The sequence below is a fragment of the Acinonyx jubatus genome, chromosome E2 (assembly GCF_027475565.1).
Source record: "Acinonyx jubatus isolate Ajub_Pintada_27869175 chromosome E2, VMU_Ajub_asm_v1.0, whole genome shotgun sequence".
Classification (NCBI taxonomy): domain Eukaryota; kingdom Metazoa; phylum Chordata; class Mammalia; order Carnivora; family Felidae; genus Acinonyx; species Acinonyx jubatus.
This window is the reverse complement of record NC_069396.1, coordinates 32,806,933-32,948,677: the sequence shown is the minus strand read 5'-3', so window position 1 is coordinate 32,948,677 and position 141,745 is coordinate 32,806,933. Positions and strand designations below refer to the sequence as shown.

The 141,745-nt window shown below is 45.6% G+C and overlaps 3 protein-coding genes across 11 annotated transcripts; 2 read left to right on the top strand and 1 right to left on the bottom strand.

Moving 5' to 3' along the window:
- Positions 1-8,443: 8,443 nt before the first annotated feature.
- Positions 8,444-18,027, bottom strand: SNX20 (sorting nexin 20). 3 transcript variants are annotated; one of them, XM_053210402.1, is made up of 5 exons: positions 17,902-18,027; positions 14,172-14,310; positions 13,299-13,380; positions 12,589-12,740; positions 8,444-10,510 (listed from the first exon to the last, which is right to left on the bottom strand). In XM_053210402.1, exons 2-5 carry the CDS (start codon positions 14,298-14,300, stop codon positions 9,842-9,844), a joined length of 1,032 nt encoding a protein of 343 aa, XP_053066377.1. In that variant the 5' UTR covers positions 14,301-14,310; positions 17,902-18,027; the 3' UTR covers positions 8,444-9,841. The 3 variants fall into 3 exon arrangements, with proteins under 3 accessions (XP_053066377.1, XP_053066378.1, XP_026900251.1); XM_053210403.1 differs by having other exon boundaries at positions 14,172-14,313; positions 17,902-18,015; XM_027044450.2 differs by lacking the exon at positions 13,299-13,380 and having other exon boundaries at positions 14,171-14,310.
- Positions 18,028-25,134: 7,107 nt separating this feature from the next.
- Positions 25,135-62,589, top strand: NOD2 (nucleotide binding oligomerization domain containing 2). 3 transcript variants are annotated; one of them, XM_053210138.1, is made up of 12 exons: positions 25,135-25,193; positions 33,132-33,598; positions 39,397-39,502; positions 42,488-44,306; positions 48,431-48,514; positions 48,725-48,808; positions 51,300-51,383; positions 53,247-53,330; positions 54,073-54,156; positions 56,106-56,189; positions 59,525-59,608; positions 61,262-62,589. In XM_053210138.1, the coding sequence occupies exons 2-12, from the start codon at positions 33,140-33,142 to the stop codon at positions 61,332-61,334; spliced, it is 3,045 nt and encodes a 1,014-aa protein (XP_053066113.1). In that variant the 5' UTR covers positions 25,135-25,193; positions 33,132-33,139; the 3' UTR covers positions 61,335-62,589. The 3 variants fall into 3 exon arrangements, with proteins under 3 accessions (XP_053066113.1, XP_026900226.1, XP_026900227.1); XM_027044425.2 differs by lacking the exon at positions 25,135-25,193 and adding an exon at positions 26,657-26,751; XM_027044426.2 differs by lacking the exon at positions 25,135-25,193 and adding an exon at positions 26,762-31,807.
- Positions 62,590-70,262: 7,673 nt separating this feature from the next.
- On the top strand, positions 70,263-139,263 carry CYLD (CYLD lysine 63 deubiquitinase). Of its 5 annotated transcripts, none has more exons than XM_053211211.1 (18): positions 70,263-70,324; positions 70,975-71,055; positions 76,596-77,247; positions 78,473-78,775; positions 79,968-80,073; positions 107,154-107,252; positions 108,832-108,948; positions 116,066-116,445; positions 117,334-117,499; positions 118,875-119,016; positions 120,280-120,402; positions 123,181-123,272; positions 124,156-124,222; positions 129,004-129,136; positions 130,532-130,640; positions 132,117-132,235; positions 132,512-132,728; positions 133,997-139,263. In XM_053211211.1, the coding sequence occupies exons 3-18, from the start codon at positions 76,744-76,746 to the stop codon at positions 134,179-134,181; spliced, it is 2,862 nt and encodes a 953-aa protein (XP_053067186.1). In that variant the 5' UTR covers positions 70,263-70,324; positions 70,975-71,055; positions 76,596-76,743; the 3' UTR covers positions 134,182-139,263. The 5 variants fall into 5 exon arrangements, with proteins under 5 accessions (XP_053067186.1, XP_026900310.1, XP_053067188.1 ...); XM_053211213.1 differs by having other exon boundaries at positions 70,273-70,416; positions 70,975-71,035; XM_027044508.2 differs by having other exon boundaries at positions 70,273-70,416.
- Positions 139,264-141,745: the final 2,482 nt, after the last annotated feature.

The window sequence follows — 141,745 nt, the reverse complement described above, 5'->3', positions numbered from 1 at the left end:
GGGGGCATTGGGACACAGACACACACGGAAGGGACAGGGCCATGGAAGGATGGAGACACAGATTGGAGTGGTGTATCTATAAACCAAGGAACCCCAAAGATTGCCACGGGAAGCCAGGAGACAGGCATTGTGCGGGTCCCTCCCTACAGCCTCAGAGGGAGTGTGGCCCCGCTGACGCGTCGATTTCAGACTTCTGGCCTCCAGAACTACAAGAGAATCAATTTCTGTTGTTTTTACCCTCTAGTTTGTGGTGATTTGTTATAGCATCCTTAGGAAGTGAATACAACTTACAAGCGGAGAAACTGAACCCCAATAAATGGAGGAGGGGGCTCAGGGCAGCCGGTGCTCCAGCCCGTCCCAACGACATGGGCTGGAATCCGGGAGGGGCCGCTCCCCAGAGGAGAAGAACCAGCTGCTGTTTCCAGAAGGAGCCAGGAGGCGAAACCCAGAAACACCCAATGCCTGACTCCCACGCCTGGACCTCTCTGGCTCCCTCTGGAGCATCGTGTCACATCTGCAGACCCCTGCATCCCATCTGTCACCCTAGGAGGTAGAGGAGGCTGTGAAGACGCCAGGGAAAACTTCCGGGGGGGAGGGGAGGAGGGGGTAGCAGCTCTGCAGGAAGCTAGCTACACGAGGACTGTGCAGTGAGGTGAGAGGGCAAGAGTCAAGGGAGATGATCCCAGGGAAAAGAGTCCAGGGTCCCAGTGGACCCCCAGCTAAACACAGCAAATTGATAAACACGGTCTGGAAATCTAATGACTGAACAATCCTATCCTAGTGGCTAGGTGAGAAGCCAAGAGCACCATTTTGAAAAATGGATGTTAAAAAACATCAGGTTTCTGCCTTCTTTTTGGAATGAGTGTTTTTTTACTCATCTGAGTTTTTTACTCATTTTTTTCACTCCCTGAGCAAGCCCAGGGATGGGAGGCAGGAGATCTGGGTTCAAGGCTTGGCTCTTCTACGTGACGGCTCTGTGACCTGGAGATTATATCCCATCAGCAAAATGACCTGACCGGCTCAGCAAAGCAGTTCTCAAATAGTGCTCCTTGGAGCCCCAGGGGTACCTTAGCGGAAGAGGTAGCTGAGGCAGAGCCCCCTGGCCTCCCGGCCTGAAAACTTGGCTCTGGTCTTTCCTGTGCATTGGGTTTCTGTATCAAATTTCATCTGAAAAAGACTCAGCGGCTTTAAAAGACTCTGAAACCTGAACTGGATTCGCTCTGGAGTCCCTTCCACCCCAAATATTCCAAGAGTCTCTGTCAAAATGACAAACTCTATTCCAATGCACTTCGTTCTGTTTAGGAGTTATTGCAAAGCATCCCTTCTGCTGACTGCTTCCTGTCGTCTGGCATCTCGTTCGTCCATAGGAACCATGTGCTTCTGGGACATGCTTGCTACTGAGCGTGGTCTTCAGGCTGGGGAACTGGGTGGCCCTGAGGGAGAGGAGGAGGGAAGCAGAGGGCTAAAGCGAGGGTGATAATAGCACCTACCTCATAAGGCTGTTGTAAGGGGTAGGTGTGTAAGGGGATAGGTGTGTAAGGTGCTACACCGAGGGCCTGGCATGAGCGCTGTCTGCATACTATGCATCAGTAGCCTCAGCAGCAATGGTGACATGGAGACTGCTTGGAACCTGAAAAGGAATCCAGCAAAGGCCAGGGTGTGGGGCAGACTGGCGTTGCTCACTTCCCAGCCCGGGGCCTCTCCTTTCAGGAAATTCTTCCAGCAAGTCCCCAGAACCCCCCACCCCCCTGCCCCCTGCCAGCTATCTACAGGCAGTGTATCAGCTAGCTACTTCTACGTAACAAACGGCACCCAAATTCAGTGGTTTAAAACAACGATTTGTTATTCAAGTCCACAAATCACATGTCTGAGGGTTGGCTGATCTCGACTGAGTTTGCCCACCTGTCTGGGAGCAGCTGGCTGCCATTTGGTCTCGGCTGCCCTTGGCTCTGCATCTTGAATCTCGCAGCCTCCAGTAAGATACCCTAAGCATATTCTTCTAATGACAATGGCAGAAGCTCAAAAGCACAAGTGAAACACCCAAGGTCTCTTGAGGCCAAGGCTTGGAACTGGCACACTGTCCCTTGTGCCACATCATATTGGCCAGAGCAAGTGTCTGAGACAGCCCAGGCTTGAGGGCTGGGGAAATAGACCCTGCATCTGCAGTGAGGACAGCTGCAATGTCACATGGTAATGGCATGGAGACAGGGAGAGGGGAAGAACTGGCACCATCTCAATGTATCAAGCACGGTTATTTTAACGAGGCACCCGTAGGGACCTCTCTGCCCCCCTGGCTGATTGTTATTCCTGAGTATCCACCTTTCACGACTCCTTCCTGTGGTTTCGGGCAAGTGTGGACCTAAGGTCAGAGTGCCACGCTAGCTGGGTGGGTGTAAAGTGTCTTAGTCTGCACTGTTCACTAGTCGGAGCCCTGAAGTTCAAGGAATCACCCCACCCCCTACTCCGTGCCCAGTGGTTTAGCACAGGCTGGGGGCCGGAGCCTTGCGTTCAAATTCCAGCCCTGAGTGCCACCACACGTGGTGCATAATAAACCCTGAATTCCTATTTGCTGCATCTAACCATTCTTTTATTGAAATCCTTTTATTGTGAAATATAACGCAAAGCCCAGAGATATAAGTGCACAGCGTAACCAATTATCACAAAGCAAATACCCTTGTAACCATTGCACGAGACTAAGAACTGAGCACTACCCACAGACTGAGATCCTCACCACCACCCCCTCCCAAGTAATAGCCAGTATCTCGACTTGCGTATTAACCCCTTCTGCTTTTTATTTTCTTTCCTTTTAGGGTTTTTGCCATGTAAGTAAGCATCCTTAACCACTATCGTTCAGTTTTCTCCTCTTCTTGAGCTTCCTTCACTGGAGTCACACAGGCTGTGTTCTTTTGTGTCTGACTGCTCACACTCGGCCCTGCTTGTGAGATTCAGCCGCTTTATTGTGTGTCAGTGTAGTCTTTTTCATGGCCGTATAGTATTCTAATTTACAAATATATATATATATATATATATAATATACACATATATATGAATATATATGTTTTATAGATATAACTATTATAGATACAAATATTATATGTATATAATATATAATGTATAAATATTATATGTATATAATATATAATATATATAATATATTACATATATATGTTTTAATATATACCTATATGTTTTCCTTAGTGGTTGTACCAACTGACACTCTAACAAGCCAGGTCGAGTTCTCTTTTCTTTTTCTTGCCACTCTGTCTCCCTCTTCCTTCCTTCCATTGTCCTTATTCATCTGACCTATGCTTTATCAACAGCCCCCCCACCAGGCCCTGGGTGGGCAGTTAATGGCGAAAAGAAGTCAAAGTGCGTGGCGCATCCCCTCCCCCAATTCTGTAGGCAGATGGATGAGAAGCCCACAGCACCACCTGGGGCCTCAGAAGGTTAGGGTTAGACTCTCGCTCCTGGAAAGTCATGTGGCTCGGCCCCTGGGGGTACCTGCGCCCCCTCCCTCGATACTTGTGAAAGGGCCCTGCCCCCGTACCGAGGGAGACTGACTCCAGCCCCCTCCCTCAGAAGCCAGCAGGTTAAAGGTCTGACCACAGGAGGCGGGACCCTGGGCCCGCCAGTTCCTGGAGCTTCTTCATGCCCGCCCTTTATTTTGTGCGCCTTATTTTGTTTGCAATTATTGTGTTTGCCTGCTTCCTTCTGATAGCCCCTGGAGGTGGGGGGTGGCGGGATGCGGCTACAAGTAGACCTCCTTCCTCCCCTATGCGTCTCGGTGCTGCGGGGAGAGGATGCGGGAACAGAAACGAAAAGTGAAGTCCTGAACTCCAAGTGGGAGCCCCCCGGGGACCCCCCCCCAACAAACATCCGCGGAGCGGGGCGGGGGGGGGGGGGGCAGTAAAGGAGGCAGCGAAACGTCGGCGCCTTCCCAGCACACCACTTGCTTAGCATTATTTCAAGCCCTTTTGAACAGTTTTTCAAAGTTGTTTTTTTTTTCTTTTTGGAGAAATGCTCAATTTCTCTTTGGTTTCATTCCTCTTCTCCAGCACCGCGCGGAAGCTCTCGGAGCCGTCAGGGTGGCAGCGCCATCTGCCGGCCGCTTTGTAAATTGCGGGATTCGGTCCCGCCTCCCTCCGGAAGGGTGTGATGCAAAGCGGGGGGGGGGGGGGAAAGAACATTTCAATAACTTCCAGTACAATACGGGTGACCAATAAGCCCATGAAAAGTGTTCATACTTACTAAGAACAATTAAGCCACGGATACCACTTCTCATCTTTCACACCGGAAATAGTTTAAAACTGCTAACGTCCCGATGCTGTGCGGAGTGCGTTAGCACAGACTCTCTGGAGGGAATGTAATATTATCAAAACCATTAAAAGTGCTTATGATTCAGAAACGCCACAGTCAGAAATTGCCTTAGGAGCGTACAAATACGAAAAGACATTGGACCCGGGCACATGCTGCAGTATTGCCTTTAGTGAGGAAAATTTGGAACATTACAAGATGGTTAAAATAAGTTAAAAATAACATGGAAGAATATGATATATTCCAGGAAAATGCTCATGATAGATCGACAAAATTTAATCATACTGCAACCATGCTTTAATTTTAAGATACATGTCCATGGTGGTTACATTTGTCTCACCCCCTGGAAAGCGCAACACCAAGAGTGAGCCCTGATGAAAACTGTGGGCTCTGGGTGATCATGATGTGTTCATGCAGGTTCATCAGTTGTCACACATGTACCACTCTGGTGAAGGATGTGACCACGGGGGAGGCTCTGCGTGTGTGGGGACAGGGGCTCTATGGAAAATCTCTGTATCTGCCACTCAGTTTTGCCGTGAAAAGAAAACTGATCTAAAAAAAAAACAAAGTCTATTTTAAAATTTGGAAAACAGATTACAAAACAATATGTTAAGACTTATTTCTGTTGAAGGCTGGGCAAGCTAATTGTGGTCGCAGCACTTGGGGACAGGATCTGCCCTGCCGGGCTCCTCAGGAAAGGACATGTGGGTGTTTCGTCCATATCCTACCGGCCAGGGACTTCACAAGGCCCTGGAGGGGGATCCACCGGGATTGCCCAGAGGGAAGCATATGAGCCTGGTGTCGCTCCAGCCATCCTGTCACCAGGAGGAGAGCCCGAGGGAGAGGCAAAGCAGGGGAAGCAGAAGGAAGAGAGACAGAAAGTGAAAGTTAGAGAGAGACCAGATGACGAGGTTTGATTGTTGGGATCCAACTTGGCTTGAAGCTAGTCTATTCCTGGATTTTTTGGATAATAAATTCCTCCCCTGCTAAATTACCCAGGGTTTCTGTTGCTTGTAACCAAAAGGGTCTGTGCGTCCTAAACACAAGCTCCCAGCTTGTCCACTTTGCAATGAGCCAGTAACTGGAGGTGGATAATGGCACAGATGTGGCTTGCCAGGCATATTTGTCAGCACTTGGAGCCCTTCCTCGAAGTGGGTACCACCAGGGTGGTGCATCGGGGAAAGGGCATCTCGATCCCCTTCTGGGCCCAGGCCTCAACCAAGGGTCCCCAGGGATGGAGTTTCCTGCCTCGAGGGTGCTTCTGCTTTTCTTCTGCCTAAAATTCTCCCCTCCCCACCCTGTAGTGCCTCCTCAGCTTCTCCTGTGGCTCCCTTAAATACCTCTTCCTCTGAGAAGCCTTCCCTGACTATCTGGCTGAGGGAGACTATTTGGTCTCAGGCTCCATTTGCTCTGTGAGTGACTCCCTTCTAACCTCAGTGTGGTTAGAGACTGGGGCTGTGCCCTTCACTGCTGTGTCCCCAGGTCTTGGCAGGGTCTGGCAAATAGTGGGAGCATTGTCAATCGCTGTTTACTGAGAAAATGAGAATGTGCACAGATAGATGGATAAGGCTGGTGGGAACCTATTCTGGGAGCAGACTATGAGGCCAGGGCTCTGTGCAGGGCCTCTTTGGGAGAGCAGCATTTTCTTGCTCATACTGGGGGGCAGGGCACAGCGACACGAACCAGAGGATGTGTTGCAGATCTGAATTTTGACTGAGCTAGAATTTTCCTTCCAATTGAGGGTCTTACCTGAAATCAGGTATGAAGCCAGGACCTGGAGCCTAGGTACCACCTCCCAAGTGGGGTGTTGAAAGCCAAGGATGTCAACCAAAGTCAAAACCAGGCCCACGACTGAGTTGCTGGGGAGCCAGCAGGGCTGAATACAGGGCTGAGGGTGGGGGACCAAGGCCATGGACCAGGCAGCGGGGAGTAGGACCCCAGATGGTAGGGGACCATGCACAGACAACATCGAACGATCCAGCCTACGTGGTCGGAAACTTATTTCCGTTGGCAGGATTTTTCAGTCCTTCTGAGTAAATCGAAGAGAAGTCTCAACTTGGTGTCTCTGTCTCTTTTCACAAAGAGCCTCTGGCGGCCTCACATTCAAGGCCTGTCTCAGACAAAGGCCTGTGAAGTGTATTCACAGCAATAGGTTTCACTGTGTTTATTTTTACGCTACCTTTCTAATTATAGCAAGCGATTCTGATTTTCCATTTATAACAGTAATAAGAAGTTTCTTTTTCAGGCAAATTTACATAAGTAAAAGGGGACTGCTAAAAGAAAAATGGTAAGTGAATGTTAGAACAGGTGGTGGCATTGTGGGGCCCCAAAAAGGGGGGTGTGTGGGGCCGAGCAGGAGGATTCTGGGAAGGCAGCTCTTTGCAGTTGCTGCAGGAGGGACAGGAAGCATCTGGAGAGCCCCTGAGCAGGTGCCCCTCCCCCACCAGCAGGTGGCATGGGAACTGGCCTTGCAGCTCCAGGACAGAGTTGCAGCCAAGGGGACATCCAGAGCCAAGGCCACGTGGACCAGAGCCTACTGTGACCTGAGCCTCCCGGCCGGCCGGCCCCCGGCCCAAGCCTCAAGACTGGCCCTGCGCCCCCAGGTTCAGCTGGGTGACCCCCAAGGGCCTCTTTGAAGGGATCGTTCTCTCTGTCCTGCCTGCCAGACTGTATGACTTTGATGTGGACACCCCAGGTCTGGTCCCGGAGCTATCCCTGTCTCACTGTGTGACCTTGAGTGAGTTTCTTCTCCAGGTTGTGTCCCACCTAGAAACAGAGGTGAGTGAAATGACCTTTAAGGGTCCTTAAGGATAAGAGGACCAGGGACATATCCCTACTGTCTCTTCTCACCGCTCCCCTCTGAAGTAGGGCTCAGTGGGGAAGGCACAGGCCTGGGGTCACACAGGCCTGAGTTTAATTTCCTGCTGTACCTGTCATTAGTGGTGGGACCTTGGGCAAGTCACTTAAGCTATGTGTCTGTGTGCTCATGTGTGAAATGGGATAAGAATATCTCCTGGGCAGAGCTGGACCGGCAGTGCTGAGGAAAGCCCCAGACACACAGTTGGGCTCCAAAAATGCTCTGGTTTTTAGCCCATGGGCAGCCATTAGAGATGCCATCTTCCCAGCCTGCCTTGGGGCAGGGTAAGACACCTGCTGCCTTCCCAAGCAGCCTGACCCCTGCGGATGGGAGGGAGGGGCTGCTGGAGCAGGCTTCTGTAGGAATGAGCCCCCAGCCCACTCAGGCTTAGGGGCCGAGTGCCCAGAATGGGTTCCTGGGTGTGGGTGAGACTGGCATGATGCTCCCACTGGGAGCTCCCTGAGTCCTGGGACTGTGTCCAGGGGGAAGACAGGTGGGGTTCATGGTCTTGTAAGTTCCTTCCACCCCATATAGGCTTTAGAAAAATTTGCAGGGCACCTGGGTGGCTCAGTCAGTGAAGGGTCCGACTTCAGCTCCGGTCACACGGTTCGTGGGTTCAAGCCCCACGTCAGGCTCTGTGCTGACAGCTCAGAGCCTGGAGCCTGCTTCGGATTCTGCATCTCCCTCTCTCTCTGCCCCTCCCCCATTGCGCGCACTCTCTCTCTCTGTCTCTCAAATATAAATAAAACGTTAAAAAAATTTTTTTTAAAATTTCTCCATCTACACTACACACATATATATGTGATTTTGAGACACATTCTGCCCCCCATCCCACATTTCAGCACCTCTGGTCAATGGCACCTTACACTCTCTGTTGGCCTGAGTTGATGTTGACTTCCCTCAGAGAGAACCTGCTTTCTGGGGTGTCAGGGACCTAGAGCACCTGCCTCTGAGGCCACTTTACGGTGACCTCTCTGCATGAAGTATTTTGGACCACACTGTATGTGTTCAGACCCTAACACTCACAGTTCAAGTTCTAGGAGGAAGACTGCCACCCCCCACCTGGTGCCAAATTTGATTCTCGCATTTCCTGATCGTCCTTTCTCCCAAGCAGGTTTCTTACATTGGGAGCTAAGTCTTTGCTCTCCCAGCTTCTTGCTGGAAACTCCTATCACACTCCCCGTGTTGGCCATATTTTCCTTCTGAGTGAATATCTGGTGGACCTTATAGTTGATGGCATTTCCCATTGGACGAAATGACTCACGACATCAGTACGGTCTTCTTCACCATGACAAGTAGAGTCACGGCCCTTTGTATTTCCACTTAACACTGTAATTTCCCACATGTCCAGATTTTCAAGAAGCCCATCATCTCCCATTCAAAGTGTCCTCCCCGCATAAATTGGGGGACTTGAAGCTTTCTCTGTCCCAAGGTATCATCAGATGTTTCTAGCCTCGAGGCCAGAGCCTGATCGGGCTGCTACAGCTGCCGCCACACGGTGTCGCGGTTGAACACATCCCGGTGCAGCTTGGCGGATGCCCGTCCACACCCACTGTGATCCCCGTGCTGAGCCAGATCCTCGCACAGGCCAGGCTGGTGCCCCACATTATGGGTCCAAGTTACAGCCTCTTTATTTTGCTCTGATAAGTTCAAGCAGATGGTTTAGGTCTCCAGGGACTTCTAGCCTCAAACACACATTGGCCCAAACCAGCCTGTACCATCAGCTTCAGGACCAGTGTCGAGCCTGGGTTATGGGTCCAGACTCCCCTCCACTCTGGGCTCTCGGTGTCCTTTCCTGAAAGCAGACTTCGGCCAAGGGCATCCCCATCCGGCACAGAGGTTCCAAGAACATTGTTCCTCAATGGGGAGGTGTTAAGCATTCAATCAGTGTCCTACCCAGAGGTCCCACTGTGTATCACCCCACCTCCCTTCAGGGCTGTGTCTCCATAACTCAAGGAGCCTATTTGGGGGCCAGTTGCCCATAAATGAAAACCCAACCCGGCAATGAGTTGCATAATCCTAACCAGAGAATCGTGGGCAACTTCCCTTCCTAAAAATGCCTCGTTTCACAGAATCTTATGACATGATTATGTTCCAGCCCAGTGTCCCTCCGCCCTTCAAAGGGTCCCATGCACCCCATCTTAGGGACAAAGTTGGCCTTGAGGAGCAGTGGATGAGCTTTTGTTTTGCCGAGTCAGGTTTACATGCTAAGAGGGAAGAGCTGGAATATTTAGGATAACGGTGGGGATATCTGCAGGAAAGGTCAGGGAGAAGGAGCAGAGAGGAAAGAGAGGACAGCTGGAGAGAGCGGTCTGTACGAGATGGGTTAAGCTTCGTCCGTGGTGTGCAATGTCAACCTCCCCTCCAGCTACCTGCAAAAGCACCAGAAAGATGGATCTCACTCTCTGGCATTTGGGCAGCTGGGTTCGTGGTTTTGAGATGAGGTGAACCTGGCATCGAAGGGACACAGGACTCGAGCGGAGGCTTCCAAGGATGCCCCGAGGGACCTCTGTTCAACAGAGATGGGGAAACGGAGGGCCAGAGGAAGGACTTGTCCAAGGTCGCCCAGCAACCTAGGGTCCAACGTGGCTCTGCCCACTAAAACGTGAACCCCAAACCGCCCACTGAGCAGCGGTGACCCCAAGTCTCCAGCCCGCCTGCCAGAGGGGCTCAGTACAGATATTCCCGCACGGTGAGTTCCTTCAGGGTGAGGCCCCAGGGGGTGGGCTTCCGGAGCTGGCTGTCCTGCAGCCTTTTCTGCAGCGAAATGAAGTCTCTGCCCAGCGTGTAGGCCAGGCGGATCATGGCGTCCAGCAGGGGGGCGTAGTAGCGATGGCCCTCCCGGGCTTGCAGGCACTGGAGGGCCCTCTCACCCACCGCAAAGGCTTCAGCAGGGTGTTCAAGGTCACGGTGGCACACCAGCATGGCACAGAGGGCGGGGACCACCATTACGGGGCAGTGGGCCGTCAGCTTCTCCTGCAGGGGCACCACGCGCACCAGGATGTCCAGGGCCCTGGTGTACTGGCCGCCTCGCAGGCAGCCAAAGGCCTCCCTGAGCTCCGGCCGGGTTAGGAAATCGATGAACTCGCGGGACCGCCGCACACAGCGGATGGCGTAGAGCAGGCTCAGGTACTCCTTGAAGGCCAACTTGCGCTCGGAGATCATCTCCTCCGTGAAGTTGCCCATCAGGTGCTTCTTGGGGAAGACGACATCCTCGATCTCTTCCCTGAACGTCTTGAGGAGGTTTTTCTGGAGCGTCTCAAAGTCTGAATAGCGCCGCTCCAGCACGGCTTTGTTGCTGTCAAAACTCCCTGTCTGGATGACGACGATTTGGTACATCTACGGCGCAAAGAGAGAGAGCGTTTGACTACCTCCGACAGGAGGTTTTAACTGACAGAGTGAGCCCCGGCAAATAAAAAACAATGATGATCACAGTTTCAAGCATACCCTGAAAATGGGTTATCGTTATACGCAATTCTGTTTTGAATTGCCATCAGCATCTGCTGAGCTATAAAAGCGAATCATGACAAGAGTCAACCCGAGAATACCAAACACGGCAGCATGGAGGCGTCTCGCGGGACAAAGAGCACAGGAAACGGGGGGGGGGGGGGGAGGGGAGGGGACAGGGAGCCTGGGGGTGCTCCCCACCCATATCGTCAAAACCCGGCCCCAGGTTCCTAAACTGGGGAGCCTGGATTAGATCCACTTGAGAGGTGGTTTTAGGCGGTATGCTGGCGGTGATGTTATACGGTAAGAAAATTACTGCCTCTCGATTCTCGTTCAGCTAGACCATACTGATTAAGGGCACAGGCTGCCTGGGCTGCAAATCCAGCTCCACCGCGCTCTAGCTGTGTGGTCTTAGGTGGGTACTTGACCCTCTCTCTCCAAGCCTCAGTTTTCCCATGCATGAAACGAGGATAGTGGTAGCGCCTCCCTCACTGGGTGAGGACGAAATGAGTTAATGCACTGCAGGGACGGGGGACTGTGCTCAACACGCGGCCAGTGCTCAGTGTCCCCGTTGTTATTATCCCAGTCCCAATTAAGGGGGCAAGGCAGGGAGAAGGGTTGAATATGGCTCCTACTTGGACACTAACGTAGCCCCCAACACGGGCAAAAACTCCATTTTATTTATTTATTTATCTATTAAAATTTGTTTTTTCTTAATGTTTATTCATTTTTTGACAGACAGAGAGAGACAGAGCAAGAGTGGGGGAGGGGCAGAGAGAGAGAGAGGGAGACACAGAAGCTGAAGCAGGCTCCAGGCTCTGAGCCATCAGCACAGAGCCTGATGCGGATCTCAAACTCGTGAACCGTGAGATCATGACCTGAGCCAAAGTCGGACGCTTAACCAACTGAGCCACCCAGGCGCCCCTTATTCATCTAGTTTCATGTTTTATTTTATTTTTGAGAGAGACAGAGAGTGTGTGTGTGTGTGTGTGTGTAGGTGCAAGTGGGGGAGGGGCAGAAAGAGGGGGGCAGAGGATCCCAAGCAGGCTCTGTACTGACAGCAGTGAGCCTGATGTGGGAGTCGAACTCACCAACCTCGAGATCGTGACCCGAGCTAAAGTCGGACCCTTAACCAGCTGAGCCACCCGGGCACCCCTAAAATTCCATTTTAACAAAACGAGCAACAACCCCTAACCCCAGAGCCTCCCGCCAGCCATGGCATGACCAGCTAGAATCTAATAATAGCACTTAGCTCTCCTTGTAGTTACTTTTATAATTATCTTTTCTTTATGCTATGTGATATTGGTTCCCCTTTGAAAGCTATTTAGTGGTTTAAAAAAAATTAAATTTATTTTAGAGAGAGAGAGAGAGCAAGCGCAAGCAGAGAACGGCAGAGAGAGACGGAGGGAGAGAATCCCAAGCAGGTTCCACACTCAGTGCAGAGCCCTATGGGGGGGCTTGATCCCAGAACTCTGGATCATGATCTGAGCTGAAATCAAGAGCTGGGCCACCCAGGCGCCCCTTGTTTAGTGTTTTTAAAAAGTAATCTAATTTAAAGAAAATAGAGTAATTATGATGATGATATATCATTATTTTATAGGATATATAATTATTAATAATATTCTTAGTTATTAATAATAACATAAATGACGGGGGTGGGGAACAAAGACTGGCGAAGAGACGCAGGTGGTTAGTTGTGGGCGGCACGGCCTTAATGTGGGCCAGTTCCTCCTCAGGATCAGGAACCGTGACTCACACATCTACAGTTCTCACAGTTCTGAGCACAATGCGGAGCTCAAGATCTGGCTTTTGGCCCCCCCCCCGCCTTAGAACCCTGTGAGTCAAAGTGCGAGGGCCCATTTCATCCATTTCATCCTCGGGAGAGTGGAGGCCCCACCGACTTGCGCGGGGGCCAGGAAGGAGGTGGTGAAAGGCGGGCCGTCGCTGCCGGATCTCGGAGGTCCACTTACCACGAACTTGGAGACCTTTCTCTCCTCGATGCGGGCCGACGCGACCTCAAAGAGCAGCTTGACGCGCCTCCAGCCGCGCTTCTCCTTCCGCCAGTACTCCTGCAGCTCCCCGGTGGTCATGCTGGAGTTGGGGCTGGGGCCGCCGGGGGTGTCTGGAGGGACGGCACCCTTAAGCACTTGCACCGGCTCGGTGCACTGTGGGGAGATGGCTGGGTCTGTCTGGGGTGGGATGTCCGAATCCGGAAGAGCCCTGCGCATCCCCCTCCCCGGCCCCCCCCTGCCCAGACGCCGGGCCCACCCCGGCTGCGTCCAGCCCGCCCCCCGCCCCTGACAGCCTGACGCGGCACCCCTCCTCCTCCCCCCACCCGCACCGCCAGCTGGTGTCTCCGTTGTGAAACGCGGCACGTTCCCGTTGCACCATCCACTTCCGGCCTGCAGGTTGGCCACGGGCGCCCGAGGCCCATGCTCCTGACAAGCAGGGACGGTGGCTTGTTGGCTTCTGCACTCCCTCCAGCGCTGACGCCCGTGCGGTTGCCCCGGCCCCTGAGCTCACACTGGGCGACCAGCGGAGGGAGCGATTGAGGATGCCGGGCTCCAGGCTCAGCACGGTGGGCCCCTCCAGACTCTTCCCTCTCTGGCTTCCCACATTCCCCGCCTTTGCTTGCACCTGCCACTCCTTCCGCCTGACAAGAACCCTCCTGTTTGCCTACCTGCAAACCGAACAGTGTGTCTTCGACCTCCCTGGGGCGATGAGCCCTTCTGAGGATCTCGGGAACGATGAGAATCCTTCCCCGCCGAGATGCACAGATCGCTGTGCATTTTATTTCAAGGGATATGGGGCTCCGGTGCCCTTCAAGACCCAGCCCAGATGTCACTTCAACTGTCCCCTTGCATCAGAGTAAGAGCCTCCCACCTCGTCCCTACAGCCTATTTTGGTGACATCTCAAATTATTTTTCACAGATCTGTTTCCCTACCACACTGGAGGGCCTGCGGTGCTTGATTCGCTCTTGTTTTCCCCAGGGCCCCGCACAGGGCCAAGGACAGAGCAGACGGTCCATAGGCGCATACTGAAGGAATGCACGAATGAGTAAATAAATTTGCTCCAGGACATGACACTATAGCGGTGCTGGGCACTCACTGGTCCAGAATGTCCCACTGGCTTCTACTGGAAGCACCTAGGACTCTCACACTGAGGGCTTCCTTCAGCTAAAGCGGTATGTTCTGGAACTTTCCTTGGCTGATGAAGGATGGGACTGGTCCCCTCACCTCTTGGATGGGATGACTCTGAGATGTGTTCCATATGTCTTGCAGAGGACCCCCTCTGGGACTGAGCCCAGTTGCCTCCAGCAGTAATCTCTCCATCAACATCCTGTCCTGGCTTCCTGCCCTTCCTTTCCTCAATTTACCGCTCCCCTGCTATGACTCCTGGAACCATCTCCCAGAAAGATGACTGGCACCAAATTCTTGTGTCAACTTAGGAAAGCTGCCCCCTCTCCCGCGGCATCTGTTGAAGGGCCCACATTTGTATTTCAGATGTCTTTAGACCTCTATCTCTGATCAAGCCCCAAGCCTCAAGCTCACCTAAGTGTTCATCGGGTCCTGGACATGGGAGGTCTGGGCCAGTGGCTGCTGCTTCCTGCTCGGTCCCTGTCGCGCACTGGGCAATGGGTCCCATCCATCCAGGGCTTCCAGGGTGCTCAGGACTGGCCATGACTCCAAGGCTGCTAGGGGGACAAAGAGGGCAGTGAGTTCCCACTCGTGTTGGGGTTCCTAGTGGGCCCTGGGGTGCTACGATCTGTGGCACAGTCCCCACTGCCCACACAGCTATCTACCCAGCTGCCACATGAGAGGCCTGGGTCTGCCCCTTTGCTGAACTGATCCGTCCAAGCCCTCTCTTGTTGTCACGATGCTTCCATTATCGAGTTGCTCTGAATCTGATTTCAAGCAAAGTCAGGATTACTTGGGAGCAAGATGCTGTCTTGTCCGGAAGCACATCCCCATACTCCATTTTCTGTTCATTTGTAAATAGAATTGCAGCGTCCAAAGCAGGGATACTGGTATGTATCCCTCCCATCTCTCTCTCCCTCCGTCTCTAGACAGACACTTAGGACTTACGGAACACTCTTCGTATGCTCCTAACTTCTTCACATCCACTTATTTAACGCCCACAAAAATCTGTCGTGACTCCCAGTAACAGAAGAGGAAACTGAGGTTTAGCCCAAGGTTCTGCGGCTGGTGAGCGTACCCAACGAGCAAAGCTGAATGTTTTGTGACGTGCCAGGTCGAGTGCTCTGTGCTCAACACCCACTCTCTCACTTAACTGATTCTGTGTGTGCAGAAGGAGTTTAAGCTGCATTTTCTGATAAAGGAACTGAGAGAGTTGCCTACGATCAAGGCTAGTATGTGGTGGGCAGGACCCAGATGCCTCTCCACCTTCTTCAGGGCGTGGGGGCGGGCAGACAGTGGGAGTGCTGGGGGCTAGTTTATGCAGTAAGATCTGTGACTCAGATCAGTGAACAAGATGACCTCGTGCCTGGACTTCTCTGTGCCTCAGTTTCCTATAAATCAGGTATAAGAACGGAGCTTGGCTTCACGATGCTGGTGTGAGGGTTAAGTCAACAGCTCAGGGCTCCCCACATACCTGGCCCTGTATAATAGTCCCTGTTATTTATTATTATCATCATTTTAGAGTTGATTTATTTGAGAGAGAGAGATGAGAGAGAGCACACATGTGAGCAGGGGAGGGGCAGAGAGAGGGAGAGAGGGAATCCTAAGCAGGCTCCCCACGGTCCGTGCAGATGTGGGGCTCCAGCTCACAAACTGTGAGATCGTGACCTGAGCCAAAACCAAAAGTCAGACGCTCAACCACCTGAGCCATCCAGGTGCCCCTATTTTTTTAAAGATTTAAAAAAAATTTTTTTTAACATTTATTTATTTTTGAGAGACAGAGACAGAGCATGAGTGGAGGAGGGGCAGAGAGAGAGGGAACCACAATCTGAAGCAGGCTCCAGGCTCTGAGCTGTCAGCACAGACAGGGGGCCTGAACTCACGAACTGTGAGCCGAAGTCAGATGCTTAACTGAGCCACCCAGGTGCCCCTAAAGATTTTATTTTTAAGTAATCTCTACATCCAACATGGGGCTCGAACTCATGACCCTGAGATCAAGAGACGCACGCTCTACCGACAGAGCCAGCCAGGCACCCAAGTCCCTGTTATGAATATCTGACACATGATAATACTTTGAAAAATATTTGGAAAGTCAATGACTCTAAATTGAAATGTAAGTTGGAATAGAATTTAACATGTCTGAGACAAATTAGAAAAAAGATGACTAAAACATTAGCTCAGATGGGGCGAGGAGCTGGGCCACCACTTTGGCATAGAGATCCAAAATCAGAAGGGTGCGAGTAACCTTACCTCCTTCTTCCCAAGATCTGAGGGAGCTGTAAGGGGCACATGGGGACGAGACTCTGGTCTGCGTTCTGGGCCCCGTGTCTGAATCCTCACGCCGATTATGGCCTAGAGAGGGGTGGGGTTACAGCTTTTTCCCCGCAAGTGGCCAGAGCCCATCCTGACTCCAGGGCTGAAGGCCTTCTGGAAAGGCCTGGCCTGGGAAGACCTGAGGTCATCTGGGGCCAGGGTGGGAGGCCCTCCTTGGGGGGGCAGCTCTTTTCCAGTTAGATGGAAGGAATTCTGGTCCATTCTCCAGGTGGCTCTGTGCAGTTGCCCAGTGAATGTCTCTCCAGGACCCTCTGTCCAACCTTACCTTATATGGTGGGAAACTGAGGCACAGAGCAAGGGCATGGCTTGAGCCTGCCAGAGCCTGCACACCTCATTTGCCTCTTCTCCCCTTCAGGAGACAGGCCTTCTATCATGACCAATTGTGGGTCTGAATGCAAATTGTTTACTATCTCTGGGCCTCAGTTTCCCCACCTCAAAAGTGTGGCCACAAGCCCTGTCCTGCTGACAAGAACACCGATGGTGAAGGACAGACTCTCTATATTCTGGCAGGTGCCGGGGCAAGGTGGTGAGTGGTCTCCATGTTTTCTTAGTGGACTCTGGGTCCACCCTGGGAAGCCCAGTGTTTCCTGTGGGCGCTCCTATGTACCTGCCTCAGTTAGCTCCTCTGTAAAGCGGGTGATGGCGAGCCTCAATGGCTCCAGCCCTTCCAGCCCTGCTGTCCTGATCAGGCAGCTGGCACCAGGTCAAAAGCAGGACACGATTTGCCCAGAGACCCTGTGAGAGCCCAGAAATAATGGCCTTGGCCGAACACGTCAATGAAGACCCGGGAAAGCTGAGCATGAACCCAGGGCTTTGAATAAAAATCAAATTCAGCAGGCAAAGCCAGTTCCCTTATGTTTTCTCTTATAGGGTTGGCTGGGAGTCACTATGAGAGGAGTGAGAAGGAGAAGGTCAGGCATTGGTGCATGTGCAAGGAGTCTTGGACAGCTTCCCGGTCCTCTCCAGGCCTCAGTTTCCTCATCTGTGAAATGGGGAAAGCAGCCTGTCGCTCCCAAAGCTCTGTGGGGACAACCATGCATGGGGTTCTCTGGGGGCTTCTCTCCCGTCCCCATCCCCTGTCTAGCAAAGATTTGTCGATTTTATAAGACCCCGGTGGCTTGGGGTCTTGTGCTTGGCTGACGGGGTACAGGACAGCTTCCAAGCCCCCGCCCCGTCCAGCTGTGTGTGCAGGCATTCTCCTGCATCCCTCCCAGGCCCTGAGCACCACTCCTGCCTCCAAGGGCCGCCCCGTCCTATCCAGGCCTTCTTCTGCTGGCTACAGTGAGCCACCTTCGGAGCCCGTGCTGCCTCCCTGAGGAGCTGCAGAGGACTTTCCATCGGACTGAGGCTCCAATACAGCAGGGTAAAGCCCGACCCAGGGGACAGAGGGTCCTGGACGTTGGGTGGGCACACTCACATTTGGCAATCTCCCAGGGGGACGGGTGGGGGTCCGGGGAGCCTGTAACAGCAGGTTTCCTGGTTCTTCCCATCAGAGAGTCCCTTCCGGCAGGCTCGGGGGTGGGCCCTGGCTTCTGCATTTTGCCCCAGTGCCCAAGGTTGCCTGGCACCACTTTCTGTGTGGTGACTTATTCTCCAGGCTCAAGACGGGCTGTAGAGGTACCTCAAAAGAATGGGGGTGGTGGAGGGTTGGGGATCTGCTTCCTGTTCTACCCCAATGAGCTAAGGGGAGCCCCACACGTAGAGGCTCTGCCCCACACTGCCCCCAGCAGGTACTGGGGGAGGCCCGTAGGAGGAGGGGGCTCAGGCCACAGGAGGGCAGAGCCCCACCGAGGTGGGGATCAAGCACTGACCTGAGGCCTCTGGTTCCTGTGTGGGTCCAGGGGAGGCCAGGAGGAGTGTCACATGGTCCCCTTCAGCTCTCCTCTGTTCTAGGCTCTAGCAAGGCCGCCGCATCTGAGTTCCCCCTTAGAAAACAGGAAATAGGCTGTGTGACCTACTCCTGGTTGCCCCAGCCCATTGGCTGATGACAGATAGTATATGGAACCCTGCTGACAGGCAGCCCCGCAGGGAAGGGGCGAGCAGGACAGGGCGAGGCAGGGCCAGCCCTGAGGGATCTACTTCTGAGGGATCTAGCTGGGCCTCACGCAGCCTTGCAGTGGGCTGGGCTGTCCCTCAGAGCCCCAGCTAATCTCTGGCATTCAGGCAGCACTTCCCAATTAACATTCCTTATTCTAGCCTATGAGCCAGGCCTGGTGGGGGCCACTGTGCCCCATTAACAGATGGGGAAAGTGAGGCTTGGAGCACAGAGCTGGTGGGATGCAGGGCCAATGCCTGACATGGAAGGGAAATGGGGTAAACTCACAGTTCCGACTGGGGCCTTCCTCTGGGCAAAGCTGCATCCGACACTCCCGACAGAAAGTACGGGGGAAGGCAGACCTGTGGCTGTGATGTGATTCACGGCCACTAGCACTTGTGGCCTCAAGGGCAAGAGACGGGGACAAAACCAAGAGAATAGAGCCTCACCAGTCCCCAAGGAGGCCACCACGTGTCTCTTCCCAGCTATGATCCCCTCCTTCCCCATTAGAAATCGTCACACTCCTAATTCTGAGGAGGGTCACTTCTTTGCTTTTCTTTGCAAATTTAGCACCTATGAACAGGCCCCAAAACAATAGAGCTTCATTTTACCTACTTTGGAATTTTATGTAAATCGAGCCATGCGCGCGCGGTTTGTCTGCTTTGGTGTTTTGCTTCCTTTATTCAACATTTCTGTGTATCGCAGTCATCAATTTGTGTGTGTGTGGCTGCAGCCTTTTCATTTTTTGTTGTTGTGTCGCTACATTATTTGAATACCTCATTGTGTGTCTCTCTCTCTCTCTCTCTCTCTTTTTTTATCTGTCAACACACATTGAGGTTGTTTCTAGTTTGGGCCACCGTGGCCCGTGCGGCTGGGCATATTCTTGCACATTCATCCAAGTGCACACGCGCACGTGAGATGAAATCCCCAGGTTTTAGAGAACGAACAGCCGAAGAGCTTCATCTGGGCTGGATTATAGCAAACATGCCCCCAAGTGGCTGTGTCTCTTTGTGCCCCCACCCGCCACCCGCAGGGCGCGTGAGTCCTAGGTGCTCCACATTGATGCGGTTGGTATATTTTTATTGCCATCATTCCAGCTGGTGGGGAGCGGGCTCTCATGGTTTTACATTGCATTTCCTAAGGAGAAATGATGTGGAGCATCTTTTCACGGGATGACTTTTCTACCCGTATAGCCTCCGTTCAAGTCCATCGCTTGTTTTTTTGTTTGTTTGTTTTTTTGTTTATTTTTTTGATTGGCTTATTTTCTGAGTGGTTTGTAGGGGTTCTTCATGAGTTCGTTTGGGTCTTTGTGCTTTCCAATATTCTTTCCCACCCTGTGGTTTGCATTGTACTCTCTAAAAATAGGGTGTTCGGGGGGCGCTGGGGTCGCTCAGTCGGTTAAGAGCCCGACTTCAGCTTAGGACATGATCTTGCAGTCCGTGAGTTCAAGCCCCGCATCGGGCTCTGTGCTGATGGCTGAGAACCTGGAGCCTGCTTGAGATTCTATGTCTCCCTCTGTCTCTCTGCCCCTCCTCTGCTCATGCTCTGTCTCTCTGAAAAGTAAATAAACTTTAAAAAAATTAAAATAAAAAATAGGGTGTTTGGATGAATAGAAGTTGCCAAGCTTAAAGTAGTCAACCCTATCAATCTTGGCTTTCACAGCCCATGTCGTACCTTAAGACCACAGAGATTTCTCTGTTATTGTTCTTTCTCGCTGCTTCTGCAACAACTTTGCCGGCCGCTGTGAGGCTGAAACTGAGTTAACATGTGCAAAACACGTAGAACAGCGCTGGTCCCTCATAAGCACTGCACAAGTGCTGGCAGTCCCCGCTGTTCTCAACATCTTTCCAGTTTGCCATTCTTCTCTGGGATTCTCTAATGCCCTTACAGTCGATTTTCACGTATGGTGTGAGGTAGGGGACCCAGTGTTTTCTCCCTAAGTGTCTGCCTACTGGCCTTATTTATTGAAGTGGTCATCCAATGCCACGACACAGTCATGCTGTCATTGTTAGAAGAGAATGTCAGGGTCTTGGGACCTTGAGGGGAACACCCCAAACAGTGTGCTTCTGGCCTGCCGGCCGGTGAGAACCCATAACCCATTCACCTCCACCCACACTGCCCTGCAGAGGGCCTGGCATGGCTGGAGATGCTGGCTCTATGTTGAGCGAGGCTGGAAGTCCCCCTCCCATCCTTTCCCTAGGTCCCTTCTGCAGCTTTCCAGTTTTCTCCCTGTCTCTATCTAGGCCTGGAGTCTTTGAGACACCGGTGTAGACTCTATGCCTCTCACCCAGCAGCCAGCGCATGGGGGGATGGGTACGTGGAAGCTACTGCTTCCTCTTCTGGGGGTAGGAGGTGATCTTTGGAAACCCCCGAACATGCAGGGGTGTCTAGCTGGTGCGGGAAGGACCTAGATGGACAGAGTGGCTATGGATGGCCACCTGCCAGGACTTGGCTCTTCTTTGCAGCACAGAGCTGTGTATGGTAGGAGAGAACAGGCAAGGACAGGCAAGGCCCCACTGACATGGGAGGCACAGGCTGGGTGTCCCTACGCTGCCGGGCTGAAACCACAGGGTGAGCGGCGGGCACCAAGAGGCCTCGGAGAGTCAGAAAGGGAAATGTTGGCATCTTTGAGTCTGGGTGTCTGTTCTAGAATTCAAATGGCTTGGACCTTTCAGTGACTTCCTCCTTCTCCTCCTGCCCCCAGCACAGTCAGAGTAAGTCCAGACTCCCTCGGAAGGCCTCCTGTCCAGCCGCCAGCTGCCTCCCTCACCTCACTCTTGGACTCGCCCACCAGCCTGGGCTGCTTTCTATGCCTCCGCCTGCCTCATGGCCTGTGCTCATAGTCTCTTCAACCGGCAACGCTTTTACCTTGGTTCTTTCCACAACTGGCTCTCTCTCATCCTGCAGCTTGGCTGTCTGTCCTCTGTGTGGCCCTCCCTGGCCCCTCTGTTGACACCTATCATGGTTTTGCTTACTTGTTTACTTGTTCGCTGCCAGTCTCAAATGCCGCCACGACAGGGACCTTGCCTGGGTCAGCATTCTGTCCCCGTTGCCTACCACCGTACCTGCCCCAGAGCGGGTGCTCGGCAATCGTGTGGTGCGCTAGTGAGGGGGTGAACGCAGAAGTGCCGATTGGGCCCACGACTCACTGTGTGACCTGGGCAGGCCGCCGCCCCTCTCTGAATCTTGGGTTCCCCAATTGCAACATAAGTCAAAGATCCTCTGAGCACCCCCAGGCAAATAGCTGAACGCTGCAAACGACCGCTCACCGCCACTCTGGGTGTCTTTCAAGCCTGAGACTCCAACGCTGACACACTTCCTGTGATACATTCAAGAACTGATCACTCACAGGTATGTCCCCACAAGGGTGGCAAAGAAAACCCAAACTGGCGAGGTGTGTTTGTTCATAGGTGATGCAAAACGTGGTCGTTGTCGATCTTGTTTTTCCACAGCTGGGTGTATACACGTAAACCTTTTAAAACTCTCAAAGGTCCTGCTACGGTATGATCCAGAAAGCCCACTCCTGGGTATTTATCTGAAGACAGTGCAAACACGGGCTTGAAAAAATATTTGAACGCCCATGTTCACCGCAGCATTAACTACAACGCCCGAGACATGGAAACAGCCTAGGTACCCACGATGGATGAATGTAAAGGAAATGTGATGTCTAGGTAGGATGGACTACTACTCAGCCACAAAAAAAGAATGACATCTTGCCATTTGCGACAATACGGGTGGACCTTTCACATGCCGCGTGAAATAAGCCAGACAGACACTGCGCGAGCTCGCTTATATGTGGAATTAACAAGGGAAAAAAAAAAAAAAAGCTCCTGGATACAGACAATGGATTGGTGGTTACCAGAGCCGGGGGTTGGGAGGGTGGGTGAAATGAGTGAAGGGGGTCGGAAGGTACAAACTTCCGGTTATAACACAAATAAATCATGAGGTTGTAACGTACAGCGTGGCGACTGCAGGTAATAATACTGTAGTGTATATTTGAAAGTTGCTAAGAGAGTGGATCTTAAAAGTTTCTCATCACAAGAAAAACAAGTCTTTGTGTTCTGTGATAAATATTATATTATTTCATAATATATACAAGCATTGAATCATTATGTTGCACACCTGAAACTAATCTTGATATAAAAAATTAAAAAAAAATTCTCGAAGTTTCTTAATGGGATTTTAAACTTTATTTATTTTTTTAGTAATCTCTACACCCACTGTGGGGCTCGAACTCATGACTAGGAGATCAGAAGTCACATGCTCCTCTGACTGAGCCCGCCAGGCACCCCAATACTGTGGGATTTAAAAAAAAATTTTTTTTTAATGTTTATTTATTTATTTTTTGAGACAGAGAGAGACAGAGCATGAACGGGGGAGGAGCAGAGAGCGAGAGAGACACAGAATCGGAAGCAGGCTCCAGGCTCTGAGCCATCAGCCCAGAGCCCGACGTGGGGCTCAAACTCACGGGCCACGAGATCGTGACCTGAGCTGAAGTCGGACGCTTAACCGACTAAGCCACCCAGGCGCCACTGTGGGATTTTAAAACTGGGGCCACAGACAGAATGTGCTGAGGGCACTGCTGTGGTTGTACAGACATATAACAGATCATGAAGATTCACGCCTATGCTTCCAAGAGATTTATATTTTAGGTCTTATTTTTAGGTCTTTGATCCATTTTGAATTAATTTTTGTATATATGAAGGAGGGTACCAAATTTATTCTTTTGCACGTGGCTATCCAATTTTCCCAGTGCCATTTGGTGAAAAGACATTTCCCCCTTAACTTGTCTTGGCATTCTTGTTGAAAGGCAACCTACTTTTGAAATTTAGCCATATATTACGGGGTCTTACCAGGCTAAAAAGCATACCTCTGGAGCATCTTTTAAAAATAAATTTCTAGGGACGCCTGGGTGGCTCGGTGGGTTAAGCGTCCGACTTCGGCTCAGGTCATGATCTCACGGTCCGTGAGTTCGAGCCCCGCGTCGGGCTCTGTGCCAACAGCTCAGAGCCTGGAACCCATTTCAGATTCTGTATCTCCCTCTCTCTCTGCCCCTCCCCTGTTCATGCTCTGTCTCTCTCTGTCTCAAAAATAAATAAACGTTAAAAAAAAAATAAATTTCTATTGATAATATAACAAGCGTAAAGGAAAATGCAAATATCATAGGTGTTTAGCTTGATCAGTTTTCACAAAGTATTCACACCCATGTAACCACCACTCAGATAAAAAAATAGAACATTACTAGCACCCTAGAAATCCCCTTTGTCCCCTGTCCTGGTCACAACCTCCAACCTCTTTCCCAGTTGTAACCTCTATCCTGGCTCCTATCACTGGCACTTAGTTTTTCCTGCTTTTGAACTTTATACAAATGACATCAGACAATATTAAGCTTTTGTATCCGGATTCTTTCACCCAACACGATGTTTATGAGACTGTGATTCTTGTGGACTATGGTAGTTCATTCATTTTCCTTGCTTATAAGAATTATGGTGTCATTTTTGGTACACTCACTTGACAAATATTTATTGCATTTCGGGTCCCGTTCTAGACCCTGGGATAAGACAGGAGCCAAGACAGACAGGTTTCTGCTGCCTTGGAGCTTGAGTTCTTTGCGGTGAGAGACTGACATCAAAGACAATAAATAAGGAAATATATACAGTACGTGGTATACAGATAAGTGCACTCTAGAAAAACACAAAATAAAACAGGGAAAAGGATGCCGGGGGAGGGGCACAGTTGTACATAGGATGGTCAGGGAAGGCCTCACTGAGAAAGTCCCATTTAAATTAAAAAATTTTTCTTTAAATGTTTTATTTATTTCTGAGAGACAGAGACTGAACGTGGGCGAGGGAGGGGCAGAGAGAGAGGGATACCCAGAATCCGAAGCAGGCTCCAGGCTCTGAGCTGTCAGCACAGAGCCTGACAAGGGGCTCGAACTCACAAGCAGTTGAGATCATGACCCGTGTCGAAGTCAGTCGCTTAACTGACTGAACCACCCAGGCGCCCCCTCTGAACATTCTTTTTAACGTTTATTTACTGTTCAGAGAGACAGAGTGCGAATGGGGGAGGGGAAGACAGAGACAGAGACGTAGAATCTGAAGCAGGCCCCACGCTCTGAGCTGTCAGCATAGAGCCCGACCCAGGGCCCCAATTCACTGACCGTGAGATCATGACCTGAGCCGAAGTCGGACGCTCAACTGACTGAACCACCCAGGTGCCCCAGGAAGTTTCATTTAAGCAAAGGCCAATGGATAAAGAACTTGTGGTTTATATACACTATGGAATACTACATGGCAATGAGAAAGAATGAAATATGGCCTTTTGTAGCAACGTGGATGGAACTGGAGAGGGTTATGCTAAGTGAAATAAGTCATACAGAGAAAGACAGATACCATATGTTTTCACTCTTATGTGGATCCTGAGAAACTTAACAGAAGACCATGGGGGAGGGGAAGGGGAAAAAAAAAAGAGGTTGGAGAGGGAGGGAGCCAAAACATAAGAGACTCCTAAAAACTGCGAACAAACTGAGGGTTGATGGGGGGTGGGAGGGAGAGGAGGGTGGTTGATGGGTATTGAGGAGGGCACCTGTTGGGATGAGCACTGGGTGTGGTATGGAAACCAATTTGACAATAAATTTCATATTAAAAAAAAATTAAAAATAGAAATAAAAATAAAAAAATAAGCAAAGGCCTGAAAGAGGTGAAGGAGGGAGCCATGTAGATTTCTAGAGGAAAAGCATTCCAGGTGGAAGGAATAGCAAATGCAAAGGCCGCAGGCCTTGCATATTCCAGGAACAGCCAGGAGACCAGTGTGGTCAGTGCAGCATGAATGAGGGGATAGCTCGGAGAGGGCACTGGGTGCAAACAGCATTTGTAAGGGCCTCCTGGCTCTTACTCTGAAATGGGCCTCATTGCGGGGGTTTTAGCAGAGAAGTGATATAATTGGATTCTTTAAAAAAAATTTTATTTAATTTATTTATTTATTTTAACAGACTCGCTGCTGTTGCCGTGTTGAAGACCGTAGCTGGAAAATCATGGAGAAAGGCTGGGAGCTGTTGCCATAACCCAGGTGAGACACGATGGTGATTTGGACCTGGGTGGTCATGGTGGATATGGTAAGAAGTGGCTGCATTCTGAATATATTTTGAAGGTCAAGCTGGAAAGTTTGCTCCCAGGTTGGATATGGGGTATGAGAGAAGATGAGTCCGTTCAGTTTTTCAAGTTCAGTTGCTCTGTCAGTTTTCTTAAGTAATCTGCTATTACGGGGCATTAGGAAGCTTCCAGCTTTTCACTCTTACAGAGAAAATGGTGGCGAACCTTCCTCTAGATAGATCTGTGCCCCATCTGGAATGATTTCCAGTCATTCTGGGGTAGAGGCAGTCTGTCTAATAACTCAGCATCGCAGGTATTTACCTGGAGGCAGTGTGGTCCAGTGGGTAGAGCCACAACTTTGGTGCCAGACGCCTGGGGGGCAAATCTTGGTTCTTCTTGTTAGTTAACTTTTCTGTGCCTCAGTTTCTCCCCCTATAAATTGGAAATCATAACCAATACCCAATAGCTGGGATGACTTGGGTTAATGTGTGTAAGCCTGGCACACAGTAAGCACCATGTGAATGTCCGTTATTTTCTTTTACGTTAAAAAAATGTCCAAATACCAGTGTTTTAAAAGGAACGTTTATATTAATACCTTCAATGGAAAACCCGTGTCACCTGCTCAGACGAATAGGAAACCATACAATAAAATAAATTTACTACATTGGAAACAACAACAGTACCGTTAAATTCTGGTTAGGTATGGTGGCAGAACCAAGTAGAAGGGGCAGTGTTCGAGAGGCTCAAGCCCCATTAGTACCAAACAGAGCCGGCTTGCCTCAACTGAAACGGAAGGCTGGCAAGACAAAGGAAAAAAGAGGAATTTAAATGCCCTGTCCACGCTCACCTGACAGGTAACCCATCACACTCTGGAAAACTCTTCTGGGACTTCACAATATTAAGGCCTTAGATGACTGTGGACACAAAGGGCGCATACCGGCTGGGACAGCTTTCTTAGCTTTTCCTGCCACAGGATATCTGGGGGCGTGTGTGTCTGGAGGGGGCCTTGTCCTGAGAGACTCTCTGGTTCCCTGTTGTAAAAAACTGGGCACTTGCGGGGATGAGCACTGGGTGTGACACATAAGTGATGAATCACTAAATTCTACTCCTGAAACCATTATTACACTGTATGTTAACTAACTTGGATTTAAATTAAAAAATTTTAAAAAAGGAAAAAAAAGAAAGACGGCTCACTCAGTAGGAGACACTTGGCGGGGGTCCCGTTCCTGCCCGCCCACCTGCCCAGTCCCGGTAGAGCTCTGAGCGCTCAGAGGTGGGAGCCAGCGGGAGGGGGGTGGGGAGGCGAGAGCCTGGACCGGAGGGGCGGAGCCCACCAGGCAGGGTGGGTGGGCAGGGCGCAGGGGCGGGGCGTCCGGACTGGAGGGGCGGGGCCCGCCGGGTAGGGTGGCTAGGGAGAGTGCGGGGGGTGGGGCACCCGGACCGGAGGGGCGGGGCCAGCGGAACGGGTGTTAGAGTCAGAGCTTGGAGTTTTGGGCCAGACCGCGGGGAGGACTTGGGGCGCAGGTGACTGCGCGGTGAGTGTTCCCCGATCCGGCACCTGAGCGCGGGGAGGGGCTGGGCGCCCAGAGTCCGGTCCCTCGGACTCGGACATCTGGCTTCCCAGCCGGGCTTGGGGAGGCCTTGCCCTGGTTTTCCGTTCTGGTGTCCCGGCCTCTAAATAGCAGGTAGAAGGAAAGGGGGCTTCTGGAGGTAGGGGAGCCCCCTGGCGGGCAGTGTCTACAGAGGATAGGGAGGTTTGGGGGGCGTGAGCAGAACTTCCGGCCCCGGGCCCAGGAGCTTTTGCTGTCTGGAGAGAAGTTGTGTCTGGCCTTCCTGGTGGGTGTGGAGGGAGAACTTGCAGGATGAGAAGTCCTGAGGCGCAGGGCTGGCCTGGGAATTAGGAGGCCAGATTTCGGGTCTTAAAGGAGGCTACCCTCTCTCCGGGCCTCAGTTTCCCCCTCTTCAGCATGCCTGTGAGGGGGTGGGTGTAGGTGAGAGAGGGCCGGGGTGATCTCTAACCCTGCTTGGGGACTTGAAACTCTTAGGGAAGCCTTCTGCCTCCTCCCCTCCCTTGGTGGGTGTGGAGACCCCTGCTCATCCCCAGCCCTTCCCACCCAGGCCCACACCAGGGCCTGCCCAGCCTTGCATCCTGTGTGCCTCCGCCTTCTCCTTTAGTCCTCATGTTGGGGAGCAGCCATCTGGTCCTACTTGCTTTTGAGCAAACTAAAAAGCCTCCCCAAATCTTCTCTGGGAGGGCCTCCCCCATCTGGACCCCAGGCTGTGTGTCTGCGCTTGGCTTCTTCCCCTCTTTCTGAGCCCTTAGGCTTGTCCCTCTTGTGGCCTCCATCTCCCCATGGGCTGGTCTTGTCTGCCTGGTCCTGTCCCCTTGCTAAACACCAGAGTGACATTTCCATTGCCTCTGCTCTCAGATTCTCTTTGCCAATTTGGGATCTGAGGCTGGGAGGGACCCCTATCTGGCCCAGCCACCTCCCACCGAGTGCAAGATCCCTCTGCTGGGTATGCCCAGTGATAGTGACTTACGAGGTGCCCGTTCAGTGTCCTACAGCTCTTGTTACAATTAGCTAAAATCTATGACTTGCAGATTTCCCCCGCTTGGTTCCACTTCTGCCTCCTGGAACCATGCAGAGTAGATGCATTCTTTTTTATTTTGAAAGAGAGAGAGAGAGAGAGAGAGAGAGAGACAGCGTGAGTTGGGGAGGGGCAGAGAGCGAGGGAAAGAGAGAATCCCAAGCAGACTCTGCCCTGTCAGCACAGAGCCCTGTGCGGGGCTTGAACCCATGAACCACGAGATCATGACCTGAGCCGAAATCAAGAGTTGGAGGCTTAACCAACTAAGCCACCCAGGCGCCCCAGAGTAAATTCATTCTTTTATTCATTCAAATGATCTTTATTGATACACTGGGTAAGACAGTGGGGCTACAGTGGTAAAAAAAAAAAAAAAAATCAGACAAAACTCCCTGCCCTCATGGAGTTGGTATTCTAGAAAGGAGGAGGACAGCAATCAAATAAGAACATACGTGATATATCAGGCTGTGAGCGGTGCTGTGGAGAAAAACAAAGCAGGCATGGGGGATGAGGGCTGGGGTTGGGTATTGCAATTTTATATAGCATAATCAGGGAGGGCCTCCCTGAGGTGGTGACAATTGAGCAAAGCCTTGAAGGAGGTGAAGGGTGAGCTATGTGAATATCTGACGGGAAGGACAGTTCACCTGTAGAGGGAAGAGCACAGAGCCCTCAGGTAGAGGCATGCCTGGTGGGAGCAGGTCCAGCTTGTTCTGGAAACAAGGAAGAAGTCTGTGTGGCTGGAGCAGGGTGGGTGAGGTGCCCGTGGGGGATTAGTAGGACATGAGTACAGAGAGGTAAGGGGTGAGGAGGTGGGTGTCTGTTGCATGGCGCCTTGAAGGCCACTGTGAGGACTTTGGTTTTTACTCTGAGTGCATTGGGATCCACTGGAGGACTTTGAAGGCAGGAGTCACCTACTCTGACTCAGGAGTTAGCAGACTAAGTCAGACTGTAGAGAGGTGAGGGCAGAAAGCATGGAGTGGGGGGACAGCGAGGGGACCACTGTTGTCATTCTGGGAAGAGGCCCTGGGGGCTTGTACCCATGATATAGAGGCCGTGGGAAAATACCAGATTTTCCAATTTGAGGTATAGTTTGAAGGTAGAGTCAGGGAGATCGGGATGGGAGAGAAAGGTAGAGTCCAGGATGTGTCGGAGGTTTTTGCTGGTGAGTCTGGAAATTTGGCCCTGCGGTCACCCGAGATGGGGGCTGTCTAGGGGATCTGGAGTGTTACGCTTTTTAAGTGTGAGATGCCCATTAGGCAGTCAGATAAGTTTAGTGGGGAGGTTGGAGCCAGAAGGAAAGTTGGGGGCTGGCATTTCAAGCCAGAAGAGCAGGTGAGCTCATTTAGGGAGGGAGACACAACTCTGGGGCTCCCAGCATCAGGAACTAGCCAAGGAGACAGAAGGAGCAGCGCATAGGATGGGAGGAGAAGTCAGCGTTGGGGGAGTGTTTCAAGGAGAGAGAGAGAGAGAGAGAGAGAGTATTCTGATAGATGCCTTTGCAGAGCTAGCCAGTCCAGAGCTGAGAGCCCAACAATGTGCACGACACTGGTGGCCATCTGGGGGGCCCAGGAGGACGTGCCTGGAGGGCATGGGAAGGGAGGACTGGAGGAGAGCAGTATGGGCAAGAGACAAGGGCTCCTGCTTTGCAGGGAGTCACAGAATTGGGGTGGGAGCCGGCAGAGGAAGAAAGGGCTCTTATTCTCCTGATGGAGAGACTGCAGTCTGTGTGCAGGAGGGAAATGGTCTCCCAGAGAGAAGCTCGGGGAAGGGGGTGGAATACAAGAGGGTTGCAGGAGGGGCAGGGCTGGGTCCAAGGCCGCAGGGAAGGCCTGGGCCCCGCTGAGATAGAGGAGCCAAGGTTCCCTGGGCCTCCCTCCTCTGGCCTGCACGGGCCCAGGGGGCCGAAATTTCAACTCTTAAGCAAATCAGCGGGCTCAGAGCTCTGGAGAAAGTCGGCTGGCTGCGGTCTCAGGAAGGAAGGAGGTGTCAGGTCCTGGGCCTGGGCCCCGGGCCGGAGGGTCAGGGGAGGCCCACGTGGGTTGCCCCTTTTACTTGACTCTGTTTCATGCCTCTTTCTTTTCATGGGCCTCACCTTCCTCAAGGGAAGACTGTGAAGGACTCCAAACTTGCAGTAACTGGAGTAGAGAAGAAAAGACAGTAGAGATAGATTTAGTTCGTCTGAAGGGGAAGTCTGAACAGGTGATAAGGAGGCAAGAAGCGGGATTTTCGGGACGGTTTTTATGAAATAAGGGTTGACTGGCCATCTGTTTTCTCTTGCTCCCAATTTAAGCTAAAGCAAGAGAAACTTAAGTTGGACATGATGAAGAAATTCCTGAGCTGGCAGCAAGGCCAGGTTTTCCCCCCAGATGTTTACAAGGATGTTAGGAGAACAATGCCTGCTCAGAGGCAGGGGTCTGACCAAATTGGTCCTTGGGGATTCCACCTGCTCTGAGGTTTCTGGAAGGAGGCCAGGGAAGAGTTGGGACTTTCCAGCTGCTGGTGGGGGACCAGAGCCCTAACCCTTAGGGCTGGGGCCTGTCTCTCCCTGCAGGTGTCCACAAATCCTTGATATCACCAGTTGGGTGTGTGTGGCTCAAGCATTCTTGGTATGTTTGGGAAGGGCCCCTGCTTGTCCCCTTCTGGGTGAGCACAGTTGTGGGTGTGTCTCCGGTCTGGGGGGGGGGGTCTGTCAGTGCAGGTCATGGTGGACGCACAGGGCTTTCCACCAGAGCGGATGAAAATTACCTACTTCTGCACAGTGGCTTGGCCAGCTCTGGCCTCCAGACCATCCTTTCAGGATTTCCCCGGGAGCTGGGGTCTGTGGGGAAATCTAGACCCACCGGTCCTGTGTCACTCAGCCTTTGCCTTCGTGCCCAAGGCCTGCCCCCAGGGGACTTGGCCATGCCCACCAAGCCTAATGATGTCTGCAGGGGGAGAGGGTGGCCTAGGCTCTCCCGATGCAGAAGAGTGGGCTGCTGTTCATTCCCACGCATCCTCTGGGTAAGAGGATGTCAGCAAGGAATGTCAGGTCTCCTGTTTTTGATTCCTGGCCTCACACGTACCCGCCAGGCATTGGGTCAGAGGGAGAGCGCCCACCCCATTTCTGGGCTGTTCCCAGAGGGAGGTGGTTCTTTGCCCCAGGTCCTGGACAGGTGTGGCGGCGGGCCTGGCGTTTCCACAGCCGAGAGCCATGCCAGGGCCAAGCCCAGACCTCTTCCTACCTGTCCTGTTCTCTCCTTTCCCCAAGTCCCCTCTCTACCCTCCTGACTCCTCTGCTTGGCAGTGGACACAGGGCGGAGGCCTGCTTGTCCAGAGAGATCTATTTCAGTTCCTGACTTACAGCAGCCGCTGCACTGGGGATGCCCTCGCAAGCTGCCAGACCTGCAGGTAACCTTGCTGCCTCAGTTTCCTCATGTGGCCAGCCCAAGGATTTCCATCCTAAGTGTTGGCAGCAGTCTGGGTTGGAGACGTCTCCTGTCCCTTCCTTTGGCTGGCATATGTGGACCGGCGTAGAATGTTCCAGCCCCTCCCCTTCCTCGGGGGAGTTTTGATTCATAAGCATTCCCCCCACCGTCCCCCACGCCTCCCCGGGGCTCAGCCCTGTGCCAAGCTTATGGATGCCAGAATGAGTAAGACCCAGGCTTCTGCTTGGGCCAAGAAGGACGGGAGACACATAAACAGTAACGAGGAAAGTTGCAAAGTCTCTAGGCACCTTGGCATCTGCTCCCTTGAGTATCTCAGAATGTCTCTGTTTTGTAAAAACAAGGAGGTGTTGCCCTTCCTTTTCCCTTTCCCTTTCCCTTTCCCTTTCTCTGGGCACTGTACCAGTCCGCGTCCCTGGTCCCTGTGGCAGTCGCACAATGGAGCCCGCTGAGAGATTTTCTCTGCTGCTTGGGGACCCTCCCAGGGCTTGGCGCTCAGAGAAATCTCTTCCCCTCAGATTCCCAGAACCCAGAGTCTGAAGGCGGAGCCCAGAGCAAGCCACTGACAGAGGCAGGACAGCATGTAATGTGTGGTGCGGTGGCGGCAGTGAAAGGGAAGGGAGGGCCTGGGGGCAGCTGGGAAGGAGGCGGTGGGAAGTGGGGTCCGTGCTCTCCTAGGCTTTGAAACGACTTAGTTTGCGCTATGATTTTTGCTTCACCTGGGGCTAAGATTTTTTTTTTTAATGTTTATTTATTTTTTAGAGAGAAAGAGAGACAGAGTGCTAGTGGGGGAGGGGCAGAGAGAGAGGGGGACACAGAATCTGAAGCAGGCTCCAGGCTCCGAGCTGTCGGCACAGAGCCCGACGCGGGGCTCGAACTTACCATAAATGGTGTGAGATAATGACCTGAGCTGAAGTTGGACACTTAAGCAACTGAGCCACCCAGGTGCCCCTGAGATTTTTTTTTAAGCTTATTTATTTTGAAAGAGACAGACAGACAGACAGAGCAGGCATGCATGTGTGAGCAGGGGAGGGGCAGAGAGAGAGGGAGTCCCGAGCAGGCTCCACTCTGTCAGCACAGAGCTCGATGCCAGGCTTGAACTCAAGAACCCATGAGATCATGACCTGAGCCAAAATCGAGTAGGACATTTAACCGACTGAGCCACCCAGGTGTCCCTGGGTTGGGATCTTGATAGCAGTATTCTGTTCTGTCCCTTGGAATCGCAGTGGGTTACCTACCAGGCATGGGCTCGGGCCCCTGTGTGGAACCCAAATATGGAGGGGATTGAGGGCATGCTTTCTGGAATTGCACTGCTTACGTTCAAACCCCAGCCCCACCTCATCTGTCTGTGAATTCTTGTCTAAGTCACTTGGCCTTCCCGTGCCTCAATTTCTTCGTCTGTAAAATGGGGCCGACATAGCATCTACTTCAGAGTGCTGACGAATTCACATGTGAAAGCATTTAGTATGGTGCCAGCATTTTGCCTGTGCTTAGTAGCTATTAGCTGTCATTGGAGAGAGTGCTGCTGTCCGCCTGAATCCAGCCAGCAGGGCATAGCCCCCTCCTAAGATCTCAAAGAGTGTTCATTTCCAGGTCCCTTGAGAACATTGCTCATAATATCAGCACAAGCCTTACTAAACTTCTTAAGGCAGGGAGGAAGTGCAGATGTGGAAACCAGGGGTCTTGATTTAACTCCTGGCTGCTTCGAACTCTCTGTGGGACCTTGGACCAATTTCTTGCCTTCTCTGGGCCCCAGTCTGTACATCTGTATAATGGAGAGTGTGGACTGGGTGATATCCGAGTAGATCTGTGGCCTCTCCGGACTTGGGGTGGGACCGACTTGCCCCCTCCACTGCCCCCTGCCTGCCTCCAGAGGAGTCCTGTGCTGATCTCACTCTCCTTCCCAGGTTATGAGATGTGCACACAGGAGGCTCTCCAGGCGCAGAGAAGCCAGCTGGTGGGGCTGCTGGTCTCGGGGTCCCTGGAGGGCTTCGAGAGCATCCTGGACTGGCTGCTTTCCTGGGAAGTCCTCTCCTGGGAAGACTACGAGGGCCTCAGCCTCCTGGGCCAGCCCCTCTCCCAGTTGGCCAGGCGCCTCCTGGACACTGTCTGGAAGAAGGGTGCTTGGGGCTGTGAACAGCTCATTGCAGCTGTCCGGGAGGCCCAGACCGGCTGTCAGGCTCCGGAGCTTTCCTGCCGCTGGGATCCCCACTCACCCCACCCAGCGCATGACCTGCAGAGTCACCGGCCCGCCATTGTCAGGAGACTCTACAGCCACGTGGAGGGCGTGCTGGACCTGGCACAGGAGCGGGGTTTCATCAGCCGGTATGAATGTGATGAAATCAGGCTGCCTGTTTTCACGTCATCCCAGCGGGTAAGGCACTTCCGTTTTGGGCGATCAGAATTCATAGGAAAAGGGTGTTTAGTCACCGAGACTAAGTTGCCTTTGTGGAGTCAGCCCTCTGGGGAGAAAGGTGATGGGATGCTCCCTAACAAGGCAGCCAGGCAGGTAAAAGTTGTTCAGGGCCTGCTTTGTGTGACTGTGGGCTTCTCTCTGGGGACTCTCCATCCTTAATCTCCCCTGTCTCCTTTCCTCATCTGTAAAGCATCAGTAAAGCTCTCGGGAGAAGTCACTGAGTTCATCTGCATGATGCTTAGAATGGTTTCTAGAGGATTCACTGCTCGTTTCCATTGGCTACTCTCAGCTCTGTTCTCAATGCTATTCTGTACTTGTATGCTTTTTGGCTCTCTTGAGTTAACAGCTCAACAGATCATGAAAATTCGTTGGATTGTATCTGTATTTAATAATTTTTACGTTGCACTTAGTACACCATTTAACTTCATAGTTAATTGTTAATTATTAGTAAGAGCCTGCTATGGACTAATGTAGCCTAAATGTCCACGTTGGATTTCTGATACGGACTTGCATTGGCTCGTGGACCTTCAGAGCTGGGGTGCAACTCCCTCCGAGGATGCCATTCCACGAGACCAGAAAAGTGTCTTGGAAACTCTTTAACACTTTTCCCCAGATAGTGACCCTCAGGGCTCTTGTGGTACAGATGGAACAGTAGCTGACATCCCATTTTATATATTGGAAAATTGATGCCCAGAAAAGGGGTTTGGTGGCATGCGAGTGCCATGTTGGACCGAGTACCTTGACTCGTTTGTTCATTGTTAATTTATTCATTCATTTATTTGGCCAGAATATAGGTAGATGCCTACTATGTGCCAGATTCTTGAATCTTATTGGGCTCGATAAGCAGGCACTCAATAAATACTTGTTGACGAAGCACATGGGTTATTGAATGAATTACAGCTAAATTGCAGCATTAGGATGGGCTGAATTAGGGGACTTTCTAGTTTTTATTTGACTATTAAAAAAAGTGTATTTGGCATTTAGGTAAGTGGTTGAGACTGACAGGATAAGCCAGTCTGTCCTCAAGACTGTTTTAAAGCTAGCTCAAGGTGGCTGAGTATTTACAGAGCAGATGTGATGTGGTCCCCTCTCGTTACTCTTTAGTTCACATGAAACCTACAATTGTCCCCTGAGTACTAGCTCCTTGATCCTGGCCCTGTGGGGATTACAGAAGACATGTTAGTTGTTGCACCTACCTTGGTGTCTTTTGTGATCTATTGAGGGGATCAAATCAGCCCACACGGGAAGTTAAAGAATTGTGTCTTGTCATTTTTGATGGCGTGTTCAACAATGTGGTCTGGTCTGGATGCTCTGAGGGGTTTAGAGAAGGTAGCCTCAGGTCTAGAGAAAACAGGGCACTAAGAGAGGAGGTAATTGGATTGATGAAAAAAGAAAATAGGAGAACTCATGGGCCAAAGAAGAAATCATAATGGAAATCAGAAAATATTTGGAACTAAACAATAATGAGAACCTGGTTTATAAAAATGTATGGGGGACAGTGAAAGCAGAACATAGAAGGAAATTTGTAACCTTAAATACTGATATTAGGAAAGAAGAAAGCTGCATTTTAACAAGCCAAGAATCCATCTGAAGAAAGGGCTCTGTGGGCAGCAGAAGCAGGGAGGGCTGGGACGGAGCTGAGTAGCTGACAAGAGATCTGCAGGTGGTAGGAGTTTACAAAGGGACTGGGCTGCCTGAGGTTGAAGTTTTTAGAATCCAGTTCTCTCTGAGCCTGTTTTGAGCTCTGGAATGCTATTGTTCTCGAACTTGGTGGCTTTCCTTCAGTGGCTGCATTTCTGACAAGTGTGGGTGGCTCTTGTGGTGTGTCCCACTAACCTTATCTCCCCAATCCAGGACTGCCTTGTATACTCTCATATACTGACCTTATAATTTCCTGTAAAGAGGTGGTTGTCATAGATTGCAGGTTGGGGGCTGAAAAATGCTATGGAACAAATCAAAATGTAAGGTAAAGAACCATATCCTTAAATACCCAATGCTACTATTCACTGAGTGCCTACCATGTGCCGGGCACTGTCCTTAGCCTCTATATTTATTGTCTCTAAGCCACACTGCTACCTTCCAAGGGTGTAGTGTTGGCTATACTGTTTCTTAACAGTGAACACTACTACCCAAACTACCCATTTGAGAAGTGGCCCAGCTAGAGTTCAAATCCAGGCCTGACTGTCTCCAGAGCTTATGATCTTTACTCTCTGACATGAAATATGGGGCTTCGTGGGGTGAACTCGCACAGGTGAGCATAACAGTTGTTAGCAAACCTGAGGCTGTAATACCAGCTGTCCATCTGACTCGTGCACCTGCTAAGGTGGCTAGGGCCAGGGTGTCAGACTGAATCACTTGACTCTTTTACAATATTAATTCCAACACCTTTAACTTGGGAAATGTAGCATGCCAGCAGAGAAACGTATAATGCCCTATATGGTGGTATAAACATGTTCCCATTCACCCATGCGAAGGCATAGAATGTTACTAGTACTTTCCTCAATCGCAACTGCCAGCCTGACTTCTGTGTTAAATCAATTCTTTGCTTTTCTTTATAGTTTTAACACCTTATGCAATGATTCTCCAACCAATGTGTTTCGTTTTGAAAAACATGTAGCAAGCACAAGCATAGTGGTGTCTGGAAAGGGTAGTGCTGCCTCGCTTTCTTGGATGCAGGCTCCCAGGAGCAGGGATGCCGAACAGGGTCTCAGGGACATGGTCTGGCTTCACCTTCTCAAGTTTGTATGGGCTCCTGCTGAGAAGTCAGTGGGCAAGGTCATGGGTGAGTCCTGAGAAATACAGATTCACTACAGCTGGAGGATCTGGTAGGGCGGATATGAGCCAGGGGCCGGATGTCCAGCTGGAATATGGTCAGAGGAAGTGGGCTCTCTGTGTGTTCAGTTGTAAGCTTGTCAAAGGCTCTTCCAGCTCCCAGGAATAGGGCCAGGCCAAACACTTCTGTGGGGTGATATGGGTGTCCTCAGCTGACCCAGGCAACAGGGGGCGAGAGAAAGAATGATATTAGCCTGTGACGCAGACACGCCAAATATAGATAAGGATTAGAGCCAGGCCTGCCTGGACATTTAGGATATAATTACCCTCAACACGTCTGAGTTTTAAGTCACACTGCTCCAATCTTCCTCGACTAGTGGTCTTCTGCTTACGGTGCAGAGCTGTCATCCCAAGATCTCCCTTTATGGTCCTCTTGTGTGGGTTTTCCTAAATCCTGATTACTATGTCTTCCTTTTCATGGTTTGTTCTATTCTGGGAGATCAGGTCTCACCTCTGCTTTAAAATGAGTATATAGGAGTTAAATTTTAAGCTCTTCTATATCGCTGACTTTCCTCATATTTGGTCAGTAATTTGGCTGGGTATAGAATTCTGGGTTGGTCATCATTTTTCTTCAGAATTTGGAGATGATTACTCCCTTATCTGCTGTCTTCCAGAGAAGAATTGCTAGAATTCCAAAACTATTTTATAACTCGTTCTGGAAGCACGTAAAATTTTCTTTTGGCCCTTAACATTCTGAAATTTCACAATGATGGGCCTTAGTGTTTTTCCATTGTGCTGGACACTCAAGGGGCACTTTGAACCGAAAACTCATATCTTTATTGTCTGGAAAATTTTCTTGGTTACTTCATTGGTGATTTCTTTCTGTTTTCTCTCTTCTCTCTTTATGGAACTACTATTTGAATTTTAGGACTCCTGGACTGATCCCCTAATTTTCTTCTCCTTCTTTTCTGTTTTCCATCTCTGTGTCCTTTTGTACTACTTCCCCTATGATATCTTCAACTTATCTTTAAAACCTTGCATTTTTCATTTTTGCTATCACTTTTAATTTCCAAGAGCTATTTAAAAATGTTTCTTATTATAGCATCCTGTTTTTGTTTTATGGATGCAATTTCTTGTCTTACTTAAGGATCATAATGATACGGTGTGGTTTTTTTGGTGTTGTTGTTATTGTCATTGTTTGTTTGTTTTGGGGGGGGCAGATTTTATTTTTTCACCCTGCATAACCTTTTTATCCTACAAGTTGCTTTTCCCTTCTCCACTTATTTGGGCTCAGTCTCCCATATTAGATGCTTTCTTTGGGCATATGATGATCCTTAGTTGTCTTCTCATGACTGGAATAGACTCTCTAAAACTTACTGGAAACTCAGAGCCTGCAGGTGATACTTGTCTACCTTGAGTTTCACTGTAGACATTTTGGGAAGTGGTTCTATTTGTATCTTGAGACCTTTCCCCCTAGGTTGGTCAAGTTACCAGTGTAGACGTCACAGACCTCCTGCCTGGAAGTTAAGGTCTGACCACCAGAGTTGTGGGAACCCAGTGAGTAAGAGGGCTGAGGGCTGGGTGGTTATAGTGTTGGGGAGAGGTATCAACATTCAATACTCATTTTGCACGTGGTCATTTAAACCTTCATTTAGGGTATGACACCCACTTCCATTATTGTACCTGGTGCCTCCCAGTCCAAGGACCCTGTTTGAGCCTTTCCAGAATGTAAATCTCCGCACTTTGCCATGGCAGGGCAGGGACGGTTGCTGTTGACTTGGAGTGGGTAAAGGAAATTGGAGATCTGTTTTATAAACCACTTTGACTTAGCCCTCCTTAATTTGACCATTTCCTTTGGTTCTCAAGGTAACTGATGCTTTTTTTTTTTTACATGAAAAGATTTTTTAAAGTTCGTCATTTATTTCTTTTTATTTTTTATTTTTTGACAGAGAGATAGCAAGCAGGGAAGGGGCAGAAAGAGAGGGAGAAAAAATCCCAAGCAAGCTCCACCCTGCCAGTGCAGAGCCTTACGCGGGGCTGGAACTCGCAAACTGCGAGATCACGACCTGATCCAAAATCAAAAGTCAGATGCTTAACCGACTGAGCCACCCAGGTGTCCCCTGTACCTGATGCTTTTAATTCCAGAGACCTTTATAGATTCTGAGATGTACATTGTGTGCTTTTCAACCTGTCCGTTGTTGGATGAGGATTTGGCCTTCCAGGCTCTTCTAAGTCTATTACTATTTATTCATTTGGCAAGTCCTTAAGTGCGTGCTCTGTGCCAGCACTGTTCTAGGTGTTGAGGATACATCGGTGAACAAAACAGACAAAAACCCTTGTCCTGGAAATACTCACATTCCAGTGCAGGGAGACGGGCAATAAGCAAAAGGAGGAAATGGCAGAACATCCTGGGAGGTGATATGGGCTGTGGAAGAGAAGTAGAATGTGTCCGAGGGTTCAGAGTTACAGAGTTGCACCTGTAGGTGTGGGGGTGGGTGTAGATTAGGGGTTTTGTTTTGGGTATGTTAAGCCGGAGGTGTTTATGGAACATGTAAGTGGAGACAGCAGGTAGGTAGTTTGAGATGTGCCCAGCGAAGGTTCAGGGGAGCAGTTCAGGTTGGCGATGAAAATGTGGGAGGTCGTACTCAGAGATGGGATTTCAAGCCTCAGGGCTCCATGAAATCGCCTCTCTTCCAAATGATTTGCAGCTTCCAGAACTGTTTTTCCTATCCTTGCAGGTTTATAGATTTATGTCTTTTTTTTTTTTCCTTTCCTTTTTTTATGTTATTCACTCTTATTCGGGGCCAGATTGGCTGTGTGTTCACTCTGCCACGTAATACCGTGTCTCACTGTTGTGGCTGTTTTACTGGCCTTTTATTGTGGTGGGGGGAGAGACATCTATGAAATTGGAGTAATCTGCGGAAACCTTCACACACCCGTCCGTAGGCTTTCTGGAAAGACACCGACTTTTGCTTTCCCCACAGGCAAGAAGGCTGCTGGATCTTGCGACCGTGAAGGCGAATGGGTTGGCCGCCTTCCTTCTACGACATGTTCAGGAATTGCCAGTCCCGGTGGCCCTGCCTTTCGGTGGTATGTATATGTTCTTCTCAGTTCATCAGAAAGGGAAAGAAAGGCTGTACAGATTGAAGGTTAAGAGCAAAACTCCAGAGCGAGACATCCGTTAGATTTCTACTCACTGGCTGTGCAGGCCTCCCTCAGGCTCAGTTTCCTGATTTCAAGGATAACACCACCACCGACTCACCGGGCTAGTGGGAAGATCGAAAGGGTTCCCATGTGTAATACTAGGGTTAGCTTTTATTCATGAGCTGCACCGTGAAAACTGGAGCTACCACGCGTTGAAGCTAAAAACAGGTGTCCCATACTGGCCAAACTTATTATCTGCACTGAAAAGGAGACACTTTTGAGATAGGGCTGTTATCTCTTGATTTCTGCAGTCACTATCAGAAACCCCAGGACCGAGTGGATTTAGATAATGTGGTATCTCTCATTGCACACGGTTCACCGACCCATCTCTGGAACGGGAGGGGCTCAGATAACTCAGCTGCAACAGCTCAGGCGTCCTCCCGGGCGAGTGACGGGCTGGGGAGCACAGTGCCCCGACTGGCCCTTGGTTAATGAGTGCCATTGACATCATCAAGCACAGCTGGCTTTCATGCGTTTTACCACTATGACATGGTGCAAGATCCCCCAGGGTGACAATTCCGAAGTTGATGATGGACATGTATTTGGGTTTCAAATGAGAGATACCTTTTTTTTTTTTTTTCCTTTCTCCCCCTGGAGAATTTTATATTGTTGGTGGCTGGAAAACCTGCCTTAGAAATCAGGGTATTAGAGGGTGGCTCAGTCAGTTGAGCATCCGACTTCGGCTCAGGTCACGATCTCACAGTTCTTGGGTTCGAGCCCCGTGTTGGGCTCTGTGCTGACAGCTCAGAGCCTGGAGCCTGCTTTAGGTTCTGGATCTCCCTCTTCCTCTGACCCTCCCCTGTTTGCGCTCTGTCTCTCTCTCTTCCAAAAATAAACATTAAAAAAAAAAAAAAAAGAAATCAGGATATTAGAGAAAAAGGTGTATATCTTCTGGTATCCGTTCGGGGCTCCTGGTATATCCAGAGGACATTAAGAGCGGTGATAATCATCAGCTCTGGGAGCAGAAGAGGAGACACAAACACAGGGCATCTCCTTCGGATGCATAAATACAGCTTTGGTATTCCAAGGGTGCTCTGTGAGAATTTCTTGTTCCCTTCTGAGTTGAGAACAAATGGGCCAGTATTTGGTTGGGAGCAGTGAGGCCATGATGCTCTAAGGTCCCCCCACCCTGGGGCCTCTGGACCAGCACTTCCTCATTCCCTGAAAGGGAACTACCCCCTGACACAGGAAGTGGTTTGTTCGCATTGGCTACTGGGATAATAAAGCAGCAGTCCTGTGGGCACACCCTGTGTTGTAGAGGGCCCGCGAAGAAGATGGGGAAGTGAGTCTTGATTAAAGAATCTCGTCCACATGCTTGACCCGGGCACCCTAGTGACGCCGAGACCATTCAGTGTCAGGTCCACTTGGATCATCCAGGATAATCTCCCCATCTCGGTGTCTTTGGTTCAGTCACATTTATCGAGTCCTTCTTAAATTTAATTTGATTTGTTTTAATTTATGTTTTTATTTGAGAGAGAGAGAGAGAGTGGGGGAGAGAGAGAATATCTCAGGCAGGCTCCATGCTTAGCAGGGCCCCATCCCATGACTCTGGGATCATGAGCCGAGCTGAAATCAAGAGTTGGACGCTCAACCAACTGAGCTACCCAGGCGCCCCCGGCTAGTCCCTTTTTTTTATTATTAAAAAAAAAATTAGGGGCACCTGGGTGGCTCAGTCGGTTAAGCGTCTGACTTCAGCTCAGGTCATGATCTCGCGGTCCGTGGGTTCGAGCCCCGCGTCGGGCTCTGTGCTGACAGCTCAGAGCCTGGAGCCTATTTCAGATTCTGTGTCTCCCTCTTTCTCTGACCCTCCCCTGTTCATACTCTCTCTCTCTGTCTCAACAACAAATAAATGTTAAAAAAAAAATTAAAAAAATTAATGTTTATTTATTTTTGAGAGAGAGAGAGAGATACAGAGCATGATGGGGGGGGGGGGTGAGCAGAGAAAGAGGGAGACCCAGAATCTGAAGAAAGCTCCAGGCTCTGAGCTGTCAGCACAGAGCCCGATGTGGGGCTCAAACCCACGAACCGTGAGACCGTGACCCAAGCTGAAGTCGGACGCCCAACAGACTGAGCCACCCAGGTGCCTCTCTGGCTAGTCCCTTTTTAGCAAGTCCAGTAACGTGCTCATAGATCATACGGATTAGGACATGGGTGCTGCTGGTGTGCCTACCAAATCCTTTAGTAATAATGATAATAAGTACCATCTATTGAGAATTTGTCATACGTCAGACATTCTTCCAAACTATTTTATCTCATTTCCTCCTGTAACAATCCTTCAAGGTGTGGATTGTCCCTAATTCGGGGGATAAGTATACTGAGGCCAGAAAGGTTGAGTGGCTTGTGCAAGCTAATGGTGGACCCAGCTTTCAAAGTCAGGTGTATCTGACTTTAGAAACTGTGCTCCTAGGCTCTTACACCGTTTGTCTTTAGAAAGACACAACCGAGGTTGAGTGGTGAAGGCTATCTGACCAGTATGGCGGGATAGGCATTGGAATGCCTGTCTTCTGATCCCAGCCCAATGCTCCTTCTAATCTACAGATCTTCCCGATGTCAGTAATAATAATACCACTTGCTAATATCCTTTGAGCATTTTGTGTTGGACACTGAATGGAAGCACTTGGCTTGAATTATCTTAATTGGTCCATGTAAACCCTATAAGGTAGGGACCACCATTTTCCTCCTTCACAGGGGGGGAGACCCAGGTTAAGGAAGGTTATGTGACTATTATCAAAGCCCGTAGCTTGCAAGGGGACAGCCAGGACTGGCCCGCGCCGGCTAGTGTCTCCACGCAGAACATCACATTCCCCCATGCACCTGCTCTGTCAGATGGCGTCTTCCCCACCAGCCTGCCTCATTTGCCTCTTCTTCCAGATGCCGCGTGTGAGAAGTACATGGCCAAGCTGAGGACCACGCTATCTGCTCAGTCTCGTTTCCTGAGCACCTATGATGGGGCAGACAATCTTTGCCTGGAGGAAGTATACACAGAGAATGTTCTGGAAATCCGGACAGAGCTGGGCGTGGCCGGCCCCCCACCGAAAAGCGCCGCCACCCTGGGCCTGGAGGAACTCTTCAGCACCTGTGGCCACCTCAACGAGGACGCTGACACCGTGCTGGTGGTGGGCGAGGCGGGCAGTGGCAAGAGCACTTTGCTGCAGCGGGTGCACTTGCTGTGGGCCACGGGGCGCCACTTCCGGGAATTCCTCTTCGTCTTCCCATTCAGCTGCCGGCAGCTGCAGCGCGTGGCAAAGCCGCTGTCCGTGCAGACGCTGCTCTTTGAACACTGCTGTTGGCCAGACGTCGGCCGCCAGGACGTCTTCCAGTTCCTCCTTGACCACCCCAACCACGTCCTCTTAACCTTCGACGGCTTCGACGAGTTCAGGTTCAGGTTCACAGATCGCGGCGAGCGCCACTGCTCTCCGACCGACCCCACGTCGGTCCAGAATCTGCTGTTCAACCTACTGCAGGGCAACCTGCTGAAGAACGCCCGCAAGGTGTTGACCAGCCGTCCGGACGCGGTGTCGGCTCTCCTCAGGAAGTACCTGCGCGTGGAACTCAACCTGAAGGGCTTCTCGGAAGAGGGCATCGAACTGTACCTGAGGAAGCGCCACCGCGAGCCTGGGGTGGCCGACCGCCTCATCCGCATGCTCAGAGCGACCTCAGCCCTGCACGGCTTGTGCCACCTTCCCGTCATCACGTGGATGGTGTCCAAATGCCACCAGGAACTGTTGCTGCCGGGCGGGGGGTCCCCAAGGACCACCACGGGTATGTACCTGCTGATCGTGCAGCATTTTCTGCTGCGCGCCTCCCCGCCCGACGCGGCGCCCCGCAGCCCGGGGCCCGGGCTGCTTCGAGGCAGGCTCCCCGCCCTTCTGCACCTCGGCTGGCTGGCCCTCTGGGGCCTGGGCACGTGCTGCTACGTGTTCTCCTCCAGGCAGCTCCAGGCGGCACACGTCGACGGCGACGACGTCTCTCTCGGCTTCCTGGTGCGTGCCAAGAGCGTCGCGCCCGGGAGCGTCGCCCCCCTGGAATTCCTGCACATCACCTTCCAGTGCTTCTTCGCCGCCTTCTACCTCGTGCTCAGCGCCGACGTGCCACCGTCCTCGCTCAGACGCCTCTTCCGCTGTCACACGCCGGGCGGCTCGCTCCTGGCCAGGCTGCTGCCCGTGGCGTGCGTGCGGCGCCCGGGGCGCGAGGAGGGCGGCATGGCGGCGTTGCTCCAGGAGGCCGAGCCGCACAACCTCCAGATCACGGCGGCCTTCCTGGCGGGGCTGCTGTCCCGGGAGCACAGGGGCCTGCTGGCCGAGGGCCAGGCGTCTGAGAAGGCCCTGCTCCGGCGCCGGGTCTGCGCCCGGTGGTGTCTGTCGCGCAGCCTCCACAAGCACTTTCATGCCATCCCCCCGGCCGTGCCCGGGGAGGCCAAGAGCATGCACGCCATGCCCGGGTTCGTCTGGCTCAGCCGCAGCCTGTACGAGATGCAGGAGGAGCGACTGGCGCGGGAGGCCGTGCGAGGCCTGAAGGTCGGGCACCTCAAGCTGACTTTTTGCGGCGTGGGCCCCGCGGAATGTGCCGCCCTGGCGTTTGTGCTGCGACACCTGCGGCGGCCCGTGGCCCTGCAGCTGGACCACAACTCTGTAGGTGACGTTGGTGTGGAGCAGCTGCTGCCTTGTCTCCACGTGTGCAAGGCTCTTTAGTGAGTGTTGCTGGGCGCTGCCCGCTGTGCACGGGTTGGCGGGGGGAGGGGGGGGGAAGGGATGCCACCCTGGAGATGCCGGTGTGGGAGCACCGGGCTGGGACCCAGGAGTCGGGGCCCAGCGCCAGTCTCGCCACCCCTTCTGTGCAACCCCCAGCCCAGCCCCTTCCCCGGTCCGAGCCTTCCTTACAACGTAGGAGAACGACAGCCGTGCTTATTGAATGTCCTGGGTGTCAGGCACTGTGTTACACGCTTCCTGGAATTAATTCCTTTAATCTCCGTGACCACCCTGGGCTGTAGGCAGGGACGTTATTATCCCCCTTATCCTCAAAATTTTTTAATGTTTACTAATTTTTGAGAGAGAGAGAGAGAGCGTGAGCGGGGGACGGATAGAGGGTCTGAAGCAGGCTGTGTGATCCAAGACGCAAGCTCACGAACTGTGAGATCGTGACCTAACCTGAAGTTGGATGCTCAACCCCCTGAGCCACCCAGACGCTCCCCATTATCCTCAAATCGAGGCTCAGAGAAGCAAAGTGACTGGTCTCGAGTGACCCAGGAAATGGTAGAGCTGGGGTTCACAGATCACACCTTTCCGGGGACAGGTCTGTGCTCCCCACAAGCAGCCTATCTATGGACAGCGTTCAGGGGCTCCATGAGAACCTTGAAGTGATGTGCAAAGTTTTGTGTGCTAAGTGTCTGTACTAGGAACGAGCCGAAATTTAGAGGTGACTTGTGCCCCACGAGAGATTTTAAAATCCCAATGAGATGAGGATTTCAGGATCCGAGAGCTGGAAAGTGGCCACGGACTGCCACCTGCCCTCGTAGCCCGCATGCTGTGCAGGGCCCAGATGAGATTTTCGCCACCACCCATACTGCTCCCAGCACCCTCCCCCTGCCCCCTCTGAGGGCGTGAGCTTTCCCCCTTGGGAATGTCTGTTCCAGCACCCGTGGGCCAGGTGAGAGCAGAGGGCATGCCCGGGTCTCGTGGCCAGCGTTCTGCAGACTCCCCCACTTCCCTTCCGTCCTTGAAAGGGGATGTCCTGCGCCCTGTTTAAACCCGCTGAAAAAGCAGAAGGTAGCTTCAAGTTAAAATCGACTCACAGCCTTCCAGGGCTTTTGGTCTATCCCAGGTGACTTTATTTGCCCCGAAGCAAGGGACAAGCCTCTCCTTGAATATATTACGATGGCCTACTTTCTCTGGGCTACGGCATTAAGACTTTTTTTTTTCTCTTTGGAGCAAACATATGGATATCTCTTAGAAATTGTAGGGTGGCCTGTGTTATCCTTTCCATAGGGACCACGGTCATAAGTTTGTTCGCATAATGTAATAATAATATAATGTTAGCATATTTTATGCAGCTCACGTGTGCATTATAGGTAATGTATGTTGTGAATATATCAGGAGGAAACAGATGACACATTGAAATTGGGTGGTTTGCGGACTGTTTAGAAGGGACTGGGCAGCAGTTAGGAAGGGAAAGTGCAGGGTCCTGGGGCCAGTGACTGTGGCGGTGGGGGTGGGGACTGGGGGAGAGGTGTGGAGAAGGCTGCCTGATAGAAACTGAGGCTACAGAAAGCTGGAAGGGTGGGGTCTGGGGGAATAAACCCTGGCTCTTCCTCCCCTTCTTGTTCTTGCCTTGACCCCCAGACGGGAGGCCAACACAGGGTGCCTGCTGCTGTAGTCCATGGGCATCAGCCCCTCAGGACCGAGAGCCAGATAGAAAGAGGAAAGCGGATCTGGCTAGGGAAATGGAAAGATGGCCAGCACAATACTCGATCTCCCCAGGAAGGAGGAACCGCCATATTTTCACTCAAGAAGTCCGAGACCCATCTGTGGGAGTCATTTACCTGATAGAATTACGAGTCCATTCTTGTGGATAATGAGCCCATAGTTCTCAAAGGGGTCCTCGAGCCCCGGGAGGTCAGGAACCGCTGGCTGGGATGATCCTTCTAGACCAGTCCATTCCTAGAATGAATGGATCCTCTCTCCTCAGGAAAGCCATGCCACTCCCAGGATGTGTCCAAGGGCTGAGGGGGCGCTAGAGGTCTCTCTCCATTTTCGGAGGAAAATGAGGATGGTCTGGTAACCATGCTCAGCCTAGAGGTGCAGAGAAGCATGTAGAAATGCAGATTCGGAAGCCTACCCCCAGCGATTCTCGCTCCCTTGGTCGGGGGGGGGGGGGGGTTGCGGCCAGGGATCTATGTTTTCTAACTGACATCCCTGGTGATACTGCTCCAAGGAGTCCAGAGCCACCCTGTGAAAACAGCTGGTCTGTGGGAACCAGCTTGATTTTCCATGAGCAATAAAAGACCTTGACTAAGTTCTACTGCTCTTTACTCTCCACACAGAAATTGCCAGCATTATGTGGGAGGGGAAATGATCTGGAGGCCAGGTATTTCCTATGTGTGTGTGTGTGTGTGTGTGTGAGAGAGAGAGAGAGACAGAGAGACAGAGAGACAGAGAGACAGAGAGACAGAGAGACAGACAGAGACAGAGACAGAGGCTGGCGAGGAGGTGCTCCTCTCCCCCAGAGCCATACTGTATCTCTCCCACTTGAAATGTTTCCATGCCAACAGAAACAAACCCTCAGCCTCCAGGAAGCCTGTCTACAAAGTGCCCCCATATAGCTTTCTTTAGGCCCTGGATCTGACTCTAGGGTTCTGGCTTTCAAAATGTTTTGGCTGTGACCTACAGTGAGAGAGAAGGTGCGAATGCACCTTTAGATGCACAGGCGTCCAAACCTGAAACAAAAACTTCACAGAATGACTTTCCCGTGTGAACTCTGATGCACGCTGCAGTCTTTCATTCTTTTCCTCTTTTCAAAACGCCGCTCAGGACCTTTGAAGTTGGTTTCGTGCCCACCAACGGGTCACAAACTGCAGCCTGGAAATCACGGCTCTAGGAGCCCACAGGGGGCCTTGGGACAGAGGCGTACAAGGTCCTGCTTAACGGTGGGCTTTAGAGCCAGACCGCCTGGGGCCCAGATCCTTTAGGTGCTGTGCAACCTTGGCAAAGTCACTTCACGTGTCTGTGCCTCAACTGCCTTCCCTCTAACGGACATCATAATGGTACCTACGTCGTGGGCTTTTGTGAGGATTAAACACCTTTACTATTGGGAAGCGCTTGGGTCGGTGCTGGCACATCAGATGCCCCATGCGTGCGAGCAGCCATGATTACAGCTACCTTCTGCCTGTGCCAGGCACTCACAGGGCTTTGTGTGTGCTGTCTCTTTAAATCCTCTCTCAGCCAGGTGAGGCTGGGAATACCATCTCCCCCCGCCCCCCTTTTTTTTTTTACAGCAAATAGCTAGTAAGTGGCTGCTGAGGATGAGAGTTTCCACGGAGGGAAGATTCCAGATCCCCAAGCTGTTAGCCTTTAAGTCAGGGTCTCCCAGATCTGCCCGAGGATGAAGAATCCTAGGCACGGTTGTTAATATACACAGATCCCTGGGCCCCAACCCCCCACCCCACCTCCACTCCCAGAATTGCCAGCTCCAGGGGAGGGGCCCCAGAGTCTGTATTTTAGGGATGCTTTCTGAAGATCTTGTGATCAGGTGAGTTTGGGGGTGCCACCCCGAGAGGAGTGTCAGAGGGGGCTTTCTGGGCAGGGTCTGACGACAGGAGTGATGTCACTGGGGTGAAGTGCTGGACGGCAGGGCCTCCCTAACCACGGCTCACTTGCTGGTTTTCCAGAGTCTTGGCCACTCTTGTCTGACTGGTCTGCCGTCTGGTACCCACCGTCACCCCCAGGGTGGCCTGGCTAGTTCCCAACACACCCTCCCACCTAGGAACCTTCTGTGAGGCTGCTATGGTGATCATTTCTGTTTTACAAGCATAGAAACAGTGCCTCAGCCTAGGACTCCAGTGACCCGCTGGGACTCCAGCGTTCTTTAGCAGGAGCTCTGGGGCCCCACCTCCTGAGCAGTCCCCCACATGGTGCATGACGTCAGCACCCTGACCAGGGACGGGGGCGTCTCCTCTTTCTTGGGGTGCTCAGCCCTTGCGGTGTTTCCCAGAAACACAGATGCTGGCACTTTGGGCATGAGCAGAAGTCTCTTTTGGGGTCTTGTTTATTTCTCTTTTATCAGCTCCATTTTCCAAATCTATTTGTCTTTTTTTCTTAGCTTGCGAGATAACAATATCTCAGACCGAGGCATCTGCAAGCTCGTCGAACATGCTCTTCACTGTGAGCAGCTGCAGAAGTTAGCGTAAGTCGGGCTCGAGTGGTGGACATCGTGTCCCTGGCCACGCTCCGGGTCGTGCCGTTTGGGCAGCAGCCGTGAGCTGCGGTGAGGGTGTTGGCATATTTGGAGGGTGCAGGTGACTCCTGGGTCACGGGAACGGGCTACCCTGGGCTTGGGGTGGTCCCTGACTGCTGTGCTAGGTCTCCATGTCTCCTCTCCTTTGGAACGTTCCAGTCTCTTCAACAACAAACTGACCGATGGCTGTGCACACTCCGTGGCAAGGCTCCTTGCGTGCAGGCAGAACTTCTTGGCTTTGAGGTGAGCCCAGGGCTTTCCTATTCTGTGGAAATTGCTTTTCTTCTTCAGAGCTGAGTCAGTTCGGTCTGGTCCTGGCCCTGGTTCGGCCCCTACTGGGCTCGTGATCTGCTGACTGAATCAGGGGCAGTGTCTCCTTTGAACAGGGTTTCGCTAATGCTGTGACCTCCCCAGCAAACCCAGGATTGGCTCTGCTGAGGGCTGCCTGCCCTTTGACCTTTGGCCCCCCAGGGCTGAAGACGGTTTCTGGGACCCTTTCCTTCCCTGTGTCTAAGAGTGTCACAAACTGTCTGGGGTTACCGGGTTCCCTGGTGTTCATTGAGCACGTGTTGCGGGGGGAGGCACGTGGAGTCACCTGCCACCACAGCTGTGACAGCCAGTTGCTGAAAAGCTCTCAGAAGGTCCTTGCCCAGCTCGGTGGGTGCCGGCTTTGCGCTTCAGTCTTTGATGTCTGCCTTTCTGCTGCTCCTGACCTTCCTGGCTCAGTGGGGATCTCTCTCCCATCTGACACCATTCAGTCACCTCTCCTGCTGGTCCCCGGGTCAGCCTGGCTTCTCTTTCTCCCTGGGGTCCTCTTGCTTCCTGGATTTATGTGGCAGTAAAAGAAGACAAAGTAAACCATCGCTTTTGTCCATTCTTCGTACCTGCTGGGCTGGGTTTGGGGTTCGAAGCCTCCATGTTGAAATTACTAACCATGTGGCCCAGTCTCAGGCAGGGCTGTTGAAGCCAGCCCCAGTGGCGCTGTTCTGTACAAAGGACTCTCTTCTTCTTTTTGTTTTAACTTTTTAAAATTTAATTCCTTTTGAGAGAAAGAGAGCGAGCAGGGGAGGGGCAGAGAGAGAGGGAGACAGAATCCCAAGCAGGTTACGCGCTGTCAGCACAGAGCCTGATATGGGGCTTGAACTCACGAACTGCGAGATCATGGCCTGAGCCCAAGTCAAGATTTGGTCGCCCGGGCTCCCCACAAAGGACTCTCTTCTGTTGCTACCACCTGCTCCCCCAGACTCAGGATGCTGAGAGCGGCTGTGGCCAGAGTGGGAGGCTGGCCTATCCCCCAGGGAAGGCTGTGGGGTAGTGGGAAGGTACTATGCTCAGAATTTGAAGCCTGGGTTTTGGGCTGGTATAGCAGAATAGTTGAGAGAGCATGGGGTTCTGGGGCCAGACCAACTGAGGTTTGGATCTAGGATCCCTGAGATTTGAATCCTCATTTGCTATGTGACCTTGGGTCAGCCCAATGTCTCTGTGACTCTGTTTCCCTTTCTGTGAAATGTAGATAATAATTACAGCTTCCTCCTAGGTTGTTGTAACGGTTAAATGAGTTAGGATACATAGAAAGCTGGCGTGATATGGTCAGTGCTTTATGGAGGGAGCTTAGTGGCTAAAAGGTGGTGGGTAATCATGTAAATTCTCAGCGTGTTTATCCTACGGTAGTTCAGCCCTCCCAGAAGGGATTAGATGCGGAACTATTTGTTGGGAAAAATGCCTCCGAGGGGAAACAGGGAAGGGGGCTGGGGGAGGCTGGGAGAGTCAGCTCACTACAGCGCAAGTCTGACCCTGAGAGACGGGGAGAGGGAAGGAAGGAAGGCTGGGAGGAAGCCTCTAGACCTTGGGGCAGTTCTGAGAGCACAGAAGGCTGTGGGGGAGTCCTCCAGCCAGATTTGCCCAGCAGAGTCTTGTGTTTCCCAGTCACTGGCTGGCAGCAGCCTGTGGGAAGCGACCTTGAATTTCCCGGCACAGCAGCCTGTGGTCAGAGGTGTGGGAGGGCACCCTGCCCCTTCTCAAAGAGGATAATAATGCCTGCTCTGCAGGGTAGTTGTCAGCCAGAGTGGCTTCAAGGGCGTGAAAGTTCTCTAAAAAGAGGAAAAGTGTGTTATTAATTCCAGGAAGCCTGGGGTCGTGAGTAAGAGTTCTGGGGACCTCTCCAAAGTTCTCTGAGGTATCTGGATACGGCTGAACCCTCCCTCCTCCAATCCCCTAACCCCCCAGCAGAATCCCTTGCCCTTTCCCAGCAGCTTGGGCGGAACAGGTGAAAGCCACCTGCAGCAACAAGGGACCCAGGAAAGCTGCAGGGGGCATGGAGTCTGGCACCAGCTGGTGGCTGAGACAGGAGGAAAAGGTGTGACAGTGAGTCACCCTCCCTCCCTTGGGGAAACCACCTCCTAGGACAGCTGACAATAGTGCCTCCTGCCCATACCTGTCACACTGCTTTGCAAAACAGGTTTCCCCCCACTTTTTCCCCTTTGCAGCTGGAGAATGAACTAGCGGGAGTCACGGTTGAGTAAGGTTGGCCAAGCAGGAATAGACTAGCACCCGGGGAGTCTGCTCGACAGGCAGGAAGAAGTCGGGCTGCCGTATCCAGCAGAGAGGTCCTCAAAGCTTTTCTCCACGTTTCTGTGTCTGGGACACACTTCCTCCACCAGCCCCGGGTGCTTCTGGGCACTAACACCCCCACGTCCGTCCTGCACTCCTTCAGCCTCCCTGCCTTCTTTTCCAGGCTGGGCAATAACCACATCACTGCCTCGGGAGCCCAGGTGCTGGCTGAGGGGCTCAGAGCCAACGCCTCCTTGCAGTTCTTGGGGTAGGTTGGATTCTGGGGCAGAGGGGCCCCCGAGGAGGCGGGTTGGGGGACTTAGCAGGTGCAATTTTTCAGCTGGAAGGCCCCAGAGGCAGTGGGAGAGAGCGGGTGGCCCCTGGCTGCCTCAGTACTTGCCTTTCACTCAATAAACAGGAAGTTCAGGATGTGGGGGGTGGGCAGTGCCCGTGAGTGGGTGGCAGGAAGCCCTCTGGTCCTCACTGGTGCTAGGGCTGTGCCTCTCACCTTTGGGAGCTTCTGAAGAGTGCCATTGCCTGGGCCCCACCCAAGGGGTGAGAATCAAGGGAAGAGAAGTAAGTGGACCAGACTGGAGACGGGACCCAGGACAGGAGGGGGCTTCGCCGGGTCCTTCTGAGCATTTGCGGCTGCAGGGTCGTGCGGAGCCTTCCAGTGAGGGGAGAGGAGTCAGGCACAGGCTGGGAGGGCAGTCCCACAGACCACAGGTCCCCAGAGTATGTGTGTGGGGGGGAGGGGCTTCCTCTGGCGGCTGAGTGACTACCCCCCTCCCCCACCCCCAGGGTTGCAACCGGGCAGTCCTCTGTAGCCCCGCTGCTGTCCTGCCTTACCTGGTGTGAGCTGGCATTCATTTGACGAGAAGTGGGAGTCTGAGAACCCAAGACTGTAGGAAGAGACACTAACCTTAGTGCCCAACCCATTTCCTCGGCAGTTAAGCTGCCCACAAGCTCAGCCGGAGCTAAGGGCGGAACCGGGTTGCTTGAGAGATCAGCACCGTTTCCACGCTGCATTACCAGGAGCACAGAGTCCAGTACAAGGGTGGCCCCAGCCCCACCAAGCTCTCTCCTGCTCGAGGTCACAACCAGCGTATGCCGGCTGTTCTCTTTCAACACCTCTTTATTAAGGCACCTGTCTGCACCCACCAAGCACTGTGCTAACCCCCCACCCCCCTCCCACCAGATACAACCATATGACACAAACCGTTCTGAATATTGGTTTTTGTTTTTTTTTGTGTGTGTTTTTTTTTTGCCTGCTTAACAATATATCTTTTGTACCACAACGACTTCATTTTTAAAACACTAGCTGGTTGGTATTCCACTGGCTGGATGTCTGTAATCTATGTAACTGGCCCCATGTCGGTGCGCCCTCACGTTATTCCAGGTTTTTCGCTATGACGTAGTTTTTTGCTCTCTCCCCAGGGGCGCAGAGCAGTGCTGGCACACAGCCAGAGCTCAATAAATATTAACCGGATGAATGAAAGCGTGGTGAACATCCTAGCTCGGCTAGCTTTGCTCACATGTGCACAGACAGGTCTGGGCTAGCTTCCCATATGTAAAACAGCCAGGTCATAAGGAACGAGTTGGGCTCCACCTTTGAAAAGGGAAGTTTCTCAATTTCTGTGGGTCTGAGGGGGATGACCCAGGAGGTGAAGGAGTATGACACCGTGAGGAAATGGGGGACATTAGGGAAGAACAAGAGAGAGAGCTGGCTTGCGGGAGAAGAGTGAGACTTGTTTTGGGTGCTCCCAGAGGGTAGTTGAGGACCTGTGGGTAGCAGGCACCAGGAAGCAGATCTGACCTAAATATCAGGGAAAATGTCACCACGCTGTGAATTGACTTTGAGAGTGAGTGACTGAGTTCCTTGTCCCTGAGGACGTGTGCTGGGTGGGCCTCTACTATTCTGTAAGTCTGACTGAAAAATGAATTCAGTTTCACCATCCCTCCCAAAAGGTGGAGGCAGATCCACTTTGCTGGGGCCTAGGAGCCCCCCTGAGATCTTTCTGGAAGGTCCCAGAGGGGCAGAACCATGGAGAGGAAGGACACCGTTCACGCATGTCTAGAACACATAGCAGTTACTCCCTGACCAAATGATGCAATCTGTTGGCCTTTTTAGGTTCTGGGGCAACAAGGTGGGTGACGAAGGGGCCCAGGCCTTGGCTGAAGCCTTGGGTGATCACCAGAGCTTGAAGTGGCTCAGGTAAGCTTTGGGGTCTGCATGGTCACAGGGAGCCAGGATGAGGAAGGGAGGGGCCTGGGCCAGTTTTGAGGGTCCTTCATTTGATTGAACTTTGTTCTTAGCCCCCTGTGTTAGGCAGTGGGATGCGAAGAAGAGACCCTTGGGTTTGGAGTCAGGACACTTGAGTCTTTCTGGGTGACTTTGGAGGTGTTCCTTCTCCCCTTAAGGGTCTTGATTCCCTATCTGTTAATTGAAGGTTTGGGGCTGAATCAGATATATTTAAAAAAATTTTTTTAGGTTTATTTTGAGAGAGAGAGAGAGTGTGTGTGCATACACGTGCGCATGAGCAGGGGAAGGGGAGAGAGGGAGGGAGGGAGAATTCCGAGCAGGCTGCACGCTTACACAGCGCAGAGCCCCCCATCACAGGGCTTGAACCCACGAACTGTGAGATTGTGACCTGAGCCGAAATCAAGTCCGATGTCCCAATGACTGAGCCACCCAGGCGCCCCTGGATCAGATATATTTTATCTCAAGGACCAACTGCAGTCCATGAATAATGGCTACCCAGGACATCACGTTGGAAAGAGTTCTAAGGCTGCTTCTTAGCTTAATGAAAATGAGCACTGTAGTCAGTTGGTAATGTCTGAACGAAGCAGACCAGGATGTGGGGCTATGTGCTTCGTGCATTTTGCCCTTCCCGGGTTACCTTACCTCTGAGGTCCCTCCCTGCTCTGATGTGTTTTTGTTCCTTGATTCCGTCCAGCCTGGTGGGAAACAACATCGGCAGTGTGGGGGCTCAAGCCTTAGCCTTAATGTTGGAAAAGAACGTGACACTGGAAGAACTCTGGTGAGTTGAGGGATTCCCTGCTTTGAGGAGGCCTCATTCATTCCTTGGCCTCCTCCATGGAAGCAGGTAAAACAGAGGTGGATAACCGAGTGGTTGGGCTGTTGGGTTTGTCCTTCTATGTGCTGGGTGCATGAAGCTGATAGAGCCTGGCACGTAGGTGCTAATTCTTTTAATGGAATTATATTTCCTGGTTTGTCGGCTTGTATACTGCCTCCGTGTGGCCTAATGGTTGAGGCCCGAGACTCTGGAGTCAAGCAGGCTGAGCTTCAAGGCCTGCTGTGATCTCAGGCAAGTTAAATAAGCTCTGAATCCCAGGTTTCTTACCTGGAAAATGAGGGGCTGACTGCTTCCAACTGTGAAGCGTATATTGTTACATGCATAAAGTCTTTTTTAAACACAGGTGTTCCTTTCCCAGGTTTTATTTTATTTTTAAAAAATGTTTATTTTTGAGAGAGAGAGAGCGTGTGCAGGAGAGGGGCAGAGGGAGGGAGACAGAGGCTCGGAAGCGGGCCGTGCACAGTGCAGAGCCCGATGTGGGGCGTGAACTCACAAACCTTGAGATCGTGCCTTGAGCCAAAGTCAGAAGCTTAACCAAATGAGCCACCGAGGCACCCCACGTTTTGTGGATTCTAGGAGGCTGAGTGCCTAAGAACGCGGGAGAAGTAGAGTGAAGGTCTCCCTGGAAGGTGGAGTGGGGTTTGGGGCAAGTTAAAAGGTGAGCCATAAACTGTGCTCACACTGTTGACCTGAAGCTGATTCTAAGCCTCCCGTCCTTTAGATGCCACTAGCTTGGACTTCTTATGACGTGTTCTGGGCAGTTCCCAATTCTATCAGGGAGATAAATATGCTGATTTCTCCAGGAAGCGGAAGGCCTTTGAAACCCATGATCACCGTCACAAAGTGGATATTGTGGTGGGATAGCTCTGCCGGTGTCCCATTGATTATATCCTGATTGGACTTTGCCACTTGGAAATTCTTGTTAGAGGCATGCCTCGCCGTTGAGTGTATCAGTTATGACTACACTAGGCTGCAAGTGAGGGAAGAACTCTAGGTACAGTGGCTCAAACCAGTGAAGGATTTCTTTATTTCGTGACCAACCCGTCTGGAGGTAGGGCTGGTGTAATGGCTCCATGCGGCCAGCAGGGGTCCCCAGTCGGTGGCTTCGCCTGAAGCCATGGTTGGTTGCCTCACGGTCAGCAGATGGCTGCTATACCTGCGACACTGCTTCCGTGTCCCCAGATTCAGTCTGTGTATCCAGGAAGGACAGGAGGCCCAGGCCAGCTCTCCCTTTTATTTTATTTTTACTTTTGTTGTTGTCTTTATTTTTAAAGTTTATTTTGAGAGAGAGAGAACACAAGCAGGGGAGGGGCGGGGAGAGTGGGAGAGAGAGAATCCCAAGCAGGCTCCGCACTGTCAGCACACAGCCCGACGCAGGGCTCAAACCCGAGAACCGTGAGATCATGACCCGAGCTGAAACCAAGAGTCGGATGCTTCACTGACTGAGTCACCCAGGTGCCCCAAGCTCTCCATTTTAAAGAGAATTTCCCGGAGCCCCATGTGTCAACCTCCCCTTATGTGTTCATGGCCGTGTGGATGTCACTGGCTGTAGTGGAGAGTCAAAAGGTAGTTTTTTTCACCAAGTGCATGCACATAGTTGCCCAAACCGAAGGAGGCTTCCATTAATAAGAAAGGGAAAAGGATATTAGATCACTGGGACGTGAGGGTACCTTTTATATAGAGGAGCCCTGGGGTGAATTCTCTCCCAGAGACGTCCCTGGAGTTGAAAACCCTCATACTCCTACTATATCTCTTCTTACTTCATCTGCTAAATATAGATTTTCAGATGTTGGATTTTCTAACTGGGGGGCAAGCAGGCTAATCCTCATCGACATCGTCTTCCGCAACAAATGTTACCATATGAATGGGATTTTCTCTCTTTTTCTTGCCAGCCTGGAGGAGAACCATCTCCAGGATGAAGGTGTGTGTTCTCTTGCTAAAGGACTTCAGAGGAATTCAAGTTTGAAAGTCCTAAAGTAAGGAACCTGTAAGGAGCCGGGATGGTAATGACAGGCCTTATAGGGGGCAGCGGCGGGGCAGAGGGGGGACAAGGGGTGGATATGGGCAGCTTCCCGCCTCTCTCACTCATGCAAAGGTGGCCTAGCAGAAAACGGCTGGTAGAGTCAGGGTTCCCCCAAACACAGACAGGGATCCCAGGGCAAGTTGTTTGCTTGGGAGGTGGTTCCAGCAAACCCTGGTGAGGGGTCAGGGAAATGAAGCAGGGGGGGAAGGGAACCCACGGCAAGTGGGCACCAAGCCTGTTTTGGCCCTGGTTATCCCCGAGGGCAACTGCCTCAGACTTGCTGTGGGGCTCCAGGAGCCCCTACCCAACAGAGAAGCGAGGCAGCAGGGGTATTTATCTGCCAACTGCCTATCCTTCATTTGCGTGCTTGTGGGGATATTAATTTTCCGGCACTTCCGGCTTGCCCTGCGCCAGGACGCTCCTGGGGTCAGGAGAAAGGCCTCAGGCAGAGAGGGGAGGTCTTCCCAGCAGGCAGCCCTCAGAGTTAGAGGTGAAAGCTGAGGGCGTTTGGGTGGGTTGCCGACAGCATCCCTCTCGCGGGGCCATCTTTGGCTCAGGCGGGAGACCTGTTCTAACGGTCATCGCTAGTGGTTTCTCTTGGGTTATGCAGGCAGGCGTGCTTGCATTTATTCATGTGTGCATTCATTCATTTCGTTGTTGTGCATTCATGCATACATTCACCCACTTATGTATCGATGCAAGAAATATTTCTGGAGCACCTGCTGTGCCAAGTGCTGTTGGAGGCTAGAGGATAGAGCGGTGGAAAGAACAGAGCAGGCCTCAGCCCCCTTAGCTCTTGGATTCTAATGGGAGAGGCATATAATGAACAAGCAGGCCAATACACAAGATTATATATAATAAAGGCTCTAAGGAGTATTCAAGAGGAGATGTGCCAGGGAGTGGCTGGAGAGGGCAGGGTCGCAGCTGCCTGGGGAGAGCCTCTCTGAGAAGGTGGCATTGGAGCTGAAACCTGGATAATGAGGAAGGTTATTGTTCTTGCAGTGCTGAGGTCTCAGGAATGCGCATTCCAAGAAGACCAAACAGCAAGTGCAAAGGCCCTGTGGCAGAAACAAGCTCGGTTGTTTTGAGAACAGAGGGCAGGGCCAGTGTGGTTGGACTGTAGGGGAAGGTACAGGGGGGAAGAGGCAGGGTGAGGGGGCCACGTAGGTCTCAGAGCCATGGGGAGGATTTAGGGCTTTATTCTAGGGGCAATGAGAAACCTTTGGAGGAGTTTAATTAGGACACTAACATCTGATTTACATCATAACAAGATCGTGCCGGCTGCTCTGTGTGGAACAGATGGAAGACGGGTCAGGGGGAATTAAGGTCCTGCTGTCTTCCAGGTGGGAGATGGAGGGGGCTTGGATCTGGCCGATGGCAGTGGAGAAGGCGGGTGAAAGCGAGCAGGCAGTGGTGGAGGTCCTGCGGAGCATCCAGGACCTGGAGGGCCAGACAGTGGCAGTGGTGGGTGGCTGGAGGCGGTGGGGACCACTGGTGGCGGGCTCAGCGGGCAGGCTCCCACTCTGCATGGACAGGGAGAGTGGATGCGAGCAGGAGCCCAGCTCGCGATCATCACGACCTTGTGCCAGTGCTCTCCAAGGCTGGTGCCGCGCTGCCAGGGGGTGCCAGAGGTCTCACTGGAGAGGGACGTCCGGGCATCATCAGATGGCTCCTTGTGCTACAGGACGGGGTGGCATCCGCCCTGGCAAATGTGGCCCGTGGAAAACGCTCGCCTTCAGAGGCAGGCAGACGGCTGCCTCCGGGAGAGTGTGTGCTTCGCTGCCAGCCCGCCATCCACTCTGGCAACACTTGTTTGTGTTGCTTTGCAGGGGCGAGCAAGTTGCCAAATGTTTGGGGGAAACACTTCCACTCGTCACTTGGGTGAAACCGGGCTGGGAGGCCCCGGTGACGCCTGGGTTGTCTAAGCTGGGACGCCAGGCTTTGCGCGGTACCTGGTTTCGCATTAACCAGGTGTGGCTGTGGCACATTTGTCCCCCCTCGTTGTCATGCATTTACCCCAGCCAACCCCAGGGGCTGCAGGGGCTTGTCCCACGCTGCCTCGGCGAGTCTTATAGTTAAGTGCCACCGATCTACATCATCCCTCACTGTTTCCCCATAAAAAGCGAGCTTCTTATGTATCTTTTTAAAAAAAGCTAGCATCCTTCTTTTTCTGGGCATAGTGACTGCCAAATGCTGGTTCAGTGTGTGGGCTCAGGCACCTGACAGCCTAGGTTTGGACCCCAGTTCCACCGTTACCCGCCGTTTCTCCTTGGCTTTGGGCTCCTGTAGCCTTGGGTGTAAACGGGGTACTAGGCGGACCCCCTCTCAGGGTCATGAGCATTACTGGCGTGATGGAGGTGTTGAGCAGGCTCATGGTAAGAGCCCAGCAGATACTGGCCGTTGTTATCACTGGCACTGCCTTAGGGTCAGCTTCCTGGATGTTCCTTACTCCGTGGAGGTGGCAGACAGGTGGTGATGCCTCGAAGGCCAAGCTGTGAGCAAAAGAGCAGCATGGGGCAGTGGCTCTTTCCCTGCTGTCCCTGACGGTGTGAGTTCTCCCCTCTCAATTCCCAACCTTGTATTTTCTCGATTCCACGCCCCTCCCCTGCCCACCGCCATACGAAAATATTACTGTTCGTTGATTATTTCCTATCTGTTGGGTATGGTGCCAACTGCCCCGCAGAATATGCCATTCTTTTCATTCTTATGTTTCATGAGGCAGGTGCTCTTTTAGGTCTGCCTTACAGATGAGGAAATTGGGACTGATTTGCCCGACATTAAAAAGGAAGTGGTGTAAGCTGGATTGGAACCCAGGAAGTAAAATGTACATACTTAAAAAAAATTTTTTTAAATGCTTATTTATTCTTGAGAGAGAAGGGGGCGGGGGTGGGCAGAGAGAGAGGGAGGCACAGAATCCAAAGCAGGCTCCAGGCTCTGAGCTGTCAGCACAGAGCCCGATGCGAGCCTTGAACTCCCGAACCGTGAGATCGTGGCCTGAGTTGAAGTCGGACGCCTAACCAACTGAGCCACCCAGGCGCCCCTAAAATGCACATACTTAACCACCATGCGGTATCGCCTTCGGAAGGGAGTAGCTGCTTCCTTAGATAAACACATCTGGTGAACAGAGGAGAGAGGGGTGCCTTTCTCTTTAGGCACTGAGGCTCACTGGGAATCGCAGACAAGAGAGGGACATGTCAAGGGGGCCAACTCCCAAAGCCTCTTTTCATTGGACAGGCCCGAGAGGAAAACCAACATTCTTGAAGCTCACCTTTCTGTCTTCCTCTCCAGGCTGTCCAACAACCACATCACCTACCTTGGAGCTGAAGTCCTTCTGCAGGCCCTGGAAAGGAATGATACCATCCTGGAAGTCTGGTAAGGCCCCCTCGGTGGGCCTCGTTATGTCTCTGAGCCTCACTTGTCCAATCTGTAAAATGGGGCCCAGAGGGAGGGGAACTGGGTAATTTTTCCTCCTGGCTCTGACATTCAGTGGCATTCTGTCTACAGTAGATCTGATTTCTCTCTGGGAAAGATGTTTTCACGTCTCCAAGCATGCACCAAGTCATTCATTTTTAAATCCCGGGTATTCAGAAAGGTCTTAGTTACAGGTGATAGTGTAGGAGGATGAAGAATGAAATAGACACAAGAACTCAGGGGCCTTACACCTGCCTTCCCAGGTCGAGGATGTTATATCAGAGCCTCTGGGTGGAGGCTACATTGGCGGTGGGGTGGGTGGGTACTGTTGCCTAGTGTTTCCAGACCTTTATAATTAAAAGCCACATTCCTTCATGTTTTGTAAAAAGCATCAAGTCACAACTACAGAGATTTATCCTCCTTCTTTCCAGGGACATATTTATAACTCATATAATAAGTACAAAAGCTTCCCCTGACTTTACACGTCATGAGTGAATGTCACTATATGTGTTTCAGGCACTGGTCTAGAAGCCAATCTTTATCTATCTATCTATCTATCTATCTATCTATTGCACAAGCAGGGGAGGGGCAGAGTAAGAGGGAGAGAAAGAATCTCAAGCAGGCTCTGCTGTGTCAGTGCACAGTCCCATGCAGGTCTCGATCTCATGAACCATGAGATCATAACTTGAGCCAAAATCAAGAGTTGGTGCCCTGAAGCCAATCCAGGTGCCCTGAAGCCAATCTTTTAAAACTAGCGGATCCCCCCCTGAAAATCTATATCTCCAAGTTTTCTACCCAAAGCTTCCCTCTCTGGGCCCCCACACAAAATGCCAGGAAGTAAGCCGAGTAGAGAAGGGCTGATCGCACTCTCTGTCAGCTGGGCAGATGGGCTCAGGCTGACTGCACCCCCCGCCCCCCCGCCCCAAGCCTGCTGTTTTGGACCAGGCCCCCTGTCTCACCCCTGCAACCTTGTGGCCCCTGCTTTACATACGCAGACTGACTGGTTACACCCTCAAAAATCATACCAAGGCAGCAGCACCAATACATATCCAGTGATGAGGTTTCAAATACAGATGTCTAGGAATCTGTCCTGTGATAAAGCGCTTTTCCTTTCTGTATGGTTGTGTAATCCCTACAGGCAGTGAGATCCTCAGGCCCCTGGCAGAGTGTGAGTTTTTGTTTTAAACCCTTACACGGTCAGAGGAAATGTCACATTCTGTGTCTGGGAGGAGGAGGCCAGCATCAGGTTGATATTTTAAGGGTTCTGATGTTATTTGCCGCCCGTTGGCAGAACTTGGGAGGGTATCAGGGCTTGCTCATTGCATTCTTGACAGATTCTGCTGTTGCCTTAAAAAGAATTGCCTGCCTTGGGGAGTCAGGGCTGGCTGGGTCCGGTGTGGATTCTCTCTGCAGAGTCACGGAGGCTTGCTTTGTCGCACACAGTGACTCATGAGCTGCCCTGGTGGACAGAGGCTAACACCAGCACAGGAGGGCTGCAGCGGGGCCTTGGGGCCAGGCCGTTCAGGCACAGGTTTGGAAAGGAGCAGCCTCCAGTTAAAAGCACCGCTCTGGCTCAGCGTTCACCCAGACCTCTCTTTGCTTTATCCCCTTTAGGCTCCGAGGCAACACTTTCTCTCCGGAGGAGACCGAGAGGCTCAGCCAGAGGGACACCAGACTCTTGCTCTGAAGCCCGGAGGCCAACGTTCATCTCAGTTTGTTTGTGAACAGGCCGTGGGTTTGGATCCCAGAAGCTGGATTCCGTCTGGCAGCAGTCCATTCACCCAGAGCTGAGTCCTGCCCGGGACGAGCACAATAGGTCACCTTTGTTCTGGCAGAAGAAGGAGCAACCGTGCCCTTTAGAGTAACTCTTCTGCAGCCTGTTTTGCGTCCCGTTCTTCCCAAGAGTCGATCTGTGGAACGTAGAGGAGGAGCAGCTCCCTGCCGCCTCTGGCTGATCCGACGTGGGTCAGTGGGGCCCATGGAGGTTACTGCTTGCCTGGTGCTGTAGAGACCTGGACCCACAGGAGCGGCCCCCCTTCCCACCTGCCTCACAGTGAGGAGGGGGATTCAGGGAGCAGCTTTCTGCCATGTTTTAACTCACGGGTTGTCGCCCATCCAGAAGTTTCCCACATCTGGTCCCTCCCCCCATCCTGGATCCCTGCACGTGGCACTTCCTCTGAGGGTAAAGTTTCAGAATATAGGTGTTCTCAGCTTTGGTATTTCTAGCCTCCCCCCCCCCCCCCCAAGCCCAGGGTGGGAAGGGCTGCAATTCACCTGCTCTCCTTCCTGATACTTAACACATGATCGAAAGGGGAACATGACAGCTGTTCGTTCCCTAAGATGGGCTAGATTTTCCAAAAAATAAGACGACACTACGGCAAATATCACACGCACAATTTTTTTTTTTTTTTTTTTTTCAGCGAAGTCAATTACTCTTCAGTTAAGCCTTTGGAAACAACGCCCCACCCAAATGCAGCTTTTTAGAATCAGAATTTTGAATAGTCCCACCAGGTCTCTGGTTGATGCCTGTGAGTTGTGACAGCAGACCCCTGAAATGGCTCAGTGTTAACGTGAAACAGAGTTATGGATCAAAAGTTTACAGGAGCGAAATCAAAGACTTTTCCTTATAAGGCAGACGTTTTTCTGGATTTTTCAAAATGATGCACTGTTGAAGCCTCCGTAAACCGTCAGGTGCGGTCCAAGTGTTATTACTTAAACCTTACTTTTTGTGCAAACTGGTTACTATTTATGAACCACTTGGTTTGATTCTCTCAAGTTTGTTTTTGTAAAAAACACGACCATGAATTTTATGCTGTAAATAGTCACGGGGGAGGAGAACTATTGAGTCCTCAAAGCTGTGGGGTCTCAATAGATGGTGACCAAAATGTTTAAGAGATATTCGTGAATGTTGTCAAATATTAAAGCACAATTTTCTACTTGGAGGGGCAAAAATGATGTTTTGACTAGATAATTTATTGTTTAGGGCAAAAGCAATTCATAGAAATAGGCTTGCAATCAAAGCCCTTTGGGCTTTGGTTTACGAAGGTCTAACCCAGTGTGAAGGTTTTTTTTTTTAATTTACTTTTATTTTTTTTTACATTTATTCATTTTTGAGAAACAGAGAGAGAGACAGAGCACAAGCAGGGGAGGGGCAGAGGGAGACCCAGAGTCCGAAGCAGGCCCCAGGCTCTGAGCTGTCAGCACAGAGCCTAACGTGGGGCTCAAACTCACAAACCGCGAGGTCATGACCTGAGCTGAAGTCAGACGCTTAACCGACTGAGCCACCCAGGCTCCCCACCCAGTGTGAAGTTTTAAGCTGTGTTGGCGCCTCCTGGTGCCCCTCGTGGCTGAAAGGCAAATGTGAGGAGGCCCCTGGGCCTCCCTTGATTCTCTCCCAGTGGCTCCAGGAGTCTTTACCAGGAAAAGGATGGAGAAGGTTCGGGAACAGCTGTCCTCAGCAAGCAGCCTCCTTGTTGAAATCCTCCTCAGCGGCATTTAATGAACAAGGGCTCAGGTGCTTCCTCACTGAAGTGACATCCGCCTCCTTGAAATGTTTTGTGTGGGCCTGGCTCGCTAAATGCTGTGGCCTCTCCGTGGGCTCCTGTCTGTGAGCGTGCTCGTGGGCTCTCCTTTGGTGGCGTTAGGTTCTGTCCAGACCACTGTTCTGATACAGAAGATCAGGAGGGGAGTGGACACCGATGGGCCTGCTTTCTCTGAGGCGTAAACATGGCATTGCATTTGTGTGGCGGCGTCTTGGATTGGAAAAATCGGAAAATTTCATTTTCCTTAAGCCCATTCGGTGATTATTTACCAGCCAGATACGTTAGGATAATCGGTGGATGAACAAAACACACACGATCCTTGTCGTCAGGGCAGTTGGGTTGAGGGGGCAGGAGAGGTGGGCAGAAAACTAGTGAACTGGAAGTTATATAAAAATAGAGCCCACTGTAGTAAGCGCTAGGAAGGAAGTAAAGGTTCAGGATGGGGGGGTCCTTCAGATTGGTCAGAGACGGAGAAGCTGGGACCTCATGAATGAGAGGGGGCTTATTCACAGAGAACAAGTTATCTGAAGACGCTGTCATGGGAAAGGGCTTGGTACGCGTAGTGGGCTGAATAATGGCCCCGAATACTTAGCTCCTAATTCCTTGAGCCTGTGAATATTGCCTTATGTGACAAAAGGGACTGAATTTAAGCGATTATGATGAGGATCTTGGGTTGGGGAGATTGTCCTAGATTAGCTAGCTAGGCCCTAATCGCAACCATGAGTGTCTTTGTAGGAGCGAGGCTGAGGGAGGCTAGACACAGAAGAAGGTGTGACCACTGAAGTAAGATGCTAGATTCCTGGCTTTGGAGGTGGAGGAAAGGGCCCCATGGGTCCAGGCGTGTGGCTCTGGAAGCTGGAAAAAGCCAGGGCACAGATTTTCCCCGAGAACCTCTGGAAGGAGCACAGGTCTGCTCCCGCTTTGGTTGTAGCCCATTTTGGAATCTGGCCTCCTGGCCTCCAGGACCGTAGGAGAATTAATTGGTGTCGTTTTAAGCTACGAAGACTGTGGTGATTTGTCACAGCAGCCACAGAAAACAAATATGGTATGTTGAGGGCAAGCTAAGAGGAGAGCATCACCACGTGGGTTTATGGAGGTAGGTAGGGTCAGGTCACGAAGGACCTAGTGGACTGTGGTCAAGGGTTTGGGTTTGATCTTGGAATAATAGCAAGCCAGAAACATTTTTTCCAGAAACATTCTAGGAGTCGATTCCCGAAGGTTTAAAATGGAATGGATGAGAGAAGAGGGGGAAGGAAGACTCAAGGCTGGCTCCTTGAATTTTGGCTGGGACACACCATCCTGGAGCTCAGGTGGGAAGACAGGTGGGAAACAAGTTTGGAAGCAGGAGGGACCTTGTTTTGGATTGTCACGTTTGGGACACCTAAGTGAAGTCAAGGGGAGACGTCAAGTTATGCCGTGAGTCTAAATTTCCAAAGTCTAGCAGATCCACCAAAAACATTCTAAGCCGGGGCAGGTAACTTGCGAACAAGTCCGCAGGCTTCCAGAAATCACTTTGCAGATTTCAGAAGTCGCTTCTAGAATAGGAGCAGACAAGATCCCAGATTTGTGGCCAAGAATACCTAATTCTTATATGCAGAAAGAAAAAAAAAGGGGGGTACCAGAGCAAGAGAATTTTTTTTAAAGAGCTGTAGTCTTTAATTATATTCAGCATCATCCTAGAAGGGAAAAAAAAATGTCAATCTGAGTGTTCCCCCCACCCCCACCCTCCCGCCGCCGCCGGCCCCCCTCCCACCCCCGGCCGCCGCCCCACGATTGCACCCAAACCAGATACTGGAATGAATACACCTCGCAGAAGTGTGGGAGGTGGAATCACATTCTAAGCAGGCTGAGTTGAGACTACATACAGCATCATTTCGTTATTGTGCCAACACACCTTCACGCTTCCATCCCACCCAGGAGACCGGTGCAGCCCAGGGGTGACGCACACGGCAGTGGGGGTGCACACTCTGGCAAGGCCCACACGCCAGGGAACACAGGCTCGGGCCCTGGGGGGCGGTTTCAGGTGAAGAGCAAGGTCACGAACGACATCGGGACCATCCTGAGCCATTCCCCTTGGAGAATGACATCGGGAGAGACTGCAGCTGTACAGGCTGACAATCCAAGATTTTTGGAGTCCCCAAGATTCCTTTTTCTTGCTCTAAATTTTTTAAATATTTTTTTAAGCTTATTTAATTTGAGAGAGAGAGAGAGAGAGAGAGAGAGAGAGAGAGAGAATCCCAAGCAGGTTCCATGCTGTCAGTGCAGAGCTTGATGGCAGGCTCGAACTCACGAACCATGAGATCAAGAGTCAGACGTTTAACTGACTGAGCCACCCAGGCGCCCCTTTTTGCTTTAAATTTAATCTCATGTATCATTGCTTCTGGAATAGTCCACAAACCCAATCTCCTAAGTATCACCCTTCCCGTATCAATCACCCTGAAAATCCCTGGTCTCCCTTTTTCACTTGGAACAATTTCTTTCTTGACATCTTCTGTTCCACATCCTCCTCCCCCTCCCCTGCTCTCCCCTGTGCCTTCTGGGAAACAAGGGCCCCCTTAGGGGCCCACCCTTGCCCGGATTACCTCACCAGGGGGATAGCCGGCCCCCCTGCTTCTGCCCTTGACTCATGGTGTGAGCCCGTTAAAAGGGAAGTCAGGTGAGCTGTGCTCTGATTGAAGTTCTCCAGAACTTCTCAATCTAATGCAGAGTGAAAGTCAAGGTCTCCTCCTGGCCCGGCCCACCCCTGTGTTTTCACTGGCCTCCCCTTTGCCACTCATACTCCCATTCGCTGCCCTCCAGCCACACTGCTTCTTGGCCGTTCCTTGACAATGCTAACCGCTTCCAGGAGGAAATGCCTATTTCCTCCTCCAGGAACACTCTTCCCTAGGCAGTGGCATGGCTGGCTTCCTCATTTGTTGCAGGTCTTTGTTCAGGTGTCAGCTCATCAAGGGCGTCCTTCCTGAACAATCCACCCAAAATAGCAGTCCCCAACCACTCTCTTCTCCGCTGCCGTGCTTAATATTCGCTTCTCAGCACATACCGCCTGATGTACGTGTGTTTCTTCCCTTCCCTAGAATGCCAGCTCCATGAGAACAAGAGCCGTGCTCGCTGCAGAGTCCACGGAGTCTAGAATGGTACCTAGCGCATAGCAGATGTTCAAATACTTGTTAAATGAGTGGAGAATCTACCTGCCTAAAGGAGGCAGAATATAAAAGTTGCGGAAGATTATCAAAGCGAATCACCTTTTTCCTCTCACCATTAGTGTCTCCTCCCTAAGGGAGGAAGGTTTCCTGCATCATGGGATCATTTCTTGAAAAAAAAAAAAACAATTTTTTTAAGGTTTATTCATTTTTCAGAGACAGAAAGACAGAGCGTGAGCGGGGGAGAGGCAGAGAGCGAGGGAGACACGGAATCCAAAACAGGCTCCAGGTTCCGAGCTGTCAGCACAGAGCCCGATGAGGGACCTGAACTCATGGACGGCAAGATCATGACCTGAGCTGAAGCCGGACGCTTCACCGACGGAACCTACCCAGGCGCCCCATCATGGGATCATTTCTAATGTATTTACTGCCCCAAATAGGATTCCAGATGTAGCGCAAAGGCCCCAATGAAGAGCATGAGACCCCCTCTCTCTGTGGGTGTGTTTTTCAAATCACACAGAAATCATTTGTCATTGATAACAGCAAATAGCTCAAACAGGAGAGCATGGGCTTATAGTTCAGCAGGATTAGGGTAAAGATGATTAATGTAATCCCTTTTATTTGATCAAAAAGAGCTTTTGGGTGACCAGGGTAAAAGCCCTCAGACAGAATGTTCCAGTGGCATCTGGAATGTCCCCTCGCTAAGAGATAAGCACATCCCCGGTGTGGTCGTCTCTCCACTCATCCATTGATGGGAACACCACGCTGGGCTATCATGGAGAAAGCGCCCACACAATACCCTTGCCCGTAGGGGCACTTAGCCCCATGGTTTAGAGCTTATTCTGAACGCCCCCGACTCACAGGAGTGGTGGCGGAATGGCTGGACGCTTGGGAGGCTGGGTGAACCACCGCAGGTTGCCATTTCCTGAGATGGGGGCACGGGCGGACTGCGGTAGGAGTGGAGGAGGGTCAGGAGCTCACCTTTGGCTGGGTGCGGTGGAGACGCTGAGTAGGCAGGAGGCTATAAAATACCGAATCTGGTGAGGCGGGACGTAGGAGCGGGGTCTGTGATAGCCATTTGGGGAGCACGGGGTAGGGGCTGAGAAACGACCACGACTAGTAGGTGTCACTCTAAGGCACAGGCCCCTACCAGGTGACCAGGTTTCCAGCCCCTGGGGGAGAGAGATCCATTTAATCCACCGGCCTTTTGCTGGTTTTCTGCTGTGTACAATGAGAGAGCTAAGCGGGACAGTTCAGAATCATCATTAACTACTCTGTTAAAACCTTTCAGCGGGATCCCACTGCTCTTAAGCTAAAGACCAGAACTTGGCCCTGGCTCGCAAGGTCCTGCCTGAACGGCTCTGTCGTGCCCACATTTACTGTGCTCTGTCTCTTTCGGTTCCTTCCACATGTCACGCACGGTCCTGTTCCCGTTGCCTGAAGGGCTGCCTTCACCCTCATCCACTAGCCATATTTACTGCCTTATCTTACAGGTGACTTCCTCAAACGGGCCTTCCCTGAGTGCCCGGCCACCTTGTATGTGTGCTCAGAACGGTTCTCCTTCCGGGGCTTACTCCAACCTCAGTAAGTAAGTAAGTGATCTCGTACCTAGTTTAAGTCCGCCCTTCCCCGCCGGATGGCGAGGGTGACATCTCTCTCGGACGCTGACATGTTGCTTGCTACCTGCTCAGTACCGCAACCAGCAGTCGTGTGTATCCAGGCCAGGCTGAGTGGAACAGGCGGAGGTGGTGAATAGAGGAGGTCAAGCAGGGCCCGGAGCCGTCTGCAAAGACCCTTGGAAGAGGGAGGACTTTGGCTGGGCCTTAAACAAAGGGAGGATTGGACAGCAGAGAGGACAGGCCGTTTCAGTCAGGGAATCTGTCTAAACAGACCTGGGAAGAGCCCTGACCTGAAATCAGGAGAATCAGGGTCTCAGCTCAACTCCTGGGTGACCTGGGAAGGGTTATTTGCCCCCTCTGGACCCTAGTCTCCTGTCTGTAAAATGAGAGGCTGGCTTATCAGGGACTGCAGATAATAGCATCATGACACTATTCCCCCATCTCATCTGCTGGCAGACATCTCTTTGCCCCGAGAGCCTGAATACAGCTTTAGAATTGTTTTCGACACAGTGTTCTAGGCAGTCATTACCAATTGATAGGAGATGGTAATTGAGATCAGCCCTGCGTATCAGGCCTGGCTTGGAAGACAATCTCTCGGATGAAGTCAGGCTATGACATTGTCTGATTCAGGGAATGGGTCACGGGAGGACTGAGCAAGGGTTCTGACAGCTGCGGGTAGGGCAGAAAGCCCTACCGAGGGAAAGGGCTCAGCAGCACCATCTGATGATGCCATCATCAGAAAGGACTTGAAGATGATCTGGCACCGTGGTGGCAAGCTGACCTTCAGGGGCCAGTAGATAATGTTAAAGGAGAGAAATGTGCCAGGAGAGTAAAATGGGGAATGGTAAGGAGTGTGGTAAAATGGGGAAAGGGAGAGATCAAACAAGAACAATCTTTGGGATGAATTTCTTGCCCGGACAGCCAGAATGTGACCTCTGAGTCCTCACGACTTTACTGGAGAATCTAGATCTGGGAGGTAACAGTGTCATCTAAGGCCACACTATGGGCCAGACCTGTTGATTTCCATTTTAGTGCTTTTTACTGCAGTGCGGTCATGAGGCTTGGGCCACAGGCTAAGGATGCACTAAGGAGAGACAGGAGTGGACTAAGGATTTCAACAGATGTCCATTTCGTCCTGGGTGCTTATGGCAAGGGAGATGGGTGGCCTGTTTACCGGTACTGTTAGTAACCACTCATGTGACTTCTTTTATGTAGTTACTAGTTTAAACTCCCCAGATCTTCAGAAGTGTCACTTTCCACTGGGGAAATTTTCCCTCTCATGATTAAACACAACCCCCCCTCCTTTCCTTAGTATTAATCACCTTCTCCTATAATTGGTACTTAAAATGTCAAAGGAGAAGGAATTAATTAACAGGAGTATCCAGTGCAGCAAGGCATGGTATGCTGCAAGGCTCTGGGACTGATTATAAAAAGCACTTCCTTAAATATTTTGAGCACTTTGGGGAATCAGAAACCTCCCTTCTAATTGAAAGATCCTTAACTACACCCCAAGTCCTGGCTGGTGGCCAGGGGTGCAGAGCTGAGTGAGGCGGCGTGTGGAAATCCCTTCTTCACCACTCTAGGGAGACGTCCCTCCAAACTGGGATAGGTGGCAACAGAGGTTCAGAAACGGCAGAAGTCCCGGGCCCAATCTGAGGGAGAAGAAATTTAACATGACTGAGCTCCTGCTATGTGTCAGGAACTTCACCTACGGTGCTTCTGTAGGACAGGTCATAACGATGATCTCCATTTTACAGATTAGGATATTGAGGCTTAGCATGGTGGTGAGATTCTCGAGTCGCGCGGCTACTAATTGAAAGAGCAAAGGATTCAAACTTAGGTCTGATTCTAAAGCTTTGCTTTTTCATGGGATCCTGAAATCCTAGTCCCACCTCGCGTCTGGACTGCTCTCCACCCTGGCCCCAAACTCCCTGCAGGAGTTTTGACAGCTAAGCCCCGAGCCAAGACCCCGGCCTGGGAGGTGGAGCAGGGAGCAGCACAAGAGCCCCGCCCCGGCTCGGGTGTCAGCCAATGGTAACGCGGCACCCAGTCTTTTGCCCAATCAGCCAGAGCTCTCCGTCCCCCCCCTCCCCGGCTCCTCTGCCCCTCCCCTCCGCTTTCCCTTTGGCTCGACCGAGCTTGACGGAGCGGAAAGTCCCTTCAGCCGACTCCGGGCCGGCAGCCATTGGAGGAAGGTCTGTCACTGAGCCGCCCAATCAGCGCGTGCACAGAAACGCATCTCGGGCTGTGATTGGTTAGCGCGGCGGTTGCCCCCTCGCCCCCGCTCGCTCTCACCCCCCTGGGCGGCTCGGAGGCGGGGCAGGTGGGGGCGGGCCCAGGTAGCAGGTTCGGCTGCGCCGGGGCCGCGCGTTGGAGGTAAATATTAAGGCGGTGGGTGTGGGGCGCCGGGGCCGAACCGGGACGCGGGCTAGCCGAGCTGGGGAAGGGGCGACGCCCCGCCGCCCGAGGTGAGTGAGAGAACGGGCGGTTGAGCCGGCGAGCGGCTGGCGCCTGGGTCCCCTCGGGCGTCCCTGCCCGGCCTCCGGACGCCTCCAGCCGCCGCCGCCGCGGTCGTCGGGCCCTAGGCGCCGGCCCGTTAGTTGCCCTGGCCCGGAGCCGGCCAGGCCCGCGGGGTGTTGAGCCCGCTGACGTCAGCCCGGGCTTCCTCACCCCCGGGGCTTCCCCCACCCTTCCCCCCGGCTTCCTGAGAGGGCTCCCGAGCCGTGGGAGCCTGGTCGCCGCCGCCGGGACCTCCGGGGGAGCGAGGACTTGGGGTGAGAGCCGCGCAGGAAACCGTCTCCGCCTGCGGTCTCCCCCATTTACAGACGGGGAAACCGAGGCACGGGCCTCTGGTCGGCTCCCGACGGTCGCTGTTGGCTTCGGGAGCCCTGGGCTGTATTATCTCCTCTCGGAGTCGAGGGGGGCGTATCGTTCCGTCGGTTTGGGGGTGTTGGTGGCCCCTGTCCAGGAAGAGCAGCAGTCGGGGTTCTGGCCTCGTTAATGGCGTGTTCTGCTTTTTCTTTCAGTTTCCCCCTTTCCAGGGTGAGGATGGTTTTGTACAACAACCTGGAGTTCATTAGTTGAAAGGTGCGCTCTGTCGAGACAAGGTATTCTTTTCCTTCTTTTTGTTTTTCTTTACGATCGTATTAACGATCTGTGGGGGAAATCGGGAAGTCTTGACAGAAGATCGTGTTCCTGGATTTGGTTCTCAGCTGGGTCAGCTGCCCGGTTATTCATGTACTTGGCATCTTTTCTATTCCACCCTGTGGCATTTGCATGTTTTAGGGTGGTTGTCATCTTCCAGCCACCAAGCCTTGCAGTGTCTCTCAGCCCCCAACATCCCTGCCCCCATCGTCTCCCCAGTCTCCCTGTGTAGTTGTAGCCTCGGCTGGGCTGAGGATCATTCCTTACCTTGCTTTTGAACTGGGGCTAATAGAGATCTTAATAAGATTGTTCCTTTTGCAGTCATTGGCTCGCTGGAGAAAAATCCGGGCCTTGAGGGAGGTTGTTCATTCAAGTGCTGGTTTTCTGCCCACCCCCTCACGCCCCAAGTAGACTGAATGGCCCTGAGGATCTAGCCTGCCAATTCCCCACTGGGTAGTGGGTGGATTTGAACTAGAACAGTATTAGGAGAAAATGATTTGCTGGGGGTTCTTGTGGAAGTTCATGTACTGCGAATGTTGATATCACCCAGAACATTCTCTCATGTTCTGCTGCAAAATGTTACAGTATTGCCCTGAAGAAGCCTTCCTCTGGATGGTAACTTTTGCGAAGAGCCGGTAAGACCAAGGCACTGTTACACACAAAGAGCCCGCAGCAGCAGTGATTTCTTGTGGTCTGGCATGCCTAAACTGTAATTTTGCCTGATTTATGGAAGTCTGTAACTCTAACACAAGAAGAGACAAAGGAGTCATTACCCTCTTCCTCAAACGATTAATATTTTGTTCCTGATTTCCACACTCTGGTCCTAAATTTGTCAAGGTACTTTGATTGGTTACACAGCACTTACAGGCATCAGACATGGTGTGACGATCTAGGAAACCAATTTCAGATGAACCTCAGAACTTGTTTTTGCAATTGTGAAAGATTTCTTGTTTGTTTCTTCTCTCGTGTAGCAATGTAGGGGGGTTAACACTGACCATGACTTCATTCATTCTGAGATGTAGTAAAGTATACTTTTTGTTTGTTTGTTTCCCTTTTAACCTGGAAGAGGCTTTTAATTACTTAAACAGTGAAGATGAGGAAATGGAATTTTGGCTTTCGCTTTTGCACCTGAGTTAACCAAATCGTCTGCTCATTTCACATCTATGGAATGCCCATGACATGCCAGGCACTGGCTCGGGAGCTAGACATCCGAAGATACAGGACTTGGGGAATTCACAGTTTGGAAGTGTCGTGGCCAGGTTTAACTCTAGTGCGACCACAGGGTTCCTTGTTCATATAAATACAGATGCAGGAGACAGGCCATTTTTTAACTTTGTAAGTCCTGCCTGCTTTACAGACTGAATCCTTGTGTGCTTGGGTCACAAGTTAGTATGTGAAGAAAAATAAAACTGACTCTCTTTTCTGCTCATGGAATCTCTGTTTTCCAGCCGTTTAGTAGTATAACACTTACAAACTTGTTCTTTTAGTGAGAGATATCCTTTCTTAAAATGGTGATTATTCTAGGTATCTAGAAGCTTTTGGAAGAAGTCCTGTGTGTCTTCTTACTTTGGTATTCATGCTGACCTTCCTGTCTCTGCCGTTCATAATTAGGGGCAGTATTTTAGTATTGTTAAGTTTTGTTCGGATTTACACAGTCTCCTTTGGTTTCTGGAACAAGTCAGGACATTTGAGAAGATGTGAAACGTTCTTGAATTAGATCTGTCTCTGTTTTCTTCAGTGAGGTTCTTTGAACGGTATAACCTGATAGCTTGGGAATTAAAAAGACACTGTGTTTTCTAGACAACCGTTGTCCATTGTATGTAGTTGATTATGTTCATTTGTACCACATGTTGTCTTTTAGAACGTGGTAATTGTGACCTTTAATATTTTCCTATAAAATGTATTTCTTGACCAGCGTTTCATTGCATTGATAGGAAACTGGTAGTTATTTGTGTCTTTCAACCCTCATCTTGATTTAGTGACTTTATTTTAGTGCCATTAGACTCTCATTTATTCAGAATCCAGACCCTCAACAAGCTCAGGTAACCAGACACATTTTCAAATCTTTGTGACCCTGAACCATTCCCTCATCTGGAATGTTGTTAAAAGAAAGGCCTTCTTCTGTTCGATATGGTTTAGAGTTAAATACATCATTGCATTCCGCCTCTTTGGTAATCTTCATTCAGCACTTAGAGTAATTATCAGGATATTCATAATCACTCCATTTCCCAGCCTGAAATAAGTACGATGGCATTTAGATGAATCATTTGTGATATATTTACACTCACAGTGAAGTATACGATTAGAGGCAATTTTAAACCAATTAGACCTGAAAGGTAGTAAGAGAACACAAAGTAGGGCAGTTATCATATCTTAAATCTGCCATATTTCCCAGTATCTAACACTGTGCTGAGTGCACAGAAATACTCAACACACCAGCAAACCTTGATTGATAACTCATCGACGGTGTCTTTTATGTCTTTCCCGTTGTAGTCTTTAGTTTTTACGGCTTGGGTGCTTAAGACTTAATTTAACTATTGTGCATGTCCCAGGGAAAGAAGAATGTTGTCATAATATTCATTTCTACGGTGGAGGAAAGTCTCTTTATTAACCTATATCTGCTGCAGTGCCAGTGTATGGAGATATTAACAATCATGAAATTTACTATCTTGTATCGTTGTAGAGTCATCAAGTTCCCCATTCACCTTTCTCTGTCAGTTGCAATGAAGAGAATCTGTGTTTAATGTAGTTGCAAAGCTATTCTTTCTTAATGTGTACTTTCCAAAAGAGGAAAGGCCACCGCCTTTTTATTTTTGGGTAATGCTTTTTCAATATTTTATGAACTTTTGTTCTGTCCGTTCTAGTTGTCTAACGTGATCCCTGCTTTTATCGAGTTTAAACTCACTGCCACTTGTGCTAACTCAGGTTAGAGAAAAGCTCTCCTTGTGTGCTCACTGTAAAATACAGTTCTTAATAACTGTTGTTAAATTGCCTTCCACCTTTTTATAAACCAAAGTAGTTATATTAAATTTTACTGTGGACTGTCTCTTAAATGACTTGCATAAAACACTTCTGTAATCAAATTCATTTAAGACATAGTGTCCTAATGCATTACGTATAGCAATTTAGTTTTGTCTTGGTAATATTTCATGACCCACTGGTGGGTTTTATTTTAAATAATGACATGACATATTAATCTAGAGAGCCAACAGGGTAGGAATGTGGGTATACAATATTAAGATTCAAGGACGTTCTTAATTTTAATATTTGAAGGTGTAATTTTTAGGAATTTTAAGAAGTCATTCCTTTTCTAAATAGAATTACCATACTTTCAAAAGCAATTTTGGCCAGAAATATTTAAATACATTTATAAGGAGAACAAAACAACACGCTTTTTTAGACGTTGCTCTTTGACTCTCTCCTCCTTCCGGGAGTAACCCAAATGAGGTCAATGCAGTAAAGCCTCTGTGCTTTACTCCTAAAAGGCTGTTCAGAATTTATGTATACCTCTTTTAGTTACTGTTGTTTGTTTTTTTTTAAACACACAAACGTATTTCATCCTCTGGCTTCTCAGAACTGATTAGAAGCAGTAAGTTGGAAAGCAACAAGGCCATAAAATGAGCCAAATACACATTGCAGGAAACCACAGAAAATGGCTGATTGCAAGGGAAAATCAAGGACTGTAAATCTATAGAAAGCAGACCCAAGAGCTCACAAAGCCTTTCAACAAAGTAACAAACATTTTTGTATATTGAGAGTCAGGTGACAACTTTATATTCATATTGATAACTCAGTGATTCAGAAAAGGCTATTTCCCTGTTGATCTTTGAGAAGAATTTTAGTCAGAAACAACAAATACTTCATTTTGGTACCTTAAAGGAATGCAGCCAAAGTAAGGATTTGGGTTGCTGTTTGAGTAGCCTTCATGAGGGGTTTTTGCTCATAATGGTGCCAAGATAGGGGTTTCCACAGGTGTCTTATGTAAGTGGCAAATATAAATTGATTCTATTCCTGCCGAAGTAGACAGTGCCCTCAAGTGGAATTAAGACAAACACATTATAAGAAAAAGAAAAAAAAAAAAAAAAAGAGAGACAGAGAGAGAACCACTTTAAGCCAGCTCTACCCCTGCTTTTTACTAAATGTTGCACAGATATTTCAAGAGTATTGGTTTAAAGGGATGCCAAACTCTTTATCTGGTCTTGGGTAATTTACATTTCTCGTTGTGGGTTGTAGTGGGACAGACTTTTAAAAAACCTCACCATTAGAGAGCACTTCATTATCTAATGATGCATTCTTTGTATAGATTTGACCAATTATTTAATCATTAAGTTAAATTATTAAACTGAAAATTTGGTTCTTTACTTTTAGGAGTATTTATTTTTAAATTCCAAGAGGAAACTAGATAAATATGATAGTCCAGTCAACTGTTGCTGTTACTCAGAATGGTGGATGACTCTACCTCAAAGAAGGAGGGAATAAGTAACTGTGTTTAGAAACCAAATAGCCACACTCGTGTCCCAGAGAATACATAAGGACTATTTTTTTTCAGTAAGATAATTAATTAAAATAATGAATTCTGCATTTGATTTAGTGAAATCGCATAGTGTTTAACCCCCAGTTAAGGTAGGGTTGCGAAGGCTGTTTTAATTGTACAAGACTGGTATTGTAAAAATTTTCAGTGAAGATTTGAAACTGGAAATAGTCTTTTTATGTTTTTCTTTCCAGCATAACATAGTTAAAATTGTGGTGTTTGTTACTGTACTACAGTTACATTCTTTGTTATGTAGTCCAAGTTTTAATGGCTACAACATCTTTACTATCATCAGATTTACAATACCTGATATTTGAGATTATGAGAAATTAAATGATGGCTCCGATTAATATGATTAACATTTGCCTGTCTAAGGACAAAATGTACACGATGAAAGGAATGAAACTGAATCAGAGATCAAGTAAATGATCCATTATCAAAATAGGGAGCACAGATAAATGAATCGTGGTTACAGTTTCAGAATATGATTTATGTTTTTTTGATAAAAGATGTTCAGCATAATAATTATGATGGGTAACTTTTCACTTAAACCACGTGTACAGAAATAATAGCCTCTTTGATGTCTGTCTTGCTGAAATGCAGCAACTTACTCATTTAGGTTAGGCCTGATCTATTAAAAACGCTACTTTTTAAAGCTTAAAAATGCATATATATGTTTAAATCTGTATAGAATGTTATCTTTTACTAGAATTTGATTTTATACATTGCATTGCCATGGAAACAAACATTATTGTATTGTGTTTGAAGCTACTTTACAATTGGATCTCCTTAATTAAAGATGCAACGTTACAGTAGGTACAAGTGATGCATGTGTTTTAGCCTTTTTAGGTAATTTTGGAAGTATTTCATTTATGTGTGTGCTTTTACTAATCAAATGAGATCTTAAGTCTTTAACCTTGATTTTAGCTCATGTAGAATAAAGTGTAAAGTTTCTTTTTGCTTGTCCTCCAGGCATTTTGCTTTGCTGTCTTGTTACAGCATGGACACCAAATTGCTAAAAACGTGCTTTGGGACTGCCAGTGAATTTATCTTTTGTGGTTTTCCTACAAACTTAGTAGTTCCCTTTTTTTTGAGTTAATATTTCGGAGTTAATGTCACCATGAGTTCAGGCTTATGGAGCCAAGAAAAAGTTACTTCACCCTACTGGGAAGAGCGGATTTTTTATTTGCTTCTTCAAGAATGCAGTGTTACAGACAAACAAACGCAAAAGCTCCTTAAAGTACCAAAGGGGAGTATAGGACAGTATATCCAAGATCGTTCTGTGGGGCACTCGAGGATTCCGTCTGCAAAAGGCAAGAAAAATCAGATTGGATTAAAAATCCTAGAGCAACCACACGCAGTTCTCTTTGTTGATGAAAAGGATGTTGTAGAAATAAATGAAAAATTCACAGAGTTGCTTTTGGCAATTACCAATTGTGAAGAGAGGTTCAGCCTGTTTAAAAACAGAAACAGACTGAGTAAAGGCCTCCAGATAGATGTGGGCTGCCCTGTGAAAGTACAGCTGAGATCCGGGGAAGAAAAATTTCCTGGAGTTGTGCGCTTCAGAGGACCCTTATTAGCAGAGAGAACAGTATCGGGAATATTCTTTGGAGTAGAACTACTGGTAAGTTTGATAAACCTTTTTAGTGAGCTTGTGCGTGTGTGTGTTTCTTTCTGTGTATATTTGTATGCACACATGTTTGTTTGTTTTTTTTTTTTACCCCTTTAAATTAAATACAACAGTTTTTCCAGAAGTCTCCCATAGTTTTTAATATTCACAGTTCTTAGGATTTACTTTTTAATGATAAATTGAGATAACGTAAAGATGATGCATTGAAAACTTTTTAAAAACTACCTAATGTAGTAGGAAATACACACAGATCATGTAATTGTTGAAGGGTTTCCAATATTAGAAATTTTAACATTGTCTGTGCTAAAAGTGAACTCTGCCAATTATAATTGAATTAATCACCTCACAAAATTATGAATTATCTTGTGACCGTAGTAACTGTAGGTCTTTCAGTTTTTCTTAGGGTGTGCTATTAAGTTCATGAAACTTAGATATAAGATTTTCAAAAAATAAGGTGCGGCAATTTAAAATGGCTTATAGTTGTCCCTGATAATATATGTGAAAATGACCCAGGAACTTCTTTCTCCTGAAGGGAGAACCAACAACTCCGTGATTCATTTCCAAAGTTAATGTTCTCAAGAGCTTAAATGTCAGTTACATTTTTTACATTCTTGCATATAGAATTTCATGATCAAAAAGTTTCTAAAGCAGCCAGTTGTAAACCAAATAAGAGATCTGAATCCCAGCTATACTATTTACTATTTGGGCTGCCAGGTTACTTACCCAAAGCTACTTCTCCTAAAGCTGCTTCCTCATCTGTAAAATAATGAAACCAGCACACAGCTTGAAGCGTTTTTTTGTGATACATTGATTCAAGAGTCGGTGTGGTGGCTGGCACATAGTAAGTACTCAGTAAATGGAGCTAACGTTATCGTGGTTTCAAAGTAAATTTTTCTTTTTATGACAAAGTTATTGTTCGTATTGAGATTGTAGAATCTAGCCCGGCTCTCTCACAGTGGAATTATGACTTTTGATTAATTAATTAATTAATTAATTATATTTCAGCATCAGATACAGCTTCTTTTTTCCTTTTTTTTAGACACTCGAAATTCACCAGCAACTGCTAATAATTATATTTCTTATCTCTGTCATTCGGAATTTTCCCAGTGATTTCTCCGAAATCCCCGGAGTGGATCTTTGTTTCTTATGGATCATCTTACTTCATTTCTTCTCTACCTTATCAGTCATTTTTTTCCCCCCCCTCTCACTTGAAAACTAGGAAGAAGGCCGTGGCCAAGGTTTTACTGATGGGATATATCAAGGGAAACAGCTTTTCCAGTGTGATGAAGACTGTGGAGTGTTTGTTGCGTTGGACAAGCTAGAAATCCTGGAAGATGATGACAATGGATTGGAAAGTGATTATGCAGGTCCAGGGGACACCGTGCAGATGGAACTTCCGCCCCTGGAGATAAACTCCAGAGTTTCTTTGAAGCTTGGAGAAACCACAGAGTCCGGCACAGTTATATTCTGCGACGTCTTGCCTGGGAAAGAAAGCTTAGGATATTTTGTCGGTGTGGACATGGTAAGAAACTTTTGGAATAGATTATCTTTGTGGGTGTATCTATTAGTTTCATGACCAGTTTAGGTACAAATTGAGCACTTTGAATATTTAAAAGGGTAACGTAAAAAACATCTTCTAATTTATCTTTGGTAGAGGAACATTGACGTGGGACAGGAGTCTAGATATGGAGTTACATTTACTCTTTTTCCAGTTTGAATAAACTGGAGTAATGTTTCAATCCTTAAATTTGCTCTGTGATAGCTGACCAATAAACAGGAAAAAAGAAAGCCCCATCCAGAGATGTTCCATGATATCTTGTTTTTCTTTATCTTGAAAAGATTCCCCCCGCCCCCCCCATTCTCTTTATAATATTTTGCTAATATGGATGGCGGTCTGAGGATCCTCTTGGCAGGCTGCCTAGAGTTTTGCCCCACTGGCTTTTCCCCACCTCTGTCTGTCCTTTAGTTGGCCTGTGCGAGTGTGCATTCCAAACCCCTCTAGTGTGCTCCTGGAAAGGAAAGTTCTGGCAAACACAGTATTCCTCATCTATTTCCAACGGCAACATGTCGTACACATTGGTGCTCAGGGCAGTTGTCTGACTGGCTTGTCTCTTAATCCGACTCCATGAACAGCACTATACTCCTTGGTGCTATGTTGGAATATAAAATAATTAAATATAGAAGTCTATTTTGGAGGGAACTCTTACATATCCATAAGATGTCAAAAGAACAATAAAAAATAGATCTTCTGTGTACAGAAATGCACACAGGGGTTCAAATAGAATATTTAAGTGCTCAGGGAATGTAAAAGTAATTAGAACAAGGTAAGCTTAATTAGGGGCCGATTTCTGGGTGAAACAATGTATTATTAATGAATCTTCCTACGCAGATGGGTGTTATGTAGACTAGCATTTGTTGTCCAGTAAAGTAGGAGGAATCCTTTCAATTCCTTGCTTGTCTATGGGCTTACTGTACCTTGATTATTCTTGGATCTCATTTTTACCAACACAAAACCAAAAAACAAATAAGCAAAAACACACCAAAAGCTTTATTAGTGTGGCAGTTGTTTCTGATATGTTCTTTTTTTCTTTTAGGAAAAATAGTTAAAGTTTGCCAGCGTAAAATCTTGTGGAAGATCCTTTTCTGGAAAATACAGATTTTTGTATTCATGTTTTATTGAGACAGGTTTTAAAACTGTATTGCTTAATTTCTAGGATAATCCTATTGGCAACTGGGATGGAAGATTTGATGGGGTGCAACTTTGTAGTTTTGCAAGTGTTGAAAGTACAATTCTCTTGCATATCAATGATATCATCCCAGGTATGTTTTCTTTGTGTTTTTATGTATTAATAAGGCAGGGTTCCTAAGATGTGTTTTATTATGTAAATACAAGCTTCAAGATGCATTTTTGGAACTTGACTTCTTGTCCTATGGAATTGTTATCAAATAGAATATCCTATCTTATCTCCCAATGAGAATAATACTTACAGACTTTTTATTTCCAAAAGCATATGAGCGTGGGGGTGGCATTTATACATTATCGTTAACTTTTCATTACCTGTTGATTCTAAGTGGGGGAAAAAGCCCTTTCTGATCAGTGGAAGGGTTAGAAAATAAATCACCTGCTACCTGTTTGAGTAAGAGCCTGGTTTAAACTAGAAGCCTGTAAGCAGAAGTTGGTCACGTCATGTGACATAATATACTGTGGAGAGGATTCTTCCTGCGTGCCCTTTGAGATTTCTTCCAGTTTTGAGCTGCTGTAATTGATCAGGATTCATGACTCTCGAGTCAGATCACCCAACTTTACACCTTAAGAAAACAAAACAAAACAAAACAAAACAAAACAAAACAAAACAAAACAAAAAAACATGAAGCCGCCTTTTATTTCCTGTAAACAAGTAGCACCTAATGGCCGCTGTCAACTAATTGATAAATTCCCATTGATGGCAAAAATCAACAGCATCTCCCCACCCCCCCACCTTAGCAGAGTTCCAGTTACAGGCTAGTTGGCTGATAGTATGTTAATCATGAAACTGACAGAGGCATTCATAGGTGGTGCTTTTAATTGATCATTATGCAGCCATGAATAAATGTCAGAAAGCCTACATTCAGTAGCCACCAATGTATGCATCCATGAATTAGATGACTTATACTTCTTCACATTCTTGACAAGTTTATAAGGTCTTTTTATTTTTTTAACTTAAAAAAATAATTTATTTATTTTTGAGAGAGAGAGAGAGACAGAGAGAGAGGGAGACACAGAATCCGAAGCAGGCTCCAGGCTCCGAGCTGTCAGCACAGAGCCCGATACGGAGCTTGAACTCACGAACCGCGAGATCATGCCCTGAGCCGAAGTTGGAGGCTTCACCGACTGAGTCACCCAGGCGTCCCCCCAATTTTAAGGTCTTAATTATTGCCTGTTTTGCCGATAAAAACTGGGGCTTAGCTAGTGCTGAGGTTGGCTAGGATCAAGTAGGTGGTAGAGCCAGAATTCAAATCCAGACCTGTCTGATTGAAAGGCTCTGCTCTTTTCGGTCCCTCCTCACCCTTTGTGTATACACTTTGGATGTGAAGACTTGCATAGGAAAGCATCCTTCTCAGCCTCAGATGGATACTTGGGAATATTGTTTCCATGGAAATGGGTTTTGTCTCTAATTCTATAAAAGCTGAATTTCACTAAAGCAAGGATCATAACCAAACAAGATGATTTTTCCGCTCCCGGTATTTTTTTTCCCTTCTTCCTCATTTTGATGCAGAACGCTTTGGAGTTTCCCACAGGTCATTTCAGGTCCTCAGTACCTTTTTTTTTTTTTTGTAAAAATGAAGGGGCTATTACTAGATGATCCTTAGGATTCCTTCTAGCCTGCACGGTTTGCCCTTCTCCTGTTCCTTGTTGGCTTGGCAAGTGATAAATGCTTGTTTTGCTGAGTTACGAAATGCTTTCTACTTTGGCTTTTAGCTTTATAGCAAGAGTACATTAAGTGGAGGTATGGGGTTCAGATAAGGGCTTGGTTTCGATTTTGCTTTGTAAAAGTCCGACAAACTCGGCTTTTCTTGAATTTTAGGGTAAATCCTATACCTACCACCTACCTAGACTCTACAAGGAACATTTTTACTGTGCTTGCTTTTTCAGGTATCCATTCCTGTATCTGTTCACTAACCCATGTTATTTCTGTATGCATTTCAGAGTACGTCGCAGACACCAGCACACATATAATTAACCAGAGAGAAGTTTAGGGTTTTTTTTTTTCCTTTTGAGTTAAGACAGACACGTAACAAAATACATGTTGTGTCATTTGACTAATGCATATACCCTTGAATTGGAAACCCTTATGAAGTTACTAAAATAACTTCTAATAAGAAAAATATTTACATATCTCAAATCAAAATAACAAAAAAAGCGCAGTAGAACATCTCATTTCCATTCTTATCTCCTCCACTTCCGGGACCTCCTCATTCCATCCCTTGCCTCCCACTGCTAACTATTTTTATTAGTTTCTTGTATATCTTTCCAGAACTTCTTTATACAGTATAAGCACATATTCTCCCTTCCCTTTTTAAATAAAAAACATACAATTTATACTATTCTGCACCTTGTCTTATTCTCTTAAATCTATATCTTGGAGCTGTTGGTATACTTTTCCACTGCATTTATTTAACCAGATTCCTACCAACATATATTTGGATTGTTTCTAACTTTTTACTATCACAAAGTAATAGTATCCCACATGCGCTAGCAAATCTATAGGATAAATTCCGAGAAGTGGGGTCATTTGGTGAAAAGATCCATGAACTTGTATTGTTCTAGATATTACTACATTGCCTTAAGCAGTGTATATAACAGTTACCAGCAGAATATGAGAGTGACTTTTTTTTATGGACTTTGCATGAGAGTATGTTGTTGAATTTTCTCCCAGTCTGAGAGGTGAAAAATCTATTTCAGTATAGTTTTAATTTCCATTTTGAATGAGGTTTTGAATGAGGTTAAGCATCTTTTCCTATGATTAAGGGCAATTTGTGTATTTCTTTCTGTGACCTGTATATTCATACCTTGTTTATTTTTTTTAATTGGATTATTGGCCTTTTTTCTTACCAGTTTCTTTTTTATGTGTTAGGAAAGCCAACTGTTTTATGATATGGTGTGTAAATGTTTCCTACTTGCCAACTCTCATTTGTAACTCGTCCTTTTTTATCTGGTTGTCCTCATTTTTGAAAATTATGGTAAGATAAATGTAACAATATTTACCATTTTAACCATTTGTCAGTGTACAATTCAGTGACATTACATACATTTACTGTGATGTGAAACCATCACCTCTATCTATTTCCAGACTTTTTTCATCATCTCAAACAGAAACTCTATATGCATTATGAAATAACTCCCCTTTCCTCCCTTCCCTCAGCCTCTGGTAACTTCTGTTCTCTACTTTCTGTCTTTATGAATTTGCCTATTCTAGATGCTTCATACAAGTGGAATCTTCTAGTATTTGGTCCTTTGTAAATGGCTTGTTTCACTTAGTGTCATGTCTTTTGACTTTGCTTTAGGTGTTTTTAGCCGTGCAGAATTTTAAAATTTTTATGTAGTTGAATTATGAGTTACTCCAAGGTTATATAGGCATTTCCCCATGTTCTCTTACGTTGCTCTTGTGGTTTTATTGTATATATATCTTTGATCCATTTTTATTTTATGTGATATATAATGTGATATATGGATCTAGTTTAGGTCCCCCTCCCCAGATAGCTGCCCAGTTGTCCCGACATCTTTGATGAAAAGTTCACCTTTTTCCTGCTCCTTTGAGATGCCACTTTTACCATACTCAATTCCCATATATACTTTGGCATATTTCTGGACTTTCCCTTCTGCCTGCTCATGCTTCAGTACCACACTGTTTTTAACGATTCTTTATAGTATGTTTTAATAGGAGCACTAGTCTTGCCTCATTGCTCTTCTGAATTTTCCTGCCGTTCCACATTGTCTTCAAAAAGGTTAATAGACACGTTTAAGTCTACAACCCATCTAGATTTAATTTTGTGTAGGAGATGAGGGACACATACCCAATTTGATCTACCGTGCTTGCTGCGTGTAAATCAAGTTTCAACACGGGTATATATGGACCTCTTCCTGGGCTCTACTCTTTCCTTACACTGAGACCTCTAGGCCTTCATTATCATAGCTTTACAAGAAGCTTTATAGCTGGAGAGTACACTTCCCCGTTTGTTCTTGGCTGTTGTTGGCCTTTGCCTCTTCGTTGTAAATTTAACAGTCGGCTTCTCCGACATTACAGGAGAGTTCCATTGGGATTTTGGTTGGAACTGTAGTCAACCTGTAGAGTAATTTGAGGAGACATTTTTATTATACTGAAATTTCTAATACATGAACATTGCATTACCTTTCATTTAATCTCTTTTTAGTAAAATTTTATACATTTCTCCATTTCTTGCATGCATTCTGATACGTTGTAAAGTAAAACATGTTTTCTAACAATTTTCTGTGATCTATAGAAATACAGTCGACTCTTAGAGAACAGTTGTATTGAAACCTAATTCACATACCATATATCTCCCTCATTTAAGCTGTTGCATTCAGTGTATTTTAGTATATTTACAGATACGTGCAGTCATCACTATGGCCAGTTGTAGAACATTTTCATCACCTCACAAAGAAACCCTGTACCTTTTAGCTATTACTGTCCTATCTCTTCCTCCTCCTTAGTCCTAACCAACCACTAATCCACTCTCTGTCTCTGGATGTTTGTCCATTCTGCACGTTTCATATAAATAGAATCACTTAACGTGTGGTCTTTTGTGACTGGTTCCTTCGTGTAGCAGGATGTTCTCAAGGTTCATCCATGGTGTAGCACGTATATCCTTATTTTATTCCTTTTTATGCCCAGATAATATGCCATAGTATGGATGTACCCCATTTCGTTTATTCATTTGTTGAAGGACACTTGAGCTCCTTCCATCTTTTGCTGTACATAATGCTGCTATCACATTTGTGTACAAGTTTTTGTGTGGACGTATGCTTTCCTTTTTCTGGGTATATACCTAGGAGTGGAGCTGCTGGGTCACTTGATAACTGGGTTTAAGCATTTGTGGAACTGTCAGACTGTTTTCCAAAGCGGCTGCACCATTTTGGATTCCTACCAGCATTGTACAAAGGTTCTGATTTCTTCACACCCTTGCCAACATTTATTATTATCTGAGTTTTTGATTCTAGCCAGCCTAGTGGGTGTTAAGTGTTATCTCAGTTGACTTTTGTGGGCTGAGTCTTGTTGCAGACAGTGTTTTTAAAATCTTGTTTTAAATTATTTTTTAAATATTTATTTATTTTTGAGAGAGAGAGAAAGTGAGCATGAGTAGGGGAGGGGCAGAGAGAGAGGAAGACACAGAATCTGAAGCAGGCTCCAGGCTCTGAGCTGTCAGCGCAGAGCCTGACGCGGGACTCAAACCCTCTGACCGCGAGGTCACGATCTGAGCCAAAGTTGGATACTCAACTAACCGAACCACCCAGGGGCCCTTAAAATCTTTTATTCTCAGTGTATCCATAGATTACTTTTTTAGTAACTAGTCATTATCATCTGCAAATACTAATAGTTTAACTTTTCTTTCTAATCCTTGTATGTTTTATTTTTAAAATATGGTTTCTTATTGTCTTAGCTCTATGAACTTTTAAATGCACATTGAATAGAAGTGGAGGTGGTATCAGCCATCTTGATCTTGCTCTTGATCTATTAAGTATGATCTTTGCCATTGGATATTATTGTGGCGGCCATCATTTATCAGGGTTGAAAAGTTATCTACTGCTCCCGGTTTGCCAAGAGTTTTATCATGAATGGATGTTGAAGTTTATCAAACTTTTCTGTCTATTTACATAACCCCGTATTTCTTGTCTTTTAATCCAATTTCCTAATAGTAAATAAGCCCTCACATTTTTTTTTAATTTAATTTTTATTTTTTGACAGAGAGAGAGAGAGAGCAGGGGAGGGGCAGAGAGAGAGAGAGGAGGAGAGAGAATCCCAAGCAGGTTCCACACCGAGAGCACAGGGCCCGATGTGGGGCTTGAACTCCCGAACCGTGAGATCATGACCTGAGCTAAAATTCAAGAGTTGGCCACTTAACCGATTGAGCCACCCAGATGCCCCAGCCCTCACATTTCTGATATAAATCCAACTTCATCATGATTCATACGTTGCTAGGTCCAGTTTGCTAATCTGTGCATGTTTTAAAATTTAAAAAAAAAATTGCATGTTTAGAATATTTGAAACAAATTTTAAAAATTACATGTATTTAAATTAAAATTTTTTTTATAGTGGTAACATGCACATAACATATACCATCATAACCATTTATAACTATACAGTTCAGTGGCATTAACTAAATTCACATTTTTATGGAGCCATCACTACCATTCATCTTTGTAACAGTTTTCATCTTGTAAAATTGAAACTCTATACCCATTAAACAGTAACTCGCCAAACCCCACCCCCAGCCTCTGGCAACCACTCTTCTAATTTCTGCCTCTATGCTTTTAACTCCTCTGAGTACCTCATGTAAGTGGAATCATGCAGTGCTTGCCTTTTTATGACTGGCTTATTTCCCTTAGCAAAAAGTCCTCAAGGTTGATCCATGTTGTAACATGTGTCAGAATTCCCTGTATTTTTTTTTAAACTGATTTTTTTAAGTGTCTTTATTTTGAGAGAGAAGGGGAGAGACAGAGAGAGAGGGAGAGAGAAAATCCCAAGCAGGCTCTGCACTGTCAGAGCAGAGCCCAACGTGGGGGGCTCAGTCTCATGAACCATGAGATCATGACCTGAACTGAAAGGAAGAGTTGGATGTTTAACCAACTGAGCCACCCAGTGGCCCCAGAATTCCCTTCATTTTTAAGACTACATAATATTCCATTATATGTGTATACCACATTTGTTTATATGTTTATCTATTGATGGACCCTTGAGTTGCTGCTGTGTTTTAGGTATTGAGTATTGAGAATATCGCTGCTATGAACCTGGGTGTAAAAATATCTCTTTGAGACCCTGCCTTCAGTTCTTTTGGGGATATATCCAGACGTGGAATTGCTAGGTTATATGGTAATTCTGCTCTTAATTTTTTGAGGAACCACCATAAGGTTTTCCACAGTGGCTGAATGATTTTGCATTCCCACCAACAATGCACAAGATTTCCAGTTTCTCCATATCTTTGCTAACATTTATTTTCTGTTTTCCTGATAGAAGCCATTTTAATGGGTGTGAAATGGTATCTCATTGTAATTTAGATTTGCATTTTCCTAATGATTAGTAATGTTGAGTATCTTTCCATGTGTTTATTGGCCATTTGTATATCTTCTTTGCAGATATGTCTATTCAAGTCCTTTGCCTACTTTTTAATTAGGTTGTTTGGGGTGTTTTGCTGTTGTTTTAGGAGTTCTTTATATATTCTGTATATTAATGCATTGTCAGATATATGATTTTCAAGTATTTTCTCCCATATTTTGGGTTTCCTTTTTGCTCATAGTACTCTTATAATCCTTTTTATTTTGGTAGAATTAGTAGTGATGTTCCTACTTTCATTTCTAATTTTAGTAATGTTGAGTCACCTCTCTTTTTCTTAGTCCATCTAGCTAAAGTTTTCTCAATTTTGTTGATCATTTCAAAAATCCAACTTTTGATTTCATTGCTTTTCTCTGTTGTTTATTTTGTATTTTGTTAATCTCTGATCTAATCTTATTTTCTTCCTTCTGCTAGCTCTGGGTTTAGTTTGTTCTCCTTTTTCTAGTCCCTTAAATGGTAAAGATAGGTTGTTGCTTTGAGATCTCTTTTGTTTTTCAATGTAAGCATTTATAGCTATAAATTTCCCTCTTAATACTGCTTTCACTGCCTCCCCTAGATTCTAAAATGCTGTGTTTTTGTTTTCATTTGCTTCTAAGAATTTTCCAATTTTATTGTGATTTCTTCTTTGATTCATTGGTGGTTTAAAGTGTATTATGTAATTCCCACACGTTGGTGAGTTTTCCAGTTTTACTTCTGTTTTTTGATAATTTCATCCTGTTTCGGTCAGAGAAGATATTACATATGGTATCTGTTTTTTTAAATCTATTGAGAGTTTGTGGCATAACATATGCTCTATTCTGAAAATATTCCATGTAAACTTGAGTAGAACGTGTATACGGGTGCTGGGCAGAGTGTTTTGTGTTTGTTGTTGTATCTAGTTGTTTTATTGTGTTTAAGTCCTCCATCTGCTTACTTCTGTCTGGTTCTATCCATTATTGAGAGTGGGGGATTGAAGTCTCCAACTGGTGTTTGTGGAACTATTTTTTTTCTCTTCAACTCTCTGTTTTTGCTTCATATATTTTGCTGATGTGTTATTAGTATGTAAATGTTTAAAATGGTTACATCTTCGTGTTGCATTGAACCTTTCATTAACATATAAATGTTCTTTGTCTCTTGTAATCTTTTTTGATTTAAAGTCTCTTTTGTCTGATGTTAGTATAGCCATCACTGCTCTCCTTTGCTTATTATTTGCTTTGGATATCTATTTCTGACCTTTCACTTTAAATTTCTATGCCTTTGGAGCTAAAGTGAGTCTCTTATAGACAATATATAGTTGGATCATGTGTTTATCCATTCTTCAAATTTCTGTCTTTTGATTGGAGAGTTTAATCAATTTACACTTAAAGTAATTATTGATAAAGAGGAACTTATTTCCATCATTTTGCTATTTGTTTTTTATAGGTTTTTTTTTTTACCTTATTTCCTGCATTAATATTGTCTTGTGTATAGTTGATTTTTGTAGTGAAATGTTCCTTTTTCATTTCTTTTTGCACATATTATAGCTATTTTCTTTGTGTTCACCACAAGAATTACATTTAACATCACAAATTTTAGTGATCTAGTTTGAATTTATAATAGCTTAACTTCAACAACATAAAAAAACCCTCTTCTTTATAGCTCTACCCCACCCCTTTCAGTTCTTGGTATTACAAAATTACATCTTTATACATTGTACACCCTAAAGCATAAACTAGTTAAGTGTTCTAAATGCACTGGTTTCCTAAATTATGTGGAAAACAAAAATGTAGAGTTACCAACCAGAGTTACAGTAATACTAGCTTTTAGGCTAATTGTTTTTTTAAAAAACGTGTTAGTCTCTTAAAGCATGTAAAAAACAAAGTAGTATTACAAACTGTTGTTACGCTAATACTAGCTTTTATAATTGCCAATGTATTTACCTTTATCGAGATCTTTATTTCTTCCTGTGCTTGCAGGTTACTGTCTGGTGTCCTTTGATTTCACCCTGCAGGTGGTCCCTTGGGTGTTTCTTTTAGGACAGATCTAATGGAAACAAACTCCCTCGGTTTTTCTTTATCTGGGACTATCTTACTTTCTCCCTTACTTCTGAAAGACATTTTTTCAGATATAGGATTCTTGGCTCATATTAGTTTTCTTTTAGCACTTTGAATACATTGGCCCACTGTCTCCTGACCTCCAAAGTTTTTGATGAGAAATCTGCCTATGTCTTTATTGAGGATCCCTTGTATGTGACAAGTTGGTTCTCTCTTGCTGCTTTCAAGGTTCTTTGTCTTTTGAAAGTTTGATTCTAATGTGTTGGTGTGGGGGTCTCTTTTACTTCACCTTACTTGGTGTTTGTTGAGCATCTTGGACATTTATGTTCATTGCTTTCATCAAATTTGGGAAGGTTTCACCCCGTAGTTCTTCAGACATTCTGTCTCTTTCTCTCTCTCTTCTTCTGAGACTCCCACAGTGTGCATGTTGATTTGCCGTGGTGTTCCATAGGTCCCTTGGGTGTGAGTTTGCATTTCTCTGATAATTATTGATGTTGAACACCTTTTCATATCATCTGTTGGCCATTTGTATGTATTTTGAAAACTGTTCAGTTCTTCTGCCCATTTTTAAATCATGTGTTAATTTCTTTGCTGTCGAGTTGTATGAAATCTTACGTATTTTGGATATTAACTCCTTGGTATTATTTGGTATATTTGGTATACCTTGGTATTATTTGGTATTATTTGCAAGTGTTTTCTCCCATTCTGTCGGTTGCCTTTTTATTGATTGACTCTTTTGGTGGGCAGGAGCATTTTAGTTTGTTGTAGTCTCATTTATTTATTTTTGCTTTTGTAGCTTGTGCTTCTCTTGTCCTGTTCATGAATCATTACCACGGCCAATGCCAAGGGACTTTTCCTGTGTTTTCTTCTGGGAGTTTTACAGTTTCGGGTCTCAAACTTAAGTCTGATTTATTTCAAGTTCACTTATGTGAGGGGGTGTAAGATAGGGATGCGGTTTCATTCTTCTGCATGTGGTTTTCCAGTTTCCCCACCACCACTTATTGAAGAGACTACTTTTGCCGTTGAGTATTCTTGGCTCTTGTCAAGTATTAGTTGACCATATATACATACGTTTATTTCTGGGCTCCCATTTTTATTCTCTTGGTCTTTGTGTTGCTTTTTATGCTAGTACCATATTGTTTTGATTACTATAGCCTTGTAGTATAGTTTGCAATCAGGAAGTGAAATGCTTCTGCCTTTACTCTTTCTCAGGATTGCTTTGGCTATTCGGGGTCTTTTGTGAAAGTGTTATTTTGTAATGAATTTTTCCATTTAATCTTTGTTTCTAAAGCTTTTAGCATAACATTATTCTTAAGATCTTGTATTTTCTGTTAAATCTCAGTAGCATCTGCAGATGTGTCCTTGTTTTCATCCAAAAAAATTGTGTCTGTTTTCTTCTAACAGCTTTTTGCTAGAGGTTTCTTGCTTTCATTTATTCAAAAAAACTTATCTTTTGGCTTTCTTAATCTTAGCTAGGTATTTGTTTTCTATTTTAGTAATTTCCGTTTTTTATTTTCTTTTTGGCTTTTTTTGGATTTATTGTTTTTCTTTCTAACTCTTTAAATGGTTAGTTTAATAATTTTTAGTTTTTCTAATGTGAAGCATCTAAGGGTATAAACTCTATGTACCTGTTTACCTACATTCCACAAAATTTGTTATGTAGCGTCTTGTTATCATTAAATTTGAAACATTTTGTAATTTCCTTCATGATTTTATTTTTTTTTAATCCATTTGCTTTATGGTCCAAGAATATGATACTAATCCTTTGACGTTTGTTGAGGCCAACCTTATGGCCTCGTATGTGATCAGTTTACAGAGATATTCTGTGTATACTTGAAAAGAATACGTTCGCCCGAATTGTAGCTGCATGCATCGCATGTGTATTTTACATGTCCCTTAGATCAAGCTAATTTATTATGCTATACAAATTTTATGTATCATTACTGAATTTTTAATTGCTGGATCTATCAGTTACTGAACAAGATATATTAAAAATTTCTAACACAATAATGGGTTTCTTAATTCTGTGTCTGCTTTAATTTTGAACTAATTACTTGCTGCATATAAGTTCAGAATTTTTGAGTACTTAGAGTTTGAAATTGTTGTATCTTCCAGGTGATTTGAACTATTTGTCATTATATAGTAGCTGTCTTCATTGCTAGTAACTCTTTTGTCTTAAACTCTGTTTTGTATGGTGTGGATAGATTGTGTTCGGTTAGTATTTTCCAGGTATTTCTCTTTTTCAGTCAGTTATGTTTGAGGCATGCTCTTTTATAGCAGTATATGGTGGGAAATCTTTTTTTCTTCATCTAGTTTGGCGATTTGGGTACTTTAACTGGAGGGTTAATCTGTTAATAGTTATCATTACTAATAATTAGATTTATTTCTATTGCCCCATGTGTTTTCTATTTGTCCTTCTTTTCTGCTTTACCCCCACTGTGCTATTGGATTGAGATGTTTTCCCTCCCTTTACTCATTTCATTTTCCTACTCTATCCCCCCTGCTTGTTTTCAGATGGCATATAATTCGAAGAATCTATTCTGATGATCTTTGTCTTTTCATTGTTGTGTAACCTGGTAGCATTTAATGTCATAATTTTTATTATTTTTGAGTTTAGAACTATAATTTTATTATCTATTCTTTATTTGTCCCCTTTTTTCCTTCCTCTTATACTTTTTTCTACTTTTTTGAAGATTATTTGAAAAATTTTAAGAAGTATATGTCAATCTATTGACTTTCTAGCTGCGTTTCATCGTTATATTGCTTTTAGTGCTTTCTCCAGGGATGAAATATATATCCTTAACATTTTAGTGTAGTTAGGGTTAGTATTGTACTACTTTACATAAAATGTAGTTGCCTTGCTACCATGTAAGTCTAGTTACCCCTTCCCCCTCCTTGATACTATTAAGTGTCATGTATGTTACATCTACGTACATTAAAAACTCACAAGAATATGTCGTATTTCTTGCCAAGATAGTCATATATATTTTAGAAATGAAAAGATCCAAGTATCGGGGCGCCTGGGTGGCTCAGTCGGTTAAGTGTGCGACTTCGGCTCAAGTCATGATCTCGCCCTTTGTGGGTTCGAGCCCTGCATCGGGCTCTGTGCTGACAGCTCAGAGCCTGGAGCCTGCTTCAGATTCAGTGTCTCCCTCTCTCTCTGCCCCTCCCCCACTCTCACTCTGCCTCCATCTCAAAAATAAATATTTTAAAAAATTAAAAAAAAAAAAAAAGATCCAAGTATCCACTTGTTAACATTTCCCTTCATCCTGAAAAACTTTTATTGTTGACTGAGGATGCAGTTCTTCTAGAAATGAATTTCTTTTAATTTTAATTAACTTTAATTAATTCATAATTTTCTTTTATCTGAAATGTATTTATTTTGCCTTCATATTTGAAGGATATTTGGGGTGTGTATAGAATTCCCTGTTTGGTATTTGTTTTCTTTTTTGTTCTGCTTTCCAAGGGTTTTCTTCTATTTCCTGACCTCCGTATTTTCTGGTGAACATCAGCAGTCATTTAAATCATTGCCCCTCTGTATGTAATGTAATATGTGGTTTTTCTCTGGGAACTTTGATGATTTCTCCTTATGTGTGACTTACAACAGTTTAACTATGATGTCCCTCGCATTGTTTTCTTCATGTTTATCCTGCTTGGAGTTCACTGAGCTTCTTGGATTTGTAAATTTGTGTCTTTTAACAAAGTAGGAAACATTCTGACCATTATTTCTTTGGTCAAGTGCTTTCTTTGTCCCTTTCAGTCTTTCCTCTCTCTGTGATGTCAGATAGATTGGTATAGTGCCTGAAGTCCTTGAGACTCTGTTATTTTTTTTTCCTCATACTTTTATGTATCTGTTCTTTAGATAATTCCGACTGTTCTGTCTTGAATTTACTGATTTCCCCCTCTCTCGTCCGCATCGTGTTTTTAGGGCTTAAATTCATTCATCCAACGAATTATTCTTTTCAGAAATTGCCTTTTTAAGGTTTTAGAAGTATTTTAAGACTTCCATCTTGTTCTTTTTTGTTTGTTTCTTTAAATAGTTTTTATTTCTCTGGTAAGATAATTGCTATCTTCTCCTTCACTGTGAGCATATTTTCTCTTACCTCATTAAGGATAGTTCTAAGTCCTCTTTTAAAATTCTTTTCTGCCAATTCCAACATCAAAATAGTCTATGGCTTGGTGTGCATTGTGGGTTTTTCTTTTGAGAATGGGTCACAGTTTCCTTTTTTCCCCCCTCTTTTCTCTTTTAGTATGTGGAGCAGTTTTGGATTATAACCTTGTATTGTTCCTTTCCACTGAATTTTGAGTCTCCTTCCTAATCTGCCTGTTTTTTTTTTTTTTTCCTCCCTTCACTCTCCAGTGACTGCTGGCAAAAGTTGTTTTTTATATTTTTTCAGAGTTTAAATCTATTTTTTTAGGAAAAGCGGTCTGATATGAGCTTACTCCATCATAACAGCTGTATTTTTAATACGTATTTTGGAATGTGGAGAGCATTTATTCAAGAAAAAGGGGGATTTCTCTGGGCAGGCATGATGGGTTTTATGATGAGATTTTATTTTATAGTTTTCACCCCCCCTTATTTTCAAGTTTTTATTTAAAGTCCATATATACAGTGTAAATATGTAAATTCCATACAGAACATTCGGTGTAATATTAGTTTTAGGAGTAGAAGTTAGTGATTCATCACTTAACATACAACACCCTGTGTTCATCACAAGTGCCCTCCCTAATCCCCATCACCATTTAAGTTTTTGATTGTTTGAAATACAGTATTGTTTTACTATTGAATTTCCAAGTTTAAAAAAGAAATTGTTTTTAAGCGTTAATACAAAACCGTTATAAGAAGGTCATTTCATTTCTAAGCCAGGTAGTTCCGAACCTTGGGTGATACTGAGCCCAGGGAACATTTTGTAATGTCTGGAGACATTTTTGATTATCACATCTGGGGTGGGAGTACTACTTGAATCTAGTGGGTAAAGACAGAGATACTGCTAAATAAACATCCTACAATGCAGAGAGCAGCCCCCGCAACAGAAAATGATCTGGTCCAAAATGGCAGTATTGCTGAGGTTGAGATATCCTGTCCTAAGCAAATTACGTGACTTACGCTACTTTTATAATGTTAACTTGCTGGATGGCTAAGGGGAATACCTTGTAAAATAAAACTTCTTTCATTATTAAGGTATTCTTACAGGGGTAGCTAGTTCTGTGCTAATGTTGTTTTTCCAGAATCACATGGATAAATGTAATTTAACTTGTCTTACCAAATCAGATATGTTTGTGGGTTTCCATAAAACAGACCCTTAACTGAGAGATGCTGTGGGGCAGGGTTTGAATGGGTGATGGGGATTAAGGAGGGTACTTGTGATAAACACTGGGCGTTCATTGCATGTAAGTGATGAATCACTCAATTATACTGTATGTTAACTAACTGGAATTGAAATAAAATGTTGAAACTGTGAAAAAAAAAATCCAGAGGGTGCTTTTGAAAGCCCCAAGCCTTTTTGGTATAACCATCCTTTTTACCTACCTTCACTGAATTTCGAGTTTTGCATTTTACCAGTAAATGTAATTCATTATGTCAAGTAAGTTGGGAGACTAGGGAAATCGTTAGTTTAGTGTTAAAATTTAAGGAAAGAAAAGATATCTGAAATATAAAGTTGGCTTGTGTATAATTGATTTTGTTTTTCTTAGTCTGCAGTAGGATAAAGATTTTGAAATGCCTCCCCCCGCCACCCCCCCAGACTCTAGCTAGAGCTGTATTTCCTTCTGTATATTTTTTCCATCTCTCAGTTGGTTTGAAATGTAAATGATGTTGGGTTCTACAGTAGCACTTAAAAAGAAAATGAAAGGAAAAGCTACCATTTCTGTTTTTCCTGTGGTGGAATTATACATAACCTGACAAAGGCATTCTGTAATAGTATTTATCTTCAAAAACATTTACAATTCTATTTTATTCAAATAGTGATGTAGGATTAAAATAATAAAAATTAGTTACATGAATCTCTTGGGAATCACTTGTCAGGCACACTTTGATCTTCTAGATCAGTGGCTCTCACTGTCATTATTCCCGGCTCGCAGAGCAGTGACAAGAAAGGAAAATAATGCTTTTTCTTTTTCCTTTTAAAGCTTGATTTCATACACCGTGAACAGAAGATAATTAAGAACGATACCAGCTTTTTATAGTGTAACCCACAAATAGTACTTTTCGCCAACAAAATAAAGCTCACAAATAGATTTAAAAAGTAAAGTTGTCTAAATGAAAATTAGTTTCTTTGAATGGGTCTCCGTCTCTATTTCATGTCATCATTAACACCCTTTCCTGGAGAGAGAAAACGAGTCCTGGTGTCTCCTTTAGTTCCTGAGGTTTTTTCTGGCCCAGTTGCCTTCATTTGTAGGACAAAATTAATACTCCCGGCATTTAAAACTGTTTTGAAGCAGTTTAACAGCTGGTGAGGTTAGGAAATAATTCATCTCTGTCAATTGCTTGTTACGGTGGTCTTCTGAAGAACACCTTTGACGAAAAGAGTCCTCGGTCTGCTTTTCAATTCCTTCCCCCCCTTCATTTCTGCTTTTCAAATGTTAAAAGCTCTAACATAGCTAATTTGACACGTTCACGTTCTTAAAGCTGTTGTGTTGGAGCATATCATTGAGTGCCACCCCTAAATTACACACTTCTGCTTTTTCTGGTCCAGCTTGTGTCTTCTTTTTTTAGTGTTGGAGGTTGGGAATGTAATGCTAATTTTGCCTTGTAGATTACGCCTTGCATGCACATTGGCACAGAATTTATAAGGGTCTCTGAGATCTTTCCCTCCCAACAGTGACCTCCGACTACCTGCTCTCCTTTTGCATCTTTCTTTTTTTAACGTTTTTATTTAAATTCCAATTAGTTAACATACAGTGTAATATTAGTTTCAGGTGTGCAATGTAGTGATTCAACACTTACAACCACACCCAGTGCTCATCACAACAAATGCTCTCTTTAATCCCCATCCCCTGTTTTCCCGATGCCCCCACCAACCTCCCCTCTGGTAACCATCAGTTTGTTCTCTGAAGTGAAGAGTCTGTTTCCTGGTTTGCCTCTTTCTTTTTTTTCTTCTTCCTTTTTGCTCTTTTTTTTTTCTTAAATTCACCACAATCAAGATAGCATACCTATCACCTACAAAGGAGATGTCCTTTGTGATCACTTCCTCCCACTTCTGTCTGCCCTGTCCCCCCCAAAATCCAGGCAACCACTGATTGATCATCTTTGTGTCAGTATACATTTGTTCATTTTTGGGAATTTTATATATGTGGAGTAACTCAAGACGTGCTCTTTTTTTGTCTGCCTTATTTCAGTCAATATAATTCGTTTTTGACTCATTCATGTTTTTTTTAAATTGCTGAGAACTCCATTCTGTGGTAGGCTGTAATTATATATATTTTATAAGTATATTAACATTTAGTGTAAATAATTTATGTATTACTTAATACGTATTAGTATATTACAACTATAAAACATAGTTTACATATATCATCGATTCTTGCTGATATTTAGTCTTTGACACAGAGCTTCTAAATCCCTTGGAATTTCCTAGGTGATGAAAGCGTCTTCTGTTCTAACGAGGTGACTCCTGGTGGGCTGCTGGATGGGGACTGGTCCCTGGCAAGACCAAGCTTGAACTTCCAGCTCCAAGCACCATCCTCTGGAAAGGGGGGAGGGGCTGGAAATGGAGTCAGTAATTCATCATGCCTACTTGATGGTCTCCGTAGAAACCCCTAAAGTACAAGGTTTGGAGAGCTTGCAGGTTGCTGAACACATGGAGGTGCTGGGAGAGTTCTGTGCCTGGAGAGGGCGAGAAGGCTTTGTGCCTCTTCCTTATACCTTGCCCCGAGTATCTCTTCATCTGGTTGTTAATCTGTATACTTTATTATATCCTTTATAATAAAATGGTAAATCTGAGCGTTGCCCCTTAGTTCTGTGAGCCATTCTAGCAAATTATGGAACCCCAGGAGGGGGTTCCGGGAACGCTGACAACCTGGAACTTGTGACTGGTGTCAGACATGAGGGCATTCTTGTGGGACTGAGCCCTTAACTTGTAGGATTTCCTTCTAACTCCAGACAGTGTCAGAATTGAATTGAATTGTAAGACACCCAGGTGGTGTGGGAAAACTCCCCACATATTGGGTGACCAGAAGTGTCAAAAGTGTTGTGTGAGAGTAAAGGAAAATACACCGTTTGTTTTCCCTGTAAACGTATGGATATTACCATTTTATTTAGCCATTCATTTGTTGATGGCCTCTGGGTTGTGTCTAGTTTTTGGCTCTTAGGAATAATGCTGCGATGAAAACTCGTGTGAGGTCTTTGTACGGTCATAGGCCTTGGTTTCTCTTGGGTAGATCCTTAGATGTGGCATGGCTGGCGATTGTTTACCTTGAAGCAAAAATGAACATGCTAGACCTGCCAAACGATCTTTCCAAAGTGGTTGTAGTGTTTACATTCTGTGTAGCAGTGCGTGCAAATTCCAGTTCTTCCCCTTCCTTGCCAACACTGCGTGTGGTCAGTCGTACAGACTTTAGCTCTTCTGTTGGTGGTAGCTAATTCTGGTTTAACTCACATTTCCCTGTGACACCTTTTCATGTGCTCATCTGTCATCTTGTGTTTCCTCCTTGGTGGAGTATCTGTGCACATCTTTTGCTAGATTAAAAAAACTTTTTTATTATTGAATTTTGAGAATTCTTTATAAATTCTGATAAGCCCTGTAACAGATACATGATTTGAAAATATTTGAGATTATAAAGATTTGCATGCAGTTGTAAGAAAGAATACAGAGAGATCCTGTGTACCCTTTTCCCCAGTAGTAACATCTTGTAAAACTAGAGTACAGCGTCACAGCCAGGGTGTTGACAAGACGCAGGGCATTCCCATTGCCACAAGGATCCTTCCTGTTGTCCTTTTTTCACCATGGTCCTTCCCTCCTTAACCTCTGGCAGCCACTAATGTGTTTTCCATTTACGTAATTCTGTTATTTCAAGAATGTTATACAGATGGAATTGTACAGCGTGTAAGCTTTTGAAATTGGCTTTTTTTCTCATTCTCTGGAGACTCGTCAGTGTGTGCGTATCCCTGGTTTATTCTTTTCTAATGCTGAGTAATAAATAGTCCATGTCATGGATGTACCACTGTTCTATCACTTACCCATCAAAGGACATCTGGTTTGTTTCCAGTTGTGGGCTATTCTAAATAATGCTCTCATAAACACTTGTGTACAGTGAACAAGTAAACGTAAGTCTTCATTTCTCTAGCATAAATGTCCAGGTTTGCAATTGCCAGTTGTATGGTATTTGTATGTTTAGTTTTTTAAACAACTGCCAAACAGTTTTCCAGAGCGGTTGTACCATTTTATCTTACCACCTGCAATATATGAGTGATCCGCTTTTTCCACATCTTCACCAGCGTTTGGTGTTGTCACTATTTTTTTATTTTAGTAGTAATATCTCATTGTGTTTTTTTATTTTAAGTTTTATTTATTTTTGAGAGCGAGAGCACGTGTGCTAGTGGAGGATGGGCAGAGCGAGGGACAGAGAGAATCCTAAGCAGGCTCCGTGTTCTTAGCACAGAACCCAACGTGGGGCTGGAGCCCACAAACCCTGAGGTCATGACCCAAGCTGAAATCAAGAGTCAGCCGCTTAACCAGCTGAGCCACCCAGGCACCCCTCAGTGTGGTTTTAATTTGATTTTCCCTGATGGCTCACGATGTTGAACATCTTTCATGTACCTGTGGCCATCTGTCTTCTTTACTGAAATGTCTCTTCATCTCTTTTGCCCATATTTTATTTGGATTCTTGCTTTTTTACGGTTGAGTTTGGGGATTCTTTATATATTCTAGATACTAGTCCTTTGTTGGATGTGTGGTTTGTGAATATTTTATCTCAGTGTGTGGCTTGTCTTTTCCTCCTTTTAACAGGGTCTTTCACAAAACAAAGGATTTTGATTTTTATTAAGTCAAAGATACAATTTTTTTTTTTAATGGAACATGATTTTGGTATTAGGTCTAGCAATTTTTTTTGCCTAGCTTTAGATAGTGAAGATTTCCTCCTAAGTTTTTAAAAATCAAAATATAATTCACACGGCAGAATATTCACTCCTTTTAAAATGTACAATTCAGTAACATTAAGAACGTTCACAGTGTTGTGCAACCATCACTGCTGTCTAGTTCCAGAACTTTCTTATCACCCCAAACGGAAACTCTACGTTCATTAAGCAGTCACTCACTCCCCTCAGTCCCTAGCAAACACACATCTGCTCTCTGTTTCTGTGATTGCCCTGTGGACATATGGACCATTCACTATATGGACATTTCATATAAATGAACTAAAAAACATGGCCTTTTTTTGTCTGGCTTCTTTCACTTAAGCATAATCTTTTTAAGGTTCACCCATGTTGTAGAATAAATCAGTACTTCAGTCCTTCTCATGAGAAACAATATTCTATTATATAGATATAGTACACAGTTGACCCTTGATCAATATTATGGGTTTGCACTGTGTGCATCAGTGGATTTTTTTATAGTACAGTAGTGTAAATGTATTTTCTCTTCCTTATGATTTTCTTTAAAAAAATTTTTTTTAACGTTTATTTATTTTTGAGACAGAGACAGAGCATGAACAGGGGAGAGGCAGAGAGAGAGGGAGACACAGAATTTGAAACAGGCTCCAGGCTCTGAGCTGTCAGCACAGAGCCCGATGCGGGGCTCGAACTCACGGACCGTGAGATCATGACCTGAGCCGAAGTCGGACGCATAACCGACCAAGCCACCCAGGCGCCCCCTTATGATTTTCTTAATAACTGTTTCCTTTCTCTAGCTTGCTTTATTGTAAGAATACAGTATGTAATACATATAATATACAAAATACGTGTTATGTTGTTAACATTGACTACCTTATGCGTAAGGCTTCTGGTCAACAGTAGGCTATTGATAGTTAAGTTTTTGGGGAGTCAAAAGTTATCTGCAGATTTTCAGCTGCATGGGAGTCAGTGCCTCAAACCCTCCTGGTGTTCAAAGGTCAACTGTATTTTCTTTACCAATTCATCATCAGTGGTGGCCGTTTGTATTTCCAGTTTTTGACATTTATGAAAAGGATGCTATGAACATTTGTGTATAAGTTTTTGTGTGGACCTACTTTCAATTATCTTGGGCATGTGCCTAGAAATGGAATTTCTGGGTCAAATGGTAACTGTATATTTAATCATTTCTAGAACTCCAGGTTGTTTTCTAAAGTGGCTACATATTTTACATACCTACCTACAGTGTATGAGAATTCTGATTTCTTCACATCCTTGTTCTTTCTTTTTAAAGTTTTACAGTTTTTCATTTACATTTGAGTCCTTGATTCGTTTTGAGTTAATTTTTTATGAGGTGTAAGACTTAGAGCTGGTTTTGTTTTTTGGTTTTTTTTTTCCGTTTTAATGTCAAATTGTCCCACCACCATTTGTTGAAAAGACCTCTTTCTTCCATTGAATTGCTTTTGTACCTTTGTCAAAGATCAGTTGGGTATATTTGTATGGGACTATTTTTTGATCATTTTTTTCTTTTGAGAACTTCTTTTAGATCTGCTGGTGACAAATGATCTTTGTTTCTCCTCATCTGGAATGTCTTGCCTTCCCCATCACTCCTGGAGGATATTTTCACTGGTTATAAGATTCTGGGTCAAGAATTCTTTTCTCTCAGCACCTGGAAAATATTGTGCTACTTCTTTTGGCCCTCCCTGGTTTCTGATGAGAAATCTGCTCTCATTTGAATTGCTTTTTTTTCCCCTATAGGTTTTGTTTTTCTCTGGCTGCTTTCAGGAATTTCTCTTTGACTTTAGCTTTCTAAACTTTAATTATGATGTGTCTTGGCATAGAATTTCTTTGGGTTCATCTGTTTGGTGTTTGCTCAGCTTCTTGAATTGGTAAATTTGTGGTCTCTTGCTGCATTTTGTCAGTTTCAGCCTTTCCTTCTTTGAGTACGTTTTCAGCCCTAGCCCCGTCTTTCTCCTCTCCTTTAAGATTCTGATGAAATAAATGTTAGATCTTTTGTGAAGTCCCACAGGTCCCTGGGTCTCTGTTCTTTTTCTTTTGTTCTTTTGTGTTTTGTTTTTTTTTTTTTTTGATTCAATTTTCCCTGTGTTGTTCATGCTGGATAATTTGTATTATTCTGTCTTTAAGTTCACCCATGACTTCCTGTGTTTCCTCCATTTTGCTATTGAGCCCATCCACTGAGCTTTTTATTTTCGTTGTTATTTCATTTTCACTCCTTTATATCTTCCGTTTCTTTGCTGAGACTTTCTGTTTCTTTGATGAGGTTTCTGTCCTGTCGTTTTGTTCCAAGTATGTTTATAATTGCTTATTGAAGCGTTTTTATCAGGGTTGTTTAAAATCTTTGTCAGATAATTCTAACCTCTCTGTCATCTCGGTGTGGGCATTTATTGACTGTCTTTAAACATTCTTAGGAACTTCCTGGTTCTTGGTATAATGAGTGATTTTTGTTTGAAACCTGGACAGTTGGGTATTAGGTTTTGAGACTCTAGATGTTACTAGACCTAGAGCCAGCTTTTAGCCAGCTTTCTTCGACCCTGCTATGGCCGGGGAAGAGGAGGGGAGATGCCACCTAATTATTGCCAGGTGGAGATAGAAGTCTTCTTCCCTCGGCCTCCTCATTCCTGCTGGGATGCGGTGGATGTTGTGGCTCTTCGCATGGTCTCCAGTGACACTGTGATGAATGTGGCCTTATTGCTGGTGGGTTACGGTGAAAGTCCTCACTCCCCACTAGACCTCTTCTGATACCAACCACCCCAGCAGGTAAGGCAGAGATGGAAGTCTGGGCTCTCCATGTGGTCTCCACTGACACCATGGAGGTGGGAGAACTTGTCATCAGGTGGTGGCTCCCGACTTGGCTTTCTCTGATATCACACAACTGGGGCGTTGGAGCACTTTGTAACGGCCTCACATGAGTGGAAGTCTGGGCTCCCCACTTGGTCTTTTTGGAGTGGGTAGGGCCAGTGTTTTTTTCCTTTGGTGTTCGGCTGGTGTTGAGTGATTACTGTCTAACATTTTTCGGTCTTACTAGGTTTCCTCTTTTCTCATCCTTTGACGAGAGAGCGCTGACTTGTTGGGGCTTTCTTTGGTCTGTGCCCATTAATGGCTCCAGATTGCTGGCTTCCTCAGCGCTAAGTCTGGGATACATAAGGCAAGAAGAAAACCCAGGGAATTCGCCGCCGTGTTGTTCTTTACGTCCAGAACTCCTTAGCTGGTCTGCCTTCTCCTCTCCACCTTGTTAGAATCTTCTCATTTTGTATGTTATGTCCTGAGTTTTTAGTTGTACTTATCATGAGGCATAGGAAAGGTATGTCTACTCATTTTCCCAGGAGTGGAAGTTGCCTCTGTTATTGTAAGTTAACAGCAGATCTGGGGCATCATTTCCTATTAGTACGTGTATTGCATACTTAATCTTTTGTTTAAATTATGCATTGTATTTCATTTTATGAATGTGCCATGATTTTTTTACCAGTCCCCTGCTGATGGACGTTTCGGTTCTTTTTAATCTTTTGCTCTTACAAGCAGTGCTTTAGTGAATAACTCCATGTATATGCATCGGTTTGCATGTGTTCCAGCGTAGCTAAAAGATAACTTCCTGTCTTATCATCTGGATCTTCTTAGACAAGATAGAAGAGTCAGTGTCTCCTAAAGTAAATCAGGAGAATTTCATTTTAGACAGATATCCTTGTGAAAAAGTCACTCCTTGTGCGATGTGTGCTTAGAGCTACTTTCCCACAGTTGACACACTGATTCTAGTTCTGAGCTGGTGATGGACACAGGACAGAGGCAGCTCCTTTTCCTTACGGCAGCCCTCAGATATTCAAAGCTGAGTGTCTCTGGGACCTTCATCTTCTGTGCTCCAGCCTAAAAACTTTGTGTCATTTTAGCCATTTGGCTGTGGTATGATACTCTGAGTGAGATGTGGTTTGTTGAAGATGGTTTTTTTTTTTTTTTCTTAACACTTGAGCATCTAAAGGGAAATGGAATACTGTAATCCATTATGTGGGCTAATGGTTGCTATCGACAAACTGACAAAAAAAAAAAAAATTGGGGGAAAGCCCTGTTACCGTCTGAGTTGTATTCCCAGCGACCCCTGTAATGCCTTCCTTGCATTACAGATGGATGAGTGCATTTATAAATCAGTGAATTAACGAATACTGAGCTTACTCTTGAATGAAACCCCCAATTTTCTTTCATGCACCCTTCTACTTCTAATTCTATGCTTGTATGGTTGATTTGGAGGACAGCAGCAGGACCTTGCTTTTGTCCCTGTTACACTTGATGTCGTCAGTGCCCTTCAGTCTTCTAACATTTTCAGATCGTTCTGGATACTAAGTGTGTCTTTGCATGTATTGTTTCTCCCTCAACACCACGCCATCGGTACTCATCTGAGTATTTAAATGGGATATATGGTGCTCACATTCATATAAAATATTCATAAGATATTTTTTTGAAAAGGTTAACTTCCTGGAGGTAGAGTTGCTGGGTCAAAGGGTAGGTGTATTTTATATTCTGATAGATAATGCTATATGGGCTTCCACAAAGATTGCGTGAATCACCTTAAGTGTCGTCTATGTAGACAGCACTCCTGCTCGTACGAGACAGAGCCCAAAAGAAGGTTAATTTGAAGCACTAGACCTGCGTATGCAACTCTGATGTCATCTGATGGGACCTTCCGGTTTTGTGTTCAAAAAATTTTCATGTAAAATGATCTAAAATAGGAGGAAAACACTTATTTGGATCAGTAATCCTGCCTCATAGAGGTCTTTGTGTAGTTGCTATGTATATAGTATTTTCGGTATCTGGTTTTATAATACCTCATTTTACCCAAGTAAACTTATATTTTCTCTAGTAGCTTTCTCCGTGGATATTAAACTCTCATTTGGGTCTGAATTATGCTCTTGTGGCTGATGATGTTAAGCAGCACATCAATTAAGGGATTTGTCTCAATTTAATGGGTCATTCAAATTCACAGGCATCTCTCCTGCTTTGATTGTTACTGTTAACTAGTTTGTTGTTATGATTTTCAACCCAACATTCTCGAAGGGATTTTTTTTGTATTTCTGATTAAATTAACAAGAGTGATGGATGAACTGCTACTTTTATCATTTTTTTACTGAATCATAATTGGCAGAGAATACTACATTAGTTTCAGTTATACAAGATAGTGATTCAGTATTTTTATACAGGACAAAAAAATGAATGCCATGATAGGTCTAGTCACCATCTGTCACCATACAAAGTTATACTTTGTATGCAATATTACTGACTGTATTCCCTATGCTGTACCTTACATCTCTGTGATTTTTTTTTTTTTTTTTTTTTTTTTTACTACAAAGAAGTTTGTACCCCTTGATCTAACCTTTCAGCCATTTGCCTGCCCACCTCCCCCTGCCCGCAGCAACTGCTAGTTGTATCTAGGATTCTGTTTCTGTTTGCTTTTATTTGTTTTCGTTTTTTTAGATTCTACACATAAGTGAAATCATACAGCATTTGTCTTTGTCTGACTGATTTAACTTAGCGTAATACCCTCCAGGTCCATCGATGTTGTGTGTGTGGCAAGATCTCATTCTTTTCTATGGCCGAGTAATATTCACGTGTGTGTATCACATCTTCTTTATCCATTCGTCTGTTGGTGGACACTTAGGTTGCTTCCATATCTTGGCTACTGTAGGGATACACATGTACTTTTATCATTTTGGATGTCGTCCTGCTGTGTGCAGGTAATGGATACTCTTTGTCTGGTTTCTTTTACTCAACACAACGTCCATGTTGTGTATATCAGTTTATTCTTTTTTTCTTTTCTTTTCTTTTTTTTTATTGCTGTGCAGTGTTGTATGGTACGAACAGGTCACAACTTGTTGAGCTACTTTGCTGTAGAATGGATTGTCTCAGCTTTTGGTTATTCTGAATAAGGATGCTAGGCACATTTTTGTGCATGCCATTTGGTGAACATGTCATGCTGTCTCTTTTAATAGCAAGCAGAATTGTTTTAATCTCACAAAACTGCCGAATTTATTCCTTATCTTGCTTACTTTCCCATACTTACCTTTCCCTGAGGTGGTAATCTCTTAAACTCCATTCGAGGCAGAAGGCTTTGGTTTGGGATCATGAGCATAGTAGTGGCAAGGAAACGATATTTGGTATGTCACTGCTGGAGGGCAGGTTAGATGTGGCATGCGACCCCTCATCTGCATAGAATTCGGTAGGAATATCTGTTCCTCAAAATCGGTATTTGACCTTCTCTCAGACAAAGTCTAAGTCTGTCTCCTAAGGTAAATCAGGAGATTTCATTTTAGGCAGATGTCACTGTGATACGGCGGAAGATAACTACTGTTTCCAACTCCAGTGCTCGTCGTATTCCCGGTCTTTGAAGCCCTCCCCTAATCACCAGCAGGAGGGTCCCAGTCCCCAGTGGCTCATCCATGTGGCCTGTTACTGCCAGGCTGCCTCACTTAAGACCATTTGCTGCCTTTGTTAGAATTACCACTAGCTGTATCATGCATGTAGGGTACAGTATGCACGTGCATATCTTTTGAACACAGACTTATGTGTAGTAATTACAGTTAATAGTGGGTATTCGTTTTCTTTAGTCAACTCATATGCTGTAATTTGGGAACTGTTGCTAGTGACTAAGAAATTTTACCTTCCATGGTAGCTTTCTTCTGTGATATTTGGAGATATTTGAATGGCTAATCATCAAAGTATTAGTAAATAGCTTTTACTATATCACCTGGTTGAAACCATGGTTATTTGGTATAATTTTTGAATTAAAATAATTTTTCATTTGATCATATTCTGAGACCCTTAAGATATAGATTAACACTGCAATCTCCCCCCTCCACCGTGATTTATATATATTACCAAACATGATTTATATGTAATTCATTCAGTATTATTTCCTTTTTCTAACAAAATGGCCTTTTCCTTGTGTTTAAAATGTAAAAAATTATCCTATTTTTTTCTTTCTGTTCTCAAAAATCCACTGTGGGTGCTATCGCTTTTGCTGATACACAGCTTTATCAGGTATGACTCCTAAGTGTCATGTTGGACTCTACAGATATGTTGTTGAAATTTCCAGGGGAAAAACTGCAGATTGACTTTTCTACGTTCGTTTGATCAGTATTTGTGAATATCTCATGAAAATTACTGGCCTTTAAGGTTTAGAGTCGGCTACGTATCAGAAACAACTTTGCCAAATTTATCACACCTAATATTCCAAAAAGGAGTTTCAAGTGTTTTCTTCAAAAATATTATTGATATTTTTCTCTGGCTTTCTTCATCATTAATCTGTGTAGGCTTCTTTGCGTTTTTCTTGTTTATATGTTGTATATGTTTGTATACTTGTTAGTGTTATTCTTAACATATATGATTTTTACAACTGATACATATTTCTAACCAGATTTTTTCCAAACTGTGTTCCATGAAATACATTAATCTGAGATGCTAAGTAGACTGGGACAAAAAATATTGTAAGATACATTTATTCTATCCCTCTTTGAAAGATTCACAGTACACATCAGCATATTAAAGGTTCTGGTGTTATGCGGTAAAGAAATGTGCCTCCCTTTGTTTGTCTCAGCATCTTCTAGAAATACTTGAGTGTGGAACACTTCCTAACACACTGGGTGTTCTGGGGACACCTGGGGACCTCCTGCAAAGAACTTAGTGGAGCTGTGTGTCCCTGTAGTGTTTTAACACATCAGACAATAGTGACTAAATTGATTAAATTTCCAAGACATTAAAACACTTAGCTGAATTGTATTTGGGTCATATTTTGTAGAAATTATGTTTTGAAGTACAGCATTGATTTTTTTTCCCCGTATCCTCTTTCAGTACTTTTGTCGACCTTTAAAAATTTGTAAAACTGCTGTTGGAAATGCTGCCTTTTTGTAGGAAAGAGGTATTTTTTGGCTGCTGTTGTCATTGCTTGCTTAATTGTTTCTCTTCTGTAAGAATTTGCTTTTATCCTTAAAAAAAACACGTTTACCATTTCAGATAGCGTGACACAGGAAAGGAGGCCTCCCAAACTTGCCTTTATGTCAAGAGGTGTTGCGGACAAAGGTTCATCCAGTCATAATAAACCAAAGGCTACAGGTATGGATCAGTAGGCTACGGTTCTTAGATATTTACACGCTATCTGATTTGCCATAGCATTGAAAAAAGGTTGAAAGGTTTTACTCAGTGTACATGTAGGCTCTCTTCTTCCCAACGTGTTTAGTATTTTACCAAAAATTGTTTATAGACGCTCTTGCTAAAGCCAAGAGTTCCCAGCCTTTTTTTAGGCGATGAAAAGTTTTCCGGGAGGACCTTGTTGTCTTTTGTTGGTTTCTGTCAGCTGGTTTTTGGAAGCCCCTACCTGTGACATTTGAACCTCGAATTTAGAGTCGCAACTGTACAGAAGAACCATATCTGGATAATGTTAGATGGGATAAAGCATATCGGGAGTAATTATGTGGATTTTGCTAACAAAATGTGGCACAAGTTAAATTCCAAACTGCTAAGCAAGAATTTTTGTCTCTCTTCCAGAAACTCCCTCACAATGCATGTGGAGTTCTTCGCGTTTTTCTTTGGCTTCCACATATTTTATAGTTTTAAAGGATGGTAGTTCTACAAGCGAAACAGCTCATTTAAAAAGCTGTGAGAATGTTTGTTAACTCAGATGTGGGTTAGGAGAAGAATATTGTTTCCTCAGTTATCTGGTGAACAAAACTTGTCTTGGCCCGTTTTAAAGGAAATTGTATTTTAGGAAGTATTTTATGTGACCCTGGACCTGGGGCGACTTAGGATTAAATAGGACACACACGTAATAGTTATCTTTTAAGTCAACCTGTAGATCTAGATAGGATAGCTCACACGTGTTATTCTCACTTAAATATAAATAGCCTACAGATTTTTCTGAAGACATGTGCGTTACTTGTGTTGTAGCAGATCTTAGTTATAAGCATAAAGTATAGAGCTATCTGCTTTAAATTGAAAAGTTAAAATCAGATTTGTTATGGTTTCTGGAGACCCCCCTGGTCGCACTTACAGCATTTCTTCTTAGTACTGAGGCAGGGTAATGCCTTGAAAGGTCTGTAATGTGGCCACACTCACTCTTTCTTACGTTAATAAATCTAATATAGAAAAAAATAAATCTGCTTCCTGTTTTCAAAGACGTGAAGCAGTGAAGCAAGGAATTTGATGACCGAGAATTCCCAACTGTTTAAACTTTATATTTTTTAAACTTAATTTGTGCATTGATTTAGGTCTACAACATTTAAAGATCACTTTCTTCCGAAAGGAACTGTCTTAAATTAACAGGTTAAATTTGGGAACTAACAGGTTCATCAGGGGAAATTGGGGAATGGTGCTGTTGACATTTGGAAATAAACCATAGTACATGAAGTAATTTTTAAAAGCAGTTGGTCTTAAAAAAAAAAATAGCAGGCTTTTCTTTTAAACTTATTCCTGTTCCCCTCCTATATTGATTCTTGGGTGGAAGAGTTTTTTGACATTGCCAAAATGGTTACCAAATTTTTAAAAGTTGAAGACGCTAATAAAATACATTGCGTTTGTGTACATCTGTTGCTTTCTTAAGCAATTGTTAACATCATATGTATGTTAATTTCTCTTAGGGAAAAACTTTCACACCATATTGACTTTATTTTTAAAAGAAACTTTTCTTGATCCATAGGACCTACCTCAGACCCTGGAAATAGAAACAGATCTGAATTATTTTATACCTTAAATGGATCTTCTGTTGACTCACAACCACAATCCAAATCAAAAAACACATGGTACATTGATGAAGGTAATCTGTAGTTTTAGTGTTCTTTTAGCTCGTCAGAAAAAAATGGCTTTTTCACCAGTGTATATAGTTTTGGAAACAGAATGAGTAGAACATTCTTTATTAATATGGCTGAACTAAAATATTGTACACAATTTGAACTGCACTGCTGTTAAGACTAATACAGCATTCAGAAAATGTATTAGTAGCTCGTTCTCTTCCCTTACCTGATCTTTAGGGTGGATTTCTAGAATCAGTGGAATCATTTAAAAACTTTTCTGTCTCGTCTTTCTGTGTCTCTTTTAAAAACACTCCCTTTTTGCCTTCCCTTGGTTCAGGGACATCATTTTTTTTCAGGTTTATTATTTACTTAGTTCTTCCCTTCAACAAATATTTATTGAGTGCCTACTGTGTGCCAGACACTCTTCTAGGCACAGAGGCTATAACGGTGAGGGAGGAATAGACATACATGGTCCTTGCCCATTTGGAATTTATGATCAAGTTGTTGAAATAGGCATTAATCAGACCATCACAGAAACAGCATTGCAATCATGATGAGTGCAGTGAAGGTACTTGATACTGTGAGAGTCTATTGAAGGTGGATTTTACTTATAGGGACTCAGAGATGTTTCTCTGAGGAAGCAGCATGAGCTTAAGTTTACCAGAGGAGTGGGAGATAACACAGCGAAAGGGGACAAAGAACCTTCTCTGCGGAGAGGATGGCATATGTAAAGGCGTCATGGAAAAATGGAGCCTGTGTTTGCTGAAGGCTAAAAAGAGCCAGAGTAGCTAGACCAAAGAGAGAGGCAGAACATTTTATGAGAAAGGCAAACAGGGCCAGGGCATGTGGAGCCTGGTGTGCTCTATTTAAAGGAAAAGAGGAAGCCACGGAAGGATTTTCAGCAAGGGGTGACATGACCAAGTTTGCCTTTTGAAAATCATTCTGGCTGCAGGGTAGACAGTGGCTCGAAGCGGGGACCATGTGGCTACAAGGGCACCGCTGAAGGTTGTTGCAGGGTCAGAAATAGATTCCAGCAGCTAGGGCGAGACTTGTTGGGGGAAGGGGTGCCGGGGGGGGGGGGTGGGGAGGGGATGGTGTAGGAGATATTTAGGAAGTGACTTGAGGAGACTCACAGATGCACTGAGAATGAGAGCTGGGGAATAAGAGGTGTCAGTGATACCCTTGGTTTCCCGGCTTGCAGGCTTCTCAAATTGTAGAGGAAGGTGATGAATTTGATTTTGAGTATGTTGAGCCCCAGGGGCCCCTTAAACTTCCCAGACGTGATTTGTCAAATAGACAGTTGGATATATAGGTCTGTGGCTGAGAAGAAAGTTACGAGTTCTCTGGAGACGTACATCTGCAGGTTGCCCTCACATATTTGGTGATTAAAGTTTTGTGAATAGTGTCACCTGAGGGGAGGGTGTGGGGTAAGACCGAACCCTGAGGAATGTAGTGGCTGGGAGGAGGAGAAGTCTTCAAAGGAGACAGAAAAAGCCACCAGAGGGAGGTGAGGAAAATCAGGAAGTTGTTGGGTCAAGAAGTCATGGAGCTGGCAGCCTTGAATGCTCCTGAGAGGGCAAGTAAGGCGAGGATCACACAAATACCTGCTGCATTTAGCCAACGGAAGCCATGATGACCTCAGTTACGCTTCTGTGGAGTGAGGAAATGGAGACGTGAAGTTTGGGCTTCATCCTGGATTCCGCTCTCTCATGAGTCACATCCGGCCGTCACGGAGTTTTCTGGATCTCCTCCTCTTCGGTATCAATAGACTCTTTCCCGTTTTCTTCATTTCTGCAGCCACTGCCTCCGTTCAAATCCTTTTTTGCTGTCTAGTTAATATAACGGCCTTCCACCTGGTTTGTCTACCTCAGCCTTGTTCCTTCTGAATCGATTCTGAACAATAATAACCATCCTCGCCACCGTCTTTGTGGTCACTACCACCATCACCACTGCGGCCGACGTATCTTGACGACTTATTACGCCAGGCATTGTGTTACACCCTTTGTATGCATTATTTTGTCCTCATAACAACGTTATGAGGTAGGTGTTTTTACTTTCTCTTTTGTTACCGTGGCTAAATATCTTGCCCAAGGCCACACAGCTAGTGTTAGTGGCGCCAGTCTTCCAACCCAAGTCTGTGTCACACCTGACGCTTTTGATCACTACACTATGTTTCTCTTCACATTGCTCTTCGACTGCTTTTTCTGAAGATATCTCTGCTCATGTCTCTCCTTTGGTTCATGTCTGTTAATTTTTCCCTAGCCCTTGGGAGGTAAAAATGCGGATTCCTTAGTTTGGCCTGCCCGGACCCTTCATGGCATAACGTCTTAGTCGTCTCTCATTTGTCGTGCACTCCTGCTCCCGCCATGCTTGGAGTGGGGCCATTTTGGAATGTGCCATACTTTCTCTTTTCTTGGCGCCTGTTGTTCCTCTTGCCTGGAAATCCTTCTTCCTATTCCTCCCACTCCATGCTTTGGCTTACTTCTGTCCATCTGTTCAATCTCAGCTTGGGTATTATTTTCTCCTGGAAGCCTTTCCTGTCTCTCCTAGGTTAGGTGAGGTGCCATCGTAACTGTTTGTCGCCTGTCTCCTCTGCCAGACTGGAGTTCCAAGTGCCTCGCACAGGGCTTGGCACGCAGTACGTCTAGGAACTATGTGCAAATGAAATGAAAATAAGAATTTAAGAGTACTGTAGAACTCTGTAGTGACTTTTTAGCTATCATATGGATTATCCACAAATGTAACAGTCCAAGCCCACTGTCAACATCACTTGGGCTTAGATACTCACACGGGAAATGACTTGAGTGAGCTCTTAGATTTTGTCTTCTCTGTGCCTTCATTTCTACCTGAGTAGGGTGTTGTGAAGCTAGGCAGTCACAGGGCCTCATCAATCCCCAAGACTTCTTCCTAGCCACAGAGCAGGAATCTTCGTTAAATGATGCCTCCCCAGGAGATTGTCTCTTGACAGACTGCTTTTGTTAAGGTCTGGCCCTTTTGTTAACTGTTGTTAGCTCTCTCAAAAACCTTGGGAGTGCCCAAACAACAAGGGTCTTACTGGCAGCGTCTTAGGGTGAGTCACAGCCCTGCTGGCTTCTGCATGTGCATGGCCCATCCAGAGTGGTTAGGGCACAGCCCGGCTCTCTCACGCTGTTGTTCCTCGTAGCCTCGTGAATGCTTTTCCTACGAGCTTGTTTCTTTCTAGGGAACGGAAACTGGTACAAGCTGGGTTTTGTCATAATCTAGGTAACATTGATTCTTCAGGTTTATGCTATAATTGTATCCTTAGACAGTTTCTGTGGTGTGAGAGAATATTTTTAACTTCTTGATTCTAGTCTAACATTGTATAATAAGTTTATATAAGAATATTGATCCTAAGTGGGATATGTAAAGTGATGAAATCTACATGGAGTAGGCCTTCATCCTTAAATTAGAAAATAGAAGTGATATCAGTGTGAAAAGAATATTTCTTTTCTATCATTAATTTCACTTGTACGTTTAAAAAGCTTTTTTTGGGGGGCATCTGGGTGGCTCAGTCGGTTAACTGTCTGACTTTGGCTCAGGTCACGATCTCGCGGTTTGTGGGTTTGAGCCCCACATCAGGCTCTGTGCTGACAGCTCAGAGCCTGGTGCCCACTTCGGATTTGGTGTCTCCCTCTCTCTGCCCCTCCCCCACTTGTGCTCTCTCTGTCTGTCAAAAAACAAACATTTAAAAAAATAAATAGAGGGGCGCCTGGGTGGCTCAGTCGGTTAAGCGGCCAACTTCGGCTCAGGTCATGATCTCACGGTCCGTGGGTTCGAGCCCCGCGTCGGGCTCTGTGCTGACAGCTCAGAGCCTGGAGCCTGTTTCAGATTCTGTGTCTCCCTCTCTCTGACCCTCTCCCATTCATGCTCTGTCTCTCTCTCTCTGTCTCAAAAATAAATAAATGTTAAAAAAAATTTTTTTTTTAAATAAACAGAAAGCTTTTTTTCTACAACATTTGATTTATGCATTCAGTTTTTTCTTAAAACAAATATCGAGTCTTTTCTTGTGTTAGTGGCTATACCAAATGCTATGGATTCAACCACAAATCCACATGAAAAACCATAACAAAATTCCTGTTCTATGGAGCTGGTTGGTATTCTGGTTGGTATGACACATAGTGAACATTTAGAAAGACAAGGTAATCATCAATTGTGACATGTGCAGTGAAGGAAATGAACAAGGCATGACAGCAGCTGGTGGGGAGCCAGCCACCATGGAGTGTTTTGGAAAAGTCTCTTTGAGGAAAGGGTATTTGCGTTTGAGGTCTGGATGATGTGAATGAACCTGTCAGAGAAAGAGCTTGGGAAGAACATTCTAGGCAGAAGAGATAGTAAAGGCAAAGGCCTGAGGTGAGAAAGAGCATTCGAGGAACAAGAAGTAGGCCAGAGTGGCTGCAGCATGGGAAGCAAAGAGAATAGGTGTGTACAGTGAGTTCGGATAGGTGGGTGGGAGCTAGGTCATCCAGGACCTTGCAGGTCTCAGTGAGCAATTTAGTTACCTGTTATAAGAATGATGGAAAGCCACTGAAAGTTTTTAAACAGGGGGATGATATAAGATCATGTAAGATCGTTACATTTTAAAAAGATCTCTCTTAGAGTTGTGTGGTGAATAGTTTGGCCAAGAAGGGGGACAGACCAGGAAAGAGACTGGTTACAGGGCAAAAGATGATGCCCTGTGGCTTAGATTAGGGAGATGATAGGGGTGAAGGGAAGAGGATGAATTTGAAATATATTTTGGAAACAGACCCAAATACTTGATGGATTTGGCTTTTGGGCTGGAGGGGTTGAGGGTTTGAGAAAGAAAAGAATGACTTTTAAAAGTCCTATATTTAATATCATTACTAAAGAATCTTAAATGGATAAGGTATAAAGAACAATAAGAAAAGAAGTACATTGAACACCCATGTAGTCACTACTCACTGTAAGAAAAACATGATCATTGCCCTTGAAATTCCTTGGTGCCTCTTCCTAGAGCCCTCTTTTCACGCTCTCCTCTGAGCTTCCATCATCTTTAATTTATTCTCCTGGTTTTCATGATAACTTTCTAAGTTTGTGTATCTAGACAGTATAGTGTTAGTTTAGCATGTTTCTGAGTTTTATACAAACGAATCAGCCTGTGTGTATGCTATGTAGTTTCCCCCTCAATATTATGTTCCAAGATGCACCACAGTGGTTTATGTGATTATAATTTTTTGTTTTCATTGCTGTATAGCATTCCACTCCATTTCATTCCATTGCTGCAAAATATATAAATATACCACAGCATTCGTCCCCATTCGACCATTGATGGACATTTGAATTGTGTTTATTTTCCTGCTATGATTAACAGCTTAGCCGTTAACCTTCTTACACATGTTGAGGCTATATAACCAGGAATGGAATTATTGGGTCATGTGATATGCACATCTTTCCTTTACTAAATCATGCCATGCTGTTCCCAGAGTAGTTATACCAGTTGACGCTTCCGTCAGCATTTTGGGAGGGTATCGTTTCTCCTCATTCTTACCAACAGTTAATATGCTAAAAACTTTAACTTTTGAAATGGCATCTCACATTGCTTGTGACTTTCTTTTATCTACTTTATTGTGAGGGCAAGAATCTTTTCGTTGATTCGTTGGTGGTTTGGATATCTTCTTCTGAATTGCCTTTTTAAGCCTTTTGTCCATTTCTTCTTAGTTGTGGTTTTTTTTTGGGGGGGGGGTCTTTTTTATATTGGTTTATAGACCTTTATCAAATTTGAATCCTTTGTCAAATATATGTATTTTAAGTGTTTTCTCCTTGTTTGGCTGATATTTTCATTCTTGCTATAATGCCTTTTAATAAGTAGCTCAGTTTCATTGTGATCATATTTGTCAGTCTTTTTCTTTATGATTTGTATACTTTTGTTCAAGAAATTTCTCTCTGCTGTAAAATCAGGAAGAACATTCTTCTGTATTGTCTTCCAGAAGTTTATGGTCTTGCCTTTCACATTTGTCTTTAAGCTACCTGGAAATGATTTTCGTGTAGAATATATTCAGTACAAGTCCAATTTAATTTTTTTTTTAATGTATGGGTAATTGATGATCTCAATATTATTTATTGAAAAGTTCATTCTTTCCCCACTGATCTGCAGTGCCTGGCTGGCAACTGTAATAGTTCTTTTAAGAAAATAACTTTTGGTTTTGCTTCTCTTTTTATGTGTTTGTTTTCTCTTAAATGATTTTCTGCTTTTGTATTTATTCTGGCTTTGATCCTCTTTAGTGTACGTTTGTTTTCTCTTCCATTAATTTCTGTTTTGTGTTTATTCTTTCCTTGTGACTGACTTTTTGGGCAGTTAATCTGTTCTTTTAACTTCCTAAGTTGTATTCTGAGTTCATTACTATTCTTTTTTTTCCCTGAAATAAACTATGCAGTTTATAAATTTCTTTTGTAAATACTGTGTTAGCTGTGTTCCACGAGTGTTTGTTGCTTCTTTCTTTTTCTCTTTTTTCTTTATTTTAAAAATTTACATAGTCATTTCTTTTTTGATCCTTTAGCTATTTAAGAAGCATCTTTTGGGGTGCCTGGCTGGTTCAGTCTGTTAAGCATCAGAGTATTGGTCTCCACTGAGGTCATGATCTCGCAGTTTGTGGGATCTGGTCCCGTGTTTAGCTCTGTGCTGGCAACGTGGAGCCTGCTTGGGATTCTCTCTCTCTCCCTCTCTTTCTGCCCCTGCCCTGCTCTTGTGTGCGCATGCTCTCTCTCTCTCTCTCTCTCTCTCTCTCTCTCTCTCTCTCAAAATAAATAAATAAACTTGAAAAAAAAAGCATCTTTCTAAATTTTTGGTAGCTTTTTGGTACTGTTTTCTAAATTATATTATAGACAAAGAATAGAACGTATTTAATACTAACCAATAATGGATTTTTTTTTTTTTTTTAGTTTGAGCCATTGGGTGCCATTTACCTAGGTAGAAAAATTTGGAGGTGGGAAGAGAATGTGGAACACTGTTTTGGAGAGATTAAGTGTGCAGTGCTTACAAGAATCCTACTAGAGTCAAATGGGCACTTAACACTAGTCGTGTATGTTGATTTTCTTTAGAGATGTGGGCATTTTTAATACTCTCGAATATGATTCTCTAAATAAGAACACTTTTTTTTATAGTTGCTGAAGACCCCGCAAAGTCGCTTACAGAGATATCTCCAGACTTTGGACATGCTTCACCACCACTGCAACCTCCTTCCATGAACTCATTATCTACCGAGAACAGATTTCACTCTTTACCATTCAGTCTGACCAAGATGCCCAATGCCAATGGAAGCATTGGCCACAGCCCGCTTTCTCTGTCAGTTCAGTCCGTAATGGGAGAGCTAAACAATGCCCCTGTCCAGGAGAGTCCACCCTTGGCCATGGCTTCTGGGAACTCCCATGGTCTGGAAGTGGGCTCGCTGGCTGAAGTTAAAGAGAATCCTCCTTTCTATGGGGTAATTCGTTGGATCGGTCAGCCGCCGGGACTCAACGAAGTGCTAGCTGGACTGGAACTGGTAATTGAATTTGACTTAAACACTGCAGCTCTTCTCTCTCTGGACTTTTGTGCAGTTTTTTCCCACTTAGGCTTTTTTTGTGTCCAAATGTTCTATTCATCAAAAAAGCCGTCACTAGAGAAAAATTTTATTACTGTGTTGCCTGGCTTCTTTGGCACCCATGAAGCATCCGGTCTGTTTGTTCCTGATGTCAGTTGATCTGTGTTCAAGGAATGAAAATAGATTTTTAGGCTAATGTGTTTAGACTCATTATATTAAGCAACATAGAGTAAGAAAAGCAAATCTGTTATCAGCTTTCTTTTTCTTCCTCAGTCTCCCTCCCCGACTCAGTTCTAATATTTATATCATACATTGTAAGATTAATTGCTGTTTTTAGAGATTTTTTGAGATCTTAGTAGAGGGAAAGGTTTTCCGTTTGGAGATTAGGAAAGCATATTGTTTGGCATTTCACAATCTGGAGAGGATACTTTGAGTACCCCTAGCTTTTATTTATAAGATGTAAAATACTAAAAATTTAAATGTTTGCATGCTAGTGAATGCTACTTTGGGGGAGGTTGTTAAAATAAACAGCCTCTGCCCCTTAGTTCCAGTACATGTGGAGTTGATGTGGGGAAGTCACACCTTTTAACCAGGGAAGGTCTAAGCATACATTCTGGAAGGAAACGCAGTGAGGACTTCATGCTGGAGTCAGGAATTTCTTAAATGATCAGTTGTGGGCAGAAGCGCTGCTTAGCCCACCCCTTTTTCCTGATGGAGTTCTCGGGACAGGATTCCGTGATGACGGAATTCTGAGAAAGGTGAACCAGAAACCAACTGTAGAAACCATAATGCTGCGTATGCTGTGCTGCACGGTGCAGAATAACGTATATCGAAGCATTTCTTTTTCAGGAAGATGAATGTGCGGGCTGTACAGACGGAACCTTTAGGGGCACACGGTACTTCACTTGTGCCCTGAAGAAGGCGCTGTTTGTTAAGCTGAAGAGCTGCAGGCCCGACTCGAGATTTGCATCCCTGCAGCCAGTTTCCAATCAGATCGAACGCTGTAACTCGCTGGGTATTTGATGCCTTTCATTTCCTTACAAATCTGCAATAACTCTGGTTCTGATCTCAGGCCATTTTGCAGTAGGCCACAGTGACAGCGTTTCAATATATTTCTGGCCAACGTTCATCAGGCTTGTAAATCAGTTAAAAGTGCTGCTTGGTGTCTAAGAGAGTGACAATGGTCCCAAGAGGGGACTTTTGAAAAATGTATTAGTCAGGAAAACAGTTTTCTCTTCCTGTTGGTTTCTGGCATTTAATTAAAAAAAAAAATTTTTTTTAATGTTTATTTATTTTTGAGAGAAAGAGTACAAGCAGGGGAGGGGTCGAGAGAGAGGGAAACACAGAATCGAAGCAGGGTTCAGGCTCTGAGCCGTCAGCACAAAGCCGGATGCAGGGCTCGAACTATGCTCTGCGAGATCATGACCTGAGCCGAAGTCAGACACTTAACCAATAGAGCCACTCAGGCGCCCCTGCCGGCATTTAATTTTTAAAAACACAGAGGTAGAAATTGAATTGTGGCCTTCTTTTGGCCCTGACTACCTTCCCGATGTATCATAAAAGCATACCAATAACCATATCTGATTAAGAAGGTCAGCATTATTATATGAAGCAGTTTTAGATTGATTGATAGAGGACAGATCCCCTTCATCACTTGTAATGGGTGACAGTTTCTTGATGTTCTCCCTTTCCAGTTTTGGGTAATAGTCGTGAAGCATCTTGAGGGTTAAGTGACTATCAGTAGGAAAGCCATCTTTATGAAGAACATTTTTCCTTACAGTTGAAGTACATTTTTTTCCAAAACTTTGGAAATTTTTGTTTTCTGACTTGAAGACGGAGCATCTCAGATAAATAAAATATTTGGGGAACAAAATATTTTACTTGGCACATGTTTTTTATACACTACTGAGTACTCTAAGGTGTTTTTTAAATGGTGGAGGAAGTGGGGCGCCTGGGTGGCTCAGTCGGTTAAGTGTCCGGCTTCGGCTCAGGTCGTGATCTCGCGGTTTGTGGGTTCAAGCCCCGCCTCGGGCTCTGTGCTGACAGCTCGGAGCCTAGAGCCTGCTTCGGATTCTGTGTCTCCCTCTCTCTCTCCGCCCCTCCCTCACTTGCACTCTGTCTCTCTCTCTCTCTCTCTCTCAAAAATAAATAAACATTAAAAAAAACAAAAAATTTAAGCGGTGGAAGAAGTGAGATTGAAAATGAACACTACCATTTTCACTGGCCACGCTGAAGAACCATGAAACCAAACCCACCTTTAACTTAGTTTTAAGTTGGGAAACAGATTTTGCCTCACGATACAAAAATGTATCTTAAAACGAAGAAGTCTATCAGAGTACATGTTGTAGTAGTCAAAAGGATGCTTTTCATTTTCATTTTTATGTTGGCAGCATTCGGAGGCTACTTGAGTGAAGTAGTGGAAGAAAATACCCCACCCAAAATGGAAAAAGAAGGTTTAGAGATAATGATTGGAAAGAAGAAGGGTATCCAGGGTCATTACAATTCTTGTTACTTAGACTCAACCTTATTCTGGTAAGTTTAAAATTAGCGCGGAGACATGTGTGCACGTGCGTGTGCGTGCGAGGAGCCGCTAACTGCCTCTGAGTAAAGAAACTGGGTGGCTGGGGAACAGGGAAAAAGGGAGGTTTACATTTCACTGTATACCCTTGGAAGCTACTGAACATCGTCTCAGGGTGCTTGTATTAACAAATTAATATAAAAGTAATGTGGTGAATGATCAGTAAGAACGATAGTGTTATAGGTGGGACAGATATTCTGAGGGTGTCTGGGAAACCATGTAACTGAAGACAGGAAGTACAGTATCTTTGTCACGTATCAAACAACATGACTTGGTAAGTCATTGGCTGCTTATGTGTTTGCATAAGGAGGAAGTGTTTGCTTCCTTCGCTAGGTCAAGGCAATCATAAGGCAGCTTTATGTTAAAGAGTTACTTTTAGTAGAAGCACAGATGCCCTCGCATACATAGTTGATTCCAAAGTCCAACGACTTAAGGCGACAAGAATTTTTATGCTGAGATTGAACAACGTACGTTGCCAGTTTAGTTGAGCATAAGTGGCCAGGTCTATACAGCCACATTGTAAGAATTAGGAAGTTAATTGGGGTGTTAACATTTTAAAAGTGGGAAGAAGAATCAACATGGTGGGCTATTTGGGCAGGATACTGTCCGTCTCTTTTGTGTGTGGACAAAAACAAGCCTTACGGAATTGATGCAGTCCTTTTTAGATTTCGTGATACAAATTTTGTATCAGCCAAATTTCCGTTTTCTTTGGTCCCAGCAAGTCACTGCTGTTAGTCACTCGCAAGTGATTTTGGCATTCAAAGGAATTTGTATTTCTGCAAAGGGCTGTAGGGAGAGAGTAGTGTGCTATCTAATGTAGGTTGTCATTGCATGTGTGCGTGCCTTGAGCAGTAGTTCCCGACTTCCTCCTCTGTTGGTGTCGACTTTGACTCAGATTTGTAGGCCCCTTTTCAGCTTTTGCAAAGAAGTTCTCTTAATATTCTTGAGGCCTATTTTTATCCTTTAACACGGTCCATCTATATTGTGCTTTCTCAAGATTGGTATTTTTAACCTGGAAGGATCTCTAGCCCCTGTTGATTGAACCACAGGAACCTTAGCAGGTGTCTTTGGTACCTGTGTTAACGAAAAGCACGAATTTGTAATGTTCCTTGTTCTCCAGACTTGGTTGTTTTTTCTCTCGTTACATTCTTTTTAGTATCTGTGTCCCCAAAAGTAACGTGTACAGAATAAGGAAAACTATTCCTTTTATTTTACAGCTTGTTTGCTTTTAGTTCTGTCCTGGACACTGTGCTACTTAGACCTAAAGAAAAGAATGATGTAGAATATTATAGTGAAACGCAAGAGCTACTGAGGACGGAAATTGTGAATCCTCTGAGAATGTAAGCAGAAGACCCAGAATTGTTTTGTCTTTCGATGGTGTCCAGTGCTCTGTTGTTTGGTACAATAAGTAATTCACACCTGCTTTCATTTATTAAGGGATGGGTGGAAATTCGTTCTCTCGATAAAGCATTTACAGTTTTTTCACCTTTACTGTCTTATTTAGTTTCTCCCATCTGGTCATGGTGTAGCACATAGTGTATGCCATTAAATGATGAAACCGTTTTGGTACAGTATAGTACAATTTAGTAATTGCAGTAGGTTCGAAAAGCTGATAAGAAGTACTTGTCTTCTGCTCGAGCTTATTCCAGCCGTGTGCCTAACAGTACACCCTCTGGTCTAATTCGCATGTCTGACTTCTTAAACTTAATTTTATCTGGAAAAAAAGGAGCAAGGGAAATTTTTATTTAATTTTTTATTTTATTTGAGAGAGAGAGAGAGAGAGAGAGGCAGGGCTTGAGCAGGGGAGAGGGGCAGAGAGGGAGAGAGAGAATCGGCGTGGAGCCTGACATGGGGCTTGGTTCCATGACCCTGATCATGACCTGAGCCAAAATCAGGAGTCAGACGCTCAAGTGACGGCCAGATGCCCCATAGAAAATTTTAATTTGTAGAATAGCTAGTGTTGAATACTCTTGTGTTGGAAACAGATGAGGTGTATTTTATTAACACATTTCTTGGTTAAAGGAATCCATTTAGGCCTCCCTGCAGATCGCTTAAAAAAGTGATGTTTTTGGTCATTTCCTAGTTTGTGAATTATAAATATGTCTTTGGTCACTGAAAGCAATTTGTAATGATACAAGCACAAGTAATAAGACATTAAGTAAAGACTTTTCATAAGTGGTGATAGCAGGGATACATGATAATGCCACATTATAAAATTTAAACTATGAAGTTAGGGCCATACATTATAAAAGACATCTGTTCACTCAGGAATATAGAGAGCCACCTATGGAATTTAAAGTCCATATTAAGATGAATTTTTAAGTCTTGTGGCACATTTTTATTGTTTAACAATTGAAATTTAAAAGAGTTTGAGGGGTGCATGGGTGGCTCAGTCACTTAAGTGTCTGACCCTTGAGTTTGGCTCAGGTCATGATCTCACGGTTTGTGGGTTTGAGCCCCACATTGGTCTCTGAGCTGGCAGCATGGAGCCTGCCTATGATTCTCTTCCCTCTCCCTCTCTCGTGCTCACTTGTTCTCTCTCTCAAAATAAATAAATAAAACTTAAAAAATTGTTTGATACAAGATTTTGATGAAAAAGTGCAAAATATTGAACTATAAAGAGCATTCAGAATGGCCTACTATGTAACATGGCGAAGAAAGTAAATTATAAGGGAATAAATTTCCCTACTTCTGTCTTTTGTTTTCTTTACATTCTGTAATGGTGAAAATAACTGTTTTTTTTGTTGTTGTTTTTTTTTTACCCTTTAAGATAATTATGAGGCTTGATTTTTACATCAGTTATTTTATCTTACGCAAATTTTTAAATATACCCTCCGTTTCTTCCCCCAAGTAATTGATAATGGAACAAGACAGATCAAATCCAAAACTCTGAGTCATGTTACCACTTCCTTCCTTCCGTCCCAGACACCCTAAGTCCATCAATAGACATTACTTGGATACTGTTGTCCATCCAGTTGAGAATCATGATTAACCAGACTCTGTCGCCCTGTCCACAGCAAGGACCTTGTTGTGATCGAGATTCCCTGTGTCTGCAGTGTTCGTACCTCTATTATAGCTGACTGGTTTTATTTGGAACTGAAACCCCTGCTTTCTCTATTTCAAGCTTCTCAAAGGCAGAGATCCTTTTTTTCCACCTTACTCTTTTTGTATTCCCAGAGGCTGACAGGTTAGATTACTGTGTAAGTGGTGGGTGCCCAGTATATGTTGGTTGCAAAGGGTTAATGAGTGAGTGAAGAGTCAATATACAAAATGGATATAAGATTAGCTAGTTCCCATTTTTCTCGTTAAACATATGGTGGCCTCTAAGGTTTCTTCTGAAGGCGTTTTTAGCATAGAATTTTGTCAGGGATTAACCTGAATGTGTTAAATGTGTCCTGTATTCGGACAAAGATGAGAGAAAACGTCATGCACTCATGCACGTGATGACCGGCTTGATTGCACACCTTCAGTAGTTTCTTATCAGTGCCCTTTGCCATTCCCTTTGGTGGCTTTTTTGTCCTTTGGTATTGAAAGGACTCTCTCTTTAAGTTGTTTTTTAAAGTAAATGCTTTGCTTTCTTAAGCAAATAGTATTAAAAGACCAGTCTTGGGCAGGGGGCAGCGCCTGGATGGCTCAGTCTGACTTCAGCTCAGGTCATGATCTCACAATTCATGGGTTCAAGCCCCGTATAGGGCTCTGTGCTGACAGCTCAGCGACTGGAGCCTGCTTCGGGTTCTGTGTCACCCTCTCTCTCCACCCCTCCCCCACTCATGCTCGCTCTCTCTCTCTCTCTCTCTCTCTCTCTCTCAAATAAATAAACATGAAAAAATTAAAAAAATAATCAATAAAAGACCAATCATTGTACTTTAAAAATGCTTTTTCTATATTAGTATATGACAGCTATTTTTAAGGCGTAGTAGTTAGTGTCTGGGATAATTCTCATGCTAGATTTTTAACTTGCAAGCGTCAGGAAGTAGCCTGTAATTGTGATTTTCAAAATAATTGTCTAGCCTATTAATTTATGTATGACATGTTGGAATTATAGAAGAATGTGATTATCAAAAGTGCTATACTAATTTAATGTATATGCCAGTGCTAATTGTTTGTTATCAACGTAGATACGGATATGTGTGTGCAACAAAGATTATGAAACTGAGGAAAATACTTGAAAAAGTTGAGGCTGCATCAGGATTTACCTCGGAAGAAAAAGGTGACTCTTAATTTATAGGCTATGCATTCAAAATAACTTGAAAGCATATGCTAAATTATTGGTGGAAATGTGTGTCTCTGTAGCTTTGGGGGTTTTATTTTTAAACTAGAAATTCCTTTCCATGTGATGTGCGTTTTTTAAAAAGTTTTTCCCTAAATTCCAGTTAGTTAACATACAGTGTAATATTAGTTTCTATGTGCTGTGCAGTTTTGTCCCCTTTTTGTAAAATGCTTTACCTCTTCTAAAAGTGAGTGATACGTGGGAAGCCGTCTAGTTGCGGTACCTTAAGGGAATAAATAGGTTTTTTTCTTTCCTTCCAGTGTGATATTTGGCATTGTTTCCCTTTCTGTGCTGAAGGGTTGCATTGGGTCTGTCCCCAGTTTTCCAGGTAGCTTTTCTTGTTATAAAGGGAGTCAAAAAATGGCTAACTGGAATGAAGCTTATGGTCAGAGACCATATTTTAATCTATTCTGAGCTAATGGATTTGCTCAGAGATCCAGCTCCTGACTGTGAACATGTAAGCAGCACACTGTCACCAGCTGTAATGTTAAGAGACTTGATAATTCGTTAACTCACAGGAAAAAAACAAAGTTACATTTCCAGTTTTATTCTACTTACCCCTCAGAAGAAATTAAGGTGATTTCATTATACATGAATTATTATACCTTTTCATATGCAGTAAAGTTATAACAAAATTAGACTGTCGTACTTTATCATAATTATTTAAATACCCTTTATATTTTTCATAGGTAGGAAAACTTGAGAACTGTGCTTTTAATTAAAACAAATTGATTATGAAAATGAAGTCAGAATAAGAATATAACTATTATAAAAGAATAATTTAAAAATTTTGTCTGTGACTTGAGTTTTTATTTTCTTCTAGATCCTGAAGAGTTCTTGAATATCCTGTTTCATCATATTTTAAGGGTAGAACCATTATTAAAAATAAGGTAACTTTTAAATTATTACGGAAGCATTGGAAAAAATAGTCTTCATTTTCTCTGCTGTCATTCCATAGAAATGATTTCTTTAGTGATTACATAATATTGTATTTGTTTAGGAATCTTAATATGCTAGGTTCCTACAATGCAAATTAATTTAACTATTTAATTAATTTGATCATTGTCCTCGCCATAGTATCATACTTAACTGGAAGAATGAATCCAGTGTAAATTTGTGCTTTTAATTTTAACCCTAGTAATAAATATCATTGCAAATCATTTTCTTATAAATCTGAACATATCGTATAATTTAATCAATGAAAGGTTCTAAGGGAAATTAAAGATTCTAAGAGAATCTTATTCTCCCATCCAAGTACTAACCAGCCCTGACCCTGCTTAGCTTCCGAGATAAGACGAGATCGGGCGCGTTCAGGGTGGTACGTCCGTAGACAAGAGAGAATCTTATTCTAACCCAATGAGATACCACGAGAATATGGTTTTGACTATCCGTCACTCAGAGAATTAATTTAGCCTCATAGTAGCTCTCTTGTTCCCTGTTTTGTAACTTACCTTTTTTTCTCCTCTGTCTTGAATGACAGTCTTGAATCTGATGCACCCAGGTTCTTAGTGAGATGTTCTAAATGGATGAACTTTGTGGATGGTTTAATGTTCACAGTCTACATGCTGGACCCTTTTACAGTGTAGCTTGGGTTTCTCTGTTGAAAATCTTGCTCATTGGGGCGCCTGGGTGGCTCAGTCGGTTGAGTGTCCGACTTCAGCTCAGGTCATGATCTCACTGTTAGTGAGTTTGAGACCCATGTTGGGCTCACCGAATCCTAGAGCCCGTTTGATCCTCTGTCCTGCCCCTCTCTCTGCCCTTCCTCTGCTCATGCTCTCCCTCTCAAAAATGAATAAACATTTCAAAAAAAAAAAAAAAAAAGGTCTTGCTGATTTACTATTTACTTACTTCCCTAAGAGCTAATCACAGACAAATACTCTTACTTATCTTTGGGTCCTAAGTGATGTTGTTTGATGCTAGTGTTGAATTGATGGATAAGAAGGAAGGGAAGGAGGACAATACCACAGTTACAGTTTGATATTGTTTTGGAAGTTCTAACTAATGAAATAAGACATGATACATAAACGTCAAGAATACATATTTATTATCTATTCAAAGATGGTAATAGCTATATGAACACCTAGAAAATCCTAGAGAATTGTTCAGAAACTGCTAGAATTGACAAAAGACCTTGTAATTTGACCATGTAGAGAGTAATCATGGAGAAATCAATAGCACTTCTATATGTCTTCTAGCAAATATGAAAAAGGGACACTTTCAGACTTCATAAAAGTACAAAATGCTGAGAAATCAATTTTATTGAGATGGGTTTTTTAAAACCCATCACAGAGCTAAAAGGTGATTTGATTAATTAGGGAAAAAAGATTGTATTCCAGGTAAAAATATTAAATTACTTAAAGATGTTAATTTTTGTAGAATCACTTGCACATAAGCAAGATCTTAACTTTTTTTTTGAACTCAGTGAAGTGATTTTAGAGTTCTTTACAGGATGAAATGGGTGAAAACATTGAAGTTTGAAGGTTTTTTAAAAAAGAGTTCTATTAAAAGCTCTAAGGCAAAGCAATAGACATTAAACAGTGTGATACTATATAAAAGTAGAAATGTGGATCAACAGACCTGAATAGAAAGCTCAAAAATAGAATTTCAGTATAAGTCAGCTTTCAAACACAAATGAGGAAAGAAAGCTGTGTTTGATACATGATATAGGAAATCTAACAGGCAATTTGGGAGAAAAAAGTCACTTTTTCTTCTTGAAGAAATAAATTTCAGATGATCAAAACAGTTATCTTTTTTTTTTTTTTTTTTTTTTTTTTTTTGGTAGCCTAACACACCCTAGGTATGTAATAGACTCTGGTAATAACCTAGGATGAAGACAGCTATGATTCTCAGGGGGTAAGGAGGGCCAGACACATGTAGGAGTGCATCTCAGTGCTTGAAGGTCTTGTGCAGTTTGAAGAGGGCTCTGGAAAGTTCTGACACCCCTTGAAGGGGTCACTGTTCCCCTTCCCCTTCAGCAGCCTCTTCATGTGGAGAATCACTGGTTTAAAGATCATAAGAAGATATAAAAAGGTGCTTTAAATGTTAGCCCTTCTTTCCCAAGTGTCATTCTTCACCTGTGTACCCCTTTCTGGTGGGGAGTCAGCTGATGTAACAAATAGGGGGAGGAGTACTGTAAAATCCGAAATAGTGAAACAGTCTGAGAGGCTGCATAGTAGTCTTAGAGGACTGAAGTGGCAAAGGACTTAGCTACCCAGGGGGATAAATGCGGATGTGATAACCAACATAATCAAATAAACAAAAGTAGAATTCCCAGAAATAGAGCTTTAAAAATGTCTATCTCCACATATATACTTTATGGCCGGGAGGGGGGTACGTCACTGAACGCAGTATGTACAGCTGAAGAAAGAATTGCTCATTTGGAAGATCAATCTGAAGAAAGTACCTGGAATGTATCCCAAAGGGAAAAGAAGTTGGCAAACAAGAGAGGATAAAAGACATGGAAGACAGATTCTTAGTGCAGTTCTAGAAGGAGACATTAGAGAGAACAGGGAAGAAGAAATAGTTTGATAGTTACTAACTGAAGGTTTTCCAGAATTTGGGGCAGACTTAAGTTCTAAGAAGAAAGATGCACAGAATTCCTGAGCTAGAAGAACCAGGACTGAATTGTCTAACTCAGTGACTTATCACAGGATGTACTGTAGTAAGTCCCAGCTGAATTTAGAATAAAGGAGTAGTATGCAAGAAACAAGGACGAGTCAAGGTCGTAAATGTGGGTAAACTAAGCCTTCATACTCAAAAAACAATGGTAATGATAGTAGGGGTAATGGTGACTAATTCTGTGTGGGGTGTTAAAGAGAAGGTGAAACTAAAATCATAGCCACTAACGAGAGGATAGGGCACGGAGGTGAAGCGTGCCAAGAAAAGTAATGGAATCAAATCGGCAACAAGAAGCAAAGATACAGGACAATTGTCAGGTTGTGTTATCGAGTACTTCTCATTATAGAACATGGTCTGGGTATTCTTATTACACAGATATATTCTATTCCACAGTGCAAGATAACCCAGAACCTGTAAAGAATTTTAGTGGCCGCCCATTAAGGTCTGTGTTGTGAAGGTAGACAGACCGATATCCTACAATTCCACGAATGTTTTTATCTTCTCCGTCGATGTCTGTTTTATTCTAAGGCTATTGTAACCTTTGTACCCTTCTGCTTCGAGATTTTCTTAGTGGAAAACAAGCAATCTAAATTTGCAGTGTTGTACAATAGCACCAGCTTTCTTGTCATTCTTGTATTTGTGTGTCTTAATGACCAGCTAATTACTCTAGGGTTTTAGCCTTCTAAAACTACAGTAATGAGACTTGAGTGCTTGCTGGGTTTTTTTTTTCCCCCTCCCCAGCCTCCACCCAGGCTCCTAATCCTTCTGCTTCAATATCACAAAGCTGTTGGGCTTACATAGTCACTTCTGGCTCTCTTCTCTCAATGTGGGTTCCCATCAACCACGATTCTCCTTCCTTGTCACCGTTATTATTTCGAGTTCTCACGACTACTGACCTCTGCTGCCTTATGCTTTCTTAGTTTCCTGTCTTATTATTTTTCCTGTTCGCTGTAAAATTTTTTTATGCTTTTGGCTTTCACAGAAAAATGCTGGTCTCCTACAGCCATCAACAACCAATTAAAATACCGATAACAGCATAACCTTCAGGTTTTTTGATTATCATTTGTGTTTATTTGTGGTGGGTTCTCATGAATCTCCTGGATTTGTTAACAAATAAGTTTTGTTTATTTCAGGTGTAAGTTGCTTTGGAAAACTGAGGGTTTCTGAAGGTTTGTCTCTGAATAACTGTTTCATTATGAAAACCATGTTAGTAATTTTCTATAAAAACTTGAAATCTAGCTATAAGTAGGCTAATTCTGTACCCAGAAATTCTGCTGAAAAGATAAATCATACACTTAAAGATAATTAATCCTTTTGGTGGAGTTAGTTTTAAAGGCTAATGGCATTCTCTAGTAAAATATGTAAAAGCAAAACGTTTAATATAATGGTAACACTGTGATTGGCGCATGGAAGGAGCTTACTTGGCCTTTGTTGAATAAATGAGCGACCATCTAAAGAGACAGCATGCTTTCATGGAAGGAATAATAAGTGGTTGGTAGGGCACCTGGTTTCCACACGTAGTGCTGCTTTAAGTTGCCGGGAAGCAATGATTATTTTTCCCTAGATCTCCAGGCCTTCATTTCAGAAATGAAAAGTTTGGTCTAGAAGGACTTCAAGGGTCTGCCCCATTCAGATATATAAGAGTTTGTTTTCCTGTTTCAAGCATTAAATGCAGTTTAACTTTTAAACAGTCAATAGTTTAATGGATTGTTGATTAAAAATGATTTTTAGATGTGGACAGATACATTGAAACCAAGTTAGCTTCTGGTTATTATTGTTCATACAGTGCTTCTTTGACTGCAGATGGTATTCCCTTATTTTTCTGCTGATCACTACGGGAACTTTTGAATATGAAAACTGAAATAAGAACTCACTTTTAAGGTTTTATGCAAAGTACACTTAATCTAAATTACTGTCTTTCACCTGGTGTTCCGCCTACCCAGGATTACACCTGCAACCTCATACGTTCTCTGTCCTCAAATGCTGCTGGGACAGCTTCACATTCTCATTTAAGCATTTTGTAAATAAATGTTTTTTTCCTGTGTGTTTTTAGGTCAGCAGGTCAAAAAGTGCAAGATTGTTACTTCTATCAAATTTTTATGGAAAAAAATGAGAAAGTTGGAGTTCCTACAATTCAGCAATTATTAGAATGGTCTTTTATCAACAGTAACCTGAAGTTTGCAGAGGTTAGTGATGATTGTATTTTATGTGACAGTCCTTGGTATTTTTAAGACTACTACTAGATTCGCTAACTGTTAACCTTGCCCCATTGAGAACACACAAACTGTTAGCAAAACACAAATTAAAAAAAAAAGTTCAGAGTTTCAGTTGTGTCCTTGTAGAAAACGTCTTAGAATTAAGATTGAACTTTTTGGATTTTTGGTGCCAAAGAAAATATAAAACTAATTTGTAACTTGAAAACTTTTAAGTAGTGTTTAAAGCAAAGGGAAGACTTACGATTTTTTAAAAATTGTCATTCATTTTACCCAGCTTAATATGTAACGTAAACATATCAGCCAAGTAGATCAAAAAAGAATGTTTACTTTTCCTTCAACAAGAGACAAATTCACTTATATTGGTCTGTTAATGAACAAGTGATAGAAATTATTTTTCTTCTGCTGTTTACTGAATATCTTCATGATCTTAGTAGTACATGCTTGTGGTTCACTTTTATTGTATTTGTTTCTGAAAGAATGTTCTGGTAAAGCTTTGAACAGTTACAGTTATCTGTTGAAATATAAGGAATGGTGTCCTTCGGTGACAACAGCCTCTTTATTGTACTTGTCAAAACAACTTTTCTTTCTTTCTTCCTCCCTCCCTCTCCCTTTCTTTCTTTCTTTCTTTCTTTCTTTCTTTCTTTCTTTCTTTCTTTCTTTCTTCCTTCCTTCCTTCCTTCCTTCCTTCCTTCCTTCCTTCCTTTCTTTCTTTCTTCCTTTCTTTCTTTCTTCCTTTCTTTCTTCCTTTCTTCTTTCTTTCTTTCTTTCTTTCTTTCTTTCTTTCTTTCTTTCTCCCTCCCCCTCCCTCTTCCTTCCTTCCTTCCTTCCTTCCTTCCTTCCTTCCTTCCTTCCTTTCTTTTCTTGGTTTATTTATTTTTGAGACAGAGAGACAGAGCCTGAGTGAGGGAGGGGCAGAGAGAGAGGGAGACACAGAATGCAAAGCAGGCTCCAGGCCCTGAGATGTCAGCATAGAGCCCGACGCGGGGCTCAAACTCACGGACTGTGAGATCATGACCTGAGCCGAAGTCAGATGCTGAGACACCCAGGCGCCCCTCAAAACAAGTTTTCTAAAACGTTGATTTTAAATATAAACCCACAGTAGAATGTTAGATTGTCATCTTACTCTTAGTGACCTAGGGTTGTGGAACTGCCTGACCTCTGGGTGTCCGTGGAAGGGATCCTGAAAATTTGCAGCTCATTGGTGCCCTGCCCCGACGCTCCGCTTTCAGGCTCGGATCCCGTTCGCAGGCCATCGATGTCATGGCGGCACCACACCCTGGGGTGCCAGCCATGGCTGCTTCAGTTTCATAGGGAACATTTTTTTTCAGCACTTTGATTCTAAAAATATATATATCTTGTTTTTAGGCACCATCATGTCTCATTATTCAGATGCCTCGATTTGGAAAAGACTTTAAACTGTTTAAAAAAATTTTTCCTTCCCTGGAATTAAATATAACTGATTTACTTGAAGACAGTAAGTATAAGATTTTTTGTTTGTTTTTCAAAAAAATTTTTTAACGTTTATTTATTTTTGAGAGAGAGAGAAAGCACGCGCGCATGCATGAGCAAGTGAGGGAGGGGCAGAGAGAGAGGGAGATACAGAATCCGAAGCAGGCTCCAGGCTCTGAGCTGTCCGCGCAGAGCCTGATGTGGGGCTGGAACCCACAGACTGCGAGATGAAGACCTGGGCCAAAGTCGGACGCTTAACCGACTGAACCATCCAGGGACCCCAGTTTTGTTTGTTTTTCAGAAATAGGCCAGTCTCATTAATTATGAGTAAGAGTCTTACAGGATATAGTTCTTCTGAAAGGCAATTTAGTATCTTAAGAGCCTGGAAATATTAAGCTAGTACTTTCAGTCCTAGATATTCTGAGAAAATAATCAGAGATGGAAGTAAATATTCTCTATGCAAATGTATTTATTGTCTCATGATTAAGAAATCAGAAACAATAGGAGAGGAGAGTAGTTAAATGAATTTTCGTGACTCTGTACAATGGAGTACTGCCATTATAATTCGTGTTTGTGAAGACCAAAATGTAAGAAGGTGGTTATGATGTAAAGCTAAGTGAAAAGGTAAGTATGTTGATACTTCCTATAAGAGGAGACACGCACACTCACACATGGTTTATGTAAATATGGAGGTATAAGTCAGTCATTGGAGAAAACTCACAGTAGTGTGGATAGTGGTTGCCTCTTGCTAACTGAAATTGTAGATGCTTGTAGTTCTCTCTGTACTTTGCTGTATCTTTGAATTTTCATCAGTAGGCATTTTTTAATCATGTGAAAACACCCTGGAATATACTATTTTTAATTTTTTAAAACATTTATTTATTTATTTTGAGAGAGTGTGAGCAGGGGAGGGGCAGCGAGAGAGGAGAGAGAGAACCCCAAGCAGGCTCCACACTGTCAGCACAGAGCCCGACACAGGGCTTAATCCCATGAAGCGTGAGATCATGACCCGAGCTGAAACCAAGGATTGGACACTTAACCAACTGAGCCACCTAGGTGCCCCTGCACTCACTTGAGGGGCGCCTGGGTGGCTCAGTTGGTTGAGCATCTGACTTCAGCTCAGGTCATGATCTCACGGTTTGTGAGTTCGAGCCCCGCGTCAGGCTCTGTGCTGATGGCTCAGAACCTGGAGCCAGCTTCAGATTCTGTGGCTCCTTCTCTCTCTGTCTCTCCCCGACTTGTGCTCTGTCTCTATCAAAAATAAATAAATGTAATAAAAAAAAATTTTTTTTTAAATAAAAAATGGTCACTTGATCAGAGAAAATGTCTTTAAAGATATCCTGTGTCCAAGGAAATACAGTAACATTTATGGGGACCGGGAAGGACAGACCTGTTTGAATCTAAGTCCTTAATAAAGCTTAAACTTTTCCTTTTAACCCTTTTAATGGGAGAATACGTGTTTAAAGGCCCCCTGACCCCTCTCTCGCCCCTGCCGCTTTAGCCCCCAGGCAGTGCCGGATCTGCGGGGGGCTCGCCATGTACGAGTGTAGAGAGTGTTATGATGATCCCGACATCTCGGCCGGAAACATCAAGCAGTTTTGTAAAACCTGCAACACCCAAGTAAGTGTGACTTCACTCAATGGATGTTCTCTTCTGAAATCGGAGATTATTTGAAGTTGGAAACATTTCAGGTTTTTGGAAAGTTTTCAGAGTCCTTATTAACTTGAATTCATAATCCAGTGGGATTGTTTACGTGTCTTCTGTTTACTTGGTGGACTTTTTAAAAGTACTCGGTTGCCGTTTGTAGGGATGGATTCAGTTAGAGTAAGTGGAGCCCCTTCGCCGGCCATACGGAGTCTGGCCCGTGAGCGACTTTCCCTTCCTGTTCTGTTTCAGGTCCACCTTCATCCCAAGAGACTGAACCATAAATACAACCCAGTGTCGCTTCCCAAAGATTTACCCGACTGGGACTGGAGGCATGGCTGCATCCCCTGCCAGAAGATGGAACTGTTTGCTGTCCTCTGCATAGAAACAAGCCACTATGTTGCTTTTGTGAAGTACGGGAAGGACGACTCTGCCTGGCTCTTCTTTGACAGCATGGCCGATCGAGATGGTACCTCAAATCCCTTTCTTCTCCCTGTGGCCCTTTTCTCCTTTGTGCTGGGATAGTTCGCGGTGGGTCGTCTGTGCTGAGTAGTAGAAGGATGTGTGCGAAAAGCCTTCAAGAAGTATCTTGGGGACACAGGCTGACAGTCTCGAAATGCATAGACAGCATTACTAAACTAAGGAATAATATCGTTGTGATATTTTGACACACAGGTGATTTTTGTAAAAAGAATCCTAGAATTCTCATTTTAGGGCTGAGAGGTTTCAGCTTTGTCTTCTTTTACTTTCGCGCTCCCCCCATTTTCTGTTCGAGCCATGGTCACCGTTTATCGGGCGCCTATGCGCCGAGCTCTCTGGGAAGCACACTGAGTCTCCCACAAAATCCCTGCAAGATGGGTATCACTCCTCTTTCTCTGTTGTTGAGGCTGAAGCTAAGGTGCCTAAGGTCACATAGTTTGTATTTAACGCCGTCTTTCTGACCTCAGTGCTTATGTTTTTTACGTTGTCTTCTAAATGACAAAGCAAAGACTAGAATAAATGTCTTCTTTGGAAAAATCAGCCTATTCTGCAGGTAACGTGTTTCTTCCCCAAATGGGGAGCATGCTACCCCTTCTAGGCACTTCTCTGGGATGTGTAGGCATTATTTAACAGATGCGTTAACGAGCCCACGTACAGTACCAGGGGCTCTACTGTAACTGACAAGCATCCCGATGTGAGACGTTGGGAAAGGCCGTTGGGAGGGTAGGCCGGGAGAGGCTTTCGGGGGGCGCCTAGCACCACACCCCCCGGCGTTCTCATTCACTCTAATGACGTGTGAAGCAAAAGGTTTAAAATTTTTGGAAGTGCAATAGTATTCATTTTGCTAGATCTGCTCTAAACTGGATGATCGCATGGTGAGACGTGTGGGGGTGCTTCTGTCTGGGAAGGGACACGGGATGCGAGGAGGTGGATGCGTGCTTACGTGTACTCGGCACTGTTCCCTAACTGAATACAGACAAGCCTGCAAAGCGGGTTTAGAACTTTGCTCAGGATCTACCTCCTTTTACCAGCTTTATTCTGTTGGCCCCAGAATCCTCTCCGAGCCCAAGAAATGAGAAAAACGTCAAGAGTTAAAAAGAGGCTTTAACATTTAAAAATCAGGAGTGAAACCAGGTCCTTCTGATCTGGAAAGTTAGCTTCCCTAAATTTAGAATTGTAAAATCGCTTTGGTAGGTCAGGGCAGCAGAAGGTTTAGAACTTCACTGCCCTAAATAGAGCTCTTCCTCTTTTCCGTAGGTGGTCAGAATGGCTTCAACATTCCTCAGGTTACACCATGCCCGGAAGTAGGAGAGTACTTGAAAATGTCTCCGGAAGACCTACACTCCTTGGACTCCAGAAGAATCCAAGGCTGTGCGCGAAGACTTCTCTGTGATGCGTACATGTGCATGTACCAGAGTCCAACAATGAGTCTGTACAAATAAGTGGGGTCATCTGGGCAGGGGTGGAAACCGAATGCGAGGCTTTAGTGTTGCATTTTACCTGAGCTGGCAGTCTTGTTCAGCATCCGTTGCCGGCAATGGATGCCTTTGTGGTGATGATCCTTCAGAAAAGGATTCCCGTGTTTAAAAAACAAATTGCTTTTGTGTTACTGAAGTATTTAATAAGAAGCCTTTTGCACTCTAGAAAGTATGTTTGTGTTGGTTTTTTAAGAAGTCTAAATGAACTTATTAATCCCTGAAGCTTTAAGTTAAGTGCATTGATCATATGATATTTTTGGAAGCATAAAATTTTAATTGTGACAGTTTAAAACCTCTTTTAGTCCATTGAGAATGTAAATAAATGTGTCTTCTTTATGGACCAAGGATATGAAATCATTTTTCCTTTTAGCTAACGGTTGCCTTGAGGAAGAAATATTTTGGTTTTATTAAGCGTCTGCTTTCAATCCAGTTATTAAAATCGTACTGAGTTGGATTTGTTAATTCTTTCCTGTATACTGCTGGTTTCTGCATGTCAGCAATCTGCCGAGTTTCTGTGTTTCTGCAGTAGTGGTCAGAAAAATACTTAAATTCCATTCATGGTGTTGTTTTCTATTTGTTCTGCTTTTGAGATAGATCTAAGTGATCTTGTCATAAAACGTCTATTTTTGATGTAATTTTCCTGGGGATTAGACTGCACAGCAACTGAAGCTCTTCATTCATAGTTGTAACTGTCAGCTAAGAGGTTTTGGCGTTCTTTGTTTTTTGGTTTTTTGTTTTGTTTTTTTTTTGGGGGGGGTGTTAAGGAACTCTATTTTATGGAACTGGGCACAATGCATTTTATTAAAGGATTGGGGTGATAAATATATTTCTACACAAATATATGGTCCATCAGAAAATAAATTTGAATATAGACTACTCATTAAAACCTCCCTGAAGAGATGTGTTGTCTGTGTAAACCTCTCCTGTTGTAAGACCGTCCAGAACTTCAGTGAGCTCAGCCAGTCTGCTCACCAAATGCAGTTTGATTGCGCAGGAGATAATGGCAGTTACGATATTTTATGGAAATGTTGGCAGCAGCTTTATCCTCCTTCTGATTACGTAGAAAATGGATGTTTTCTCAGCTAATGTCCACAGTGTATGTCTAGAGCCCAAGTGGATGTTGTAGACTAGAACCACAGATTATAAATGTTAGTGCTGTGGAATGTGCTATGGTCTGTGTTTTCTTTGAGTATCGTTTTGTGGCGTTGTCCTTCTGGAAAGACTTCCTAACCATGCAGAAAGACAGAAAAGTTGTCATGTGTATATAGCATATGACTTTATAAAACATTTAACGTCAAAACAAAGTGGAAAGCATCTTTATAAACCCTGCAATTACTTTTTTTTTTTTTAAGTCTCATTTAGCTTTGGTTCTATCATTCCATTTTGCTAATATTCATTAGCTTTATAAATTGTAGTAAGGTACAAAAACTCATTTTGTAAGTTTTTTCATTTTTGAAATGAAAAAGTACATACATTTTGCATGCGGTTTTGCTAAATGCTTGGGTGGGGTGGGGAGGTGGCTACTGAATCAGGGGTTTGGGGGTGAGGAGCCCAGACTGTGGGGCTGGCTCGGCCCCTGCCCCCCCCCACTCCTCTCGGGTACTAAGGGAAGGGCCTGGGGTGCACGATGTCTGAGGCTCTGATCTTCTGTAAGTCCAGTCACCCGTTAGTAAATAGGTGTTGAGTGAATAAATGCATGAATGAGCGTATCAATGTGATTTTTGAAAAGATTATTTGGAGGAATGACTAGGAATCTCTACGTAGATGAGATGAGATGAATTGAAGAGTTAAAAAAGAAGAGAAAGTTCCCTGTCCGTAAAAATTAAAATGCAAGTTCAAGAAGGTATGTCCTGCCCAGCCTCTTGTGGCGGAAGACTTGAAGAAGAGCCGTCCGGGGCTCCCCATCTCCCTCCACCCCCCCACCCCGCATGGAGGCTCTTTCCAGGGGGCAGGGCCACATCTGTCAGTTATCTCTAAGGACATTTCCTTCAGGTAGACCCGTACGTCTGTTTAGTGTTGCTGGGGCAGGAGGCACTCGGGATGCCAGGGCCAGCCGCAGTGCTCCGTGTGGAGGGCTGGGCTCTCCCCCTGGTCCTGGACGGTCCCTCTGGGCGGCCCCTCCTTGTCCCTGCCCCGGCACAGCTGCGTGGGAAGTGGGTGCCATCAGGGCTGGGCTGTGTGGTACCAGTGGCTCATGCATCTGCGGATTTATTTACATTTTAGCCCTAGATGTTCTCTAACATGTTCCCGTTGGCTTTTAAAATGCGTTGGTGATCTCATTTTCCTTATCATATCCAAAATCAAGATGGCGATATAGTAGAATTATTTATAACATGGTTTGTGATTCATAGCTACAAATAGAAAATATGACGAGTCCTGGTCCCCCACCTCCAACTAAATTCACACTTGTAAGAGTGTGTGTGTGTGTGTGTGTGTGTGTGTGTGTGTGTGTGTATTACCCCCTATATATATATATATTTGGGGGGAGAGAGGGAGAGAGAGGAACCCTGTTGTGATGTAGAGGCTAAATGTATTTCGTCCCTCCCAGTCAGCTTTATAAAGGAGTTATAGTTTGACTCGGTCCGGGAAGAATATTTCGTAAGACTGAGAAAACACACTGAAAACCAAGAGAAACAGTAACAAAATTCAGCACCATATAGTTGTTACAATTGCTAAGGATTACCTCCTTAGAATAGTTTAGGATCTTTATAATTCACGTTTGCCAAATGTTATAGGTAAATGGTTTCTTTCTATCCCTTGGATCCATTTATTTTTTCACCTAACATAATTCAGGAACAAGGGGAAGACATAGTAATTAATCTTATGCAGCTTGTATTGTCATTCAAAGTCCCGTTGTTTGAACTTGGCGTCTTCATAAGTTCAGGCTTCACTCCCCTCCTCTAGCTGGATATCCAGCTAGATAATTCTGCACCTGCTTGGGTGATGGTAGGCAGAGATGTGAGCCACTGGACATTTAGGACTGTGTCAGAAGGAATAGGAGACGTGGTCCTTGCCTCGAAACAGCTTAACACCTACTTCTGACAACAGGATCCCTACAAATGTTGGTGACGTGTGAGGGCGACAGGTCTCGGGGAAAGCGCTGGGACACAAACAGCAACAGAAAAACTAACGGACTGGGGGACAAGAGACCTGGTTCCACCCTTTTCTCTGGCCCGTACTGTTAGCCTGAGAGGACTTCTTGATCTCTTTAGACCTTAGTGTCCTCTGTATAACAAGGGCGTTGGAATATCGAATTTCATGGGGAAAAAAATACAAACTTCTAGGTCCCGGGCATGCCCGTTGGGTCTCACTCTTCATGCGTGGAGCCTAGGAAATTTGTTAGTAAAAGACCCCGTGAGGGGAGCCTGACCGCTGGCCAGATTTGAAAACGACTGAGCTAAAAGATCTCAAAATTATCTTTTCTTTTTGTGATTGTGCGGTCATGTAATGTTATCACAGTAATTACAGAAATGGGGGCAGTTGGATGTTTGTCACATTGTTTGTCTGGGTTTACATATGAATTTACGTACGAAATGCATTTTAGTGTACATATACCTCAACCCCCTGTTTCCTAGAGGCTTTAGCGGTCTTTGGAGCACACAGATCTTCAGAGGATATCCGATGTTATTTGCCTGAACACTTGTCTTCCATTTTATTTCTTTAGGGGGAAACCGAGGCTCGCTCTGGGTACCAAAGAAACGGGAAAAACAAAACTGTGGCATGAAAGTAAAGAAAAGAATCGTTTCTCACTATCTGCTACTTTAGGATGAAACTTTTAACATTTGTATGAGAAGACTTTCCTCTGGGCTAATGGGGCCCCTTGTCATGAAGCCAAAAATGTCCTTGTTAAAGTAGGTGGAGTGTGATGCTTAACGTTAAATAGAAGTCCTCCTTCTCTGGCAGTGAGTGATGTTAGCCACGCACCCACGACCCCCCTTCAGCGAGAGGAACGCTTGGACCCCCCGAGGCGGGTGGGGCGTGTGGAGGAGGAGAGCGTGTGAACGTGGAAGTCAGTGCACAGAGGGGAGGGGGGAAGGACAGAAGGTCAACCCCTTCCCGCATGGGGGTGCACGGGCCTCGGGCCTCGCAGAAGACAGAGCTCCTGTGCGCCTCCTGGGGCGGGGGCGGGGGCCGGGACAGGTTGCGTCACCGCTCAGAGAGACCAGGGCTGTAGAGGGCGAGGCTGCCTGCGGGGAGCGGAGGCTGCACCAGTCTGTTCTGCTTCCAGAAGTTTCACCGGAGGGAAAAAGAGGAAAGGGGGCCCTTCGTCTTATTCTACATGCTGGGGCAGCTGCAGGGTGTCTCCGGAGTCAGAAAGCAGTGGTCAACAGCCAACCAGCACCGGACCCAAGGGTAGTGGGGACGTGGGGAAGGGGGTGCTCCCTCCCGACCGCAGTAGGGCTGGCGTTTGCAGGCCACTCCAGAGCCCGCGCGGTTTCCGGACCTTCGGTCTTGGGTGTCTTTGTTTGACCACACAGTATGTTAGTCTCCCTGTCACTAGGTCAGGGGAAGGGCCAGTTAGGGAGGAGGGCTGTCCTTCCAAGCACCCCAGGCCTCCCATCTCTCTTGCACTTTTAAGTACTGTCTGCTTTTGCTTGGTACTTTTTCTGGAGAGAGGAGGTTGGAGACTTGACCGTCACTGGTTCTGTTCTGTAAAATGGCCTGCAGTACCGTTGAGTTTTAACTCCAGAGAGTCTTAGTGTCCTGTCACAAGCATTTTTTTTTCCTTTTTTAAGCCCGTTTGGAACTTCCCAGGGAAGTCGAGGTTATTCGTAAATGGGAGTAAAGGAGCACATTTGTACTGCATTTCGCATATCTGGTGTCTTGTTCAACCATTGTTTTTTTCTTTTTGGCTTGAAGAATATGCTGTATTTATGAAGACATTTCTTTAAAAATAACACCACATAAACTATCCCTTTACGATCAGATTGCTCTGATTTAGCCTTAATTTTGTTAAACTTTTTAGAGATGAATGAAGTGCTCTGCTGTGGAAAGAAATGTACTATATACTATTTCTGTATCATTAAAACTAAATTTTTATGGTTCCTTTCCCTTGATTTCTTTGGGGAAGGGTTTTGGGTTACGGGACAGCTGGGGTTGAGCACAACCTCTTAACGTTGTTGCAGGTGCCAGGATGGAAGGTTCCTTTGGGGGAAGAGCTCTCCCTGGGAGCGCACACCCTTGTCCAGGCTCCCGCCTCGTTACGACTGCTTTGGAAAACCTGTCAGACTGTCCCTGCTCTGGGCGACGGGCCGACGGTCTCTGGGTTACCTCGTGGCAGCATGGCGCCCTGTCGTTTCTTGGAGTAACTGGGCATTTCCAAGCTCTGGTCCCGATTAAAGCTCAGTTCTAAACCGCTCCAGTAAGAGGTTGCCGTCCTGTGCTTCCTCGCCTCTAAATAAGGGCACAAGGCTGTTGACGAGAAGAATCGTGGGTCCCTGTCCCCCACAGCCACAAGGAGGTGGTTAGATGCTTTACTCTTCTGTGTAATCCAGAGAAGGGATTATATGATACCACACGATGGACCCTTTTATCCACTCTTAGGTACTGATGAAACAAGTCTTCCTTGGGACTCCTGGGTGGCTCAGTCGGCTGGGCGTCCAACTTCGGCTCAGGTCATGGTCTCATGGTACATGGGTTTGAGCCCCGCGTCGGGCTCTGTGATGACAGCTCGGAGCCTGGAGCCTGCTTCTGATTCTGTGTCTTCCTTTCTGTGCCCGTCCCCCACTCAGCATGGGTGCGCTCTCTATCTTGGTAATAAATAAACATTAAAAAAAAAAAAAAGTCTTCCTCAAGAATGACTTGGAGTTTAGTCACTTTATGCCAAGGTAGGAAAGCCAGATGGTCTGAGTGATACTGGTAATAATAGTACATTCAAGAATTTCCTTTTTCCTTCCTCCCTGTCTTTCAATTTTTTTTTTTTGAAGTTTATCTATTTTGAGAGAAAGACAGCCTGAGTGGGGGAGGGGCAGTGAGGGACAGAATCCCAAGCAGGCTCCATGCTGTCAGCGTGGAGCCGGATGCGGGGCTCGATCCCACGAACCTTGAGCTCATGACCGGGGCTGAAGCCTGATCCTTAACTGACTGAGCCCCCCAGGCACCCACTTTGCCATTTTAACATCCTTTGGCCTGTAGTCCGGGGTTTGCATACTTTCTCATAGATGCCACTCTTTGTGACTTGGGGTATGTTAGTGTGACAGTGAGGGCTTCTGTTCTTGTGCCCATCGGTAGATGGGGGCCACCAAGAGAAAACGAGTCCCGGTCAGAGGAGAGCTGACCGGCTGGCAGGGAAAAACCACCGGCCCCGCTCTGCGCTCTTCTCCTGACTCCGCATGTCGTTCCATATTAAGGCCCGCATGGTGGATGCACTGCCTAGAACAGCCCTTCCCAGTCCTGGCTGCACGCCGAATTCAAGCACGGAGACCTCAAAGTAATGCTATGCTGCCCAAGCTATTAGAATCTGCAGACGGGGCCGTCCAGGCACTTGAGATTCCTCGAAGCTCTTTACATCTGTCCCGTGTGCGGCAAGATTGGGAACCACTTGTCAGGAGCGATGGAGTTTTTTGAGACCCGTAATCTACTCGTCCATCAATCTCTGGTCCTGTAAAAGTCCAAGATCGTGGACTTGGACGAGCTCCCAAGGGGAAGTAGAAAAAATGTAGAGCTTCTGGCCCAAGCTCTTGGGAAACAGCCTCGGAAATCTGTGTGGGATGCGTTCTGGAGGTAGGAGAAAGCATTTGGAAGCAGGATGAATTTCACTGCTTACGAAGAGGAGTTGAATAAAAACACCCTTAAAGGGGCACAATGCAGATGCTCTTTTTTTCCCTTCAGAGAACATTCCAAAGGGTATGCAAACATAGATGCCTCACCAGGCTGTTTAGGTGAGCAGTAGAGGAAGTCTCAGGAAGAGACGCGGTTTTGGGGGGGGGGGGGTGGCATCACACAGAACTGTGGACGGTCACATCTGTGTGAACTGCCAGCTTTGGAGGACTGTTTTGCAGTGCCAAGTGTCACTGGAGGGGCAGGTGGCTTCTGAGGGGTTAGTAAAGAGTTAGGCGTGCGAACCCTCGACTGGACAGCATGAGAAGAGAGTCATTGGTCCAGCGGTGACTTTCATCACAGACGTGCAACTGAAATTTGCAAGTTGCCCGCTGCTTTCGCCTCTGCTTCCCGAAGAACTCATGAAGGCTCTTAAATTTCATGCATCAAACCACTCCCTTACAAATAACCCCCGAGTCTGTTTTAAATACTGCCTTTGAAAGGAGCTTGTGGTTGCACTCGGGTTTGAAGAGTCGGATTGGGAGCTGACTTTGGGCTGTCTTTTGAACGCCTCCCCTGATTCCTCCCCACTTTGTGAGGCGTTTGAATGGGACCTCGGAGGGCTAGCCCTGCGGGTGCCAGCTGGTGGCAGGCAGAGAGCCTCAGCAGCCTGTGGAATACGTGAGGTCAGGCCTTGGACCCTGATGCGTGGCTTCGTAGCTGTCCAATTGTAAATAGCTAAGGGGAGGTGGAGCTGCTCCCTGGAACG

What these genes read in the sequence shown, in the direction of transcription:
- SNX20 (XM_053210402.1), bottom strand. Translation starts at nt 14,300, where the DNA reads ATGGCCAGTCCTGAGCACCCTGGAAGCCCTGGATGGATGGGACCCATT. An exon ending in CAGGACCCGATGAACACTTA is followed by an intron (nt 13,381 to 14,171) that starts GGTGAGCTTGAG and finishes TGCATCTCGGCG; the next exon opens with GGGAAGGATTCTCATCGTTC. An exon ending in ACACACTGTTCGGTTTGCAG is followed by an intron (nt 12,741 to 13,298) that starts GTAGGCAAACAG and finishes CCGTCCCTCCAG; the next exon opens with ACACCCCCGGCGGCCCCAGC.
- NOD2 (XM_053210138.1), top strand. Translation starts at nt 33,140, where the DNA reads ATGTGCACACAGGAGGCTCTCCAGGCGCAGAGAAGCCAGCTGGTGGGG. An exon ending in GGTGGCCCTGCCTTTCGGTG is followed by an intron (nt 39,503 to 42,487) that starts GTATGTATATGT and finishes CTCTTCTTCCAG; the next exon opens with ATGCCGCGTGTGAGAAGTAC. An exon ending in GTGACACTGGAAGAACTCTG is followed by an intron (nt 54,157 to 56,105) that starts GTGAGTTGAGGG and finishes TTTTCTTGCCAG; the next exon opens with CCTGGAGGAGAACCATCTCC.
- CYLD (XM_053211211.1), top strand. Translation starts at nt 76,744, where the DNA reads ATGAGTTCAGGCTTATGGAGCCAAGAAAAAGTTACTTCACCCTACTGG. An exon ending in CACATGGTACATTGATGAAG is followed by an intron (nt 108,949 to 116,065) that starts GTAATCTGTAGT and finishes TTTTTTTTATAG; the next exon opens with TTGCTGAAGACCCCGCAAAG. An exon ending in TTAGACTCAACCTTATTCTG is followed by an intron (nt 119,017 to 120,279) that starts GTAAGTTTAAAA and finishes TTTATTTTACAG; the next exon opens with CTTGTTTGCTTTTAGTTCTG.